Source organism: Ambystoma mexicanum, chromosome 1p (assembly GCF_040938575.1).
Source record: "Ambystoma mexicanum isolate Mex_15411 chromosome 1p, UKY_AmexF1_1, whole genome shotgun sequence".
Taxonomy (NCBI): domain Eukaryota; kingdom Metazoa; phylum Chordata; class Amphibia; order Caudata; family Ambystomatidae; genus Ambystoma; species Ambystoma mexicanum.
The window spans coordinates 195,119,159-195,263,337 of NC_090921.1; the positions used below are offsets into that span (position 1 = coordinate 195,119,159).

General features: G+C 46.3%; 1 protein-coding gene across 1 annotated transcript; it reads right to left on the bottom strand.

The window, feature by feature from the left end:
• Positions 1–42,368: 42,368 nt before the first annotated feature.
• LOC138465092 (extracellular calcium-sensing receptor-like) lies at positions 42,369–115,059 on the bottom strand. The gene is made up of 6 exons (XM_069607220.1): positions 114,812–115,059; positions 112,833–113,124; positions 101,583–102,404; positions 62,944–63,168; positions 43,392–43,515; positions 42,369–43,297 (listed from the first exon to the last, which is right to left on the bottom strand). The coding sequence occupies exons 1-6, from the start codon at positions 115,057–115,059 to the stop codon at positions 42,369–42,371; spliced, it is 2,640 nt and encodes an 879-aa protein (XP_069463321.1).
• Positions 115,060–144,179: the final 29,120 nt, after the last annotated feature.

Here is a 144,179-nt window from a genome sequence, read left to right on the forward strand (position 1 = left end):
CGCGTAGGGCACTGTTCTGTATTACTTGGAGCTTCTCAAGATTTTTGTTGGAGGTCCCAAGGAAAAGAATATTGCAGTAATCAAGTCGCGAGCCGGTTATGGCCCTGGCTATGTTAGTGCAGGTGTCTTTTGACAGATAAGGTCTGATTGCGTTAAGGAGTTTTGCATGGTAAGCGGCAGAGGAGGCAATGGCGTTTACTTGTCTGGTCATGGATAGATTGGAGTCTAAGTAGACGCCTAGTGTTTTTACCGTGTCAAGTACTGGGATCGTGATTGAGTCAATGGTGAAATGGCTGAACTGAGCATCAAGTTTCTTGATGGTGTCAGGGGAGCCTACGAGTAGGAGCTCAGTTTTGTCGGAGTTAAGGCAGAGGCCATTGATAGCCATCCACATTTGAATTGTGTTGTAGATGTTGTTGAGGGTAGCAGAGTCCGTGTCATAGTTGCCTGTCATAGTGAGAAGGATCTGTGTGTCGTCGGCGTAGTCGGTGTAAGAGATGCCCATGGCGTCAAGGATGAGGAAGAGGGGGCGGGTGAAGATGTTGTAGAGGGTGGGGGAGAGGCAGGAGCCTTGGGGCACCCCACATAGCATGATAGAGGGTGATGCAGTGGCTAGGTCGGAGAAGACCTGCATGGTCCTGCCTTGGAGGAAGGAGGCGATCCATGTAATGGCTTCTTGAGAGAAGTTGGCTGTGGAGGAGAGGTGGTGGCAGAGGATGTCGTGGTCTACAAGATCAAAGGCTGCCGACAGATCCAGGAGAAGGAGCAAGGCAGGTTTGCCTTGGTCCATTGCGTCGTCCATTTGGTTTTTTAGGTCGAGTAGGGCGGTCTCTGTCCCATGCCTAGGGCGAAAGCCGGATTGTCTCAGTCCAAGGAGGTTCTGTTCTTCGAGGAAGTGCTGGACCTGCAGGTAGGCTGCTTTGTCTAGAATCTTGAGGAGGAAAGGGACAGTGGTGATGGGGTGGTAGTTATTAAGGGAGGTGGGGTCAAGTGTGGGTTTCTTTATGAGGGGTCGGACCCATGCTTCCTTTAGGCAGGCGGGGACTCTCCCCGTGGTGAAGGAGGCGTTGACGAAGGCTGTTAGAAAAGGGGCCAAGGTGTCTGCGCAGTCTTTGATGATGGAGGCAGGACAGGGGTCGCCTTTGCAATTGGAGGGTTTTATGTTTTTCATAATGTTGATCATGTCGTTTTCTTGGACGGTTTTAAACAAGAAGGTGGGTGGGGCCTCAGTGGGTGATGGGGGCAGTGGTGGTGGGGAGGGTGTAGTGTGGGTGGAGAGTGTTAGTTTGGTGTTCAAGATTTTGGCTTGGAGAGAGCTGATCTTATTGCGCATGGCTGTTTGGATGTTGTCACACCATTCTTTGTCCTTAGTGAAGTTTTGGGGGGTGGGTGTGGGGTTCTCAAGTTCCCTGAAAATGGCGAACATTTCCTTGGTGTTCGACTTGGCCTCAGCAATTCTCTCTTCAAAGGATTTAGCTTTGGCTTTAATGATGTCTTTCTTGTAATTAATTGCAAGGGATTTGAAGTTGAGTTTGTCTTTCTCATCCCGTGATGTTTGCCAAAGAGCTAATGCTGCCCGTTTGTCGGAGGGTAGTTTTAGAAGGTCTTGGGTGAACCACGCATTAGCGTGTCTAGTGGGTTTGGTTTTCCGAAGTTTAAGTGGGGCGATGGTATTGATTGCTGCTGTGATGGCCGTATCATAATTTTTTGCCAGAGTTTCCGGGTCGTTGGAGAATGGGGCTGTGAAGGCGGGTCCCTGTAAGAAGGGTAGGAGTCTTTCTTTGGTCAGTTGACGGGCACTCCTTGTAAGGGCAGAAGGCAAGGGAGGAGGGGGGTGGGATGTGGTTGTAGTGGTGGGGATGTTAAAGGTGATGGTGTGGTGGTCGGACCATGGGGTGGGGGTGTTGCCCGTGACTGTGATGGGGCAATTGTGGTGGGCGATCCAGTCTAGTGATCTGCCTAGGGCGTGTGTGGGGTTGTTGATGGTGTTGACGAATCCTAGGGTGGCTAGAGCTGTGCCAAGTGCTTTGGCTGTAGGGTCTTTGGCGTCATTCAGGCCAAGGTTGATGTCTCCAAGGAGAATGGCTTTGGATGACTTTTTGAGGTTGTCCGCCAGGAGGTGGGTGATGGAGGCCTGGAAGTCTCCTAGGGGGCCTGGTGGTCGATAGATGAGGTGTAGGGTGATGGTGCATTGGTGCGAGATGGTGAGTTTTAATTGAAGGTAGTCGCTGTTATTGTTGATAGTTTTGTCAGCCCTTCTGATGGTGATTGAGTCTTTGGCTATGAGTGCGACACCGCCTCCAGTGGTCATGCGATCTTGTCTCGTGATGGCATAGCCAGGTGGGAGAGCGAGGGATAGGGCGGGGCCTGAGGCTTCATGTAGCCAAGTTTCGGTGACCATTAGAAGATCTAGATCTAGGGTAGTAATAAGGTCGTGGATGTCTAGTGCATGTGCATTGATGGAGCGGGCGTTGATGAGGGCACATTTGAGGTGCGGTTCAGGGGTGACATTGATGGTCGGGGGTGGCCTATCCGAACCGGTGGGAGGCATGTTTCCTGGGGTCATAGACACAGATAAAGTGGCATTTGCATCATTAGGTAGCAAGGCAGTGGTAGAAGAATTGCAAATAGCGGTAATTTCATTCAAACCAGTGGGGGGCATGTTTTCTGGAGTCATAGACACAGATAAAGTGGCATTTGCATCATTAGGTAGCAAGGCAGTGGTAGAAGAATTGCTAATAGCGGTAATTTCATTCAAACCAGTGGGGGGCATGTTTTCTGGAGTCATAGACACAGATAAAGTGGCATTTGCATCATTAGGTAGCAAGGCAGTGGTAGAAGAATTGCAAATAGCGGTAATTTCATTCAAACCAGTGGGGGGCATGTTTTCTGGAGTCATAGACACAGATAAAGTGGCATTTGCATCATTAGGTAGCAAGGCAGTGGTAGAAGAATTGCAAATAGCGGTAATTTCATTCAAACCAGTGGGGGGCATGTTTTCTGGAGTCATAGACACAGATAAAGTGGCATTTGCATCATTAGGTAGCAAGGCAGTGGTAGAAGAATTGCAAATAGCGGTAATTTCATTCAAACCAGTGGGGGGCATGTTTTCTGGAGTCATAGACACAGATAAAGTGGCATTTGCATCATTAGGTAGCAAGGCAGTGGTAGAAGAATTCCAAATAGCGGTAATTTCATTCAAACCAGTGGGGGGCATGTTTTCTGGAGTCATAGACACAGATAAAGTGGCATTTGCATCATTAGGTAGCAAGGCAGTGGTAGAAGAATTGCAAATAGCGGTAATTTCATTCAAACCAGTGGGGGGCATGTTTTCTGGAGTCATAGACACAGATAAAGTGGCATTTGCATCATTAGGTAGCAAGGCAGTGGTAGAAGAATTGCAAATAGGGTAATTTCATTCAAACCAGTGGGGGGCATGTTTTCTGGAGTCATAGACACAGATAAAGTGGCATTTGCATCATTAGGTAGCAAGGCAGTGGTAGAAGAATTGCTAATAGCGGTAATTTCATTCATACGTGTGAGTGACACATTAACAAGAGTCTTAGACATTGTATCCAATGCAAGTGGCTCACGGTGGTGCTTGATAAGTGGGGTCAGCTTCGTTGTGTGGATTAGTTTGTGGTATAGATGCAGTACTGGGGAGGTGGCCTTTCGGTTAGTTGTAGGTAAGGTTCTCGACTGTAGTTGTGCATTGCGTGCACTTGTGGGGATGGGCAGAGTGACCAATACGCTAGGTAAAGTACGTGTGCGTAGACGGTCTCGCCTTTTTGCGAGTGTGTGGGGTAGTTCCGGAGTGCGGGACTCCTTACCTTGAGATTCCAGCAAGAGTCTGTGGTAAACGGCAGACTTCGAGCAGCGAAGAGCTGCAAAGAGGAGTGCAGGCCTTGTCCTCTGGCCTTCTCCTTGCGGCTTCGCCTGGCGGTGGGCCCCGTCTCTCTTTATGGTGGGGGGGGTGTGGAGCCGGCAGGGTGGGAGGCCGTATGAGACTGCGGGTTGCGGGCGGGAACCGGCGTCGTTTCGGCGCCAAATTCAAAAAATGCTTTCTCGGTGCCCATGCCTTCCAAGGCGGGGGCCTGCGCGAGATCAGCTGGCTCTCCGAAAAGCAGATGGAATTCTGCTGCCAGCTGATCGAGCACAGCTGATGGAGGCACTGGCAGCGGAGCTGCAAAGAGGAGTGGAGGCCTTGTCCTCTGGCCTTCTCCTTGCGGCTTCGCCTGGCGGTGGGCCCCGTCTCTCTTTATGGTGGGAGGGGTGGAGCCGGCAGGGTGGGAGGCCGTATGAGGCTGCGGGTTGCGGGCGGGAAGCGGCGTCGTTTCGGCGCCAAATTCAAAAAATGCTTTCTCGGTGCCCATGCCTTCCAAGGCAGGGGCCTGCGCGAGATCAGCTGGCTCTCCGAAAAGCAGATGGAATTCTGCTGCCAGCTGATCGAGCACAGCTGATGGAGGCACTCGCAGCGGAGCTGCAAAGAGGAGTGCAGGCCTTGTCCTCTGGCCTTCTCCTTGCGGCTTCGCCTGGCGGTGGGCCCCGTCTCTCTTTATGGTGGGGGGGGTGGAGCCGGCAGGGTGGGAGGCCGTATGAGGCTGCGGGTTGTGGGCGGGAAGCGGCGTCGTTTCGGCGCCAAATTCAAAAAATGCTTTCTCGGTGCTCATGCCTTCCAAGGCGGGGGCCTGCGTGAGATCAGCTGGCTCTCCGAAAAGCAGATGGAATTCTGCTGCCAGCTGATCGAGCACAGCTGATGGAGGCACTCGCAGCGGAGCTGCAAAGAGGAGTGCAGGCCTTGTCCTCTGGCCTTCTCCTTGCGGCTTGTATTGAATGAATGCTATTGAATTGGGGACCCCAGATTCCTAAAAAGAACTTTATTAAAAAAGGAAAACTGTGTGCACCTGTTTAGGGGTGAGTGGAAAATGTCTCCTGAATTTTATTCTTCATTTACTCACATTCACCCTAACACTCATACAGCATTCATAAACACATGCACCCAAACAACATACACTCTCTCATTCATGCACCCACCAACAAACACTTGCATACACGCACACACATACAAATGTTTTTTTAATGTTCTTACCTGCTACCTCTCTTCAGATTCCGGTCCTCTTGGCATCATGATGAAGGGTCTGGCTACTGTGAAGCATACAGCATGGAACAGGAAGCTGAGAGTGCTTCCTGTTGCATATGCGCTGTGGAGTGTTTGCTCATGACACCCTTGAGGCTCTGTATGTGCATGGACGCACAAGAGCCCCTTGCACATTTAGGGCTGCAGAACCCCAGCCTGCACCCCAAAGGACTTTGCAAGGCTGTGGAGGCAAAATGCCCCGTCCTTGCTTGGCTCATTAAGAATAGGCAGGGGTGCTACAGAGCTGTCCAATGAAAGCAACGTTTTGGCAGGGCCCAAGTTGAGGGTGCACATGGGTGGACGCTGTGAGGGAGAATTCTCATTCTATGGCTAATTTCCCTTTACCTATAGAGTCCCCCAGCAGCTTTGCTGGATTTGAAGGGTTAGTTTCTTTTTAACTGATAAAAGTGAGACTCTTTTTCCCCCTCTTAGGCATTTTTGCTATGTGTGTTCTAGGCTATTTTTGTGTTTAATGCCTATGGGATTTTCTCTCACCCATAGGAACCATCTTTATTCACATGTGTTACACAGCACCCTCAGTGCAGTGACACAGGGGTGTCGTAGCGACCCACAAACATAGACTCCATACCCTGGGACTGACTACTGTCTCCCAGGGCATGTAAAGTCCCCATTGACTTTACTAGTCAAATCTTATGAACTTAACCAGTACAACCCATCTTACTATGGAGGTACTGGGAAGGATTAATAGTTTTTCCCTTGGGTCATTTTCGAGGGGGTACCTCAAAGTCCCTCTCTCTAAAGTTTCTGGCTGGTGGCAGTGGTTACTACCATAAATATTCAACCGCAAATATTTTCCTATGGGATTTTCCGATTGTTCGAGGCTACCACTTTTACTGACAGCCTCTAACATACCGCCGGGTTATTTTATTATCAACTTTACTCCGGTAGGTTTTATTTGCCAGAACTTTAATATACATCCTTTCTCGTGTCTTACTCTAAACTCCTAACCCAGGACGGGGATCCTTTGTTTGCTCTTTTGGCGGGCTGCTGCCAAGAAGCCCTGCTTTCAGCGCCTCTGAGTCTGGGGTGGGTCTGTTGTTTGGGAGGGGGAGTAGAACCCCTGGACAGAGTTGCCACAGCAACTCAGGTCACACTCTAACCTGATAGGCTGGAGGGTCTCCCGCCAAGAAGACCACTCCACTGTGTGAGTGACAGCTAGGCTGTATGAATGGGTCTCTTTCTGCATAAAAGCAGGGTCCTGAGGCCTGGAAGAGCAAGACGTCGCCACTGGAACTACAGAGCCAAAGGGGAGAGAAGCCATAGCCATCTTCAGCATCTACACCACCAGTGAAGCCCTGCCGAATCGTCTCACTACTTTTCCTCCACACAACGAGAGGAGATCTTCATCGAAAGAGCCTTCTTCCCTTGAGCTGGTGGGCACCGCGGCTGGTTTCATCCCTGGGTAGTGCAGTGACTCGAACCTTCCTCCATGATGAGAGCCTCTCTTCCTCTGCTGGACCCCTCGAACTGCAGGAACTACCAGGAACAACCGCCACCGCAGGAGCCACTTCTTCACGTTTAAGGTACATTGTTCCGCCAGGCCTCCCTTTCCCTGTGGTAGCCCTAAAGGTGTTTTAAATTCTTTATCTACTGGTTGGGTTGGCCGTCCTCTCTCTTAACATTTTCTTTCGCCTTGCATCTACCTTTTCAATATTCGTTTTCCAAAGACTTGATTGCAGCTACAAGAACATTTTTGCTCCTAAGCTCCTGTACCAGTGACTCTGGCCCAGGCCTATTGACTCTGGCTGATTTGTTAGATCTGCTCTCACTAGATTGAGTCTCAATGAGAAATGTGTTGATGCACCTGAATCTTCTAAACCCCTCTTCCTTCCTACTATTTTAACTTGTGGAGTGCCATTTTGCTCAGTTTTCATTCACTTATCTTTCTGCTAAGTGTTACTGTGCATTACTTGTTCACAAAACTTCAGGGGTGTCTCAAGATTTTTCAGCTTAACTTGTGCTTTCCCTCCCTTTCGTTAAATTGCTAGAGTGCCATTTGTAGTTGGTTTTTCCTGTGCCGTTTTGCTCAGTTTTCACTCTACCACAAACTTGTCTACAATTGAATAGGGAGTTTTATATACTTTTTCTTGACTTAACTTAACTTGCTGTTTCCTAGTTCCATAGTGCTGTGATACCTCTTGTGTAAACCCTGAATACTGCTCATCTCCCTCTTGAGATAAGTCTGACTGCTTAGCCACAGCTACCAACTAAATCTTTGTGGTATAGACTGATACCAAAGGGGATTTTTATTGCTCTCACCTGTAGTCCTAATCCTGGGTAGTGCTCCCTGAGGGAACTGCACGGGATTCTGCCTAACAGACGCAGTCGAATCTAAGTTATTGGGCCGCAGCAGAAACTACCACGGCCGAAACGTTTGCATGAGAAAGGTGCAAACTACCAAAAGTGTGCACCTTTCTCATGCGAACACACATACATACTCACACCACACATACAACACGCCCATAACACCCCCCACCCTCATCCTCAGCACTCCTCCACCCACACCCCCAACATAAACAAACCCCACTTACCTTCATCTTCACGCTGGGTTCCTGCAGCGCCACTTCCTTTTCACTTCCGTGATCGGGAACCGGCACCACAGGGTCCTTTGCTTTTTTTGTTTAAACGGAAGGCTGCTGCGGTGTCCCCCTATACCATAAAGTATAGTGAGCGGGGTGATGCAGGGGACACCCCCGCAGCACCGATTTCTTATTTTTTTGTTAAACAGAAGACTGCAGGGGTGTCCCCCGCAATCCCCGCTCACTATACCATTAAGTGTAGTGAGTAGGGCATTGCGGAGGACACCCCCGCAGCCCCTGTTTTTTACAATGCTACCACCAAAGGTTCGAACTTTTGCTGTTCGAACCTTTGGTGGTAGCATTTTTAGAACTTTTGGTCATTGCAACCATTTTTGTCGATCAAATCGGGCTAAACCGACCGAGTCACCCACTTTTTTCAGAGGGTGGACTCTGGTCCCCCCCCCCAAGAAAAATTAGAAACATTGAGGGGCCGATTTATGGAACAAACGTGCGCCGAAAATCTACGCGCAAGCAGGCGCAAGCAGGCGCAAGCGGAAAAAAAGAGGCGCACGCGTGCGATTCATGGAAGTCCCTGCGCGTGTCTTCCTCGGGATGTGCGCCAAACCCGTGCATGGCGCACACGTCACTGCAACATCCCGAAAGACGTGCGCGACGTGCACAGTGAAAGCGCACAACCTCTGCGCATACACTAGAAAGTGGGCGGAACACGGGGCGTAACGCGCGGAATGGGGAACAACTCGCGAAAACAAGGGCGTAACTGGGGATGTACTGCAGGGAAGCAGACGGAACGCCCACACGCACCCAAACCACACGTATTCATGGAATCGAATAGGGCAAAGCCACGCACAGCGAAAGACACGCACAAGCCCAAACACGTCCGCCACACGAAGGCAGGCGGTAGCGTCCCTGCGCATTACAAAAGTGGCAACATACAGCAATAGTGCCTGTGCGAGCGGGGCACGTGTATTTTGGGGTCGCGCGGGAAGTTACACACGCGATCGGGCCTGGGGGAGCGTGCTACGTGTATTTCAGGGGTTCGTGTGAACTTTTTCACGCAATCGGGCCTGGGGGAGCGGGCTACGTGTATTTCAGGGGTTCGCGTGAAGTTTCTCACGCGATCGGGCCTGGGGGAGCGGGCTACGTGTATTTCAGGGGTTTGCGTGAACTTTTTCACGCGATCGGGCCTGGGGGAGCGGGCTACGTGTATTTCAGGGGTTTGCATGAAGTTTCTCACGCGATCGGGCCTGGGGGAGCGTGCTATGTGTATTTCAGGGGTTCGCGTGAACTTTTTCACGCGATCGGGCCTGGGGGGAGCGGGCTACGTGTATTTCAGGGGTTCGCATGAACTTTTTCACGCGATCGGTCCTGGGGGAGCGGGCTACGTGTATTTCAGGGGTTTGCGTGAAGTTTCTCACGCGATCGGGCCTGGGGGAGCGGGCTACGTGTATTTCAGGGGTTCGCGTGAACTTTTTCATGCGATCGGGCCTGGGGGAGCGTGCTACGTGTATTTCAGAGGTTCGCGTGAACTTTTTCACGCGATCGGGCCTGGGGGAGCGTGCTACGTGTATTTCAGGGGTTCGCGTGAAGTTTCTCACATGATCGGGCCTGGGGGAGCGTGCTACGTGTATTTCAGGGGTTCGCGTGAACTTTTTCACGCGATCGGGCCTGGGGGAGCGGGCTAAGTGTATTTCAGGGGTTTGCGTGAAGTTTCTCATGCGATCGGGCCTGGAGGAGCGTGCTACGTGTATTTCAGGGGTTCGCGTGAACTTTTTCATGCGATCGGGCCTGGGGGAGCGGGCTACGTGTATTTCAGGAGTTCGCGTGAAGTTTCTCACGCGATCGGGCCTGGGGGAGCGTGCTACGTGTATTTCAGGGGTTCGCGTGAAGTTTCTCACGCGATCGGGCCTGGGGGAGCGGGGTACCACTCACCGTCTGCCTTGCGTGTAGAAGAACGCGTAGCCAACACCCGCTGTGAAGTAATAGCGTGTGAACCCCAACGGATGGAAAACACACGCACTGCACGAAAAGCACGTACAGAACATAAAGGCACGCGGGATCTCCAAGCCCTGCCAGGACAACGCCCGTGCGCAAAACGTCACAGACGCGCTTACGCTGTAAGGGCCTTTGGTCCAATGAAATTGCGTACGCGTGCTGACGCGCTTACGCGCTAAGGGCCTTTCTTCGATTTTCACGCTGACGTGCAGGATTTTCACGTGCCAAATCACTCCGTATCAAGCTGGCCACATGAAAACACACGGAAGACCACGCTCCTGCCCAGAAGGCTGAATTACTGCCCCCCAGTGCCCCGAGCAGCCTCCCACGTGCCATCTGCTGCTGCCTGCCTGCCTGCCTGCCTGCTGCCACCGTGCCCTGCCATTTGGTGCCTGCACATCAGCGATCTGCAGGGGTCCAGTTGCTGTGTCCACCCCTGCTGGTACAGAAGACTCCCGACTCGAATAACATTGCTCCACAGCCCAGCCCCAGGACCCAGTTGCCCACCCACTCCTGCCCCTGGGGTTGCCATGTCAGGCACATCCACATCTGACCCCAGTGGCAACCCCCGGCCAGAGGGGCAGAGGGGCACCAGCTTCACTGCCACCGAAGTTGGTGTACTGGTGGAGCAAGTCCTGGGGCAGTATGATGCCCTCTTGGGATCGTCCCGCGCCAACAAGGAAGGACGGGAGAGGATCTCGGCCGACTGTGTGGTTGCCATCAACCCGGAGGGGGTGGCAACCCGCACCATCCAGAAGGTCAAGAAGCGCTGGGAGGACATGAGGTCCAGGACCCTCATGAAGGCCTGGCGCCTCGTGGAGGGGGGACGGGGCCGCATGAGTTCCATCCAGTTGAGGGTCCTGCAACGCGCACGCCCAGCGCTCCACGCCCAGGTCCTTGAGAGGGAGACCCGTCTGGAGTTGAACGGTAAGTGGCCAAGCATTGCTGTGTGAGACAGGGCATGTTGCAGTGTGCTGGTTGTCTGATACTTGCCTGCATGTGTGACATAGGCCATGTACGCATGTATGTGTGCAGGGACATCATGGGAATGCATGTGCGACCTGTAATGTGTGAACCGCACGGTTGTTGCATGTGTTTGAATGCAACATGGGGAGCCCTGTGCAGATTGCACACATGAGAGCATGGCAGTCTCTGTTCCTGGACATGGGTGGGGGCGAGGGATGGGTGCTGATGCCAGATACATATGTGGTACCCATGTATGTGTGCCTGACCTGCGTGTCTGTGACTTGTGAGTGCCATGGATGCATGACACATGTCTGTGACAATGTATGATTCGAGAGTCCATTGGACATGCATTGAAATGTCCATGGCACGCATCATGACTGTCACTGTGTGTGTTTTGCCTGGACTGACACATGTGTTGTGGTGTGACATGATGGAAGTGTACTTTGACAGTGGCACTCATCTGCTATTGCTTCCTGTCTAGGGGACCATTGTACAGTACCCTGATGCTTGTGTTCTATGTCTCCCTCTACGCAGCGGCTAGTGAAGGAGAGAGTGGAGACGGCGCTGTGGAGCAAGGTGGCGGGGATGCCCCCACGGCTGCAGCGGAAGGGGTGGGTGAGCCCCCACAGGGGCCTGCTACGGCAGTAGATGGCGAGGAGCCATCCAGGTTGGTGGTTTCCACAGAGGAGGAGGAGGCCGCCACTGAGGCGCACATGCGCCTGGTGGGGGCATCCCTGGTGGTGCAAGTGGTGCAGTCCAGGGGCAGGGGCAGGAGACAGCACAGGTCACCGTGGAGGGGCCTGTGCATGTCGATGTCCCTGAACCTGTGGGTGCACCACCTTGCACCAGCAGGGATGCCCCGTCCCAGGCCCGTCCGCAGGTAGAGGGGATGTCCATGTCATCTGACGCCCCTCCACCTGCGGACGAGGGGACCCCTGGCCGTGTGGAGAAGGTCCTGATTGGGGTCGCGATGCGCACGGCTGTGATTCGTGATGCCGTGCGTGCTTTCCAGGAGGAGCACGCACGTCATCGCGAAGAGCACCGTGCCGACGTGGCCCAATTGGGATCGGCCCCGTTCGTGGGTTTCCTGCATGTGTCGGCCAATCTGGCGGCCCTCTCCTCCTCTGTGGAGACTATACGCCAGTCGTTCTCCTTGCCGTCTTCCGGCCCAGATGCCACCAGGGCCACCTGTGGACCTGCCCTGACCAATGCAGCCAGCTCGGTGGGGATCCCATCCCTGCCACAGTCGGGAGTCAGAGGTCCAGCAGGGGTGGACAACACAGCAACTGGACCCCAGCAGATGGAGGATGTGCCGGCATCATCGGGCAGGGCATGTGCACAACGGCGTCGGTGGTTTCCATCATCCTGGATGCCGTTGTGCGGCAGAGGCAGTGGCGTCGGAGGCAGCAGCAGGCTCGACGTGGGAGGCATCATGGCTCGGGGCCATCAAGATCAGAGGGGCAGGCATCGGCCGGAGGGCAGGAGAACCCTGGGATGGTAATGTCTTCCGTGTGGGAGCAGTTGGTCCAGCGGATAGGTGCGGAGCGGCAGCGGGCGGAAGAGGAGCGGCTCACCATGGTCAGGGCAGAGTTCTCCATGCGTCGGGCGTTGAGGCTGGCTGAGTGCCTCGAGGAAGCTCGCAGGGAGTTTGAGGTGAACATGGGGTTATCCCTGCAAGACCTCAGGGCCAGGACAGAGTCCCGCCTCCAGGACATCGACATGGAGTTCGATGATGCCCTGGCCGGCAACATCACAGAGTGAGCCCCAGGACTTGCCCGCTGCCATTGCATATAGTTATATAGTTAGTGGTAGGTTTCCTTTGAATTATTATTTTTTTTTATTTGGTTGCGATTGGACAATGCGCCACTTTTTTGTATATAGTTCCGTTTTTAGTTAGTTGACATAGTTAGGTTTCATTTGGTTGGGCTCATGGACCCGGGATTGTCTTGTATATAGTTCTTCTATGGATTTTTTGATTTTTTGGATTTTTTTCATGGACATTCAACTTCTTTTTGTTGTTTTGCTTTGTGGTTTTTCTTATTTCATTTCCATTCTTGTTGATTTTCAATACATTTTTATTTTCATCCTTCAATGTGTCGTATCATCTCATTACTTTCATGCATGTCATGTTGGGTGTTTTAACATTCACTTGCAGCCATTGTGTGTGACAGACATGTGTTCATTTGCATTATTTACATTGGGTGTGTAACATGTAATTGCCTTTGATATGTGGGTGGATGTGATAGGTGGTTGGGCCTTTTGGCAGGGGAGGATGGCCATTACAGACATGATTGGGGATTGTTGGGACCTAGGTGCAGGGGGGCATGGATGGGACATGGGTGGGGGCCTGCTGGCAGGTGCCCCACAGTGCTGGGGGGTGGGGGTGGTGGGGGACATGAGTTGGACATGGGTGGGGGCCTGCTGGCATGTGCCCCACAGTGCTGGGGGGTGGGGGTGGTGGGGGACATGAGTTGGACATGGGTGGGGGCCTGCTGGCAGGTGCCCCACAGTGCTGGGGGGTGGGGGTGGTGGGGGACATGAGTTGGACATGGGTGGGGGCCTGCTGGCAGGTGCCCCACAGTGCTGGGGGGTGGGGGTGGTGGGGGACATGGGTAGGGGCCTGGTGGAGGCTGCCCCTGCACTGCTGGGGGGTGGGGGTGGGGGGGACATGGGTGGGGGCCTGGTGGAGGCTGCCCCTGGTGACTGGGGGGGTGGGGTGCTGGGAGACATGGATGGGGGCCTGGTGGAGGCTGCCCCTGGTGACTGGGGCGGTGGGGGTGCTGGGAGACATGGGTGGGGGCCTGGTGGTGGGTGCCCCTGCACTGCTGGGGGGTGGGGGCGGTGGGGGACATGGGTGGGGGCCTGGTGGAGGCTGCCCCTGGTGACTGGGGGTGTGGGGGTGCTGGGAGACATGTGTGGGGGCCTGTTGGAGGCTGCCCCGGGTGACTGGGGGGGGTGGGGGTGCTGGGAGACATGGGTGGGGGCCTGGTGGAGGCTGCCCCTGGTGACTGGGGAGGTGGGGGTGCTGGGAGACAAGGGTGGGGGCCTGCTGGGAGGTGCCCCGCAATGCTGGGGGTGGGGGTGCAAGGGGACATGAGTTGGTGATCATTGGTGCAAGGAGACATGTGCCTTTGCTGGGGGGGCATGCCCATGTTGGGTGGGCTGCCCGCGGGACATGACCAGGGATGCAGGGTAGTCCCCTGTGGTGTGGGCTGCCTGCAGGGGCCGTGGAGGGTGTACAGGGAACACCTGGGAGGACCCACACTGGCAAATCACATGTAGGACTCTCCGGCACCCCTGAAATACACGTACCCTGCTGGAATCGCGTGTAAAACTTTGTGCGCACCCCTGAAATACACGCGCCCAGGCCAATCGCGCGTGGAACTTCCCGCGCACCCCTGGAATACACACGCCCAGACCAATCGCGTGTGGAACTTCCTGCGCACCCCTGAAATAAACGCGCCCCGGCCAATCGCGTGTGGAACTTCCCGCGCACCCCTGGAATACACGCGCCCAGGCCAATCGCGTGTGGAACTTCCCGCGCACCCCTGAAATACACGCGCCCAGGCAAATCGCGTGTGGAACTTCCCGCGCACCCCTGGAATACACACGCCCGGACCAATCGCGCGTGGAACTTCCCGCGCACCCCTGGAATACACACGCCCAGACCAATCGCGTGTGGAACTTCCCGCGCACCCCTGAAATACACGCGCCCAGGCCAATCGCGTGTGGAACTTCCCGCGCACCCCTGGAATACACGCGCCCAGGCCAATCGCGTGTGGAACTTCCTGCGCACCCCTGAAATACACGCGCCCAGGCCAATCGCGTGTGGAACTTCCCGCGCACCCCTGAAATACACGCGCCCAGGCCAATCGCGTGTGGAACTTCTCACGCACCCCTGAAATACACGTAGCCCGCTCCCCCAGGCCCGATCGCGTGAGAAAGTTCACGCGAACCCCTGAAATACGCGTAGCACGCTCCCCCAGGCCCGATCGCGTGAGAAAGTTCACCCGAACCCCTGAAATACATGTAGCCCGCTCCACCAGGCCCGATCGCGTGAGAAACTTCACGCGAACCCCTGAAATACACGTAGCCCGCTCCCCCAGGCCCGATCGCGTGAGAAAGTTCACGCGAACCCCTGAAATACACGTAGCCCGCTCCCCCAGGCCCGATCGCGTGAGAAAGTTCACGCGAACCCCTGAAATACACGTAGCCCGCTCCCCCAGGCCCGATCGCGTGACAAACTTCACGCGAACCCCTGATATACACGTAGCCCGCTCCCCCTGGCCCGATCGCGTGAGAAAGTTCACGCGAACCCCTGAAATACACGTAGCCCGCTCCCCCAGGCCCGATCGCGTGAGAAACTTCACGCAAACCCCTGAAATACACGTAGCCCGCTCCCCCAGGCCCGATTGCGTGAACGCTTGCCGTGCTGGTACAGGGTTAGCGCAGCCCTTTGCGCTGGATTGGGGATTTTGATGGCTTTTCCCTGCGCGGAAGGCGTTCTTGGGGGCGTAACTGGCGCTGCTGCAAGGTCGCTGCGCCACTGTGCACCACGGCTGGTTTTGGTGGCTGGAATCCATGAATACGCTGTGCGCGGAAATGGGTTTTGGCGCACGCGGCTGGTGCAGGGATTCGCACGCGCACACTGTGCGCCAGCCGCGTGCGCCACTTGTGCGCTTAATTCTATGAATTACCCCCTGAGTGTCTTCTTTGTATTTATGAATTAACACCAACCTCGGGTCTCGAACTACTGTCTTTAAGTTTGTAGGGCGGACCCTTCACCACTGCACCATATACCCTGAGTAAAAATAACAAACAACTAAAGGTGTTAGTCCCATTTTGGTACTACATGCTCCAGTGAAAACTTTGGTATTGGCTCTTGGAGTTTAAAACATGCACACCTTTAAACGTTTTTAAAAACACTATTAGTAGAACATTTCCTCTCTTTGTTTTGTGTGTGTGTTGATTTTATTTAACGCAAATGCGATTTGCCCCATGCAATTTGGGTGTTTATGCAATTACATTCCATTAATTGTACATATTTCACCTTGATTTGCTCATTTCTGGCGACGTCGTATCCGACTGTGTTTGTTAATGAGTCTTTTTTTAGGACTTGACTGCTTCTTTTCAATTTGTCAGTTCAGTTAAAGCCAGCACAGTAGCACGCCTTTATCTGCTTGCTGAAGCTGGCGGAGCACTCTGGGATGGCTTAGTTCATCCATAATGCGGCGGGTCAACCCCCCATTGCTCTTTATGGACGAGACACCCCAGTCGTTCTGGTGCTGAGGTATTTTTGGGTATTAGATACACCACCTGTCCTTTCTTTCCTGTGTTGTGGTTTAGACACCTGTTAATACATCTTCTTTTTGTATAATATAGATCTTATCCATTGTGGTAAGAAGTGTATGATCCCCAAAGCATGGTATATGCCGTTTGAGAATAGTGTATTTATATGAAGCATGGAAAAAGCAAAAACAAAATGTTAATGTTACACCGATGAGCTGGGCAATATTTTAAATGAAATGAAAATGTATTTGACTGATAATTGTTCTATCTTCATATCATATTTGTAACATTTTAAATGTACTTTTTATTTATGGTTTAATGGGCTTTACCCAAAACAATCCTGAATTTGAAATTTAATTGTTCTTCTTTATTACTGCATTGCAATGTATTGCCATTTGAATGGTTTTTAAAAATGGTGTAACCTAAAATGTGCTTCTACAATTCACTCTAGATAGAGATACTTTAGTCCTAGGGCATATTCATGGACCCTAAAAGGTACTTGACCCACTTAGTCCCCTAATTCATGCAAGTAACCAAGAACTCAGGAACACTCAGCAAGCAGTGTGACACATCTCGAATCATCATTACATCCAATAAGTTATTATTTATTTAATTATTTTTTATAACTCACCTAATGCTGTACCTGAGTTCAGTTTCTATGATCGGATCTGAGAGTCGAACCTCTGTTGCTCTGCATGGTCTTGCTACTAAGGCCAACGTTTTGCCCCTGTGCTATTCTCTGTACTATAACATAGTATGCATGTTTTTGAAGTTCACTCATTTTTAATATAGGTTCCCAACACACTTTTTCCTACCAATTATACAAAGACTGGCTTTCTTCCAGGTTAACCACCTAGCTACTTAAGTACTACAGGCCTGCACCAGACAGACATCATTGAGGAGCTTGCTGGTAACGTGACCAGGCCTTGCCACTTAGCTGTTTCGCCCACCACCTATTTCACCGGGCCGCCTTAGGCATCCTCAGCGCTTGCGTTCTCAGCAAATGATGGACAGCAAGGACATTTCCAATTCATGCCTGCTTGTGAACAAAAGGGCCTAATTGGTTGCTACATAACTACTCACCAAAAGAATTCACAATGTGTCTCCTCCATTCATAGCATTACCACACCCTTGCGAGGGATCGAATAGCCAAGCGCCATGGAAAGCCCTAGCTATCTTACCCTAGTGAACCTCATCGAAATCGCCCTTTCCCCATCCAACACCAGTAGAACACACACACATGCCACCTCATGCTGATCAATGATGTTCAGCAGTCGCTCATGCTGCTGAGATAACCAGCCTCATCTCGTACAACAACTTTGATTCCCAATTCATCACCGAAGCATGGTTTACCCCTTTGAACCCCCATGTTTCTGATGTCCATATACCATCATATAAGAAGACACATTTCAACAATCTAAATCCATATAAAAGTAAACCATAACAAACTACACATACTTTTTCTTTTTTTCCTTTCTTCCATCTTTTAAATACAAAAAAACTAAACAAAAGAAGAAAACACTGTTTTGTAATTAGTCATTAGAAGTTTAATGCGTGACTAAATGCATGCAAGTATCATAAAAGTATGCAATTTTTATATTAGGCTATTTAAGGAAAAACCATTCCCATAGTACATAATTTGTCTGACACACAAAATAACAAAATACAAGATTTAAAATGTAAGAGCTAAATCCCCCTTCTTCTTTAACATAAACGTCTGTGGAACATCGAAAGCACAGCTTAAGAACCCAATATAATATTCATCTCAAAACAATTTGGGCTTCATCAAATTGTAAAAGCGTCTATCAAAGTGACTGTTCAAAATAATAATAAAGATGTAGCATGTATCATTAAGCAAAAAAAAACGAACTTGAACATCACGAAAAAGGCATACTGAGAATGTACAAAGGGCTAACATCAGGGAATCTGTTATGCACCAGCCATGGAAGTTATGGTATAGGTGGAGATACACCTAGCATGGTTGCCTTCTATGTCTACGTAACGGTCTAGCCTCCCACCAAGATGGCGGCTGGAGCGTATATACGTATCACGCACAATAACAACGGTGCGTTGTATCATCGTTGAATTCTAACTTTGTTCATTGCCCCTTGCTCGTACTACTCTGTTTTCAGAAGGATCTTACCTCCTTATCCTTGCCTTAGCCTTTTTCTACCCTTCTGCTTTCACTCGTGGTGTTACCCCTCTCAGGTGTATACTCTACAGTGGTTTACTCTGGTAAGTTCACAGGAGTTTCTTTTCTAGTTTTCTTCGGTTGTCTGTTCCTACCTTAACATTTTCTGCTTCCTTCTCGCCTGTCCGATACTCTGTCTTCCACTCTGCTTCCAGTTCCTTTTTTTCCGCTGCTCTCTTTCACCGCTATAATTCTAGTTCTGTGCCGAAGCTCCGGTTACCGCAGCCTCCACGGAGTCACTGGTCCTACGCATCTTCTACCTTCTGCGGTGCCGTTAGGATCTTGAGGTTTTTCCAGACAACGTCTGCCTTCTACGGCGTCTTCTGGGTATCCGTACTCTTCAAAAGGTTGCCTGTCTCCTGTGGTGCCTGCTGGAACTTGTAGTTTCTCAATACTACATATCTGGTCTTGTCCTTTGATCGCCTCAAAGTCTTCAGAATATATCCACCTTTAAAGACCTTTTCGCCACAGCGGAATTCACAAATAATAAATCGGATACTCCTTCTGACAGGAGAGAAGACCTGCTACACAGGGTTTTTTGCCAAACGGCTTTTTCCCTGAAATTTTGGGACTGGCTCCTGGGGGATCACCGGACTTGGTTCCCATCTGGTCAGGGTGGCCTCCGAGGAGCCACGTCCTTATTTACGTCAAAAGAAGACCAAGGAGAAGACGGAATCGAGAAGGTATCGAAGAAGACAGGATTGGTCGACTTCTACGGGATCCACTGGAGATTCAGGTGAGGAGGAGTTGGGCACAAAGAAAGGGGAAGTTGTTAGTCTTGACAGTATACAACGGCCAGAAAGTACCCAGATGGCTACTCCAGAACAGATACAGGAGATGTGTAATGCCATCCAAAACCTACGAGTCGATATGCAAGCACTCCAGGCTGAAAACCAAACATTGCGTAACCAAGCCGCAATCAGGGATGAAGGAAGAGGTGAATTACCGGCAATGCCTTTTTCTATGCCTAAGTACGATGGAAACCCAAAGGGCTTAAAGGATTTCCTGGATTCTTGCTTTGTGTACTTTTCTTACTTGCCTTAAGATGGGCAACACCTTTGGTGACGGCTGACGATCCGTCAGTGAACGACTATGCCTTATTTGTTCGCAATTTACAGACACGTTTTGAAAGACCAGAGGTCCAGTACTCAACGTATGAGGCACTGTTGGATATAAGACAAGGAAATCAAGATGTACAATCCTACGTATCTCAATTCCAAGGGTTGGCTACCTTGGCTGGATGGCCGGAAACGGCTCAGCAGACATTATTCCGTAGAGGTCTCCAAGATGAGATAAAGGATGAATTAGCTCGAGTAGCCAGACCAGAGACTTTTGCGGAACTAGTAACCTTGGTTCTACGGATCGAATACAGAATTAATGAGAGACGCCATGAGAGGAAGAGAGCACGAGGAGGCCAGCTGAACTATAACCCTCCTACAATTTCAAGGGAAAGATCTTCCACCGAGGAACCAATGCAGATAGGTGCTACTCGTGGACCTTTGACATCAGACGAAAGAAGACGCAGGCGAGAACTGAACTTATGTATGTACTGTGGTTCTCCCAAACATCAGTTGAAGGATTGTACCGAGACTCCTTCCCGACGTTCGGGAAACGCTCAGCCTCGTCCCTCTGCAAGGGAGGTAACGGGGAGAGTAGCACAAGTCCTTGCAACCCCACAGGATCTGGGAAAGGAGTAGAGAACAACAGTCTAATGATTTTCCAAGTATCACTAACCACAACAACTGGAAGTTGTATTTCGGTTCTAGCCATGTTGGACTGCGGAGCAGCAGGCAACTTTATTGACATAACCTGGGCTAAGAACAATATGATCATCCTCCAACCCAAGAAGAAGGCAATACCAGTAGAGGGAGTTGATGGCTGTCCTTTATCATCTGGACCTATCACCATGGAAACACTACCCATGCGAGTTTCTATGGGTAATCATCACGAAGAGATTACTTTCGATGTGATTAGAGCAGCACACTTTCCTCTCATACTGGGAATACCTTGGTTGAGACTTCACAACCCGTGCATCAACTGGAGTACCAACCGACTGAGTTTCGATTCCGAATTCTGCAGCAAAGACTGTATCGAGGTTCCGTACCCAGAGGTACAATCCGCCAGCCTGGTAATTCAACCTCAGTTGACGATATCAGCTATTCCGATGCAATACAAGGAATACGAGGATGTATTTGAAGACGTCCTGCCTAAACTCCTCCCACCTCATCGCCCTGAGGACTGCAGCATCAAACTGAAGGAAGACGTACCCTTGCCCTTTGGAAGAATGTATCCATTGTCCCAACTGGAACGGACTGCACTTAAGGAATATCTCGAATCCAACCTCAGCAACGGATTGATAAGACGGTCAAAGTCTTCAGGCGGTGCATCTTTGTTTTTTGTAGCTAAGAAGGGTACCAAAGAGCTCCGTCCCTGTATCGATTATTGTGGATTGAACAGTATTACTGTTCGGGACAGATACCCTATGCCCCTCATCAGAGATATCCTAGAGGCTGTTAAAGACTCCCAAATCTTCACTAAGATTGACTTACGAGGAGCCTATCATTTGCTAAGGATACGTCATGGCGATGAATGGAAGACCGCCTTTCGAACACCGTTGGGGTTGTTCGAGTATTGCGTAATGCCTTTTGGTCTTGTTAATGCCCCAGCGGTGTTCCAGAGATTCATGGATCGGGTATTTTCAGACATGCTGAACATATCTGTTGTAGTTTATCTGGATGATATCCTGGTATTCTCCAGCTCACTACATGAACACCGTACCCAGGTTAAAGAGGTTCTTCGCAGGCTAAGAGAGAACGATCTGTTCGCCAAACCTGAGAAGTGTTCATTTGAAGTTACATGGATACCTTATCTTGGATTCATAATCTCATCTACAGGTGTACGGATGGATCCAGATAAGGTTAAGGCCATTCTCAGATGGCCCGATCTATCATCTGTCAAGGAGGTTCAACGCTTTCTCGGTCTGGCGAATTTCTATCGCCGCTTTATACCACATTTCTCTGAGATAGTGTTACCCCTTACCTCACTCCTTAAGAAGGGTGTTCTTTTTTCCTGGAATCCAGCTGTACAGAAGGCATTTGCCACACTAAAGGAACTGTTTACCACAGCACCTGTTCTAATACAACCCGACCAGTCTAAGCCTTTCATAGTCGAGACTGATGCCTCTGGTGGCGCTCTGGGAGCGGTACTCTTACAGGAAGACAAGGAAGGACAGGAACACCCTATCGCCTACTATTCACGAACGCTTACCATCAGTGAGCGAAATTATTCTGTGCTCGAGTGAGAGTTGTTGGCCATGAGAATGGCTTGTGAAGAGTGGAGACACCTCTTACAAGGAGCAACCAATCCATTCCTCATACGTACCGACCACAGAAATCTAAAGGTTCTCCAGCAAATGGAATGTCATAACTCACGTCATGCTCGCTGGGCCTATTACTTTTCAACTTTTGATTTCCAGATTACTTACATACCAGGTTCATTGAACGGAGTGGCCGATGCTCTTTCCAGAAGCTGGCCTGAATCCGGACAGGAAAGAACGGCGTTGGCCAATGTAGAGAAGTTGTTACCCAAACAACGATTCATAGCCATGATCAATCTTTATCTCCAAAAGGTACAGGAGGGTTATAAAACATGCACTAAACAGACACCCACTTCCAAGGATCTACAAGAGATAAAAGGGTTATGGTTCTACAAGTCAGCCCTTTTCCTACCTTCTCCAGAGCTTCAACAACAAGCACTCAGTCTATGTCATGATCTTCCTCTGGCTGGACATAGAGGACAAAAAGCCACACATGAGCTACTTACTCAAAGTTTTTGGTGGCCTTCGGTGAATTCTGACGTCAAGTCATATGTCCGGTCTTGTTCGGTTTGTGCCAGTGCAAAGGTATCTAGGCAGAAACCCATCGGTTTACTACAACAACCCGAGCTTCCCACTCATCCCTGGGAAAACATCTCTATGGATTTTATTGTGGACCTACCTCCCTCTCAGGGAAGAACAGCAGTAATGGTAACAATTGATTCGTTTTCCAAACAAGCCCATTTCTCTTCTCTGAAAGGAGTACCCTCGGCAGCAGAAACTGCCCTTGTGTTTCTTAGAGATATAGTAAGACTACATGGACTCCCTCGAGTGATCATTTCCGATAGGGGCGTACAGTTCACTTCAAAGTTTTGGTCCATACTTTGTAAGGAGCTAGGAATTCATAGAGCTATGTCGTCGGGTTATCACCCGCAGTCAAATGGACAGACGGAGAGACTCAATGCCACTCTTGAAGAGTACCTACGTTGTTTCTGTAATAAGGAACAGGACGATTGGAATTCCTTGATCCCCATGGCAGAGTTTGTTTACAACAATACTTATCACACCTCTATCGGTATGAGTCCGTTTTTGTGTACCTACGGCTATCACCCTCACTCCTTCCCCAAGATCGGATTTATCGATACCAAGGCACCGTTTGTGGATAAAGCATTGGCTGAGATCCAACAAATACATACCTCTGCTCTACATACCTTGGAAGAGAGCAGAAAAAACTCCAAGAGGTACGCGGACAAGAAGAGAAGACCAGTTCCTCAATGGGGTCCAGGGTCATTAGTCTGGCTATCCACCAGGTACTTACCCAGGTGGGCGAGGCTAGGCAAATTCACCCCAAGATATATAGGTCCTTTTCGGATAGAGACTAAGAACAAACTAAAGCTACCTGCTCGTTTCAGTAGAATACACCCAGTATTCCACACTTCCTTGTTGAAAGAACATATTGAGGATCCTTTTCACAGAAGAACTAGGAAGAAGGACATCAAGACGTCTCTGATTCCTGAAGAGTATGAGGTAGCCAGATTGATGGATTCACGTTACAAACAGGGAACATTGCAATATCTGGTCCATTGGAAGGGTTACCCAAATTCTGAAAGAACTTGGAAACCTAGATCGCATCTACATGCTCCAGAACTACTCAAGAAGTTCCACAGATTGTTTCCCGGTAAGCCGGGAGGGTTCCGGCATAAAAGGGGGCATACTGTTATGCACCAGCCATGGAAGTTATGGTATAGGTGGAGATACACCTAGCATGGTTGCCTTCTATGTCTACGTAACGGTCTAGCCTCCCACCAAGATGGCGGCTGGAGCGTATATACGTATCACGCACAATAACAACGGTGCGTTGTATCATCGTTGAATTCTAACTTTGTTCATTGCCCCTTGCTCGTACTACTCTGTTTTCAGAAGGATCTTACCTCCTTATCCTTGCCTTAGCCTTTTTCTACCCTTCTGCTTTCACTCGTGGTGTTACCCCTCTCAGGTGTATACTCTACAGCGGTTTACTCTGGTAAGTTCACAGGAGTTTCTTTTCTAGTTTTCTTCGGTTGTCTGTTCCTACCTTAACATTTTCTGCTTCCTTCTCGCCTGTCCGATACTCTGTCTGCTTCCAGTTCCTTTTTTTCCGCTGCTCTCTTTCATCGCTATAATTCTAGTTCTGTGCCGAAGCTCCGGTTACCGCAGCCTCCACGGAGTCACTGGTCCTACGCATCTTCTACCTTCTGCGGTGCCGTTAGGATCTTGCGGTTTTTCCAGACAACGTCTGCCTTCTACGGTGTCTTCTGGGTATCCGTACTCTTCAAAAGGTTGCCTGTCTCCTGTGGTGCCTGCTGGAACTTGTAGTTTCTCCATACTACATATCTGGTCTTGTCCTTTGATCGCCTCAAAGTCTTCAGAATATATCCACCTTCAAAGACCTTTTCGCCACAGCGGAATTCACAAATAATAAATCGGATACTCCTTCTGAGAGGAGAGAAGACCTGCTACACAGGGTTTTTTGCCAAACGGCTTTTTCCCTGAAATTTTGGGACTGGCTCCTGGGGGATCACCGGACTTGGTACCCATCCGGTCAGGGTGGCCTCCGAGGAGCCACGTCCTTATTTACGTCAAAAGAAGACCAAGGAGAAGACGGAATCGAGAAGGTATCGAAGAAGACAGGATTGGTCGACTTCTACGGGATCCACTGGAGATTCAGGTGAGGAGGAGTTGGGCACAAAGAAAGGGGAAGTTGTTAGTCTTGACAGAATCCATATATCCCTGCATCATCCTGGCTCACAAAACCTCACCTACATCGAAAATTGTTAGTGTTCATATACACTTAAGTGGCTGGATCTCTGTACCATAGTCTTCTTGCAATATATTGTATGATATGTTAATGACTCTAGTTCATTTTCGTCACCACACCTTCTACACATTCTTTTATCTTTCATGATACCCAATCCAGGCCCCACACACTTATGGGTTAGTAATTGGTTCTGTATACATCGGATATACCAGGTCCTCATTTTGTTAGATGGGAACACATACATATATTTTGACAGGGTTAACCTTTTCCTAATAAATTGAGTATTCCAAACAGTAAGGATAAGAATTTACTTTGTCAGCAACTATCTCTGTCATAGCGTGTCCCCTTAACATTTGTGGGATTTACAAGCAATTCATTTATATCTGTGCTCATCACAGACTAGTGGACAGATACAATTTACAGATTAGGATCCTTTTAAGATCCTGTAATAACTACACTAAGGGGGATCACATATCTTAACATATAAAGAAAGCTTTTTCCAAATGACTAGGCTTTGAAGAGATATGAGTCCCAGCTCATGGCACAAAATACAATTGGGAATGGATGACGCCAATCCCATCACCCATTTCCACATCATTCCTTTGATGATGTTTAAAATGGTCCCATGTAAAAGAGAACCCCTTCTAGGCTAGATATTTAAGCTGGAGCAACTTTGGCTGACAAAAGTGTTACTGCTGGGGGGATGGCACATTTGCAATATGTTAGATAAATATGTTTCAATTGGGCAAACAGGGATTCCATCCTTGTTCAACAATTCATCTAGATAGGTGTTTTAGAAGGGTTTTGTATCATGATGAAACCCAGATGATATTTAAGAGCAAACACTCTCTCCAATTTAGTGTCACCCACAATCTAAGTCATTGTTTTAGGTGTTCTTTTATTGGAGAAAATTATAACCTTTATGAGGATTTATTCAATTTTTCTGCAGCTGGTCCTTTGTCATCTAGCATTTGGAATGTGACTGGTTACCCCTATCCTTGAATGTGAACTTGCTTTGCGCTCTGTGCAGCTTGAGCCAGAGCCTTTTGTCTCATGCTCTGTGGCTTGAGGCCTTCTTTATTACATTTTATTTTCATTATTGTTTTAGCTGATTAATCAACTTTACAATACATTTGATAATTACTACACACTTTTCTGCATTAAATTAAGTGCAAAAACATCAAAATTAATGAAGAGGGTTTTCTTAAAAACAGCAAAATTGATAACACTATTTAACCTAAAAATCTTTTCAGCAGCCAAATTTCACTTATGGATATTGAACCATGTTTGTCCATTGATTTAACCAATATCATCAGCTGTTATATGTCCAACTTGAACGTGTTTTAATGGACCAAATATTGTTTTTGAAAAATGTACAACAGCAATACAGACAGACATTCGATTTGCATGAAGAAAGAAGTTCCATATATCATCATCACTGTGTCTGGTAAAATGTATAGAATATTTACATAGATGTAATTCTCTACTACTTGCCACAGCTGCACATTCTAGCATAATGTTCCGCAAAGTTTCTTTTTGATTGGCACTCTCACAAAATCTACATATATTGAATGTTTGGCTGATAATCTTTCGTTTAGCTAAGACCTCTTTAGTTGGCCAAAGGTCGAGTCTAAATCGTAAAATATCCGATCTAACCGAAACCGATGGGTACAAAAGCAGATATGTCTCACACATTCCAGGTTTTTTCTCTATACATTGGTTGGTCCCATTACCTTTATATGTAGAGCACAGATCCCAAGTATGGATCCAATCTCGTAGGTACACCTTTTTCTTGGCTCTCTCCTGATTGTCCAAGAGAGTGCTCAACGACAGGTCAGCCAAGGCCACGATCTCAAATACCTGATTACGCCATTGGACAAATATCATCTAACTTGAGGTTAGCAGATGTTGAGCCAAGGACCAAAATAGAGTTCCATAGAGTTGGCCAGTATGCACTTTCTGAACAGGGCGCACTGACACCATTGGAAGATACTGTTTAGGTCGGTAAGGCCAATCTCATAACGTATGCATGCGATCGGTATGCATGGAGGTAGATTTAGGATGGATCTCCAGTATTTACCTTCCAATCTTTGTAAATTTATATGGTTGGTGTTGAGCCATGTTTCCAAACTGTATAGATGGATTGGAATAGTTTTGGCTTTGTAATATGAAATGCTGATCTCATGGAAAATGTTCCATGTTTTCGTAGAATTAACTTTGATTGAGAGATGGCTGTCACCAATTTCACTTCCATTGTCTGTAAGTGCACCCTGTCCAAGTGCTGATTATCAATTTGCATACCAAAATAAGTATAGGCATCTACAATTTACAATTCCGAGTTTTGGAATGTCCATTTCAATTTATTTCTCTTTACATACTTTGCAGATCATGATTTTGGATTTTTTTAGTGTTCACTTTTAACTGGTTTGCATCCAAATACGTTGATAGTGTTTGTAGCAGGTTATGCAATCCTATTGGTGTCTTTGAAAGTAACACTAAATCGTCTGCATATAGGAGTACCCATTACTTTCTCCAGCCCCAAATTTGGTGCATCTGAAACTACGTCACTGAATGCATTTGGGATGTCATGCAGAAAAAGTTGAAGAGGGTTGAGGCAAGTATACACCCTTGCCTCAGTCCCCTCGTGGTGATCACTGCTGTGGAGAGCATCTCTTGATTATTCAGCCTAACTTGAAGCGATGTATTACTGTGCAAATCATTAATAATATCTACAATTGTAGCAGGACATTTCACTTTTTGTAATTTATTTATCAAGATCTGCCTTGAGATTGAGTCGAATGCTGCATTGAAATCTATGAAGGCCAAATACAATGGTCTTCCAGCAGCATGATGCTGTCGCTTGATTGCATATAAAGTTGTCAAATGTACGGCCGTACCCATCCCGGCTATAAAGCCGGTCTGGTGGGGATCTCGCTGGCAATGACTTAATGTCCAGGCATTGAAGTCCCGCAATACAAAACGCGCAAAAAAGTCCTGCTACATCTAGTAATGAAATAGGTCTATAGTTCCCGGGCACTTGCTCTATCGCCTTTTTTATAAATGGGGATTACTATAGCCCTACGCCATGCAGAAGGTATACACCGCTTTGTCATGACATTGGCAAAAACGTTAGCCAAGATCATAGCCCAGCTGCATGGATGGGTCTTCGACATATGGTTGCTTAGGCCATTTGGCCATGGTGCTCTCGAGCTACTCGATCTCTTAATAAAAAGTTCTATGTCTTCTGCTGTTATATCCATGTGCCATGGGGCATGAGATGTTGGTCTGCTCCCAATTATTGGCCATGTGGAATTGTCATAGTGAGCAGAAAGGTAATGTACCCATTCTTGTTCTGTGACTCCGTTTATCTGCACTTTTGCCCGCAAAGTTCCAGCAGCTTGAATTAGCATGTTCCAAATTAGAGTTGTATTTTGAGCGTAATTTCAGGACGTTCTGGCCATCTTGCTGGAATCTGATTGGCTTGCCGATTACAGGTCCAATTTATGTATTCACATTTTACCACTCGAAGGGATGCTGTTCTCTCCTCTTGCGGTAATTTGATACAGGCCCTCTTCTTTCGCCGAAATTCTTCTTTTTTTTCTCTTTGAGCTATATCAAAGCAATGTCTCTTCTGTAGAATACTGGACTTTTGGATTTTATTATTAGGATGAATAGTGAAAAGGAGAAGGGCTGAATCATATGACACATTCCCACCTACAAGATCATTATTTATCAACATGGTTTTCAACTGTGCCAATTTCTCCTCGTTCCATTTGAACCAGTTAGCTGCATTGTTGATATTTAGCTGCGGAGTGTAATAGCTTCCTGTATCTATGGGCTCTGCTGCCCACCAGTGCCATTGCAACGCCAACAAATTGTAGTCACTAATTACTTGATCTATAACTTCAAATTTGTCGACTAAGTTATACAGTTTCTTATCTATGTATATATAGTCAATACTACTACTTGAGGACCCTCTAGACCACGTTGGACGAGGTGGAACGTCACCAGGCAAGGAGCCATTTGACATGAGGAGGCCTCTGGCCTCCATCAATGCACTCCATCTCAGTTGGGGTTCAGCAACCCTTAACTTAGATCCCAAACATCGTAGATTCAAGTCCCCAATAATTATTGTATATGTGATTGAGGGTTCAGCAGCAATAATGTCCAGGAGTAGTCATAGGTAAAAAAAAAAGCTGTTATCCGGATTTCTATATAGATTGATTAAAGCAGTAGTCCCCCAACGATGTTGGATTTTAACAAGTTGCATAAAGTTGTTCCAGGCAACCCATTCTTGAATAGTAAATCCTGAACTTATTTTAATGGCTACCATAAGGCCAGAAGTTGGACGGCCTTTGGGAGTCGCCATTGCCCTAAGAAACACAATATCATGGTCATCCTATGTTGGTTTGTGGAGGAGCCATATTTCTTGTAACACAATTATATAAAATCATTGATGAAACTTTGATTAGAATGGGTAAGATTAATATGTCCACAAGTATTCCAACTAATTAATCTAATGAGATGTTTTTTGTGTGCTCTCTATGGATTTCTTCGCTGAATCCTCTGTGAATAGTGATGCATTATAGGTATTTGGAGTTTTAGTTGGAATTACGTTTTGGCACATCTTTTGAGTCAGTGAACCTGATAGTATGCAATTCTGTTTTAGCTAACCAAATAGTATTCAGGACAACCCCAGACGGTATCCAAAGCCTCACAGTTGTTGGATTATATAAATCAGGAAATTTGACTCAGGCTATATCCCCTGTTGTAACATTTTCCAACTTGGGGATGTCTTCAAATATGCTTAGAATAGTAGAACAACATAATGTAAATTGTTGAAAAGGTGCTGCCCGACAGATCATAATCAACATATGATGACTCAAACGTTGGTTCTTATTCTTCTTTACATCTTTTGTTGTTACATGGTTAGAAGAGGATACAGGAGCATGTTGTAACTGGCTTTGTTAAGGTTCTTTATGCATAGTATTCAACATGCAGGTTTTAGTCTCCTGTTGAGAATTGGCCATAGAATAGTTTTGAGTAGACTGGGAGCATCTACAATCAGTTGGCATATGCAATCCTCCATTTTGTGAGGTTACAGCTTCTGCCTATGACACTAATCGATTAGGATGTTGCACGGATTGTGTACACATATAGGCATCAACGGCTTCTCTGATTTCTTTCCTTCGATCTTCTTGCACTTGCATCTCAACACTCTTGTCAGTATTGCATGTATTGAGACCAGTTGATGACTTAGATAAGATCGTACTTGTCTTATTTTTTTTTAATCAGTTATAAGTTCTGATACCAGGTTGTCCAGTGGTTGATAAAGAATAGGTAACTTGCAACCTTGCTTGTGCTCTATGTATTTCTCCTTCCTTAAAGTTTTATATTTGTGCACCACCGCAGAACTGGCATTTAATGATTGTTTCTGTGAGGCAACAATTTTCCTGATAAATTGTTTAGAGCCTTTCGCATTTCCACCAAGAATTTTCATGTTTTTAGTTTTCATGACTTGAACTTTGTCCACAGTTTTGCTTGATGTTTGATTTTTAGGTGTTTTTGACCATTGTCCACCTGAAATATATCGTAGACCCATTGAATTGTCACAGAGTTTGATGCATCATTTGGTAGTTGCCCCGCTACAGGGGATCATTTGAATTTCTTCAGAAATAGGTCTTACAACAGCATCAAAGTTTGGTAAATATTGCAGTAGCACACGTTTGACCACTGTTGGTTGTGTCATTGTCTGTTTCCACCCAACTTCAGTTTGCACAGTTTTATCCAAGTCATAGCTTTTTTCAGGTTTATTGGATCATTTTGCATTATCCAATCTGTTAACTGTTTGATTTGTAACGCTTGATGACAGTTCGACATTATGCGTTTCAAACAAATGACTCAAGCTGATATGGCCTGTTGATTGCCATTAGAGTAATTTGCAATAGTGGTTGCATAATAGAGTCCACATTTCCTTGTGTGGTACAGTAGGTTTCCTTGGTGTGGGAGCTACAAAAGAAATGGAGACCTGTGGTGATTGTGAGCATTCAAAGTCCAAAATGGACTCAGAATTTGGTAAATTAGCAGAGATCACCTCATCAGACAGGCTTGCGTACAAATAAATATCAGCAATTGATGACTGTACTAGATCAACAATGGAACTATGCATTTCATTTTTGTGTGTCGACGCGTTGACACTCTGCTCAAGTATTTCATTAGCATAAGTTATATCTGTGGATCAAGCCACCCCCTCGCCATGATTTCTTTTTGCGAGCGGTGATGTATTCAGGCTCATTGCATTCATTTCTGCCTTATGTCTTTGAGTGACATTGGCTAGATGACTTGTATTACCAGTTGCTTGTGTTTCTGCAGTTTTCCTGGGTGCCGACCTTCCGCTCGGGTCGCTGCATGCAGAACTACAGCAGCCGTTGGAACTTTGACTTCCCTAGTGGAGCTGGAAGGAACACAAAATCCTTGCATATCGGCTGCCGAACTATTTTATGAGGAAACCAGCATCAATATTATGGACTTTTTTGAGGTCCGCATGTTCGGATGCGGACTGGATCCCGGCATATTCGATTTCAGGGTATATAAAATGGCTGGCATGAAAATTAAACAAATATGCAGAAAGGGTAAAATCAATCCGTGCAAAAGTTGCTTTGTAATTAGCCTCACAACAGGGTTTTCTTACAAAGTTGTCATGTGCAGAAAACTATGTTGAAACAAAACGCCAGTTAAACAAAAACACAGCTTAACATTATCAACAATATCTGCTGTAAAATAAAACCATATCATATCTGGATTAGTTAGACTGTGCCTCCACCCCAGGCCATTCACAGACCGGCACTGAAAGCCCGTGCAGAACAGCCCTTACGAACAGGCTCGAGGCCTTCTGTAATTTTCCCTTAGACTTATAATATGATTTCTACATGCTCGTATTATACTAGGTAACCTATAAGTTAGTCACACATTGTCCTACAATGCTCCATACATACCCCTGTAGTTCCATAGGGTTATTTGTCATAAGCATCTGCAAGCTTTCTCAGGATCTCCTGTTGCCTTGCGTTTCTGCATTACTGCATTTGGCTAGTGAAAAAATAATAAAGATTTGACTTTATGTAATTGTATCCATCCTCTAACTAGAGAAGTGTGCAAGCATGTTCTTTGTGTATCCGAATGTGTGTTTGTGTAATGCGGTGCAGGACTGCGAGTGTGCTTCATGACTAACGCTGCTATGTCGTGGTGTCTCTAATGACGTCATCATAATGGCTTCTTGGTGCTTAATCCAGACTGTCCATTAGGGTATTCCCATCCACAATCTCGGTTGAGTCCCCTATACCTGTAAAAATATATACTAGATTAGGTATGTAGGGCTGGGGCTGGCTGCAGGGATACATTTCCGTGTACATGACAGCCAGTGGTGCACTTGGGATTCATCTGAAATAAGATGGATGACTTTGAGCCTGGCTCTTTGTCCTGTCATGTTCATGGGGGTGAGGAGAGGCATTCTTGGGACCCTCTCTTCAGAGTAAGTTAAAGTACTGGAGTGACTATTTTTTCCCTATACCATAGTCCCCTTTCCTCCATATGGTCCACCCTTCATCCCCATCATAGTGACACATATATAAAGAACTGGTGGTTAGGCTCTGGAGCAAGCATGAGGGTGGTGTCACTCATAGGTTCATCTGCCCAATGGAACTGGTAATTTGCTTGTCAGTCAATCAAATTTTGCTCTACATCATGCTGACTTATGGTCCCCACAGGGTGCTATATCCCAGAAGTTTGATCAGCGAGTTGAAAACTGGACCATGGACTAGGAGCACAGTAATGACTTCAGTGAGTAACTTTAATTATTGTGTTCTTTCGGCCCTGAGTCTTATTTTATCCACCAATATAACCGTTGTTTCCGAAAATATAGATGTTTCAGTTAATCAGGTAGGTTAGTGCCTATTCTGAAATTGGCTCTTGTCTTGGAGAATATTATTAATTATTGAAGTAGTCTTGCGCATTCATGCTAGGGTTAATATTCACATTTAGATTGGCGCATCGCTCCCTTGAGCACTTTTATGCACTTATTTTAGCTCTACCGCCCTATTTCAGAAGCAGTTTTTTTTAAAGCTATTGTCAGTCTGTTTTCCATTATCTCTAGTTCTAATAAATCTAGGGCCAATAATGTGTTCAGTTTATTAGTAGAATTAGTAGTAATTCCATTACCAACAAATAACAAAGGCACCATTAATCATCAATTTTTAGTTCTCACCACTGCCTCATTCAGCACCTCCTCACTGTCTCTCATGACAACACACACACACAAAGGACACACCAATTCTGTCCTTCCTCTATCTGCTTAGCCTGGCCCCTGTGCTTGGGCATTTATTTTGACAGGAAGATGGCATACATGGATGGAAGTAGCCGTGGAGGCTGGCCAGGCTAATCACCATCACCTCTACAAAGCAAATGCAGCGAGTGTATTGTGATTCCACTGTGCAACAGTATCAAGGCTATATTTACTGCACCATTAGAATACCCATGTGACGTTTTAGGGCAGTGCATGAGTCCAGAATAGCCTTTTTACTGCATGTCAGTGCCCACCATCAGGTCATATGTAAGACAGGATAACGTGTAGAATGAATCAATCAAGTGGTTGTGAAAGACAGACATTGAAGAGCTTTGGGGGGCCTGTCTCTTAGTTTGGTGGCTTGCCTCTGGTAGCCAATGCCCCTTGACAAGCAAGGAACGCAATCACTCTTAAATACTTTTCTCTTTCAGCCTGTTATTCCTTCCTATTTGAGCTATACAATATATGGTTTGTGATTGTCCTCCTCATCAGCTTAGATACTCCACATGGTGTTAGCACAGCTACAAATATCATACAATGTGTCAATCAAAGTTTACAATCACAACTCAATCTCCAGTTAGATGTTAATTGTTTTACTTGATTTGTTAAAATTGGTTTGTATATACATCTGACATATGTGTCACATACATGTTGAACTTCTAATGGAAAGGTCAAAATTGTAATATTGTTGTCCTTTGCCAGGAATAGTTCTGATCAGAGAAATGCCAGGAGACTGTTAGGATGCAATGTTTCTGTAGAGAGATGTTATGACTGAAATGCTGGTCAGCCAAATATCTCCCAAGTTTTAAAGAAACCACTTTACAAACATTAGATCATTATTGTTGGTCTTCTGCAAATTAGGGGACTTGGAATGCAGGCTCTAACAGCATATAGTAGCTAACATTCCACGCTTCCCACAGTCTGATCCCCTGAGATGCTACATGTGTTTGCCCTTACTTTATTTGTACCCTCCATTTGCTGAATCTCCCGAGTCTTTATGTGTTGATGTCCCCTTGGGACTTGAAGCCATCCCGGATCTGATCTTCTTCTTTTACCGCACTGGAAGTGCCCTTCCCAGGTCTGGGTCTCCACAGTAACTTAGCTTCTCCTCTTTTGGTGTGTATACACCCCCTCCCCCACCCCGATCACATCCACTTGCCGGCTGTTGTGACTGGGTAAATATCTTGTCTTACTGAACATATATGCCTGATAATGGAATCTTGATGCATGAGTACGAGTGAATGCTTAAGAGGCTCACAGCTGGGCTATGTGTACGGGGACACATTTATGAAAGCAGTGTGGTTAATGTCGCTGCAGAGGAGCCTTTGGGGCATGTCAGTGGGCCCAAAGGCACACAGAGCTAATCCTCAGACATGGTTACATTGGCCGTTGCCTCTCAATGGGTAGTGGAGCAGAAATGCCCACTGGCTACTCGATGGCTCCCTGCAATTGATGTTGTCTCTGGAATATCACATTTGTGACCAACGGTAGTGTGTGGCACACCATACCCCCACAAGAGGAGGAACAATTGAAGGATCACCCCTCCTAAAAACTTGGAGCTTGGAGACAATGACAATGAGTGGTCCTCCATGGGGTACTGTGACTACATAGCAGGGCCCAGAGTTTGACCGTCTACGCAGCATCCTTAGATCTGTTGGAACAGGGTCCATGCCACCATACATTTTGGTTGCTTCTCATTTTGTTGACAACCTTAGTACAATAGGCAGGTAGGGCTATTGTGCCAGAAGTATAAATAATTCATCATATTTATTTCATTTATTTAATTTATTTTATTTTTTTGGTTTATATAAACCTTTACAAAAACAACTGAGTATGAATACAGACAGACATACACTCATATAATGTTCAATTATTTACACAAAAAACATTTAAAATAAAATATTCACACTCTTCACAGAACATCCTAAAAAGAAAACTGAATACACACAGCATTAAAAAACAGCACATACAATAGAAATGGTTACAAAATAGAAAATGTCATCATCGACAAATAGTTGTATCTTCAAGTTAAATTACACACATTATTTAAGAAGGCTAATACCCAGATCTTCAGTACCATAGAGTTGCCAGAAAACATTTTTAACCATATTTGCTCTCTATACACTTGGTTAGTATTACTCACAAAGTCTTCAAAGTAAAGTCTTCTTTGCTAAAAGAGATTCGGACAAACAAGCAGCAAATGCACTTGCGTCTCTTCTTCACCCATAAGAAGACAAAATCAAAAAAATGGACAACTGCTCATACTTGGATTTCTTCCATTCACAATCTTTTCTGTTCTCATAACATTAAATCTATATCTCATAATACAGTTTCTAACAGATTAGCTTGGATAATTTCTTATATAGTTCTCAGGTTCCATATACCATTTCAACTGGGATACTGTCCTTAAAAACAATTTATGATCACTGCATTATTTTCAAATCAGTCATAGGGCCTCATTATAACTCAGGCGGTCCGGAAATAACGGTGGCGGTAAACCCGCCACCACCGTTGTTTCCGGACCGCCTGATCCCGACTCCTGTAGGCGGGAGGTGATGTTCCCGCCAGGTCTGACCTGGCGGGTTTAACACCGCCCGCCTGCGGCGGCCGAGGAAACACCGGCAGCATTACGAGATGCTTCCGGTGTTTCCATGATCCCCATTCCCATTGAGTTCCATAGGACTCAATGGGAATGGGGATTAACACCATTCCGCCTCCGTGATTCCCGGAAAACCGGGGTTGTAATGCCCCGGTAATTCCGGGAATCACGGAGGCAGAATGGTAAAATGAGTCCGGCGGTAACCAGGCGGTTTTACCACTGCGGTTACAGCCAGTCTCGTAATGAGGCCCATAGACTCTTATTATCTTCTTCGCCTTATTTGGATTTTGTACCAAAGTTTACATAGATAGTCCTAGATTTTGCTTAATCAATTCCACATCTTTTCTTAGTTCCACCATGAAAATTTCAACAGCACTGTCAAGAATGAAATACAAGGCATTCTCCTTTGATGTCATACACTTTCGAAGAAATGTTATTCTCTTTCATTGCAAGCAACTTTTAAGGGATTGCAATCGCAAATCATATCGGATTAACTCAAAAGGGACGCCTTTAGGAATACAAAATCGTACACCCCTCCAAATCATGCCCTCTACAACTTTCGTATAATTTATAAGGTCACATGGAAAGAATTCTAGGCCATATAGCAGTCGTGGCATCACCTTCATACAATAGAACTCTCGACAAGGCATTAGAGAGAATTACCCAGATTTCTGTTCTATCATTCGCATCTGCCTTAGTGCTGCCATTGCCTTTACCTTTAAGCAATTCCTAAGAAGATTATGGAACAGGTACTCACTATAGAATTGCCAAAATAGTGCATCACCTTCTGACTCTGATACAACCAGGTGAGCCGACTGGTACTGGACTGTCTTGTGACACAAAGGGATGATTCTGGTGACACAGGGATTTTTTGTGACGCAAATGGGTGTGTCTGGTGGCACAGTGACTGTAGACCCAGGATTTTATGAGTGCCAGTGTGTGTCTGTGTGTGTGTGTGTGTATGTGTGCATGTGCAGCCATGGGTGTTGTATGCTTTGGTCATGTGCTTATGGTGTGTAATGTTTAGACAGTGATTAGGAACACAGTGTGCTACTTGTTGGATCGTTTTGCATATTCTTTTGTAGCGGGATTACTCTCTGTGGGGATGGATGGATCGTTGAGTTTTTTCTGTAGGATATGGGAAGGCTGATCCTTCAGAGATGTCTTGCATTGAACTGGAGTTTAAGGTACAGCACCCCTTGGGGGATTATGGCATTGATTGGACGTAGGGTATCCATGGTTGGAATGCCCGGACTCTGCACCTCAAACGCGATTGCATCCCTGATGCAGTGGTGATCTATGTTTTTTTTGTTTTTTCTTTGTTTCTTTGTTTAATATTTATAGGGCACCGAAACCCGTAGGTAGCTGGGCGCACAACTTAGCAAGATTACTTAAAGCTAGAAAACAAAGGGGGGTCTGGGAATCTCTCTACCAGCACACACACAGCCCAATGACCTGTTCTTGGGTGAAAAACCCCTGGGAGAGACTCTACCAAGTCTTTAGCTCACTGTCCCTTTCACAGAGAAGAAATTTCCCTGCATAACAGCCTTTGTCCTGCCCAGCGGCAGTCCAGCGCCGAAATGCTAGGCAATTCTCCTCTGAACAAGAGTACCATCAGTAACCCCATGCACGTGTTTCAGCCTTGTTGGGCATCATCAGTGAGGTGAAACTGTTGCCTCTCTAAGAAAAGTGAGCAAGGGATCCACGTCTGGATCGCCCTGTTAACTTAGGGTGAAACCCAAAGTTAATTTATTCAAAACAAAGGGGGGTCTGGGAATCTCACTACCAGAACAAACACAGCCCAATGACCTGTTCTTGGGTGAATAACCCCTGGGAGAGACTCTACCAAGTCTTTAGCTCACTGTCCCTTTCACAGAGAAGATATTTCCCCGCATATCAGCCTTTGTCCTGCCCAGGGGCAGTCCAGCGCCGAAATGCTAGGCAATTCTCCTCGGAACAAGAGTACCATCAGTAACGCCATACACGTGTTTCAGCCTTGTTGGGCATCATCAGTGAGGTGAAACTATTGCCTCTCTAAGAACAGTGAGCAGGGGGTCCACGTCTGGATCGCCCTGTTAACTTAGGGTGAAACCCAAAGTTAATTTATTCAAAACAAAGGGGGGTCTGGGAATCTCACTACCAGAACAAACACAGCCCAATGACCTGTTCTTGGGTGAATAACCCCTGGGAGAGACTCTACCAAGTCTTTAGCTCACTGTCCCTTTCGAAATGCTAGGCAATTCTCCTCTGAACAAGAGTACCATCAGTAACCCCATACACGTGTTTCAGCCTTGTTGGGCATCATCAGTGAGGTGAAACTGTTGCCTCTCTAAGAACAGTGAGCAGGGGGTCCACGTCTGGATCGCCCTGTTAACTTAGGGTGAAACCCAAAGTTAATTTATTCAAAACAAAGGTGGGTCTGGGAATCTCTCTACCAGCACAAACACAGCCCAATGACCTGTTCTTAGGTGAATAACCCCTGGGAGAGACTCTACCAAGTCTTTAGCTCACTGTCCCTTTCACAGAGAAGAAATGTCCCCGCATATCAGCCTTTGTCCTGCCCAGGGGCAGTCCAGCGCCGAAATGCTAGGCAATTCTCCTCTGAACAAGAGTACCATCAGTAACCCCATACACGTGTTTCAGCCTTGTTGGGCATCATCAGTGAGGTGAAACTGTTGCCTCTCTAAGAAAAGTGAACAAGGGGTCCACGTCTGGATCGCCCTGTTAACTTAGGGTGAAACCCAAAGTTAATTTATTCAAAACAAAGGGGGGTCTGGGAATCTCTCTACCAGCACAAACACAGCCCAATGACCTGTTCTTGGGTGATTAACCCCTGGGAGAGACTCTACCAAGTCTTTAGCTCACTGTCCCTTTCACAGAGAAGACATGTCCCCGCATATCAGCCTTTGTCCTGCCCAGGGGCAGTCCAGCGCCAAAATGCTAGGCAATTCTCCTCTGAACAAGAGTACCATCAGTAACCCCATACACGTGTTTCAGCCTTGTTGGGCATCATCAGTGAGGTGAAACTGTTGCCTCTCTAAGAAAAGTGAACAAGGGGTCCACGTCTGGATCGCCCTGTTAACTTAGGGTGAAACCCAAAGTTAATTTATTCAAAACAAAGGGGGGTCTGGGAATCTCTCTACCAGCACAAACACAGCCCAATGACCTGTTCTTGGGTGATTAACCCCTGGGAGAGACCCTACCAAGTCTTTAGCTCACTGTCCCTTTCACAGAGAAGACATGTCCCCGCATATCAGCCTTTGTCCTGCCCAGGGGCAGTCCAGCGCCGAAATGCTAGGCAATTCTCCTCTGAACAAGAGTACCATCAGTAACCCCATACACGTGTTTCAGCCTTGTTGGGCATCATCAGTGAGGTGAAACTGTTGCCTCTCTAAGAACAGTGAGCAAGGGGTCCACGTCTGGATCGCCCTGTTAACTAAGGGTGAAACCCAAAGTTAATTTATTCAAAACAAAGGGGGGTCTGGGAATCTCTCTACCAGCACAAACACAGCCCAATGACCTGTTCTTGGGTGAATAACCCCTGGGAGAGACTCTATCAAGTCTTTAGCTCACTGTCCCTTTCATAGAGAAGAAATTTCCCCACATATCAGCCTTTTTCCTGCACAGGGGCAGTCCTGCGCCGAAATGCTAGGCAATTCTCCTCTGAACAAGAGTACCATCAGTAACCCCATACACGTGTTTCAGCCTTGTTGGGCATCATCAGTGAGGTGAAACTGTTGCCTCTCTAAGAACAGTGAGCAAGGGGTCCACGTCTGGATCGCCCTGTTAACTTAGGGTGAAACCCAAAGTTAATTTATTCAAAACAAAGGGGGGTCTGGGAATCTCTCTAACAGCACAAACACAGCCCAATGACCTGTTCTTGGGTGAATAACCCCTGGGAGAGACTCTACCAAGTCTTTAGCTCACTGTCCCTTTCACAGAGAAGAAATTTCGGCACTGGACTGCCCCTCGGCAGGACAAAGGCTGATATGCGGGGAAATTTGTTTGCTTACTTAAAGCTTGGTTACATTTGCATAGATGAGTAAATACAGGTGCATGTCAAGGTTACAATTTACATAGTTACAGGTATGTGCATGGGTAGTTACAGTAATAGTTACACTTTGTATATTTACAGGTATGTACATATTCATGGGTAAAAACGTTGCTGTAGGATTAGCATGAATGGCTATGGTTATTGGTCGTTGTGCCGTAGCCAGATACGGATGTTGTGCCTAAAGCTGTTTTAGGATTGGTCTCTTCTTAGTTCGACTGGTTTACAGCTGGTAGTGACTCAGAATGCTTGGAGTGTACATCTGAAGTGACTGTTCAGGTTTGTGGTGATCTGTGCCAATTGTGTGACTGGTTGTGTGCCTGGGTGGTGCATGCAATAGGTGTGACCGAGCTGGGTACATGGCCAGGAGATGTTGTGACTGATTGCATGTAGGTGTGTCTGTGTTATTATCTATAAGGAAGGAGATGATGTGACTGGATGAATGTATGCAAATGGAATGTTGATGCATGAGTCTGACTGACAGCTCAGGAGAATGTTGCAAGTTGTTGTGTGCCAGAGTGTTCTAAATGTGTCAGTTGGGGGCCTGAGCTGGAGATAATGAAGATGCCTTCTTGTTTATATTAGATAAGAAACCATACGGTTGAACTGTACAAACGTATAATACAGCTTCTTTGACTTTTCCAGGGACGTCATTTAGGGGTCACCAGAGATCGAAACTTTGCGACCACTGTGGTCTCACTTATTTTTTATTCAAGCTCCTGGGCTGTGACCAGCACCATGTGGATATTTTAGTTCTGGAGTGGCTGGCTTTCTTGTTCAGGCTCCATAAAAAAAAGAAAAATAAGAACGAGTGCACCAGTCTAACACTTTCGGCACTGACCCTAAATAAGAAAGAATAGGAATACCAAATAATGTGTCTTTCTGGAATTCTATACAATAATTGCTAGACTCATTAAAGGTTTATTTCAGGCACAATTCAGGGGGTGAGTCACTGATTTAGTCTATTCTTAAACTCCTCAACTCAGCCTTTCATCCTTCTGAGGTCGATAAATGAGTACCAACACAGGTTGGGTGATATTGGGCGTATATTTTTTCTATATAAAGCGCTTAAGCGTAAGTGCTATATAATAACACATCATTATCATTTAGTCATGGACGTCTGCTTGCACTCACAGTAATTTGGTATTATGGGCCTATACACACTGATCTTAATGATACATATGGCGATGCATTCTTGTATGAAATGTACATCACATTATAGTGATATCGTAACCATATTTTTCGTAGTGTACAATGCTATGTGATGCCACTTCCTGTTTTGTCAACAGGTGAAGGGTCGTGTTCCATTGCTTCCCACGATATAACTTCAGGTGGGGTCAAATTACATCACTTCCTGTGATGTCATCAGGGGTCAAGGGTCGTGTGAGGTTACTTCCGCTGCCCCTGGCATTTTGGTGAAATGATGTCCCTGAAACCCACACTGCAGTAGTCAGGGCTATAGCTGGACTGCAGGCTGCACGCAGACGCCTACACCACCGCCTTTCCTCCTGCATTCAATGTTGAAGGATAAATAAACACTTCTTTCCCTCCACCCCCTGCTCATGCTCTAAAGGTATTAGAGCCCTTGCCAGCAGGGCTCAAACATTTGATAGCTGACTTTCGCCTTTTGCTCTGTAGCACTAACTTGGGCAACAGTCACCTACCAAACGTTAGTTTCTGTCTTCCAGCTCCTGAATTGATATTAGTTTATTGATATATATATACATTGATCTATTTGTACTATGAATTGTTGCATTTTGTTTACAAGTGTGTCCCATATATTTTTGCACTTCCTGAAATATGAGCACATTATGTTTGGAATATCGAAGAAAGGAACAAGTTATGTAAAAATGATTGCTCTGAGTTCCTCATTGTGTGCTCAAGAATTTCCCAGGAAGTAATCATCTTTCTAAAAGTGAGACTGCATTCCAGTTAAGTGTCTTTTCATCGACCACAACGACTGTCGTTTTGCTTTGATCCCAAATGCTCGCGCCATCCAGCTTCTCTTCACTTATGTATTTCCTATGTGCAGTAGCATATTAGTTGAGAACCGGTGGTAAACATACGCAACTGCTCGCCCTCCCTATCTATCACTAATGCCTCCACCTCCCTTTCAGTGCATTTACCTCCCCCACAATACCCTCTAACCTTCAGGTAGTCATCTCTGTGGACCCCCTGCCACCTTAATATTCATATTGCTCTCCAACACACTCCCACACCCACTACTCCTTTGTTGTGTGACCCCTTACTATCCCTGCAGCGCATTGCCCTGTTAGCTACCCGCCATCTATAACCTACCTCTCTCCCCCTGCATGCCATCTGCCACTCCATCTCCCTCTCAGACCTCCCCCCACCCTCTGCCATCCCAACCCCCTCTTTGCCTGTATGTTTGAGTCCGCTGTCATCGATAACACCTTCCTGCGTGAACTCCCATCCACTCTCGCATGCTTCCCACCCCTGCTGCCCACCACCTTACATACATCACCCCATCATGCAATCTCCTTCCCCCTCCCATTACAGTCCGCTCCTCACTTTGTGTATTTGGGTCTCTGCTTGTCATTGATGTATTCATCTATTGAACAGGTCGCTCTTTTTGAAGGTTGTACCACTCCAGCATGTCGGCCACTTATTGACGAGCACTTCCTGCTGTGAACAGTTTGATGGGTGACTAAAAGACACAGTTCCTGAATTTCTGTTACTTTATAATTGTGCCATGTGCTGTAATTTGCTGTGCCTCTGAGATGTGTGGCCACTCTTTGTCTTACCCTATTTGCGTTATTTGTGAGAGCCAGCATGTTTATGCCATCCTATCCCTGTCCGTCCATTTCTTTGGTGAGAGAAAATGTTTTGCTGAGAATAGAATTCAAACAGTAAACAGTATTACCTATCGGAGGAGAATGTAAACAATGTAAAAAGGAAACGGAACACACTTCTGAGGGATAAATAAAGCAGGAGGGAGGGAATCGTATGGGGTCAGAAAATCTTCCATTTAGGAAACAGCTACTCCTTTCATCCTGCCAGCATATCCAATGAATTTCAAACCAGTGCTCAACATCCTATTGTTTATTTGTGTCTTAAGAGGCTGAGCCATTAATGAGGTAGAAAAAACAGTTGACAAAAAGAATAGTCTTGCTTTACATCCTTTTAACCTTTGTGCTCTGGCCCGCTCCCCGCCCCATCAGATATTCCTTTGTGTTCATATCAGATCTAAACAAGATGGTGTAGCATTTAGGGAAAAATATACAAGAAACCAAGGAGGAGCTTGAAGACAGGATGGCAAAACTCTCCATCCCTGCCATGTACTTGCCCCGGGTGCTGAGATAAGCTGGGATAAATGAAAGCCAGACAGTAAGGAAGGCGATCATGCTGAAGGTGATATATTTAGCCTCGTTGAAGCTGTCAGGTAGGTTTCTAGCTAGGAAGGCCACTATGAAACTTATGGTGGCCAGAAGTCCAAGATATCCCAGCATGCACCAGAAAGCAATGGGAGACCCCTCATTACATTCTGCTATGATCATTCCAGGCCAAGTGTGAGTGTTATTTGCTGGGAAAGGAGGTGAGAATTTCAACCAAGCGACACAAAGAACAGCCTGAATGAGTGTACATACACTGATAAACAGATATGCACATTTGGGTCTGGCCCATCTTCTTAAGTCACTGTTGGGTTTTGTGGCATTGAAGGCAATGACCACCATGGTAGTTTTGGCCAAAATGCAAGAGATGCAAAGAGCAAACGTGAGGCCAAAGGCCACCTGACGCACCAGACATTTCTCTAATGTGGGATAACCAATGAAAGCCAATGAGGAGAGAAAGCACAAATTAAGCGATAGGAGCAGGAGGTAGCTGAGGTTAGCATTGCTCGCTTTAATGATAGGAGTGTCCTTGTAATGAATGAAGAGTCCCAGGATAATTAAAGGTATCACTGATGAGAAAATGCTGATTGCTGCCAATATAGATCCAAATGTTCCCTTGTAAGTGAGAAAGTCTGTGAACTTCGGGATGCATCTTTCTCGTTTATCATTCGGCCACTGATCCCAGGGGCATTTGTAACATTCAATGGAATCTGAAAGTTTAAATGAATGAGAAGTGCATGAGATCTCTTTTTTGATCTAGACAAATGCCATGGGTCAGAGTGCCTAGATTTCATAACTTCATACCTGTCTGGTTAGCAATCTCTCCCAATAGACATGCAACACATTGGTAGCAGCAAATGGGCTTCCCTGGACTTGTAGCTTTTCTGAATCCAATAGGGCAGCTGGGACTGCACACAGAAACAGGGACCTGAGGACAGAAACCACACACACATTAAATTAGAAAAGTATATGGAACATTATATATAAGGCCATGGTTCACACTACAGCCAATATAAAGATCAATGTTAAGTTAAATTATGGTAGAGCAGAAGCTACAGGAGGAATTTACAAAAAAAATCCATGTTCTAAAAATGATGACACTTCTCTAACATTATCCTCTGAAAACAATTTAAGTAATCTAAAACACGTGCGTCATTCCTGTGCTACGATGATTCCATAATTACACTTTATCATGTATTATTTGCGATGCTGAAGGTCATGAAAAATCCAATTCTTTATGTGCAGGCCTCTGGTTTAAATGAACCTTATCAAGACTTTGCTACTTTCTTTTCAAAGAACATTTCTGATATCCGGATGGAAATACTGCATCTCCATTTAGGGACTTCTCAACTAGTAAAACAGCACATGCCTTGGGTTCTTTTACTCTTCCCACTAATGGCAATCATGTTGAATTGATGTACAGAACCAGATCTACGCTCTTTAGAGTTGATCCTTAAACTGCTACCAAGGTCAAAGATCATCTTTTGCTTTTTCTGCCATTAGTCAGATTGTTCAACTTTCTTTAGGCTCTGGTTGGTTTCTGGATTCCCTGAAAAGTGGTAATATTTCACCCATGCTGAAGAAAGTTCATCTCAATATGGAGTGTCTATCTAATTCTAGATCAGTATCCTCTTTGCCGTTTCTCTATAAACCTATTGAGAGAGTGGTCTTAGATGAATTGAATCATTGGATCTCTGATCAATAGCTTTCAGTCTTGGTGTAGTATTGGAATTGCCACCTTCCACATTTTAGATGATGCCTATACAACCTTTGATGATGCCAGTTCCTTTTTGTTGGTTTTACTCAATCTCTCGGGTGCATTTCATATTATCGACCATGAAAAACATCTTGGAATTTAGTTGAATCATATGGGGATCGGAGGCCAGGTTTTGAATTGGTTTCAATCTTTTTTTAGCCGAATATACCAGCTGTGTGTTATAGGTGATAATCGCTCGGTTCCTACACTCGTTGCTTTTGGTGGTCTTGAAGGGTCAATTTTGGCTGCTATGTTGCTTAATTTATATATCCCTTATTTACCCTTGGATAATGAATTTAATACTTTCTTCACAGATTGGGTAAGGAATAATATAGATCTAGAACCCTTGCCAGGTTCAAGTATTGATCTGGATACCAACACAAGGTCTGAGCCAGATTGGACATGTCCAAGGTTTGAATTCAAACATGTGGAATTGGAGATGATCACCAATCTTACGTCCAAATTAAAACCCACCAACCAAATTATGACCCAATTCCTGCTTATCTGTTCAGAAGACATGTGGCAGCTTTAAGTACACCAGTGGTGGCTATTGTAAATGCGTCTTTAACAAAGGGTTGTATTCCAATGGAATTAACAATGTCCTACCTCAAACCCTTGCTGAAGAAAAATACATTGGCTCATAAGGTACAATCCAATTATCGTCTGATTGCAGGCCTATCCTGGCTATCCAAGATTTTGGAGAAGGTTGCCACGATACAACTACAGGACTTTCTGAAGGACCAGGGGATTCTGGATTTGTGTCAATCTGGTTTTAGACCAGGTCATGGGACAGAGACGGGACTTTTATCAGTTTGGGATGACATCCTAAAGGCAGCCGATGAGGGGGATATCGGCATGCTGGTCATGCTGGACCTCTTGGCTGCCTTTGATACAGTAGACTTTGAGATTCTTATCTCAAGACTATCTGCATTTGCCCAGGTCTCTAACACATCATTGCAATGGTTAATTTCCTTCCTAAATAACCAATCCTAACAGGTCAAATTGGGTACTTTGATCTCTCACGCTTCAGCAGTCAAATATTGAGTCCCCCAGGGCTCTTCATTGTCACTGCTGCTTTTTAGCATTTATATTCGCCCTCTGCTGGATATATTTGCAGAATATGGATTACTCTATCATTCCTATTTCGACGACATGCAGATGTACGTGTGGCTAAATGAACCCATGAAGCTACACAAAGAATGCTTGCATGTGCGAGTAAAATTAAGAGCTGGATGGTTGCAAACAAGCTCCAGGTCAACCCAAACAAAACAGAAGCTATTTTGATTGGTCCCCAAAATAAACTGGAAATAACTCTATCATATGTGCCCTGTCCAGAGCTATTTGATGTGTCTACATTATTTGCTTCAAAAGTAAAAAACCTCAGATGTATTTGGTAGGCAAACATAAGCTGCAATTTGCAGGTCAATGACACAGTGAAAGCAGTATATTACCAACTTAGATTGGTAAAACCTTTGCTACCACGGATTTCACCCAAATATCTTCCCTTGGTTGTTGGCGCCCTGGTTAATTCCAGGCCCGATTATTGTAATGCTCTTTTAATCTTTTAATGGGAGTTCCAAAGAAGCAAATCCAGCGTTTGTAGGTTGCGCAGAAATCAGCCTTTAGGCTGTTTTTCTCACTGCCCCAGTTGTTCACACATCTCTCAACATCGGAGGGACCTTCATCGGTTACCCACACAACAGAGGGTGCTGTTTTAGACACTCTGTTTTATATTTAGGTACATTCAAGGACCGCCCCGAGATATCTGGTGTCAAGGATCTAGGCTTATCACCCAGAACGTTGTCTTCGGTCATCACGACAACAGTTTTTGGTGGTCCCTCACTCAAATTCTGTGACATGGGGCGAGAGCTTGGAACACCCTACCCTACGAACTTCACAACACTAACAGGCCGATTCATGGAATGAATGTGCGCTGAAAAAACGGCGCACGCGTGCAAAAACGTACGATTCGCAGTGAAATAGCGAAAATCGCAGTGCAAGTGCGATTATCGCATAGAAAACAGCGCACATCTATTCATGGAAGTCCATGCACGCGCAAAATGTGGGATGAAAAGTGCGCGGCGCACGCTGGTGCACGCTGGCGCACAGGTCATCGAACGCCGTGCGATAAGGCCACAGCGAATTTGCACATAGCGCGGCGCACATAACAAAAGTAGGCGTAACACGGGGCGTTACACGCAGAATGGGGAACAACTCGTGAAAATGTGGGCGTCACGGGGGAAGTACAGGAGACAAGTGCGTGGAACGCTCACACGCTCGCCTACAACATGTATTCATGGAATGGAATAGGGAAAAACAGCGCACGGCCAAAGACGCGCACAGGCCCATACATGTCCGACACACCAAAGCAGGCGGTAGCGTCCCTGCTCAGGAAAAAAATGTGTGCCAAAGTTCTACACGCGCGAGCAGTTCCACATGCGATCGGGCCTGGGGGAGCGTGTGCGTGTATTTCAGGGGTGCACACAAAGTTTTACACACGAATGGCCTGGGTGCATGTATTTCAGGGGTGCGCGAGAAGTTCCACACGCGATTGGCCTGGGCGCGTGTATTTCAGAGGTGCGCAAGAAGTTTCACACGCGATTGGCCTGTGCGCGTGTATTTCAGGGGTGCGCGAGAAGTTCCACACGCGATCGGGCCTGGGGGAGCGTGTGTGCGTATTTCAGAGGTGCGCTAGAAGTTCTACACGCGATTGTGCTGGGTGCGTGGATTTCAGGGGTGCCCGAGAAGTCCTACACGCGATTGGGCTGGGTAGGTGTATTTCAGGGGTGCGTGAGAAGTTCCACACGCTATGGCCTGGGCACGTGTATTTCAGAGGTGCACGAGAAGTTCCACACGCGATTGGCCTGGGCGCGTGTATTTCAGAGGTGTGCGAGAAGTTCCACACGCGATTGGCCTGGGCGTGTGTATTTCATAGGTGCGCGAGAAGTTCCACACGCGATTGGCCTGGGCGTGTGTATTTCAGAGGTGCGCAAGAAGTTTCACACGCGATCGGGCCTGGGGGAGCGGGGTACGTGTATTTCAGGGGCTTGCGGGTGGTTTTACACACGATCAGGCCTGGGGGGGCGGGGTACGTGTATTTCAGGGGCTCGCGGGTGGTTTTACATGCGATCGGGCCTGGGGGAGCAGGGTACCACTCACCGTCTGCCTTGCGTGTAGAAGAACGCGTAGCCAACACCCACCCGCTGTGAAGTAATAGCGTGTGAACCCCAACGCCTGCAAAACACACGCACCGCACCCCACAATAAGCAATGCCCGTGCGTGATACGTCACAGACGCGCATACACGCTAAGGGCCTTTGGTCCAATGGAATCGCGTATGCGTGCTGACGCACTTACGCGCTAAGGGCTTTTCCTCGAATTACACGCTGACGTGCATAATTTTCACGTGACAAATCACTCCGTATCAAGCTGGCCATGCGTAAGCACACGGAAGACCATGCTCCTGCCCAAAAGGCTGAATTACTGCCCCCCGCAGAGCCCCGAGCAGCCTCCCACGAGCCATCTGCTGCTGCCTGCCTGCATGCTGCCACCGTGCCCTGCCATTTGGTGCCTGCACATCAGCCATCTGCAGGGGTCCAGTTGCTGTGTCCACCCCTGCTGGAACAGAACACTCCCAACTGGGAATACCATCGCTCCACAGCCCAGCCCCAGGACCCAGTTGCCCACCCACGCCTGCCTCGGGGGTCGCCATGTCGGGGCAAACACCATCCGAGACCACTGGCGACCCCCAGCCAGAGGGGCAGAGGCCCACCAGCTTCAGTCAGAAGGAAGTTGGTGTCCTGGTGGAGCTTGTCCTGGGGCATTATGATGCCCTCTTCGGATCACCACGCACCGACAAGGAAGGACGGGACACGATCTGGGATGACTTTGTGGTTGCCATCAACGCGGAGGGGGTGGCAACCCGCAACATCAAGCAAGTCAAGAAGCGCTGGGAGTACTTGAGGTCCAGGACCCTCATAAAGGCCCGGCGCCTCGTGGAGTACCATCCAGCTGAGGGTCCTGGAACGCGTACGCCCAGCGCTCCATGCCCAGATTCTTGAGAGGCAGACCCGTCTGGAGTCGAGCGGTAAGTGGCCAAGCATTGCTGTGTGAGACAGGGCATGTTGCAGTGTGCTGGTTGTCTGATACTTGCCTGTATGTGTGACATAGGCCATGTACACGTGTGTGTGTGTCATGGACATCATGGTCATGCATGTGAGACCAGTAATGTGTGAAGCACACAGTTGGTGTATGTATTTAAATGCAACATGGGGAGCCCTATGCGGAATAGACACATGAGAGCATGCCAGTCTCTGTTCCTGGACATGGGTGGGGGTGAGGGATGGGTGCTGATGCCATGTAAATGTATGGTGTCCATGTCTGTGTTTCTGACCTGCGTGTCTGTGACTTGTGAATGCCATGGATGCATGACACATGTCTGTGACAATGTTCAGAATCACTGATGCAGCCTAGTTATCCTTGCATCCACTGTGTCTGGGGTGTACGAGTCCAGATGGATGAAAGTACGTTGACGTGTGTGCATGTGATAGGCATGACCCATGATGCATGTGAGTTCAAAAAACAACATTGTATGCTTCAAGAGTCCCTTGGACATGTTTGCTTATGTCCATAGCAAGCGCCATGCCTGTTACTGCATGTGTTTTGCCTGCACTGACCCATGTGTTGTGGAGGGACATGATCTTTGACAGTGCCACTCATCTGCTATTGCTTCCTGTCTAGGGGACCATTGTACAGTACCCTGATGCTTGTGTTCTATGTCTCCCTCTACACAGCGCAAAGTGAAGAAGAGGGCGGAGACGGCGCTGTGGGGCTAAGCGGCGGGGATGCCCCCAAGGCTGCAGCGGAAGGGGTGGGTGAGCCCACACAGGGACTTGCGGCGGCGGAAGACGGTGTGGAGCCATCCAGGTTGGTGGTTTCCACAGAGGAGGAGGAGGCCGCTACTGAGCCGCACATGGGGCCTGGTGGGGGCATCCCTGCTGGTGCAAGTGGTGCAGTCCAGGGGCAGGAGGCAGCACAGGTCACCATGGAGGTGCCTGTGCATGTCACTGTCCCTGACACTGTGACTGCACCACCATGCACCAGCAGGGATGCCCCATCCCAGGCGCGTCCGCAGGTAGGGGGGATGTCCATGTCATCTGACTCCCCTCCATCTGCGGATGAGGGGACCCCTGGCCGTATGGAGAAGGTCCTGATTGGTGTTGCGTTGCGCACGGCTGTCATTCGTGATGAGGTGCATGCTTCCCGGGGGGAGCATGCATGTCATCATGAAGAGCACCGTGCCAACGTGGCCCAGTTGGGAGCGGTCATGGTCGGGGGTCTCGTACATGTGTCGGGCACTCTGGCGACCCTCTCCTCCTCTGTGGAGGCTATGCGCCAGTCGTACTCCATGCCGTCTTCCGGCCCAGATGCCACCAGGACCCCCTGTGGACCTACCCGACCAATGCAGCCACCTCGGTGGGGATCCCATCCCTGCCACAGTCGGGAGTCGGAGGTCCAGCAGGGGTGGACACACCAGCAACTGGACCCCAGCAGATGGAGGATGTGACGGCATCATCGGGCAGGGCACGTGCACGACGGCGTCGTGCTGGCACAGGCAGTTGCGCAAGGGGCAGCGGCAGGCTCGACGTGGTAGGCATCATGGCTCGGGGCCATCAACATCAGGGGTGCAGGCATCGGCCAGAGGGCAGGAGAACCCTGGAATGGGAGTGGCTTTTGTGTGGGAGCGGTTTGGCCAGCAGATAGGTGCAGAGCGGCAGCGGGCAGAGGAGGAACGGCTCACAATGGTCAGGGCGGAGAACTCCATGCGGAGGGCGCTGAGGCGGGCTGAGTGCCTCGAGGGTCTTCGCAGGAAGTTGGAGCTGGACACTGTATTATCCCTGCGAGACCTCGGGGCCAGGGAACATGCCCGCCTCCAAGCCATTGAACAGGAGTTCGATGATGCCCTGGCCCATGACAACAACCAGTGAGCCATCGGACAAGCCCGCTGCCCTTGTAAATAGTTATGTATTTAGTGTTAGGTTTCCTTTGCTTTTTTATTTATTTTGGACCTTTTGGACAAAGGACCACATTTTTGTATATAGTTTTTTTATTAGGTAGTATTTTTATATAGGTTTAATTTCTTCAGTTGGGATCATGGACCCTGGATTGTTTATCTGTATATAGTTGACTGTTGGATTTTAGTTTTTTTTTTGGATTTACCCATGGAGCAATGGTTTTCGGTTTGGTTTTGTTTTTACCTTGGATTTACTTTCTTGAACTGTGACTTTGGACACCTTTCCTTTGGATTATGATTTGTGGTTTTTCTTTATTTTACAGACACGCTGCTTTTGGTTTTTGGTTCCCATTGTCATTTGTTTATTTTTAATTCCATTTATGCTGCTTTTAATACATTTTTTTCATCAAACTTCATGTGTAGTATCATCTCATTGGTTTCATGCATATCATGATATGGGTTTTTGTGAGGGACATGTGTTCATTTCCAAACTTGCAATTGGGGTTCTATCATGTTATTGCCATTTCTAAGTGGGTGGATGCAATACTCAGGTGGGTGTTTGGCATTTGGAGGCTGACCATAAGGACCAGGGATCTAGATTGTGATGACATGTTGGCTGGGGGACATGTGTGGGGGCCTGGTGGAGGGTGCCCCGCAATGCTGGGGGGTGGGGGTGCAGGGGGACATGAGTGGGGGCCTGCTGGCAGGTGCCCCGCAATGCTGGGGGGCGGGGTGCAGGGGGACATGAGTGGGACATGAGTGGGGGCCTGCTGGCAGGTGCCCCGCAATGCTGGGGGGTGGGGGTGCAAGGGGACATGAGTTGGTGATCAGTAGTGCAAGGAGACATGTGCCTTTGCTGGGGGGCATGCCCATGTTGGGTGGGCTGCCTGCGGGACATGACCAGGGATGCAGGGTAGTCCCCTGTGGTGTGGGCTGCCTGCAGGGGCCGTGGAGGGTGTACAGGGAACACCTGGGAGGACCCACACTGCCAAATCACATGTAGGACTCCCCGGCACCCCTGGAATACACGTACCCAGCCCAATCACGTGGAAAACTTCTTGCGCACCCCTGAAATACACGCACACGCTCCCCCAGGCCCAATCGCGTGTGAAACTTCTCACGCACCTCTGAAATACACGCACCCAGGCCATACGTGTGTAAAACTTCTCGCGCACCCCTGAAATACACGGACACTCTCCCCCAGGCCCAATCGCGTGTGAAACTTCTTGCGCACCCCTGAAATACCCGCACCCAGCCCAATCGCGTGTAAAACTTCCCGCGCACCCCTGAAATACACGCACCCAGCCCAATCGCATGTAAAACTTCTCACGCACCCCTGAAATACACGCACACGCTCCCCCAGGCCCGATCGCGTGTGAAACTTCTCGCGCACGCGTGTTCCCAAAACCCGTAATACACGTTCCCCGCTTTGCGTTTGCTGTTTGCCAGTCCGGGAAACTGGTCCAGGGTTGGCGCAGCCCTTTGCGATGGTTTTGCGATCTTGATGGCTTTTCCTTGCGCGAGGGCGTTCTTGGGGGTGTAACTGGCACTGCTGCAGGTCGCTGTGCCACTCTGCGCCACGTCTGCTTTTGGAGGCGAGAATCCGTGAATACGCTGTGCGCGGAAATTGATTTTATCGCACGCGGCTGGCGCAGACATTCGCACGGGCACGCTGTGCACCAGCCGCGTGCGACACTTTTGTGCGAATTTCCATGAATTACCCTGTTAGTCCTTACTGGACTTTAGAAAAAAAATTAAAATTAATCTGTTCAACTAAAATGGTAGACAATTCTGTTTTTCTGGTTCTTTGTTGTTTTTACATCTGCGCCAAAATGCAATCTAGAAATGCTAAATACATACATACGTACATATATGGGCCCACTGGGGAACTTGGCTACAAATCATGGGATGGAAATGTGCAAGTCTGATGAAAAAGTTCCAATTGTTATCATGTCTGAAAATGATAGTTTCAGACATTCATATTTGGAGCTAGTAATTTTTTAAAACTAAAATAGTCTAAAACTTAGTTAATTTTATTTTCTCATTTCCCTTGTCATTCCATATTACTCCTGTCTTATAGTCGCTGCTTTGGCTGTCCCTCGATGGTAGAATTATTTATAAGTTGTTGTGTATTGTGCATAAAACAATGTATCTGAAATCTCCTTCATAACTGAAAAAAACCCTAAAGATTTCTCAGGGATCTCAGGCCCCCGTACTAGTCTCTACTGTAAATGGTCTGTAAATGTATAAAGTCTTCACAATGAAGAGATCTTTCTCTGGTGCTGCAGTTACCTATTGGAATTATTTGCTGATACATATATGAAAAATAATTTGCGATTCAGGAAAGCACTCAAAACATGGTTATGAAAATCTGTTTTTTTGAATTGTATGTCATTTTTTGTTTCGTTTACCTTTTGCATCGCTTTTATACTTCTTAATTTCGAAATGTTTTATTTACCCTTTTATTCTATATGTATGATGTACAACACTATGGTACTTTTTGCCTAGTTTGCGATCTATAAAAATTATTAATAAAAACACTAATAAATAAACAAGAAATCACACCAAAGAGTTAATGATTGACAGCATTGAAAGGGGACAGTATGGGGAAGTGTTTAGAGGAGGAAAGCACTCTCTTTAGTTTGTGAAGTTAGACAGGTTCAAACAGGTACTTAAGGGCCCTGCCATGGCACGCATCACTGCAAATAGATAAGCACCATAAAACATGACAGATTGTTGTGCTTTGCATTGTTTGACCCCATGAAAATCTACATCTGATTATACATATTAAGAATTGTGATTTATATTGGTTCCTGAAGAAAGTGGAAGATAAGCAATGGAATACCACTGAAACTGGTGAACCATCTACATGTGGGATGCCTAGTGAACTTCCTGGACACCCAGAAAATTATTTTTAAAGTTGAAACAGAAGTATTTTTGCTTTTTAGAAATGAGAAGATATGCAGGTAGAAAAAAATTCACTTAACTCCTGCTGTGCTCGTATCCTGGCTCATGATCACCAAACATCGGTGCATTAGGATCAGCAAACGTGTCCTATGCTGGTTCATGTCCAACCTCGCCAACAGCCAGCATTTTCCTCAGATGGACTCTTCTAGATTGCCAGTGCTACCTGTCACCTGTAGAGTTCTGCAGGGTTCCATCCTCTCCTCGTTATCTTCAATCTGTACGCAGAGTTGCTGGGAGCTCTCCTATCCACACACAGCATCCGCATCCACCAATACGCTGATGACACAAATCTGTTCCTCACAATCAAATCCATCAAGGACATACACAGGTTCCAAACCTGTATCTCGCTGATCCAGTCTTTGAGCCCTAGGTCAGACTTGAAGCTCAACCCCTCCAAGACTGAATTCCTACTCCTCACTAACAACACGGAACACCCAGACATACATACCTGGCTATTAACCATGAACCTTGAGGGCTTCACACCCGTGCTCACCACCTGCACCAAGTCCCTTGGGTTCCACATCGTCAAACACCTCTCCTTCAAGATACACACTGCTAAGAAAACTCAGACAGCTTCGTATCAGCTCTCCCACCTGTGGAAAGTTAAGCTCGTCTTCCCTCTAGACAGCTTTCGATCCACCGTTCAAGCACTGGTCCTATCCCACCTCCTCAAGGCCTCCTGTCGTCCTCCCTCTTGCCCCTGAGAAGTGTCCAACATGCCTAATCAAGGGCCTATGCAGATAAAACCACATAATCCTGTGACTCATTGACATTCACTGGCTCCCACTTCACCCACAAATCAACGTCAAGTCTTGCTTCACCCTCTAAAAGGTGACTGACCTCAAGTTACCCAACTACCTCGTGGTGAAACTCAGCATCTCCAGCGGACAGGGCACCACCAGAAGCCAGGACATGTGCAGACTTGAAATCCTCTGCTGCAAAAAGGAAAGGACCAGAAAACAAGCCTTCTCTGCTTATGCCCGGAGACTATGGCATCTCCTCACCATCTGCATCAAACTCACACACACTCTTGTACAATTCAGTAAAGAACACAAGTCCCACCTCTTCAAGGAGTCTCTCCTCCTCAACACCTAGGCCATCAGGGCACCGCCCATGCCACTTGTCTTGCTAGACACTGTCTCCCACTCTCCTCCCCTCCACTCTGTACAGCTTTAATCCTCTGTGCTCCTTTGTATCCTACCCCCACGCTATACATCTGTACTGTTGTATACCTCTTTGAGGAAGAGGAAGAAGAGGAAGAAGAGGAAGAAGAGGAAGAAGAAGAAGAAGAAGAAGAAGAAGAAGAAGAAGAAGAAGAAGAAGAAGAAGAAGAAGAAGAAGAAGAAGAAGAAGAAGAAGAAGAAGAAGAAGAGGAAGAAGAAGAGGAAGGAGAAGAAGAAGAAGAAGAAGAAGAAGAAGAAGAAGAAGAAGAAGAGGAAGAAGAAGAAGAAGAAGAAGAAGAAGAAGAAGAAGAAGAAGAAGAAGAAGAAGAAGAAGAAGAAGAAGAAGAAGAAGAAGAAGAATCCCCCCCACCGCCTCTAGCTTGGTTGGAAGTAAGGGTCTCAAACACTTTTCACATGACTGCCTAGCCTAGCAATCACCCATTGTTTCAGAGCCCAGCAAACATCTTTTGTCATCTGATTACAATGCCAAATTGTGCTCTGCTTCAATGGATAGATTAATTGGGTTTAATTGTTCACCTCATAGGAGTTCAAAGCTTGTATACCTCCCTAACACACAAGCGCATACAACCCTTGCACCGTGTTAGGTAAGGTGAATGACTCTGCAACTTGTTCATGATAGCACATATTTTAAGAAAAAAATTGATATAGAAGAACAAAACAGAATGACGTAATCAGAAAAGAAGCCTAATAGATTAACACACCACAGTGTGTCCAAGAACCTGAGTCCAGGAAATGACTAGCAATATATATAAAATGGTAATTATTGTTCTTTCTATTGATTCAAATAGTTCCAACTGATCAACCTTTACAATCTCTTCAAAAACCAAAAAGGCCTTATTCATTCCCACATGGAGTACAACTCACATTTCTCGCTAAGAAAGACCAAAAGCTTTCTCCATGTTTCAACACCAACTAAGTTCAAAGGAAACTTGTCCATTCAAAGTTGCAAACCTAAATTATCAGATAAACCTCATCAAAATGAAATAGAAAAATGAAACCACATTATCCAATGCATTAAGCAACTATCAGCAAATAAAGAAAGAAATTACCAGCATTTAGCACAGTATAAGATAAGTTATTGCCAGCAAATAAGGTGCTAAATTCTAAATTAAGCAATCATCCCCTGGCATCTGCCTGTCTCGAGCATCCCCTCAGCTTCTCTCTAACCTGGTTTGACCTGCTGGGTGCAACAGGCCTGATAGGCAGAGTTGTCACAGAAGCACCAGAACCATTAGCAACAGTGCCAGTGCTTCCGTGTCCCCACTCCCACGGAGGCACTTTGGACTCCATGGGAATGGGGACTTACACTTTCCGCCGTCTGAAATGCCAGGCCACCGTGACTTGTAATGTCCCGATGGCACCGGGATCTCAGGCAGCGGAAACAGTGTTACGGGTTCAGCGGCAACCCGCCGGTAGCACTGCCAAACTCATAATGAGGCCCATTGGAAAAAAAAATAGTAAGGACAACAAAACTTTCCATAAAATCCCAAAAAGTCTGCCATCATGTTATAAAGTCCATCTGGGTGGCTCAAAACCCTGTCATCTCATTCCGGGAAAAATAGTAGAATTTGTGGTTACATGCCAAGTCGTAGCATAATAGTAAAGCACTTTTATGCTCAAATCCCTTTCTTATTCAACAACTTTTTAATCTCCAGGAAAGCCCTTTTTTACCAGAAAGACTCTCACGGCTGGGATGAGGAATGAGCAATATGGAATGAACCTCCATTACAATGTCATAAAGCATATTTTACCTCAAAAGTGACACCTCCCACCTGCAGAACTCAAGATCAGCCGATCCGGAAAGAACGGTGGTGGCGGATTTACCACCAACGTTCTTTTCGGACCGGCTGACTTGTAATGAGGCCCATTGTGTGGGGAGTCTTTACACACACCTACTTATTGTGCTTGCATCCGCAACATGCTTCGAGAATCAACCAGAAAACAGTCTCTTCCAATACTGAAAGATCAGTACCTCATCTCAAATTGTTCAAAATATCAACCTCACATTTAGAATACCAAATTGCAGTTGAAGTAAAGCCTCTGACCTCTGGATTAGACTGTATTAGACTGCCGAAACAAAATCCTCTGACTCACTGCACTTAGCTGTCTCAATGAGAGTCTGATTACGAAATGATCAAAATCACAATGATTTGCTGCCAAAATGAAAGACTGCTGCTACAAGCTTCTGTATTTAGCTTCCATGATAGCGTTTCATATGTAGAGTGATTGAAAAGTCAAGGTGGATGTTGAAGTCACTCAGGAGGAGGAGTTTAGGAAAGGGGAAGATAGGGTACAGGGGCCTGTAGATAGTGGCAATGGTCAGAGAGGAAGTAGGCGAAAATACCAAGCTTGCATGCCAGGACTTCAAAAGAAGAATAGGGCTGGGTGGGTATGAAGGAAGAAGGGACCCACTCAGGGAAGATCAAGGCTACTCCACCGCCAGCATGGTAGTGACAAGGCTTAGAGATGATCTTGTAGCCAACAGGGAGAAGGGAGTCAAATGTAGTCACTGAGCTGGCATTGAACCATGTCTCAGTGAGAGCGAGGATGTCGAGATCAAAGTCTTCAAGGAGAAGGCAGATGCAGGCACCGGTCAAAGAGGAGAAGGTTGGTTTGCAGACCCTGAGCCATGATAGTTCCATTACAATAGACATTCATGATGCACCTGGATGATGAGAAGCCCGTCAAGAGTGCTTCTCATCTAGTGCCTCCATTATTGGGCGAGGAAGAGAAAGGGCGAGAGTGGAAATGAGGTGAGGAGTCTAGAGGTCTGGCAAGAGGACAGAAAAGAGGATATCAGTTGCAATCAGTATAGTGTCAGTGATAGGTAGATCAAGATTAGAAGACAGGATATTTCTTTTGAACTTTTTTCTTCCAGACCACGTGAGAGAGAGAGGATATCTGATAGAATAGCAGTTAGAATAGATGGGATCGATTGAGAATACCATATGTATGGGAGTAAAGGGATAGAAGAGAGAACTGCACAGGCATGACACAACACACCAGTTGGCCTAGCAGCCGAACATGGAAGGTGGATAACCAACAGGAAGTCTTCTGCTGGAACAGGAGGATGCCTAAACCAGAAGGCAACAGTTGAGGAAGGATGGAACATCAAGACAGTAGGCAGTGGCAGGTAAATATGTGGCATCAAATGAAAGACAGGCTGAAGGTCAGCAGAGAAGAAAATGGGTGAAGATGATGGTCATCATATGATGATGAATGAGAGGGTCATAAGTGGGCCCAATGTTGCAGAGAATCTCCAGACAGATCTTGAATGCTGACTCCAGCTTTTCAGAAATGTAAACAACAATGCACCAGCTCTAATTTCATGAGATGTGACTCACTGTAACATACTCTGCCATCCTTTCATAGGCGTTCCAGAGTCATCACTGGATGGGCTGCTGCAATGACTGAGAGGGACCTTGCGTACATGGCTCCAGACCAGAGTGACAGGTTCAAGGGGAGTGCTGGGGATCCAAAGCTTCCTTTGTGATCAAGCTGCTGGAGCGGGATCCCAAAGCCGGTCTCCAAAAGGCCAGTGATGACCTGTGGGATCCCTAGTGCCGTAGCCTCGCCTTGGGAAAACCTTTGTAGCGAACGTGGAAGAGGGCGGAAGAAGTGGAATCCCCCTTGTCTTTGATAGTCAAGTTCAGCTAGGATCTGTGAGTGTTTTATCAATTGTAGGTACTATGTAAAATGTAGGTATTGTAGGTTATTGTACATTTTCTTTGTATCAGAAAGTCTGCTTCCTTTTTTCATATCCAGCCTTCATTAAGTGGCTTTCTCTTTGATGATACCTAGTAGTGCTGGCATCGTATCTTGTTTTAACTTAATGTAACTAGAGTCATCCCCTAATTGACATTGGCATTCCTGGATATAATCTGATTTATTCAGAACCACAATAGCCTCCCTGTCCCCCTTTGTCTGTTCTTTTGATCACGATATCGGGATTCTTACCCAATTTCTGGAGGGTTTCTAGTTCTTTGCGGTTAGTATGTTGCCATGTTTTAGATTTTTATTGTTCTAAATGTGATATATCCTGTTGTGCCTTTTTTCAAAGAGTAAGGATTCTTTGGAGAAAGTATGGGGAGGTGAATAGAGTGTGGATGGATTTCAAAGCCTGTTGTTTCTTTCATTATTAGCATTGTCAACATTACTGAAATATTCTTTTCATCTGATCTTTATGGCAAATTAAAACAACTCTGCTCTAAATCTAAATGTGTCATTTTGATGTGTGTCCACACACAAACCCTAGTCCATTGAAAAATACTCTTTCTTCATCTAGTGTAATGATTTGATCTGCTTTACTCCGCATTACTCATTGGCTGTCAACTCCTGTCTGGTGGAACCCTGCTCTAAACAACCTTGTCTTTGGCATTGTCTAGATCACCATGATCTGGCTCCTTGAGTATTGTTTCCCCTTGTGCTAGGATTTGATTGTGCTGTTAGTCCTACATATTCATCATTTCCTATGGTACTGCTGCCATCACTTGAGCTATATGATGTGTTAGTAAAACATACTCTACGATTTGATCTGAATTGTGTTTGAGCTTGGCCCTTTTCTCCAAAATCCCATCCATCAACATTATATGGGAAACTTTGTTCATGATAGGTCCTGTTTGAACCTTTGGATTCTGCCATTGGTAGTTTGGACTTTAAATCAATCTATCTCTTTATTTAGAAGATCAAATGTGTCTTTGAGCATTTCTATAGGAACAGTTTTTTTGATGTCCTCTTCTAGTTTTTGTAAATTGATTTCAATTTTCTCAGATACCTCCTTGGCTGTGTTGATGATTAAAATTAGACAGACTTTCCTGCAGTTGTTGGCAATTTAACTCCATTTCATTTTGAATTGATCATTGTACAATTAAACCTTGCGGTAAGGCTTTACCTTTCAAATATTCAAGCACGATCCCTCCATGAAGTTCAGTTTGAATTAGGCATTTTTGTCCAAATCATCATTGGTTTTACTCCAGTTATCCAAGGTTAATTTCCCAAAAGAGATATTTTTGTCATTAGTTCTCAGATGCAGTTGTCACTGTAAGCTAGGCATTTCTCTGTTATCCTGTCCAGTATTATTTGGCAATCTTAGAAAAAAATGTGAAGTAAGGTTTGTAAGGTTTGTAGATTTTTATAAACTCGTCTTGAGACCCCTTGAGCCTCTAAAACACCTGCTAAACCTGATAAGACTCTAGGTAATGTTCCAACACATCCTGGCAACTGTTCTACACAGAAACATACAAGTGCATGTCCTAGCCAAAGTATTTCTCCATGGGCTATGGGTTATCCAAGAGTTTGAACTATGGAGGTACTGAGTAGCATCTACACATCGGAAACTCAGCAAACAAGTCTGCAACTCATTTAAGAGTTTGCCAGTGGAAACTCTAATGGAAGACTTCGCTAACCTCCAGATCTCATGGGTTGATCTACCTAAGATGAATCGGGACTGCGACTCGCTTCTCCAAGAACTCAACACCACCCTCGCAACCAACGTCAACTGAAATGACCTTGTGAAACATTGCATCCTCAAGCCTAAAACTAAGGCATCAAGGTACAATGAGACCTCAACCTCAACAAAAGAACCATCAATAAATGAGAAAAGACTGGGCAACAATCCTTCAGTAGATCCAACCTTGCCCTGCTCATGGAGCTCTATGCCAAATACAGCCAACTATTCCCCTCTCCATCTGCCAAAACCAACAACTACCAGAATACCATAGCCAATGACAACAGCCAAGCCCTTTTCAATGCCATCAACACTGCTTCAACACACTCCTCCTGCACTGCACTACATGGAAAGGTCCAACACCATCAACTCTTTATTCGTCTGCCACCACATATATACCAACTTTGAAGACACTCACCATGGACGACTTGAGTGCTACTTTAGCATTCTTAATTGCCATTTTGTATGAGGATGACATCACCCCTGCCTTCAAGCACAAGAATCTACTGACAATCATCATCCGATTTCTCACTCAAGGCAACTTCGTGTTGACAATCAAGACAAGAGAAATCCTGCTGTTTCTCAAGAAACCAACATTGGACCCCCAATGGCCTCAGCAACTACCACCCCATACCCATCATCCCATTTTAGGTAAGTTCCTTGGCATAGAACAACTATTTCAACACATCAACACCAACAACCTTGTTCAGTCACTCATCCAATCTAGCTTCAGATAAAGATGCAGCACCAAATGGTTAATGGGTACCATCAAAGTAATTGATGAGGCCCTTTACATTCTCAGTGAAGGCCATCCTTGATTCCTGGTTCTTCTTAACCTCTCAGCTGTGTTCAACACAGTAGATAACTAGACACTCACCAACATTCTACATTGCCACATGGGGACCATTGATCTCATAATCAGCTAGTTCAAATCCTACTTTGCAAACCACCACAAATTCATCCAAATGGATTCTTCAAGTTATCAAATTCTACCCATCACCTTGGAGTCCAGTAAGATTCCAACCACTACTCCTTGAGCTTCAACCTTTGCTCAGTACCGCTCTGAACTTTCGTGGCTCCACACAACATCCCCATCCACCAATACACAGATGAAATGCAGCTCTACTTCAAGATATCCTTCATCAAACACATCCACAGCTCAATGCTTTCATGACATTGTTCCAGCCCTGGATGTCAAGTGCCTAAATGAAGCACAATTTGTCCAACACAGGGGACCAAACACACTGACCTACCCTGAAATCTGTCCTACATGCTGCAGCATGACTCATCAAAGACCACCTCACCCCGAGATCTGCAAACTGCACTGGCTGCCTCTGCAAGACTGTATTATCTTCATATCTTGCTGCATCGCCTATAAGGCTGTCACAGTCAAGTTCCCAAGCTACCTCACTGAATAACTCAGCATCTCTGGAGGCCTATGGTCCACTAGAAGCAAGGGATTGTGCATCCTTGAACACCACCAGAGAAGACATCCATTCTCTGCTCAAGTTCCCAGACTTTGAAAGCTCCTCCCCATCAACAGCAGACTCACCCCCTCACTTCTAAATTTCAGAAAGGCACGCAATACCTTCCTCTTTAAGAATATCTCCTCATTAACACCTATACCTGCACCTCCTCCTTTCTCCACCTAACCTGGCACTGGGTGATCTTGTGGTTGCTGTCAAATTGCCCACCCTTCCCTTCACCCATTGTTAGCTCCCTGCTCCCTTGTAATAATCCATTGTGATATGCTTCCCTTGTTATGTATGTCCCCCTATGACTAGTAAAGCGCTCTGTTGCTTTCTGAAGCTTGGTCCACATTCATTCAATAAATATAATAATAATAATAATAATAATAATAATAATAATAATAATAATAATAATAATAATAATAATAATAATAATAATAATAAGGAAAGTGAAAATAGAAGAGAAGAGAGATGTGAAGAGGGACACAAAGCCTGTGGCTGCTTTTAGCTTATTCACATTGATCTGTCATGGCCATACTTGTTATTATGCCCAGTCCCACCCACTACCGTCCCACCCACATCACATACCCTTGGGATAGCTATGAAACTAGCTATGTGCTTTCCAAGCAGCCTTCTGAACGGTAATGGCATAATTGTGGCCATAGACATGCTATATTAGCTCGTGGTATAATAAGCACTATTTGTGCCCTTGCCTCTGTTACTTGGATTGAATTCCCTTTCAAATTATTAACAGTTTGGGATTGTCTATAGGTATTAGATAACAATTGCCACGCATGGTCATAATATGCTCTTATACTATCATTTCCCAGATTTCATGGCCAGGTTGTTTCATTATGGCAGTGCCTGGAAAATACATCACAAGCCTACACAAGAGCCAAAACTGGTGGTTTGCCAATGCGTGTTAACATCTATACTGAGCCCAATTAATTTTCATTAATGTTCAACCCCAGATTCAACCACAAGGGGGCAGGGGCAGCTTCCCAGCCCGTGCCCCTGCACTCTGGAATGACCTCCCTGGCCACCAGGGGTGGACCGGGAACCGAAAGAGGCACTGGAAATATTGTTCAAAGTGGCCCCATATTACAAGTTTTCAGCAGCCCCAACCATTTTCCTATGAGAACATTTGGAAATAAAAAAGATTACCACACAAAATAGGCCCAGGGTTCAGAGGCCTGTCGGGAAATCTCCAAAGGTCCCTATTGGCCAGTCCAACCCTGCTGGCCACCTCTGTGAATAAACATCCTACATCAGCTTAAGGAAAAAGCTCAAAACCTACCTCTTCAACTCAGGCTCCTTCCCCAACACCCCCCCCACCCCTTGTGTCTGCTCCCTCTCTCCCTTTTACTCCTGTCTTACTGTAACTAGCGCCCTGATGCCCTCTGGTTTAGAACGCTTATAAAATGCCTAAATAAATAAATAAACTGTTGCCCTTCAACTGACATTCCAAAACAAGTATATTTGCATACACGGCTGATGTTAGAAAACATATATACATTCCTACCTCTGTGCTCCCTGAAGCCCATAGTACTGCGCTGTCATTGATGGTAAGGGTCTTCCCTGGGGCAGCGTTGGAGTCATAACTGCCCACCTTCACATGTCTGATGGTTCCCTCGGAATCGGCCTGCCAATTTACAATGTCGTACAATGCTCGAGGGTTGCCATGCTTATCAAAGAATGTCCCAGTGTCTTCACTCCGTAGCCGCATATTCTTTATGTAGTGGAGGAGCTGGTGGAAGAGAGAAGCTGGCCAGATTAAGAAACGTACTGAGTTGCCTGCACTTCCAGCTGCACCTCTTTCATTCCTGCCACAATGACTCTGCACACCTAGATACCATGAAGGAATGTAACGTTGCAACTCCAATTGGCCATTGTTGTAACTTTTCCCATAGCTGGACATTATTTCAGGGTTTGACGTTCACATTATTCATCATGGTAAATTCAATGTGCCAATATTTACATGTGTAATAGCCCGCAACTCTGCAATATGTGTCTTCTGATTTGAAAGGAATGTTCTCAAGCATCTTCAAATTTCAGAACAGCAGCTTCACCTTGATACCAGATGACTTTGTTAATCTACTTAGACCAATATCTATACATTTCTCAATCTGATGTACACCGGAGTGGAGAACTGGTGCTGGCAATCTCAAAGTGTACGTTTCGGATGTCCATTGCATGAGAGATTCATCCTCCAGCATAAGGAGGTCTCCCAGGCATTTCCATTATTTCAGCAGCGACCAGTACTTACCTTTGAACATCTGGGAGAAATGGGGAATTACCTTCAAGAGCCTCCATTTTAGCTGCTATAACGCTGTGCTCCAGGCAGTCTGAGTTTCATTGTAGGTGGAAAGCCTCAACAGTAGTTGTCAGTGAGATGTGTAACATTTGACAACTCATGATGCACAGAAACAAACAGGTTTGGCTTCGTTGAGTGTATGGCGACGACGTATAATGATGATGTGCCTGGCTGGGTTGAAGCTTATGAACGGGCTTCAAACAGTTGTTAAGGCATGAGTTGTAAAGAGGGAGCTGAGTTTTTAATGTGAATTCTTCGCCTTTTTGAATAGTTCTCGTTTTTTACTATTGGTTTGTTGCTTTTGTTTTTTCACACCAGCAAACTAACTTACCAGCTGAAAGTAGTACTTCTATCATCCCCCTGGCAACGTACACTGTTTTTGTTTTTGCAAGCAACATACTTATTTTAATTTTAATCATCCCTTAATGCATTTTGCAGAGAGGATCAGGGTCAGACCTTTTAATGGCAAAGTATAACCATATGACATGTGCTCTACCCTTTCCAACAAACATCCTCTGTAAAGCACCCCCACCTGCTCCTGCTGCAACTCAACCTGTCCAGACATCATGGGTCTCAGTGAAAAATGTGGTGGTAATTCGGTTGTAAAATCAGTTACTGTTATGGCCACTCAGTTGTGTGTATTTACCGTGGGATTAGGAGTGGTGGCAAGACAGTGTTAATACCAATTTTTTGGAGTTCGCAGGACTCCATAGGTATTTTGGCAGAATACTGTGAACCGCAATTCCATTAGTGTAATTCCACTGATTTTTGGCAGTGCAGTAAAAACAGCCTTAATTCTAATACCACCAGAAAATGTGGAAGTAACGGAATTATGACCACTTTTTTACCACACTTCCAAACTCATAATGTGGCTCATCATGTCTTCCATGATGTTTCAGTGTGTGATGTTCTTTAGTAATACAGATCACTGGGATTTAAAGGAAGACATGCTTTGCAATGACACACGATCACGTGCAAAATGTGCAAACTTGAACTGTCCCTGAAAAGTGGACTGTGCCAAAAGTGACATTTTGCTGAAAGTGTATAGTTCTGCAAACATTTAACAATCAAGTAACATCTCACTTGTTCACTAATTATTCTGCAGGAGCCTCTGTTCACTAGCTCAGCAAAAGGACATGCTGACCAGGTAAAGCAAGAATCAGAGAAGTGCAGAGGTGAGGATCTGCTACGGGATCAAGCCTGTAGGCTCCATATCGGTGCCATTCAAGGGAGGCAAGCATGACGATAAATCATGGGAGCTAACAAAGATACTAAGGTTAATTACAGGATTGCAGTTCATGAATCAGGATTAATTGAAATGAAGGTCATTAAAGATTTGTAAGGATACGTTTGGGGATTTTATTGACAGTATGCAGTATGGAAATGCTGTCAGGCACTGTTTTCCAAACTGCAGGCATTATTTTTAAAAGCATTTACAGGGTAATTCATAGAATTTCGCAGAAAAGTGTCGCAAGCGGCTGGCGCAGAGTGTCCGCGTGCGATTAACTGCGCCAGGCACGTGCGCTAAAACCGATTTCCGCGCACAGCGTATTCATGGATTTCATGCTCCCAAACCAGCCGTGGCGCAGAGTATCGCAGCGACCCTGCAGCAGCGCCAGTAACGCCCCCAAGAACGCCCTTGCGCAAGGAAAAGCCATCAAAATCGCTAAATCATCGCAAAGGGCTGCGCTAACCCTGGACCAGTTTACAGGGCAGCCAAACAAGGAACGCAAAGCGGGTAACGTGCATATCAGGGGTACACGTGAAGTCATACACGCGATTAGCCAGGGTACGTGTATTACAGGGGTACGCAGGAATTATCACACGCGATTTGGCTGGGTACGTATATTACAGGGGTGCGCGGGAATTATCACACGCGATTTGGCTGGGTACGTGTATTCCAGGGGTGCGCGGGAATTATCACACGCGATTTGGCTGGGTAGGTGTATTACAGGGGTACACGGGAAGTTCTACACGCGATTCGGCTGGGTACGTGTATTACAGGGGTGCGCGGGAATTCTCACATGCGATTTGGCCAGGTACGTGTATTACAGGGGTGCGTGGGAATTATCACATGCGATTTGGCTGGGTAGGTGTATTACAGGGGTGCGTGGGAAGTTCTACACGCGATTGGCCAGGGTACGTGTATTACAGGGGTACACGGGAAGTTCTACACGCGATTCGGCTGGGTACGTGTATTACAGGGGTGCGCGGGAATTTTCACATGCGATTTGGCCAGGTACGTGTATTACAGGGGTGCGTGGGAATTATCACACGCGATTTGGCTTGGTACGTGTATTACAGGGGTGTGCGGGAATTATCACACGCAATTAGGCTGGGTGGGTCCTCACAGGTGTTCCCTGTACACCCTCCACAGCCCCTGCAGGCAGCCCACAAAACAGGGGACTACCCTGCACACCTGCTCATGTCCCCCTGCACCCCCACCCCCCAGCAGTGCAGGGGCAGCCTCCACCAGGCCCCCACTCATGTCACCCACCACCCCCACCCCTCAGCCACCAGGGTCACCCTCCACCAGGCCCCCACTCATGTCTCCCACCACCCCCACCCCCCAGCAGTGCAGGGGCAGCCTCCACCAGGCCCCCACTCATGTCCCCTATCACCCCCACCCCCCCGCCACCAGGGGCACCCTCCACCAGGCCCCCACTCATGTCTCCCACCACCCCCACCCCCCAGCAGTGCAGGGGCAGCCTCCACCAGGCCCCCACTCATGTCACCCACCACCCCCACCCCCCCGCCACCAGGGGCAGCCTCCACCAGGCCCCCACTCATGTCTCCCACCACCCCCACCCCCCAGCAGTGCAGGGGCAGCCTCCACCAGGCCCCCACTCATGTCTTCCACCACCCCCACCCCCCAGCAGTGCAGGGGCAGCCTCCACCAGGCCCCCACTCATGTCCCCTATCATCCCCACCCCCCCGCCACCAGGGGCACCCTCCACCAGGCCCCCACTCATGTCTCCCACCACCCCCACCCCCCAGCAGTGCAGGGGCAGCCTCCACCAGGCCCCCACTCATGTCACCCACCACCCCCACCCCCCAGCCACCAGGGGCACCCTCCACCAGGCCCCCACTCATGTCTCCCACCACCCCCACTCCCCAGCAGTGCAGGGGCACCCTCCACCAGGCCCCCACTCATGTCTCCCACCACCCCCACCCCCCAGCAGTGCAGGGGCAGCCTCCACCAGGCCCCCAGTCATGTCTCCCACCACCCCCACCCCCCAGCCACCAGGGTCACCCTCCACCAGGCCCCCACTCATGTCTCCCACCACCCCCACCCCCCAGCAGTGCAGGGGCAGCCTCCACCAGGCCCCCACTCATGTCCCCTATCACCCCCACCCCCCCGCCACCAGGGGCACCCTCCACCAGGCCCCCACTCATGTCTCCCACCACCCCCACCCCCCAGCCACCAGGGTCACCCTCCACCAGGCCCCCACTCATGTCTCCCACCACCCCACCCCCCAGCAGTGCAGGGGCAGCCTCCACCAGGCCCCCACTCATGTCACCCACCACCCCCACCCCCCAGCCACCAGGGGCACCCTCCACCAGGCCCCCACTCATGTCTCCCACCACCCCCACCCCCCAGCAGTGCAGGTGCACCCTCCACCAGGAGCAGTGCAGGGGCAGCCTCCACCAGGCCCCCACTCATGTCCCCTATCACCCCCACCCCCCAGCAGTGCAGGGGCACCCTCCACCAGGCCCCCACTCATGTCTCCCACCACCCCCACCCCCCAGCAGTGCAGGGGCAGCCTCCACCAGGCCCCCACTCATGTCTCCCACCACCCCCACCCCCCAGCAGTGCAGGGGCAGCCTCCACCAGGACCCCACTCATGTCTCCCACCACCCCCACCCCCCAGCAGTGCAGGGGCACCCTCCACCAGGCCCCCACTCATGTCTCCCACCACCCCAACCCCCCAGCAGTGCAGGGGCAGCCTCCACCAGGCCCCCACACATGTCACCCACCACCCCCACCCCCCAGCCACCAGGGGCACCCTCCACCAGGCCCCCACTCATGTCTCCCACCACCCCCACCCCCCAGCAGTGCAGGGGCACCCTCCACCAGGCCCCCACTCATGTCTCCCACCCCCCCCACCCCCCAGCAGTGCAGGGGCACCCTCCACCAGGCCCCCACTCATGTCTCCCACCACCCCCACCCCCCAGCAGTGCAGGGGCAGCCTCCACCAGGCCCCCACTCATGTCACCCACCACCCCCACCCCCCAGCCACCAGGGGCACCCTCCACCAGGCCCCCACTCATGTCTCCCACCACCCCCACCCCCCAGCAGTGCAGGGGCAGCCTCCACCAGGCCCCCACTCATGTCTCCCACCACCCCCACCCCCCAGCCACCAGGGTCACCCTCCACCAGGCCCCCACTCATGTCTCCCACCACCCCCACCCCCCAGCAGTGCAGGGGCAGCCTCCACTTGGCCCCCACTCATGTCTCCCACCACCCCCACCCCCCAGAAGTGCAGGGGCAGCCTCCACCAGGCCCCCACTCATGTCTCCCACCACCCCCACCCCCCAGCCACCAGGGTCACCCTCCACCAGGCCCCCACTCATGTCTCCCACCACCCCCACCCCCCAGCAGTGCAGGGGCAGCCTCCACCAGGCCCCCACTCATGTCTCCCACCACCCCCACCCCCCAGCCACCAGGGTCACCCTCCACCAGGCCCCCACTCATGTCTCCCACCACCCCCACCCCCCAGCAGTGCAGGGGCACCCTCCACCAGGCCCCCACTCATGTTTCCCACCACCCCCACCCCCCAGCAGTGCAGGGGCAGCCTCCACCAGGCCCCCACTCATGTCTCCCACCACCCCCACCCCCCAGCAGTGCAGGGGCAGCCTCCACCAGGCCCCCACTCATGTCTCCCACCACCCCCACCCCCTAGCAGTGCAGGGGCACCCTCCACCAGGCCCCCACTCATGTCTCCCACCACCCCCACCCCCCAGCAGTGCAGGGGCACCCTCCACCAGGCCCCCACTCATGTCTCCCACCACCCCCACCCCCCAGCAGTGCAGGGGCAGCCTCCACCAGGCCCCCACTCATGTCACCCACCACCCCCACCCCCCAGCCACCAGGGGCACCCTCCACCAGGCCCCCACTCATGTCTCCCACCACCCCCACCCCCCAGCAGTGCAGGGGCAGCCTCCACCAGGCCCCCACTCATGTCTCCCACCACCCCCACCCCCCAGCCACCAGGGTCACCCTCCACCAGGCCCCCACTCATGTCTCCCACCACCCCCACCCCCCAGCAGTGCAGGGGCAGCCTCCACCAGGCCCCCACTCATGTCCCCTATCACCCCCACCCCCCCGCCACCAGGGGCACCCTCCACCAGGCCCCCACTCATGTCTCCCACCACCCCCACCCCCCAGCCACCAGGGTCACCCTCCACCAGGCCCCCACTCATGTCTCCCACCACCCCCACCCCCCAGCAGTGCAGGGGCAGCCTCCACCAGGCCCCCACTCATGTCTCCCACCACCCCCACCCCCCAGCCACCAGGGGCACCCTCCACCAGGCCCCCACTCATGTCTCCCACCACCCCCACCCCCCAGCAGTGCAGGTGCACCCTCCACCAGGCCCCCACTCAAGTCTCCCACCACCCCCACCCCCCAGCAGTGCAGGGGCAGCCTCCACCAGGCCCCCACTCATGTCTCCCACCACCCCCACCCCCCTGCCACCATGTGCAGCCCCCACCAGGTCCTCACAATGTGCGTAATGGTCAGCCTCCACAGCCAAAAAGCCCTACCAAGTAACCCATTCACCCACATGGAAATGGAAATCACATGTTACACCCCCAATGTTCATGAAGCAAATGAACCCATGTCCGTCACACACATATTTTCCAATTGGATGGGAAAACACACAACATGACATGCATGAAACCAATGAGATGAAACCACACAGTGAACAATGTAAAAAAAAATGTATTAGAAAAAAATACGAATGCTAAAGAAAGAAAACTAACTACAATGTAAATGTGAAAAAAGAAGCTGCATGTCCGCATAAAAACACAAAACTAGAAAATCTAATCCAAAAAATTTTGTCCAAAGTGAAATGTCAAAACTCTCCGTGCAACAAAGAACTATGTACAAAAATAACAAGGGTCCATCATCACAACAGAACTAAGGAAACCTCCTAAAAAACCTACCTAAATATCAACTATATACAAAAAGTGGAGCAGTGTCCGTCGACTCCAAATCATAAGAAAAAACAAAGGAAACCTAAAACTAAAGAACTATATACAAAGGCGGCGGGCAAGTCCAGCAGCTCACTCTGTGGTGTTCTGGGCCAGGGCATCATCGAACTCCTGTTCGATGTCCCGGAGGCGGTCCAGTTCCATGGCCCCGAGGGTCCGCAGGGACGACGCCGTGTCCTCCTCCAACCCCCTGCGGATTGCCTCGAGGCACTCGGCCCGCCTCAGGGCCTTCCGCATGGAGTTCTCCGCCCTGACCATTGTGAGCCGCGCCTCTTCCGCCCGCCGCCGCTCCGCACCTATGGCGTGGCCCAACCGCTGCCACACGGAAGACACTCTCTGTCCTGGGTCCTCCTGCCCTCCGGCCGATGCCTGCCCCTCCGATGTCGAAGACCCCGAGCCTTCATGGCTCCCACTATCTTGCTGCTGCTGCTGCTCTGCCTCTGCCCGTGCACTGCCTCCTGCTGCCTGCACATCCTCCGCCGGCTGGGGTGCAGTTGTTGATGTGGCCACCCCTGCTGGACGTCCGACTCCCGACTGTGGCAGGGATGCCTCCTCCACCAGCCTGGCCGCACTGTCAGAGGCAGCTCCACAGGGCACCCAGGTGACTGATGGGTGGGAAGATGGCACAGAGGACGACTGGCGCGTAGGGGGTCCAGTTGAGGAGGGGGTCGGAACAAGCCCCATCAGACGGAGGAATCCGGTCTGGGTGACCTGTCCCAGCAGGCTGACGTGGTCAACGAGCCATTCGAGATGACGTGCAGTCTCTCCATGAAAAGACTGCAGGTCACCTTGCATGGCCCGTTGACGCAACGCCACACCAGCCAGGACAGGCTCAACCCGGACCTGGATAGCCACGTCCGCAGGCAGAGGAAGGCCAGTTGACGTCAGCTCATCCCCTGCCTGAAAACGGGTCTGGACGTAGGCATCCCTGCTGGTGCAAGATGATGCAGGGACAGGATCGGGGACAGGATTGCACACAGGCACCTCCGCGGCCGCCTGTGCTGCCTCCTGTCCCTGGTCCTGCACTGCACCACTAGCACCAGTGGGATCCCCACCTCCAGACCCCGTCTCTGGTGCTTGCACGGCCTCCTCCTCCACCAGACCCCCCACCAACCTGGATGACTCTGTGCCATCTTCCCCTGTTGGGCCCTGTGGGGTCCCAGCTGCCCCTTCTGCTGCCGAGGAGTCCAACTGCAACCTCCGCCTCTTGGACCTCCCCCCGGCAGCTGCGGCCTGGGACGCGGCACCGGACTCCTCACTCCCCGACGAGATGACAACACGGGAGGGGAGCCGGGCCTTGCGTCTCCGGCTGGCGGTCGGATCCCCGCCGCTGTGCTCCACAGCACCTTCTCCGCCCTCTTCATCAGTTGACGCTGCAGACAGGGAGAAACAAAACACAGGCATCAGGGCACTGTACAATGGACACATACACGCACGACAGTTGCACATGAGTGGCATTGGCAAACCTCAGACATGTCATCACAATCCCCAACACACATGTCATTGCAACTGGCACACATGAGCCATACCACAGCCATATCGCAACTGCCACCACCATCCCTACACATACAACAGCATCAGCAGCCAAAGGGGAGCCATACATCACATGCAACACAGGAAGTGCACCACACATGTACACACACCACCACACTTGCATGCATGTCTACACCTCTGCCAAGTGTCGCACTGTTCAGACGGGCATCCATGTCACATCTGCCAATCAGGCTTCCACATACCGCTGTCACATGCATCCATGTAGCATCACTGTTGCACCTTTGACAAATACACACACATGCACATGTACACAGTGCTCATACATGCAGCCGAAAACAACATACATGCCTGACATCACGGACATGTCTACTTACATACACATTCATCCAAACATGTGTGCACGCACAACTGCATTTGCCATGCAAGCCCACACACACAAGCACCATCCATGTCTCACACATTACAGCCCTCGCATGTGTCAGCCCCACGGCCCTGTACACCCCCACCCATACTCCACCCCATACAAACAGATGTGCAACCGGCACAATGGGGAATGATCACCACACGCCCTGCTCACAACCAGGATGCATGTACACTCACCGCTCGACTCCAGACGGCTCTGCTTCTCTAGGACCTGGACGTGGAGCGCTGGGGATATGCGTTCCAGGACCCCCATCTGTTCTTCCGACAAGTGGCCCCGGCGCCCCTTGGCATCCGCTGCCTTCAAGAGGCGCCGGGCCTTGTTCAGGGTCCTGGACCTGAAGTCCTCCCAGTGCTTCCTGACATGTTGTAAGTCCCGGACTGCCATCCAGGTTGGTGGGGGGTCTGGTGGAGGAGGAGGCCGTGCAAGCACCAGAGACGGGGTCTGGAGGTGGGGATCCCACTGGTGCTAGTGGTGCAGTGCAGGACCAGGGACAGGAGGCAGCACATGCGGCCGCGGAGGTGCCTGTGTGCAATCCTGTCCCCGATCCTGTCCCTGCATCATCTTGCACCAGCAGGGATGCCTACGTCCAGACCCGTTTTCAGGCAGGGGATGAGCTGACGTCAACTGGCCTTCCTCAGCATGCGGACGTGGCCATCCAGGACCGGGTTGAGCCTGTCCTGGCTGGTGTGGCGTTGCGTCAACGGGCCATGCGAGGTGACCTGCAGTCTTTTCATGGAGAGACTGCACGTCATCTCGAATGGCTCGTTGACCACGTCAGCCTGCTGGGACAGGTCACCCAGGCCGGATTCCGCTGTCTGATGGGGCTTGCTCCGACCCCCTCCTCAACTGGACCCCCTACACGCCAGTCGTCCTCTGTGCCATCTTCCCACCCATCAGTCACCTGGGTGCCCTGTGGAGCTGCCTCTGACAGTGCGGCCAGGCTGGTGGAGGAGGCATCCCTGCCACAGTCGGGAGTCGGACGTCCAGCAGGGGTGGCCACATCAACAGGTGCACCCCAGCCGGCGGAGGATGTGCAGGCAGCAGGAGGCAGTGCACGGGCAGAGGCAGAGCAGCAGCAGCAGCAAGATGGTGGGAGCCATGAAGGCTCGGGGCCTTCGACATCGGAGGGGCAGGCATCGGCCGGAGGGCAGGAGGACCCAGGACAGAGAGTGTCTTCCGTGTGGCAGCGGTTGGGCCACGCCATAGGTGCGGAGCGGCGGCGGGCGGAAGAGGCGCGGCTCACAATGGTCAGGGCGGAGAACTCCATGCGGAGGGCCCTGAGGCGGGCCGAGTGCCTCGAGGCAATCCGCAGGGGGTTGGAGGAGGACACGGCGTCGTCCCTGCGGACCCTCGGGGCCATGGAACTGGACCGCCTCCGGGACATCGAACAGGAGTTCGATGATGCCCTGGCCCGGAACACCACAGAGTGAGCCGCTGGACTTGCCCGCCGCCTTTGTATATAGTTCTTTAGTTTTAGGTTTCCTTTCGTTCTTATTATTATTTGGAGTCGACGGACACTGCTCCACTTTTTGTATATAGTTGATATTTAGGTAGGTTTTTTAGGAGGTTTCCTTAGTTCAGTTGTGATGATGGACCCTTGTTATTTTTGTACATAGTTCTTTGTTGCATGGAGAGTTTTTACATTTCACTTTGGACATAATTTTTTTGATTTGATTTTCTAGTTTTGTGTTTTTATGCGGACATGCAGCTTATTTTTTCACATTTACATTGTAGTTAGTTTTCTTTCTTTGGCATTTGTATTTTTTTCAATACATTTTTTTTTCCATTGTTCACTGTGTGGTTTCATCTCATTGGTTTCATGCATGTCATGTTGTGTGTTTTCCCATTCAATTTGAAAATATGTGTGTGACGGACATGGGTTCATTTGCTTCATGTACATTGGGGGTGTAACATGTGATTTCCATTTCCATGTGGGTGAATGGGTTACTTGGTAGGTCTTTTTGGCTGTGGAGGCTGACCATTACGCACATGATTGGGGATTGTGAGGACCTGGTGGGGGCTGCACATGGTGGCAGGGGGGTGGGGGTGCAGGGGGACATGAGTGGGGGCCTGGTGGAGGTTGAGCCTGCACTGCTGGGGGGTGGGGGTGGTGGGAGACATGAGTGGGGGCCTGGTGGAGGGTGCCCCTGGTGGCTGGGGGGTGGGGGTGGTGGGAGACATGAGTGGGGGCCTGGTGGAGGCTGCCCCTGCACTGCTGGGGGGTGGGGGTGGTGGGAGACATGAGTGGGGGCCTGGTGGAGGGTGCCCCTGGTGGCTGGGGGGTGGGGGTGGTGGGAGACATGAGTTGGACATGGGTGGGGGCCTGCTGGCAGGTGCCCCACAGTGCTGGGGGGTGGGGGTGGTGGGAGACATGAGTGGGGCCCTGGTGGAGGGTGACCCTGGTGGCTGGGGGGTGGGGGTGGTGGGAGACATGAGTTGGACATGGGTGGGGGCCTACTGGCAGGTGCCCCACAGTGCTGGGGGGTGGGGGTGGTGGGGGACATGAGTTGGACATGGGTGGGGGCCTGCTGGCAGGTGCCCCACAGTGCTGGGGGGTGGGGGTGGTGGGAGACATGAGTGGGGCCCTGGTGGAGGGTGACCCTGCACTGCTGGGGGGTGGGGGTGGTGGGAGACATGAGTGGGGCCCTGGTGGAGGGTGACCCTGGTGGCTGGGGGGTGGGGGTGGTGGGAGACATGAGTTGGACATGGGTGGGGGCCTACTGGCAGGTTCCCCACAGTGCTGGGGTGTGGGGGTGGTGGGAGACATGAGTTGGATATGGGTGGGGGCCTGCTGGCAGGTGCCCCACAGTGCTGGGGGGTGGGGGTGGTGGGAGACATGAGTGGGGCCCTGGTGGAGGGTGACCCTGGTGGCTGGGGGGTGGGGGTGGTGGGAGACATGAGTTGGACATGGGTGGGGGCCTACTGGCAGGTGCCCCACAGTGCTGGGGGGTGGGGGTGGTGGGGGACATGAGTTGGACATGGGTGGGGGACTGCTGGCATGTGCCCCACAGTGCTGGGGGGTGGGGGTGCAAGGGGACATGTGTTGGTGTTCATTAGTTCAAGGAGACATGTGCCTTTGCTGGGGGGCATGCCCATTTTGGGTGGGCTGCCTGCGGGACATGACCAGGGATGCAGGGTAGTCCCCTGTGGTGTGGGCTGCCTGCAGGGGCCGTGGAGGGTGTACAGGGTACACCTGGGAGGACCCACACTGTCAAATCACATGTGGGACTCCCCGGCACCCCTGAAATACATGTACCGTGCAGAAATCGCGTGTAAAACTTCCCGCGCACCCCTGAAATACACGCGCCCAGGCTATTCGCGTGTGGAACTTCCCGCGCACCCCTGAAATACACGGGCCCAGGCTATTCGCGTGTGGAACTCCCCGCGCACCCCTGAAATACACGCGCCCAGGCTATTCGCGTGTGGAACTTCCCGCGCACCCCTCAAATTCACGCGCCCAGGCTATTCCCGTGTGGAACTTCCCGCGAACCCCTGAAATACACGCGCCCAGGCTATTCGCGTGTGGAACTTCCCGCGCACCCCTGAAATACACGCGCCCAGGCTATTCGCGTGTGGAACTTCCCGCGCACCCCTGAAATACACGCGCCCAGGCTATTCGCGTGTGGAACTTCCCGCGCACCCCTGAAATACACGCGCCCAGGCTATTCGCGTGTGGAACTTCCCGCGAACCCCTGAAATACACGCGCCCAGGCTATTCGCGTGTGGAACTTCCCGCGAACCCCTGTAATACACGTAGCCCGCTCCCCCAGGCCCGATCGCGTGAGGAACTTCCCGCGCACCCCTCAAATTCACGCGCCCAGGCTATTCGCGTGTGAAACTTCACGCGAACCCCTGAAATACACGTAGCACGCTCCCCCAGGCCCGATCGCGTGAGGAACTTCCCGCGAACCCCTGTAATACACGTAGCCCGCTCCCCCATGCCCGATCGCGTGTGGAACTTCCCGCGCACCCCTCAAATTCACGCGCCCATGCTATTCGCGTGTGAAACTTCACGCGAACCCCTGAAATACACGTAGCACGCTCCCCCAGGCCCGATCGCGTGAGGAACTTCACGCGAACCCCTGTAATACACGTAGCCCGCTCCCCCAGGCCCGATCGCGTGTGGAACTTCACGCGAACCCCTGAAATACATGTAGCCCGCTCCCCCAGGCCCGATCGCGTGAGGAACTTCACGCGAACCCCTGTAATACACGTAGCCCGCTCGCCCAGGCCCGATCGCATGAGGAACTTCACGCGAACCCCTGTAATACACGTAGCCCGCTCCCCCAGGCCCGATCGCGTGAGGAACTTCACGCAAACCCCTGTAATACACGTAGCCCGCTCCCCCAGGCCCGATCGCGTGAGGAACTTCACGCGAACCCCTGTAATACACGTAGCCCGCTCCCCCAGGCCCGATCGCGTGAATAACTTCACGCGAACCCCTGTGATGCACGTACCCTGCAAATCGCGTGTGACACTTCCCGCGCACCCCGGTATACATGCACACGTATTTTTTGTCAGCGGGTGTCCGTGTTTGTGGGTACCCCTTTGCACGTCATTTTTCCTGGAGGCCCACAGTATGGGACATTCATCATGGCAGTATATAGGTGCTATTTGTTGGCGCACCTTTTGGCGCACATTTCTTACAGCCGCAGAGACGCTACCGCCTCCTTTCTTGTGGCGGTCGTGTTTGTGCCTGTGCGCTGGTTTGAGCGTGCGCTTTTTTCCCCTATTCTATTCCATGAATACGTGTTGTAGGCGAGCGTGTGGGCGTTCCGCGCACTTGTGCCCTGTACTTCCCCCGTGACGCCCACGTTTTGGCAAGTTGTTCCCCATTCCGAGTGTTACGCCCGTGTTCCGCCTACTTTTATTGCGTGCGCCGCGCTATGTGCGAATTTCGCTGTGGCCTGTGCGATTTTCGCTGTGACCTGGCGCACGCTGTTAGATGGCCTGTGCGCCAACGTGCGCCGCACACTTTTTTATCGCACATCCGCTGGTTTTCTCGCGCACGGCCTTCCATGAATCGACGTGCGCTGCTTTTCGTGCGATTTTCGCACTTGCACTGTGATTTTCGCTATTCCACTGCGATTCGCACGTTTTTGCCCACTTGCGCCGCGCTAATTATTCCATGAATCGGCCTCCTAGTTTGTTGGCAGTATGTAGTAGGCAATATATAAATGTAGCCATTGCAAAATAGGTGCACAATAGGTGCAAAGCAGTTTTTGGTAACAGCCAGCAGGCAATTTTTCAGAGCATTTAGTAAAACGTTTTAGCACAGTGTGCTGTCATTTTAAAATGCAGAGGTGCTCATTTTTTTTAACAAATTGGATGTTTTCATGTGTGCGAACGGCATTAGAAATACATAATTAATTAACTGTATACTAATTGTCTTACTAAAATATGAACTGCCCCTCTAAGATGTTAATGCAATTCGACATGCACGATTTTAAAATCCACTTTATTTTCCATGAAGAGATGCACACTCTGAAATTCATACCATGTTAGTGTTTCTGTGGAAAGCAGAAATATGCCACTGGCAGGAAGGCAAACGGAAACAGTTGCTTTGAAGGGCTGAAATCTTCATTGTCTTGAAAAACAAGGGCTGGTACCGGGCACATTCTTTTATTCTGATTGGCAGGGATTGGAGGTGGATGGGCCACGTCAATAGAGGGCAGACCTAGGGTGGATAGACAGGAGGAGTTTTCTTGATGAATAAGGTGGTGGGAAGAGTTCAGTTCGAGCTGAGACAGAGGGACAGACGGTGCTTCCAAGGAAATGCTGCCGGACTCCATATGGGTGTGAGCGCTGGCTACAAACTTAAACAGCTAGGAGCTCTTCACACCAGGAAGTCAAGTTGCTGGCTTAGATGCAAGTTCTTACCACTGGGTCTGCGAAGCGGCAAGGTCGTGCAGATCATGTCCTGACAACGAGAGTTTCAAACTCGCTTGTCCGGGGTGAGTTAGGTGCCAAGTGAGGAATGAGAATGAATGGGAGATGACGTCATTTGTTGGCAGTGGATGGAGTTAGAAAAAATAATACTGCACGCCCATGTCTCTCTCTCCACGTTTAAAAGTGCTGAACACCAAATTGTTTTTTTTTGCAATGTGCCTGTTGTTTTCTGTTCACTTTTATATTTTGTAGGCCTGTTGCTGTGATATCATGTGGTAAGATGTAAGTATGTTTATAATGGTTGTGTAATGCATATTTTATAAAAACACAAAGGTTGGGATTTTGGTGTCATTTCATGCGTCTTTGAATCACTTCTATACAAGGGAATCACGAGGGTTTGATGTTTATACCGGAGCGGTAAAGCATTTGCTATTTTACCACTGTAGCTAAAGTAGCAAGCAAGGAAGAGTGAATAAATACCTGCAAGGTAGGAAGGTGTATGTATGTGTTTTGAATGCACTTTTCTTTGCATGCATTAGAGAGAGCGGTGGCATCAGGACACATAGATTACTGGATGTAAATAAGCCAGTAATACGATGTCATTTTGAATAAACTCACTGGGTTCTCTAAAAGTGTGATAGGTCTGGGGGGTTCTCTACAGGCGGCCAAGAGACATTCTAATAATAAGGTAATTCTGAAAATATCACAAGGTAAGAGACCACTAAAATTACCACCAACGCAAGCTAACACTATATTATCACCAAAATAGGGTAATAGTGAACTATCTCTAATGGTAAGGCCAGTTTACTACCAGTTTAACACCAAAATATCACGGTAAGAAAATACCGCCAAATCCCGAATTTGCTCCAATAAGACAAAACCTCCTACAGATTTCAGCAGTATAATGCAAACAGTATTGACCAGTCATAGTTATAACATCACAGATAGAAGGAAGAATATAGAACGTGATGTCACATATGTAGATGATCAAGACTACTTGAATGACCAGTTGAGACCAATCTATAATGATATCATCTACCAGTCTAGCTCTGGAGGAACCTTCTGGAACCACTGTGGCCCTGGGGACAAACATGAAAGTTCCCCAGTTTATGCTGCAGTGCCAATGGGGCATGTGCAAGAAATGTGGACCCCTCTGTACCGACTGATCCCTGGAATCTGGTCAAGCTGTTTATTGGACTGGATTTCCCACAGAGATGTTTGGGAAATGCAGAAATCAAGAGATGCCAATGGATATGTGCCTTAGATGAAAGTGGACATGGGCACTGATTAGACTCTATGGTCCAGAGAATATAAGACAATCTAAACTGTCCAGAAAATAAACACTGGTCATACTTTTACTGATGCCGGGAGGGACCACCCAAGGGCTCATGTCAAATGATACGCAAATGTGATCATTAGTCTTTTGCCAGGTTAACTCTAATCACTAAAAGTGAGCTCATGAAATTAATTGGCCTGCTATTTGTATATTATTCAATTCCATTTCAACCCTGGACTGCCATGATCCCTTTCCAATAAGAACACTTGAATTAGCGGTTGCCAGATGTGTGGAAATTAACTGGTAAAAAGGAGGAACTATACATACTAACAATTAAACATGCCCAAGAAAAAAGATGTATGAATTGCCTCACCGCAAAATTACGTTATGTTCAACAATTGATGTTCTATGTCATGTGTCGAAAGAATCAAATGCCATGTACAAATGGATTGTCCCACCATTTCTATTGTGGTCACCATCATTGTTTTCTTAGTCTGTTTCTGGTGCTGCCTTAAATGCGCTTGAGAAAAGTCTATTCAGGTCCATAATAATTGAATGATGCCCCTCATTGGAAATAGCATAGATTTTACATGTTGATTCAGAAGGTAGAAACCAAGGAGATGACGCCACGAGAAAGCAAATGCACAGATTAATGCTAAGAGACTACTGTTAAACGTGAGATCTTGATTTAATATCATGAATTGTTCGAATTACTGTTCTGGCTCCCCCTCACACGTGCAATGATATATGAGACCCAGGTGGCGACATCAAGAAAACACAAGGTTTAGTATGACAAAATGTCACAGAGATGAGGGTTATAGAACAACATACATGAGAACCATTTTGCGAGATAGCACCTTGAGAGTGGGGGGGTGGGGTTTCAGAACTGACTGTAATTTTATGTAGGTTACTACATTATCTCATGAGGCAGTATATCTATTATGTTAGGCTGGGTATGGGGCTTGGGAACATCTAGTTGTGCCTCAACACATCCCTGCTAACAATGTGTGTCTCACAAATTAGGTTGGGAAATGGCATGCAAGTGTGAACCATGAAGCATGTTGGTGGGGAGCTGCTGAGTTTGTTAGGAAGGATGATCCGCTAGAGTGGGGTTCTGTACCACAAAGGGAGACAAACGGGACTCTACAGGTCTTGAATGATGATCTAACGCCATTCCCTTGAAGGGAAGAGGATGTACTGTTAGGAAGTTCATTGTTAATGTAATCAACAATATCTATTAACTGTTATGTATGAGGCTCATTGTTTATTTACTTAAAAATATATATAATAGGGTGTATGCTGGTTTCCTAACCCATTTCTGCACAGATGTATGGAAAGAAACATGTCTCTGCCTTTTCATTCCTCGCATCCTTTTTGGATTATTGGGTGAAAGGCTGTTAGTTATTGCACTACCCTCTTTGGCATACTATTCTGGGATGACCAGTGGGCCTCATTACAAGTATGGCGGTAAGGCAACAATGGCGCCAGTATCGCTACCAGCACTGTTTCTACTGTACCGCCATACTACGAGTTCAGCTCGTGGGTGCCCTTGCAGCCACCAGGACTGACCTGGTGACCCTACCGGCACCCGCGAGCAGAACATGGTGGTAGCACCGGTACCGTTATTAACAGTACCGGTGCTACCACCCTCCCCATTACCACTGAGCCCTATGGGGCTCAAATGGGAATGGGGATGTACCCGGCCCGGCACCCGTAAAAGGGCAATTACCGGGTCCGGTTGGGCCGGAATAGCCTGGTAATTCCACATTTGTTGGTGCCAGACCCGGATGTGAGTTTGGAGGCAGCTTTGCCGGTTTTACCGGCAAAGCTACCTCCAACCTCATAATGAAGCCCAGTGTATTTAGAGAGGGAGTAATGGATTGAAGGTGGGTGATGGACTCGAGAGTTTAGGGGATCCTAAGTGTACATACTTCTGGTTCTATCTAAGCGACCAAGTGGTGGCACAGCCTCTGTTAGAGGACTCTGTCACAGATGGTAATGTCACTAAACCACTAATCACATCACATACATTCTGCACGAAACCCTAAGAAAGACATTTCCTGAAACCTCAAAGAATTTAAAAAAAACAGTCTGTAACACAATGCTTACCTCATCACAAATCTACTACTCAATCTCTACCTAAATCAAAAACAAAATATTACAGACCCAAGACCATCTTAACAAAAGGGACAGCCTGTAAAAGCACCACAACTTGGAACTATGGAGCCTTCCTCCATATCTTCAATAATGTATAAGCTTAGCCAACCCAGCATAATCAGCCAACATTCCCTGCTTTACTTTATTCCCGGGTCCCAAATGACCCTGGTAGAGGAAGCTTATTTGTGGACCAGTAAGGGTTCCAAGATCCAAGACCACAAGGAAAAGAACAGGGTTTAATGTTTTTTCATGTTCAACTAATCCCGGAAGTGCAATCCCAAAATGATGGCCATCAGGAGAGTCTTACACACCCAATGTGAGATAATTTCTATGTACTCAACTCCTTCCATTAGAGTTTCTTGTGAGCCGGAGAGTCCCTTCTGTACCTCATTATTCAATTGTTTCCCCACTGATTTGTTAGGTATTGTCCCTTGTCAGACTCCTGTTCCATTGACCAGGGCCAGGATAATCATGTCATTGTGTCCCGTGATCCGTATTATTGTTGTTATTAACCCGTAACAGTACCAAGCCATTTCCTCAACTGCAGACCACTCTTCCAAAAGTTGTGGTCCTCAATGAAAGGTACACCAGCTTCAACATTGTGCTGGCTTGATGATTTCCTTTAGTAGTGGAAATCCAAAGCCTTCCTTACCCACACTCAGCATCATTTTATCAAATTGGAACAAAGGGCCTCATTACAAGTATGGTGGTGCAGCAAAAAACAGCAATAAAATGGAGGTAACTCTGTTACCGGTGCATTACTGCACTGCTGTACTCCAGAAAAATGTTAATGTTATGTTATTTTGCATTTATATAGCGCCTTATGTACCATTGGTATGGTCTCAAGGCGCTGGTACGTTGAACGCCCTCGGGATCCAAAGTTCAATTCAGTAGAGAGAAATAGAGGGAGTCAAAAAGGTGAGTGTCAGCACCGGATATGTGTTCAGCTTATTTGGCATTCGTGTGATAGCTGCTTCTTAGCAGTAGGTGTGGTGGTTGAGAGATCAAGAGTATGTGTTCGTTCTGGCAGGTTGTTATCCAGACCGATTCTGGCTGTGTTAGGCCTAAGGAGAATGCCTAGGCTGGAGGGTGTGTAACCAGTCTTGATTAGTTAGGGTGATGGGGAGTATGAGGCAAAATGATGGTATGGGAACAGCTGTACCGAATGGTGTCATAGTATCGCTGTGTTCTAGTTGAGTGGTGGTATAAAGAAGAGAGTAAGCGTGGAGATGTGATATGGTGGTTTACCTTATGTGCTTGCCCACTCCAATAGTTCCATGTACTCCATCCGTTCCATGTACTCCGACTGTTCTACACATTACGACCATTTCAGGCACTCAAATCCGTTTGTTTCAATGCTCTTTCATACGTTCATGCACACCAAACCATTCCATATATGTCACGCCATTCTATGCAATCCAATTTGTTCTATGCACTCCAATCCGTCACATGCACTCCAATCCATTCCGTGTACTCCAATCCGTTCTGTGCACTCCAAATCATTCTGTGCACTCCAATCCGTTCCATGTATTCCAATCCGTTCTGTGCACTCCAAATCATTCTGTGCACTCCAATCCGTTCCATGTATTCCAAGCCATTTTATGCACTCCAACTATTTTATGCACTCCAACCATTTTATGCACTGCTCCTTTCATTCGTTTTACCCACCTTATACTTTATCCATGCATCATCCATCCACGTATGTCATCTTCGCACGTTCCATACACTTCATTTATTACACCCGTTTCACATGTTCCATCCACTTCAACCGTTCCACCCACTTCACTGGTTCCACCCACTTCACTGGTTCCAAACACATCACCCGTTCATCCACCTACTTCATCTGTTCTACCATTTCACCCGTTCCACCCATTCTACACTCGTTCATCTGTTCCAGCCACATACTTCACCCGTTCCATCCACATACTTCACCTCGTTCTTCCACATATTTCACCCATTATTTCCACATATTTCACCATTTCCATCCATATACTTCACCAGTTCCCTCCACATACTTTACCCATTCCCTCCACATACTTCACCCGTTCCCTCCACATGCTTCACCCGTTCCATCCACATACTTCACCCTTTCCATCTATATCCTTCATCCGTTCCACCCTGTTCACCCATTCCACCCTGATCATCCATTCTACCTGGTTCATCCGTTCTACCCGATTCGTCTGTTCTACCCGGTTCGTCCGTTCCACCCGGTTCTTCCGTTCCACCCGGTTCATCCGTTCCACCCGGTTCATCCGTTCTACCCAGTTCATCCATTCTACCTATTTCATCTGTTCCACCCAGCTCATCTATTCCACCCAGCTCATCCATTCCACCCAGTTCATCCGTTCCACTCATATGCTTCACCCGTTCAACCTCATGCTTCCTCCATTCCATCCACATACTGCAATCGTTCTATTCAATAAATTTGACCCATTTTGTCCACATACTTCATCCGTTACTTCCTCATACTTTACCCGTCTCGTCCATATACATCACCCGTTCTTCCAGATCCATCCTCCGTTCCTACCACCCATCTTCATCCGTTTCTTCCCTTTACTGCACCCATTTCTTCCAACCACTTCACCCGTTTCTTCCAACCACTTCACCCGTTCTTTCCAACCACTTCACCCGTTCCTTCCACATACATCATCCATCTGCTCCGCACTCTACACCCGCTCCGCACTCTACCCCCGCACCATACCCTACATCCGCTCAACACCCTACATCGGTTCAACACCACCACACCCTACATCTGCTCAACACCCTGAATCTGCTCAACACCCTACATCCGCTCCACTCTATTATTAACTCACATCCAACATCCGCAGCACGACCTACGTCCGCATCACGAGCTTATCTGCTCAGCACACTCATCCGCTCTACGCACTCATCCGTTCAACACACTCATCCGTTCAACACACTCATCCATTCAACGCACTTCATCCGCTCCACCCACTTCACCCGCTCCACTCACTTCGTTCATTAATCGTACATTATCCTACATTATCGGTTCAGCCCATGTCACTTGTCACACGTACTCAATCCGTTCAGTGCTCTCAATCCGTTCCGTGCTCTCCATCTGTCCCATGCACTACACCTGTCACATGTACTCGAATCGTCTATTCCGTACTTTCCATTTATACCATGCACTCATACATTCCATGCCATCTGTCTGTGCACTCATCCGTTTCCTGTATTCATCTTTCCATCCTCTTTACTTTATTTCTTTCGTCCATTTTGTTCCTTTCGTCCATTGCAATAATTTCATTAATTTGAACCGCTTTACTACTTTTGTACAATTTATTCTTTTTATCCGCTTCATTGCTTTGATCTACTTTACTCATTCTATTCTGTTTGTCCTTTTTAGTTTACATTAGAGGTTATTAGTTTTCGATTTCTCTTTTAGATCTTAATGTTGTATTGTTATTTGTTTTATTGTTATTTAAGATCTAGTAGTTTGGGTTAGTTGAAATGTTGTTATCCACGTTATTCCTCGCGTCCACATTAATCATCTTGTCCATTACATTTATTTGTCCATTTAATTAATTTCAGCCACTTTACTGCCCTCGTACAGCTTATTCTTTGTATCTACTTCGCAGGTTTGATCCTTTATACTCATTCTATTTTGTTTGTCTTTTTAAGCTAATCAATAGAGGTTATTAGTTTTCGATTTCTTGCTCAAATCATGATGTTGCATTGCTATTTATGATCTAGCATTTGGCAAAGTCTTTGAGATGCTGTTATCCAGTTTGAGTTGGACTGAGTTTGGGGTCGGTTTTAGGAGAAGAGCCAAGTTTTCAGTAATTTGCGGAAAGACATGAGGTCTTCAATGAGTCGGATGGGGGGTGGGAGTGCGTTCCTCAGTGTGGGGGCCAAGCCTGAGAATGATGATCCGCCTAACCTGACTGAGTTTGTTTTTGGTATGACTAGGAGGCCAGCTGAGCTTGATCTTAGAGTACGTGCAGGGTGATAGGGTTTTAGTTTATCTTGAAGATATTGCGGTCCGGTTTTATGCAGTGCTCAGTGAGAAATGCATACGGTTTTGAAGGTAACAACACCACAGATATTCTTTTAGGTGGACTTTTAAGTGCAATTTAGGAGGACTTTCTAAATGCAGTTATGACACAGATATGCTATAGGGCAGACTTTCTAAATGCAGCTATGAAACAGATAAGCTATAGGGCAGCCTTTCTAGACTTTGGCACAGTGACGTTATTAGGGGCACTGTCTAAATTCCGCTATGCCAGAGTGATGTTGTTAGATCCATTTCTAAATGCAACTTTTGCACAGAGAGGATATTAGGCGCACTTCTAAATTCAGCTTTGCACAGAGAGGATATTAGGTACACTTTTAAATTCAGCTTTGCACAGAGCGGATATCAGGCAACCAAATTCAACTTTACACAGAGAGGAAAATAGGCAGCCAAATTCAACTTTGCACAGGGATGATATTAGGCAATTCAATTCAATTTTGCACAGCAAGGATCTTAGGGACGCTTCTAAATTCAATCAAGGCACGCTAATAGGCACACTTCTAAAGTCAACGAGGGCACGCTATTCGGCACACTTCAAATTTCAAGCAAGACACGCTATTAGGGACACTTCTAAATTCAACTTTGCACAGGGCAAGGCAGGCTATTGGGCACACTTCTAAAATCAACTTTGCACAGAGATGATATTAGGTACACTTCTAATTTCAACCAGGGCACGGTATTAGGCACACTTCTAAATTCAACTTTACACGATTCAGAAGACCCTGAAGAAGCATGTTTCCCTTGATATTACATTAAATAACAGCCAGTGTAAAACAGAAATAGGGAATATATTTTCATTAGAATTGTAACCAGAGAATATCTACTATCCTCTTCGAAGGAAACCATAAGAGTGTAACACAAAATGTACATATGAAATTATAACATGAATACTATTTTTCCTCACTCAATTAAAGCAAATAATTGAACACATACTAATTCTAGCATAACAATGTTTTTGTAAGACGATTGGTGAAAAGCAGCCTTTGCTACTGAGAGCCGCACTCATGAGCAAGAGCACTAGAAGGCATCATAAGGGGAAAAGGCTCATCTGAGCTTCACTGGTACACTAAGTCAAAGAAAGTACTCACTGGTTGAGGAAGTTAACTGGTTGAGGAAGTTAAGAAGCTGGTGCTATGTTCGTGAGATGGTAATTGAAAACCAATTAGCTGCTGGGCACCATCACCAAAGTTTGAACCAAGAAGACTGCTGGGTGCTTATGCATACTAGATATTGGGACTAGCATTTCCACAGGAAGACATTTGAGAGACAGAGTTATTCCATACATGCACCTTTCCAGAGAATATCTTGTATAGTATATGGTGTGAGCGGGGGCGTGGTCAAGCAGCCATGGAGTAGGCTGCGATTCTTTGGAGCTCCGTGAACTGACTTATTGATTCGAAGCAAAACGCACGTGTTGACAGCCGATTCGAGTGGAAAAAAGATACGGTATCTGTGTGAATACTTCAGGCAGCAGATGAGCGTATCGGCGTGAAAAAGTGGACACAACAGATTGAATTAGGCCACTTTGTGTCCTGATCCGGGAGTGGTGCAATCGAAACTAAGATGGCGGCTTGCCAACACAAAGGGACCCCCGGCGGCACTTGAAATCGGGTGCCAGGCAGACAGTGACCGGACTGCTGGCATGCCGCGGCGGATGAAACAGTGAGTGGCCGACTACCTGAGAGAAGCCCACGAATAGCCCGAGAGGATGTACACAGCGTTGGGCCACTGAGCCATGAGATAGGCGGCACAGCCTTGGTGCTCCCACTGGACTGGGACGATGTATACATGAAACAGACAAGAAGACTGACAGCGTTCCCGCAGTAAGATAGGAGCGTCGAGCACGCAGGGATTACATCCCAAATCCGCACTGAGGAGTGGATGAGCAAATACGGACACAATAAGGGGCGACGAGACCTGTATGCCCGAAACAAAATGGCGACTGATCCTGAACAAAGATTGTACTGGTGGACACAGAAACCTTGTAAGGTCTGGGACGCAGCAAATGGTTATATGCATCTTGTATGTACCATCGGCCTTTGATATGTGCAAAGATTATAAAGACGCACCAGAGATGCTGATGACTACACCCTGCTGATGACTGGCATGGACGCTAAGAGGTGGTTGTGACGCAGAGAGTTACAATCCACCTGAATAACAATTTCATGTGTAACAATTGGTGTAGGCTGATATACAGAGACTCCAACAACTCGAACAACAACTAAGTGGCACCGGGCCGGAGTCAGACACGTGGACAAGGTTGCACCATGTCGGTGAAAAGTTTGAGAGCCAAGACCAAACAACCTACAATGGAGGTCTTCCCGAAAGCGCAGAAGACCCCCACAACATCGGAGCGGGGCGTGTCCACGACTTCTGCTGAAGAAGCCCCAGAAGGAGACAAACACCAAATCCTGGAGGCTATATCGGAGCTGAGCACCAAGTGGGGCGCGGCAATGGCGGACTTGCGGACAGCCCTGGAAGGCAAAATTGATGCGGTCGGGATTGAACTTACCCTACTACGACAAAATGTCAGGGGGCTGGCGGAGAGAACAAGTGGGCTGGAGAGTGCCGTAAAGACCAGTACTGGTGTCAGCACGACTAACGCGAAGGAAGTTCATGTGCTCAAACAGCAGGTTGCTAACCTGAAAAATCGGATGGAAGAAGCTGAGGGAAGAGCGAGCAGAAATAACATACAGATGGTCGGCCTGCCGGAGGGAGAGGAGGGTCAAGACCCTACAGACTACGTGGAAAACTTGATCCTACAAGAAATAGGAGCAGATAAGCTTTCGCAGGGATTCACGGTGGAGCGGGCGCACCGAGCCTTGATGAGGAAACCGCGACCTGGGGCTCCGCCATGACCTATCATCGCAAGGATATTGTATTACAGAGATAGGGATAAGATCCTAGAATATTTTCTCAAAGGTGGGACAATACAAAGAGCTATAGGATGCTGGTGCAGAGACTGAGATACAGCTACGTGGCCGTCAAGAGGAGGCTGCGAGCAGCAGGCATCAAATACATGCTCCTGTACCCGGCAAAGCTGAAGGTGCTACATAAGGGCAGAGCGCTCTTTTTTGACACTCCCGAGGAGGTGGTAACGTGGCTGGATCTGCAGGGTTGCCCGGAACAAGAAGTGGACCACGACCGGCAGGAACAGGACGCCTAAAACACTGGTGCCGCGGACATTGGGGGTACCGGATTATACCGGGAAACGAGATTAGTTGAACACTGGATAGCAGTCGGGCCTTGTGCTCGTCATGGACTGGAATATAGTAGGTAAACTGTATAAAGCATAAAGTTAACACAATGCGTAATATATTTGGGAAATAGGAACAATAGGATGGAGGCAACTCACCCCTGAAATACTAATAGTTAAGTGGCCATTAGGGCGACTTTACCCTACTGAGCCCTGAGCATAAGTTTGTGCTGGACGGGGGTAGCTGTGGGGGTGAATGAGATCCAGGGATGGAGCTAGGCAACAGTTGGGGGTGGCGTTGTTGGGGAAGGGTTGGGTTGGGGGAGGGAAGGGAGGTGGGAAGCATGGGTTGTACATAGTTTTGGGGAGTTCAAGTTTAAATATGAGCCTACATGGAAGAGCTGAAGGGTTGTATCTGCATAACATGACCGGGAGGGTTTGGTTGGGAACGAGGGAGTAAGATATCAGTGCGCTATGGGAGATCTTAGGATAGTGACGTGGAATGTCAGTGGACTTAACAGTTATATGAAGAGGAATAAAGCCATGCTGTATTTGAAAAGGCAAAAGATAGATGTTGCACTGTTGCAGGAGACGCATTTGGCGCGGGAGCTAGTTGGGAAGAAATGGAAAGGGATTGTGGCGGGTTTGTCGTACTCTGCTTATGCCAGGGGAGTGCTTGTCTGGGTAGCACCTCATGTCCCATTTCAGCTACTGCAGGAAACGGTGGAAACTGATGGGGGGATGGTTATTTTGAGAGGGCTGCTGGAGAATAAAGAGGTATGCATCGTGAATACGTATGCCCCTAACCATAATACGGCGGCATACTTCAGGACTCTGTGCACTAACCTTAGTATGTGTGTGGGAAGCGTGGTTATTTGGGGCAGGGATTTCAATTGTGTAATGAACCCCAAAGTGGATAGATCTGACAACAGGATTGATAGGCCCACCCCAGCGGCCAAAGCATTGCAGGTGTTACTAGATGATTTCGGCTTGGTAGATGTATGGAGAACAAAACATCCCAATGATAGGCAATATTCACATTATTCTGCCCCACAGCAGCTACACACGAGACTGGACTATGTCTTTGCCACGCCGAATGTGGTGGCAGAGAGCACTCAAATAGAATACAAGGTGAGGGTCCTCTCGGATCACTCGCCCCTGATCCTTGGGTGGCAATACTGCCCCCGAGGGCGTGGATCCCGACGTGGCGCCTCCGAGCAGAGGCACTCAAAGATCCGGTCTTTCGTGAGGACATAAGGGATGAGATCATTAACTATTTTGAGACGAATACTGGAAGTGTTGACTCAGCGGGTACACTATGGGAAGCTTTTAAGGTGGTGATGCGGGGGGCAGCCATAGCTAAGTCAAAGGGCCTGCAAGGTGGGGTTCTGGCCGACCTACAAAGAGTTGAAGATGAGCTAGAAAGGACATTAGAATGTGACAGTGTGGACACTGAGCTAGCACTTAAACTACAACAGCAATGTGCGGAACATTGGGAAATGCTCTGTAACCTCAATTACAAAACGTATGTAGAAAGACAGCAGGCGGGAGGAGATAAAACGGGTAGGCTTTTAGTGTGGCTGTACAAGAGTGAGACCCCTAGACCCCCGATCAGGACAATAGTCAGAGAAGATGGCGATGTAGTGGACACTCAGGACGGAGTTAACAGGGAATTTGCGGATTATTATAGGGTGCTATACGGTGACGAGGAGGGGAGTAGTCAAGAGGAGATAACCGAAACACTAGAAGATATAGGATTACCTAAGATAACTGATGATGAGAGAGAAGAGCTTAATGCACCAATTACCCTGGAGGAGCTGAGGGCGGTTGTGAAGCAGTTGCCCACCAGTAAGACCCCAGGAGCAGATGGGCTCCCTAGTGAACTTTACAAAGTATATAGAGAAGAAGTGCTACCCCCATTGCTAGACATGCTTAACGAAGCGTTTGAGATAGGAAGGTTGCCGGAGTCACTCAGAGAGGCGATCATAATACCGCTTCCCAAGCCCAACAAACCGGGGCATAGCTGTAGCTCCTACAGGCCTTTGTCAATGGTGAACCAGGACAGCAAGATACTAACGGCTGTCCTGGCAAACAGATTGCGGAGGGTAATTAGTAAATTAATCCACCCGGATCAAACAGGCTATGTCCCAAACAGGAATATAACCCATAATCATAGGAGACTCCACCGTGTGATCAAATGGGCAGATAGAAATGAAGGCGAAATGGCGATTGTATCCCTAGACGCAGTTAAAGCTTTTGACTCCGTTAAGTGGCCATGGCTGCTGGCAGCACTGGGAGGTTATGGAATAGGGCCGGGTTATATCAGGTGGGTGAAAATGCTATACAGTGAGCCGTTAGCCAGAGTTCGAACAGGATCGGTGATATCCAAGAGATGGCAGCTTAGTAGAGGTACCAGGCAGGGGTGCCCCTGGTCCCCGATGCTTTACATTCTAGCCCTGGAGCCCCTAGCAATATACCTCAGGCAACAATACGATATGATAGGTATTGAGGTTGGGGAGGAGCGGCATCTAATATCCTTATATGAGGATGATTTATTATTATACTTGAAATACCCAGAGGAGAATCTCCAATATATCCTTGAAGTGATGAGAAATACGCGAGGTTGTCCGGCATAGCAGTAAATCCCCAAAAATACATTTTATACCCCTAGGTAGCTACAAGGGGACCCCGGTGGAAAGGTTGCTGGTGTTACAGATACCCTGGGTGCTTGGTTCTTTCCGTTACCTTGACATAGATGTGTATCACACCGCAGAAGAGGAACATAAGCACAACACAGTGGTAGCTGTTGAGAAAATCCAGAAATGCATGAAGTTCTGGGAGAAGTTGCCCCTAGCTATGATGGGACGGGGGGCAATGCTTAAGATGGTGGTCCTACCTAGGCTTTTACATTACTTTAACAATATCCCACATATGATACCCAAGAAGTTCTTCGCTAAACTGAATAGTGTGTGCAGGCACTTCCTATGGCATGGTACCCGGAATAGAGTAGCGCTATGGAAGTTGCAGAACCTCTATGAAAAGGGAGGTATCAGGCTGCCCAATTTTGAGGTCTACTACATAGCAAGTCAATTACAATATGTGGCCAATTGTCTCTCCGACGAAGCGACCCCAGAACATAGGTTGTTTGGGCGGGTTTGTACCCCATTTTACTTAAGGGAAATGATATGGTTGTCTGAAACGGACATGAAGGAGCGCCCTAAAATGATGATGTTGGGGTGGAAAATGTGGCGTCGAGCGTGTCGGATGATGGAGGACCCATTCCTGTGCTCCCCGCAAGTACCGCTGGTCGAATTAGCAGGAGGGGACAAGCAGCTGAGGGTGATTATCAGAACCTACTGGGAATCGGTGGGACTGGTGATGTTAGGGGACATCTGGCAAGAAGGGACCATTAGAGATTTCAAAGAACTTGAGGAGGCGGGATTACATACTGGCCAATATGTTACACACCATAGGATGGTCCAGAAAATTCAGAAAACGTGGCCAGAAACAGGGTTAGCAGAGGAACCAGATGCTACTGTGGGGGTAATATATGACATATCAGAAGGGGGGCATGAGATTTCTAGATTGTATGAGATGGTGATGACCAAGGTGGGGAAGGAATTAACTCATTTGAGACTTGATTGGGAGGAGGGATGTGGGAATGCGCCCTGGGATATCACAAGAAAGTGTCAAGAAACGCCAGACTCAAACAAATACAGTTGTACATAACGCATAGGGCATACATGACCCCTCTGAAGATATCCAAGTTCCGGAACGCAGGGCGACAGGCGTGCCCTAAGTGCGACATGGAAAACGCTGACATGACACACATGTTTTGGTCATGCCCAGTAATCAAAGGTTTCTGGGGAGAAGTGTAACAAAAATTAGCGACAAAAGGGGTCACGCTTGTCATAGATACGGCTTGGGCCTGCTGGCTGGGAGGGTTCCCCAGACTACGTAAACTTAAACATGTTGAGAAACTGAGAAACTTGGCATATGTGTTAGCAAAATGGAGGATCGCCATGGGATGGAAGAAGTATCACAAGCCACGGGTGGAGGTGTGGTGGAGGGAGTTACAGAAATGGGCGGAGGCTGAAACGGTAGTATGGCAGGAGGCGAGCAGCATGAGGAAGAAGTAGGTACCTTGATGGCATGGAAACTATTAATAGCGGAACTGTTCGGATCTATATCGGACCCGATTGAATCCGAAGATAGTGTGACCCAGCCACATGTAGCAAATAGTGAACGAGAAGTACAAATAGGCTCATAATGGAGGGAGGGACTTGGGGAGCAGTGGCAAACTGGAAATACAAATGGTGTTTATTGGAATTGTTGTAAATTACACTGCGTGTTGGGTTTGTTTGTATTGTTGTTTGGTTTGAATAGAATTAATGAACTATTTAAAAAAAAAAATAGTATATGGTGTGAGCCCACTCGGTCATCCCCAATGCTGTAACACTAGTCCATAGTCCCATTTCCTTTGTACTTTCTGGCATGTGTGTCCTATAGGAACAGGACCAGAGCTTTCTGTGCTGATCAAAACCTCCAGCTGATATAGTTCTCTCTTGCGTGCATCTGTGGCAATTGCCAAACAAGCTGTACTCTCCCAGAACCATTCAGTCCTTTCCTCTGCCTATCCACACCTAGTGTATGGCTAACATGTAGTCAGGGTGGAGATAAAAGGAACTGGGAGGACTGTAGCCACTACAAAAAGTAACATATGGCATACATTATTCACCGTAATCGTAGTTCTGGTGCCTGTATCTGCTTAGATCCACATGCTGTGCATACAGTCTGACATCTAGTGGTAATCGCAGAGTACTGCATTTTTTCCCGAAGATCGAAAAAAGGAACCCCAACATGGGTGTGACTGTAACACTATCCCGTGAGTACGTACAGAAGAAGAGAAAGTGTAAGATGTCTTATGTTCCTTCAACTCCAAGAGGGGACAAAGGGTGGGTGAATGTGAATCTAAGCAGATACAAGCACAAGAAATACGACCACAGTGAGAAATGTGCGTCTTCTGATGCTTGCGAATCTGCTTTGAATCACATGCTTTGCATAGACTAGCCAGCAGTACCAGGAGATGGTGGTGGGATGCATGTAGGAACGGTAGCAAAGAGATGTCTTAACACTGCCTTCCCCACCCGAGAATCAGTCTTAGAGTGTGTGTCTAAGAAGTAGTGTTGAGTGAAAGTGTGAACACAACTTCGGGTAGTCACTTTGCAAATCGAATCAAGAGGAACATTTGTAATTAAAGCTGTAGTAGCTCCTGTGCCTAGAGTAGAATGTCATCTAGGCGTAAAGGGTAAATCTCTCTTAGCTAGAGAGGAACACATTTGGATGTATTTAACAATCCGTCTAGAGATTGCCGGCTCAGAGAAAAGGTCTCCTTCTCTACCAGCAGCAACAGAGACAAAAATAGGTCCGTCTTTCCTAGTGGTTTTGTTTCATAAAAGGTAATATACCACTGCTCTCTCGACATCCAGTGTATGGAGACTTCCTTCAGCTGAATTAGTGGGATTCTGAAAGAAAAGTTGGAAGTTTGATGGATTGGTTCACATACAGCTTCAGAATAAATGTAGGCGCAAAACATGGGTGTGTGCGAAGTACCTTTCTGAGTGATAATGAATGGGTCTTGAACTGAGACCACCAACTCTCCTAATCGAGGTAATAGCCACCATAAAAGCAGTGGTATGGTTGAGAGCCTGTCAGGCAAGATTTCTCTTTACTGTACCTTTCCTTCCTTGTTTATGGACCTCCAAAATGTGTTGCTTTTATTTTTGACCTGTACTTTTAACAGTAAAGTGAAGCCTTAAGCCTACCTTCATTTTTTCAAGCTTTACAAACTTTGTTGGAACTTTCTTGAACTTTTGGGCATAGGGCCCTTAGAGAACTTAGTGACAGACTTTTGAAGATGCGGTCAATTCTCTGTGGACCTATAGTACATAAAGAATCTGCAGTTTATTTTACAGGGGTTTGATTTGTGTTATGCTCTATTTCAATGACTGTATATATGTAATCTATTATTAGTGTTGTGTGATATTTCTACCTGTTAGTCATTTTTCATAGTGTTGTTGGCCATAAATAAATATTAGGATAAATACTGTCTAAGTGAAATTTGGTAATTCCTCTGCCTTATTGCCAAACATTTGCAAAATTGGCAGAATTACCACCAGCGATATTTCTGCCTATGGACTCCATAAATGGGGACTAATGCTGCCATACCGCCACTTGTGATCTGGAAGTGAATGCACCACACAAAGTGGCGGTAACCATAAATCTGTTTGGTGGTATTCCAGCAGATTAACCATTGGAATACCGCCAAACCTGTGATGAGGCTCAAAGCCTTTTTGCTGCCAGCCATACAATATCTATCCAGCTAATTGAACTTCAACCATCTTTCAATGTATGTGTCTAAATCCACTGTTAGCAGATCAAGGTTATATAATCTGTGGCTAGAGGTGATCCACATATTTCACCTCCTCCCTTTCTCATTTCTGCAGAAACATAGCATAGTCCTGGTCATTTATCATCAGCAACATTTCTATCATATTTGTTTTTGATGAATTTATGGTCAGCATCATGTCATCCTCAGATAGTAAGACTTAGTTTTTCCGACTCACTCATTATGATACGCTGTGTTATGGTATTGGGCCTCATTACAAGGTCGGCAGTCCAGTAATAACAATACCTGTAAGGGAATACCGGCATTGTTTACTGGACCGGATAATTACGACCCTTCTGGGAGTAGTTACCGGCACCGGCACTGGCCCCTCCGTGAGCGGCATCCCTGATGCTGGTAGGAGCACTGACAGACACCTGCCGTGCCCTCGACACCGGCATGCCGCAGAGCAGTGCACAATCCGAGGTGGACGGACATGCAAATACTGGTATGAACATACTGGTAACAAGGCCATCAATGATGCCTTAAATACTGGCATCACAGGACTGGCATTAACAGGGATCAGGTGAGCAGAAACCTGCCAAAGGTGTACAAAATCAGCACAGGTGGGCACCATTGAAACCCAGGCACAGCATAAAGGCAGCCCACCCACACACCACACCCTCCCAAAGGAAACATGCTACCAATAGCACTAGCACTGCTGGAGCATGAGTACATTCAGGAACAGCTACTCTATGAGGAGGCAGTGGGGCAGGCCATGCAACAAATGCGCAGGAGGAGAAGGATGGCGGGAAGGATACAGCACATGACCAATGTGCAGGCCATTGTGCCCTGCAGGCACCCAACAATACTCCGACAACGTGTGAGCCCATTTACCCTAACCCCTAACAAATCCACACCCTCTACCGGCTGGACAGGGACAGCATCATGGCAATATTAGACCTCATAAACAACGACCTTGTGAGTGTCATCAACATACGCACAGCCATCACCCCCTTGCTGAAGGTAGTGTGTGTGCTCCACTTTTTGGCAACAAGGAACCTATCAGCATACAGTGGCCCAACTGCACGGGATATCACAACCCTGCTTCTCCCGTGTGCTGATGCAGGTACTTCAGGCACTCAAACATGTACATGACCACATCAGCATGCCACAGACTGCAGCTGAGGTAAACGCCACCAAAGTGGCATTCCATGCGATAGCAGGCATGCAGAACTTGATTGGTGTTATAGACTGCACACATGACGAGCTAGTGGTGCGGCATGCCGTTTAGGTGGTATACCGCAATAGGAAGCAGTACCATTCGCTAAACGTCCAGATGGTGTGTGATGACAGCCAATTAATAACACACTGCTGTACCAGGTACCCAGGCTCCACACACGATGCAATGGTCCTGCGGAACTCAACGCTTCCATGCTACATGGATCGACATGCTGGACCCCATACCTGGCTGTTGGGTGAGTCTGACCACAGTGCCACACTCATTGAGGAGGGCGGGTTGTTGCCAGTGCTGGGAACCTGCCTGCTGGGTGGGCCATGCGGGGTAATGATTGGGGGAGGGGGTTGTTGCCAGTGCTGGGAACCTGCCTGCTGGGTGGGCCATGTGGGGTAATTATTGGGGCGGGGGGTTGTTGCCAGTGCTGCGAACCTGCCTGCTGGGTGGGCCATGTGGGGTAATGATTGGGGGAGGGGTTGTTGCCAGTGCTGGGAACCTGCCTGCTGGGTGGGCCATGTGGGTTAATGATTGGGGGGGTTGTTGCCAGTGCTGGGAACCTGCCTGCTGGGTGGGCTATGTGGGTTAATGATAGGGGGGGGTTGTTGCCAGTGCTGGGTACCTGCCTGCTGGGTGTGCCATGCTGGGAATGTCAACATATCGCATCAGTGCACCATCCTGGGGTACAGGTGCACACTGCCCAAATGAAAACCCTGTGCATCCTGGCAAAACACAATTGTTACAACCATGTTGGTTAAAAGATGCAAAACATCACAGCTACCCTTTCTCATGTCAACATGCAGGTGATGCTGGGTATCCACTGCTGGGCTGGCTACTAACCCCAATCCGGCGTCCACGTAACCGACATGAAGAGGCGTACAACAGATAACATGCAAAGACTTGCGTGACTATAGAACAGACATTTGGACTACTGAAGAGTCGTTTACGCTGCTTGAGCAGGTCTGGGGGTGCACTCATCTATGGCCCCGAGAGGGTGGGCCATATTGTGATGGTCTGTGCAATGTTGCACAACATGTGCATCTGTCGCAATGTACCCCTGCCCCGGACGTGGACATGATGCCACAGGATGATGATGACGATGATGATGAGGATGCTGGAATCCCTCACCATCACCATGTCCATGATGGACAGGCTACACTACAAGCATTGGTTGCACATTTTTTCTGATGGATCCATCACACATGGGAATGGATGTGGTCACACTGGGTGATGTGCACTGTGTAACATTGAATACTTAAACACTCAAGAAAAAAATGGCTGGGCAACAGTTTTTTTATGCAACACAAGTGTATTAATGTAAAGTGAACTATGTACATCATTAGACAGGTTGAACATGCACATCTGTCCAATCGTGACCATTTGAACTACCAACACTAATATGTCCTCTAAACAATCCCCAGCACACCCTTTCCCTGTGTACTACATTTGCACCCACCCGCCCCACAGACACCACCCCAAAGTACAACTCAAAAACAAACATTGCCCCAACATCCCTTCCCCAGCAGATTCCCCCCACCATGCACTCCAGACCAAGGCCTACTTCCGCCCCCTCCTTTCTGCAGGTGGATGGGCCCCATCTGATGTGTCAACCTTACTGAGCACCACACAGGGCTCCCATGTCTGGATAGGCTAGGTGTGGCACTGGCAGTATCTACCGGCGGCGTTATGATGTGCCTTTGTTCTGCAATGGCAGTCAGAAGGAGGTTTATTGATTCTGCCATGGAGGACATGACCTCGTTGGCCTCACGCACCCTTCTGGCCAGTTGATAGACTGCCTTTGTTGCCTGCTCTAGCATCCGTGATGTGTTCCTGGTGCTGTCCTGCATGGTCTGCCTCGTTTGTTCTGCCACTGTGATGTTTCAGTCTAGTAGGGCATGTGTCGCCTCCTGGCGCTGCTCTGTGTGGGTGAAGCGGCCTCAATGTCGCGGATGTGGGGTATTCTGGCAAGGGGCATGGGTGATGGGCTGCAGGGGCCAAGTGGGGTGAATACAGGGTCCTGTCCTGCTGGTCATTTGCATCATCTGCGGGAGCAGTGGCCTCTGTGGTGCCGCGTGCAGCTGTTGCATGCCCTGTACTCAGCCTGTCTGGAGTATGTGTGGGTGTACCTGATTCCTCCAGCTCAGGCATGCTACGTATTGGCGAAAGGGGACTGGGGGGCATGCTTACTGATGGTGATTGTGGCTGATGCACTATGTTCATTAGCGGTGATGCCGCTTCAGCTTCTTGTGGTGCTTTCCTCATGCATGGTGTACTGGCCCGGCATGGCACGTCTGCCACTGATGTTTGGCCATGCTGCTGGCCCTTGCCTGCAGGTGTTGTTGCCTTCTTCTTAAGGCAGGCAGGTGTGCAGGGGTGGCTGGGGGTATGTGAAGTGGAGGGCGGGGACCCATGTCTGCTGTCGCTGCGTCCAGGTTCCTGGATGCTGGCGGTCTTCTTATGAGTGTTGCGACGTGCAGTGGTGGTTGGTGTAGTGACAAGCTCACCCTCACATATTTTTCTTCCCATGTGTGCATTTTCAGTGGTGAACATCGTCCACCTCCAGTGGCCTGCGCCTGGCTGCTCTCTGCTGACAATAGGTTGCACACTCTGAAGCACAGGTCATCCCATCGTTTCTGACAGTCCCTCACAGTCCTCAGTATCGTGCCCACTGCTGAGACTTTGTTGCCCACTTCAGTCCATATTTCTTTCTTGCGCAGCAGTGCAGGCCTGCGCATGTCCCCTCCAAAGACTTCCTCCGCATTTTCCACAAGGGTGTCAGCGAGCATGTTTAGTTCAGGCTGAACCTTGGTTTGCGCCGTCGTATGTTTCCACATGCTGCAGACATGTTCCTTGATGCTCCTTCACTGGACTACTCCTGTGTGTGGAGGATTGCAATGGATTGTACTTTTCAAGATGGCCGCCAGTGAGTTTTCCGTTCCTGCGCAATGACGTTACTTCCGGTTCCGTTGTTGATGTTACTGTTGTTTACGGGTTGTTGTTGCCGGTGTTGTAGATAACGGCATCGATGGTGTTGCCGTTATGTTGGTCTCTGGCAGGTTTACCGGCATGCCGATGCTACCATTACTGGCATGCTGCTTAGTGTGGCATCGCATGCTCGGAATCAGTTGTTGTATCCACACACGGTGCATGCCGGTATCGGTGGCTACGGCATGCCAGTATTTTTGAGATTTTAACGGCAAAGTCGTAATGAGGCCAAATTGTCTCTTATTTTAGTTCTAACACAATAGAAGCATGCTAGTCTTTTCCACCCTAGCTTCAGCTGACCCAATTCAAACAACATGTGGAGTCCCCCAGGGTTCATGTGTCTCGCCAACTATGTACTAAGCCTTTATTTGACAAATTGGTTAGACTGGGTGTCACCTACACAAATTATGCAGATGACACCCAGATCCTCATTCCCCTTTCGGGCAATTTCTCTGCGGGTACAGCTTTAGTAAATTAGATTTACATCCTCATTCAGGCATGGATGGCAACCCATGGCCTCTGCCTGAATGACGAAAAAACTGAGATCCTCATCCTTGGCTCTTCCAACAACTTTAAAAAACTGGACACTAACTACAACGCTTCAACATCGATGGCAATATAATCTCAGTCGCCAAAGAAGTGAAGACTCTTGGCTTCTACCTGGATTCCACGCTATCCCCAAAAAAGCAAGTAAACTCCCTGGCCTCCTCCACCGCCTACACTGGCAAATTTATCAAGGCTTGCAGACCCTTCCTATCACTAGCAAGCTGCAACACTCTAGCCAATGTCCTCATCCTATAACAATTGGATTACTGCAATGCATTATACGCAGGAGCAAATAAATACATCATCAACAAACTACAAACTCAAATAAATAATGCGCTCAAAACAGCCCTCAACCTCCCTACTAGAGAGCACATCTCAAAAGCTAGGAGAAACCATAATTGGCTAAATATTTGCGATAGGATCCTCCTCAAAATAGTTACACTAACCTTCAAAAGTCTAAACAATCCAGCCCCTCCTTACCTTAAGGAAAGAATAACAAGAAAATCATCTGCACGACCAACCAGGACAGCCAATTCCTATTGCCTCCAAATACCCAGATTCTGTCTAAAATAAACAGGAGGCAACAGCTTCCCTGTACATGCAGCTCAGCATTGGAATGCATTACCAGTTGAGCTAAGAAGGGACCAGCTGTACAACAGCTTTAGACACAATACCCGCACCTGGCTACGACACAATGACCTCTAAACCCACGACCCCCCGTTTTGTCATGCCCTCATCTTGACTATTAACTATTGTTACTGTGTAACTATGCCTACACATTTCCTATGTACTTGTCCACATTGTATGTAACACATGTATATAATGTAAATACTGCATATAATGTACGTAACTAAGCAACTGTAACTAAGCAAACTGTAACCAAGCTCTAAGTATTCTTGATATGCTGTGCGCCCAGCTACTTAAGGGTTTTGGGCGCCCTATAAATAAATAATGAACAAACAAACAAACAAAATGCCTGCATGCATCAGGGCACACACCAAGACACAAGACAGGACAACAAGAGAAGTAAATATGGAATAAGTGAGTTTCTATTCAAACAGTAGTGTTTTCTTATGGATTGTGTTAGAGGTTCTAATGTTACCCAACGAGAATCAGCGACAATGGGCATCCTTGCTTGGACCTTTGTCTCACACATATTGTGTCCGAGAAAAGTCCATAAAAGTTAATTCCCGTGGGTGCCCCTTCATATAGTTTATCTATGAAGTTACAAATGCCTTCTACAACATTGAAGTGCTTCATTGTTACAAACAAATATCTCCAATGGACATTGTCAAACGCCTTTTCAGCATCCAAAGCATATTTTTTCATAATATCTCTGTGTGGAACTCTGTTATTCAATGTAATGTCATGTTACAGTGCATTCCTATCTGTGCTACTTCCCTCCCAATGGCTCACCTTGATTGCTCTGCCAAATCTACCATTAATTGGCTCAGTGAAAGCTTCCAGCCACACATTTATCTATGCTTCGGGTGTGCTCTCATACCATGAACATATGGGTAAGAAAATTATTCTTCAGATTCAATCCAGGTTTTTATGGTACTCCTTGAAAGACTGGCATTTTTTTCAGGTGTGAGAGAGGGAGTGAGGGAAACCTTTGCTTAGAGTTCTACCTCAAAGACAATATTGAAAGCATGTTTTGCATTCATGATGTAGAACTCAATGTTTCAAACATACGAAGTTGCACACGTCTTTGCATTGCATGTGTTTAGTGGATATCTATGCTCTAAAAATAATAGTAGTACAATTGTGGATATTTAGGTAGCGGTTCCTTGTTCCTAGCGAAGTGACTCATGATGCTAAATGTATATACTACACGGGCATCTACTAGGGAAAGGGCCCAAGCACCTTTGTAAATAATATGCAAATAATGAGATCCCTTAGTGGTCACCAAGAGGTATGTATGTGCATTTCTAGGTTTTAGGCAATTTTGTGTTTCTATTTATCTAACATTCAAAACGAGATTATTCCAAAATGTTGAAAAGGTAAAACATACTTGCCATGGGCGGAAGTCTGAGATGTTTGCGCAGCTCCCATGAAGAAAAGGCCCTGCACCTTCAACACACATCCGTAGGTCCCTCAAAGACAGGGCAGTGGCATACACTGCACTGTAGATATTGTAGGTGGTTCTGAAGTCTATCATGCTATGGAGTGGAAGGCTCCCCATGTTCTCAGTCCCTGTGCATGTCTTGGATATGTTGTTTGAGGCATGGAATTGTTGATGCCCCAACCACTGGCAAGCAAAAGCTTCTTCCCAGAACTTTTTCACAAAGGTATCCCCTGGAGATGTGTAAGGGTGGATTCTGGTGAAATATTCCTGAAAGCCCACCATCTCTCCACTGTGGATTGCAAACCCAATTGTGCCGGCTAGTATTTCTGAGTATTTGTCAATGGAGAGGAGGGAATAAGTTGACCATGCTTCACTGGCAATCAAGAAATTGCCAGTCACATTCTGCCGCACTAGTTCATCCAAGACAGGAATCATATAAGCAATAGAAGAGAAGGCAACAATGGCCTTTGCTGTTGAGTTTTTGATCACTTGGGCAATATGAAATGCATTCTTGTCTGATCGGCTAAGGAGGATGTTCTCGGCGAAGGCCACACAGCTCCCAGCCTTGATAAGCTCTTTCTGTACTAGTTGACTGCCCTGTTGCCCATAGTCATCATCTGCAGCCAGAATTCCTACCCAGGTCCATCCAAAGTGAATCAGTAACTGGGCAAGTCCGTCGGATTGGAAGTCATCACTGGGGATGGTACGGAAAAAGGAGGGGAATTGCATCCGGTCACTCAGGATTGGACTTGTGGAATGATAACTGATCTTTTGAAAAAACAAAACAAGATACAATTGTTACTACCTGGGAGTTTCCAAAGAAAAACATTCTAGAATGATGACTTTCATTCTGGGAAGCCTAGTTTGCCTTTGTTTATCGTTGAGTTAATTGTATTCAATAGATGGCTTGCTGCCATACTTATGCCAGTTTACCATAAAATATTTAATATATGTTATGCTATTGGTATTGATAGTAGGGGGTAGAATGAGCACTCCAGTAACTCGAGTTTGCAGTATCCTTAGCCTCTAATGGAATTAAAATTTTAATCAAACATAGGTATACTTTTCCAACTGGGGGAAAAAGGAATATGGACTTATTGTACGTCATGAACATTATTTAGGGCATGCATCGCCATGAACTCTCAGATGAGCCATCCCCTCACTCTTTAGCTCTTTATCAGGAAGCAGGAATCTTGAAAGCATGTGGCGCCATATAAAAGCCTGGTATTTCGATTATGCTTTTATTATTATAGAAGACACATGATGGCTAATTATAATTCCCCATCACAAGGATGGAGTTACTGGTTTGCAGATTTCATAGAATGGTATGGAGAGAAGCAAGTGGGCGTGATGATTGTAGGTATGACCAATGAAAACTCTAAGTATTTGGTAGAGAATCTCTCCAGTTTTGGCATTTGGGTATCAACAAAACCCACCTTGACTCATCCTGAACAGCAATGTGGGCATTAGGAGAAAAGCAGGAACCGCGTTCTCTGTCTATGCAATGAAGCATTTGACACTCAGCCTTTAACCTTACTATCATAAAAGAAAGGAAAGCCCTTACAGCAAACTGCTCCTCCCCATCGGGGCTCTATGACGACCTTGGCGGTATTCCCGACAGTTAGTCCGCCAGGATACCACCAACGCAAATTGTGTAACTGAAACTCAGGCTGGTGCTATTGCAGGGGGCGGTAAATTCCCATTCCCAGTGGGTCCACTGAACCCACTGGGCCATTCTGGGCACTATTAGCACCATGCTAATAGCGCTGCAAACGGGTGAAAAGTGGCAAGATTTACCTCCAGCAAAAAGCTGCAAGTAAATCTCCCACTTTTCGCCAAAACTCGGTATTGGGCGGAGCCATAATACGGTGGTAATAGCGTTACTGCTGCATTGTTGCCACTCCACCCAACCCATGATGACCGCCCCTAGTCTACCCTCTCAACATTTCTCAACTTTCTTCTCCTTTGAGGTGTGGGGCACTTCATTGGCTGGCCACTGAGATCAGAGGTGATACCTTTCTTTCTTTTAAAATCCTGGGCCTTCCAACACGGCCACTGCGTGTACTAGCTGACCATGTTGGTTGCACTTGCCCCTGATCACAGCTCTGATTGGCTGAATACCTGAAGAAGAAGCCGATTGGCCTGGGAGCTGGCAGGTGAGTGCCGGCCCCCACCTGAGGTCAGGTCTTCCCTGTCTGGCCCTGTCCGGGCCTGGGCAGACTTAGAGGCCCACTCCCAGCAACCAAACTACTGATGAAACAACCACTTTTATGTGGCTGTGGGCACTTGCACTTTGGGTAAGCACCCACTCCCCCCACCATCTTAGTGTCTCGAGACCCTTGTTAGTCACCTTGTATGGCTACAGTTCGCATGCTCATCTGACCCCGCCAGATCTCTCCCCTGGTTATGACCCATTCTGTATGCTGTACTGCGCCTAGCTTCCACCTCTCTCCCGAAGTGCTCTTCCTGCCAACTCTAACTATTATAACAGGCTGCTAATCTCCAGGATAGTGTTCCCATGACACCACAGCATATGTTATATGCGCTGTGCCTTCAAGTACTCTCCTTCTGCCTTTTGGGTGCGGCTGGCCATCGACCAGCCTCAAACTAGTCTAGCCTTCACTGTAATTCTCCAATGACTGCATTGTTTATCTTGCTGTGCTTCATCGATATGCTTGTCTTTCTGCTACATTCCTGTGCCTTCTCGAAATTCGATTTGAGCTGTGCTTTTATTGTGCACATCTACCATTGTGTGCTTTGTTAGGGAGAATTCTCAAGAATGTGCTAATTTCCCTTACCTTTTGAGACCCCAGCAACTTTGCTGGATTTCTGGGATTTAAATTTTTAGCTGGAAAAAGTGTGAGCCTTTTTTCCCACTCTTTCATGTATTTTGATGTGTGTTTTACTTGTTCTTTGGATATTGAGTTTTAATACAACTCCATAGGCATCATCTTTTTCTTGTGTGTCACACAGCACCTTCAGTGCAGTGGCACAGGGATGTTTTCATACTTCCCAAGTTTGAAATACCTTCTCTGGGACTGACGACTGTCTCCGAGAGCATGTAAAGTTAAATTGACTTTACTAGTCTTTTTAAATTTACAGACCCAGCACACACTATCTTCCTATAGAGTGATGGAGGGGTTGCCTAGCATCCTCTGAGTCTAAACACTCATGTAACAGTCAAATGTTACCCTTTCCTACTTGAAATGGCTGGTGGCAGTGGTTTTTAACAAACTACCATGATGTTTCCTGACCACGAACACTGGTAGCTATAAATTGGGTCAGCCATGTTTTTCAATATGGCGCCCAAGGCGTATCTGTAAAAACAGACTCTGGTCGACTTTTTTCACTGTTTCTTTTCGAAAAGGTCCTTCTTGTGTTTAACTCTGCACGCCAAACCAGGTTTGGTCTCTTTGTTCTTTGGCCTTTGGCGGGCTTCAGTGCTGAAGCCCTCCTCTGGCGCCTGAGTGTCTGGGGTGGACAGGATGTGATGGAGGTGCCCGAAACTCCCTGTGCTCAGTCTCCTAGGGGAGCTGAATGCACTCTGGTGTGATTGGCTGGCTGGCTGTCCGGCAAGGACAGCCACCCTGCTGTGTGAGTGACAGCCAGGCTGGAATGAATGGGGGAAAACTGTTTAAAAGCAGGCCTCTGGGACATGGAAAGCAGAGTCGACCAATGGAACAAAAGAACCGTAGACAAGCTGAAGGAAGATGACTGCTGCAACTCCTGGTCCATTGGTGAAGCCCTGCTGCAGGTCCGAATTGCCTGAAACTCCATTGACAGAGAAGTCCTTCAAGGTTAACTTCTTCCCTTGAGTTTGGTGGGAACAACCAACTCGCAAGTCACCTAGACACTGACCCTATACTGGTTGAATTTTCTTCAGAGTGCTGTTGAAAACCGGATTGCCAGTGGGAAGGATACCAGTTTCTGGTCTTTAAGGCATGAACACCTTAAACCGATGTTTTGCCAAGCTTGTGGCCTCTTCTCTGGGCAGTGCAGGAACCTCCCGACGTCCTCCTTCTTGTTCCCACAACTAAAGCTCAGGAACAGCTAGATCTGCAGGAACTGCCAGGAACAACTGCATCAGCTACAGCTCTTCTTCATTTAAAAGGTACTGTGCAAGTGCGGTCAAGAACTCCGTTCGGTCGCAGTGAAAGTTTGCGAAACTTTCCCAACTTTGAAGGCTTGTGCTTCCCTACACCAACATCTAACTTTTCGTCTGACCAACTACTTCTAAAAACTGTGGCAAAGACTTAACCGTTTACTACCAGAACTGTGCTATTCTGTCCAAGACTCTGAACCATTGATTTTGGCCCAGGCCTATTGAATTGAATTGCTGGTTGTAGCGAACTGAAACTATTTGCCCTACCTCTGAAAGTATTTGTGCTTTTGATTCTTTTAACCTTGTCTTTTTACCCCTTTTTAAAGTAACTGAAGTTCTATTTTGCTCCCACTTCAGGGTAGCTGAATTTGTTCAGAAACTGTTTGGTTGTGTACTGTAGTATATTAGATTGTGATATTGAGCTGCTCTTGCTAGTGGAATGTTTTCCAACAGACGGTGTAAATAAATGCACATTCTTTTACCAAAAAACCTTGAGCAAGAGTATGTTTGAATCATTGTGATTGCTAGTCCTTTGTGTAACCTCTTGTACTGTTCACTTTACTCTTGAGGTAAGTCTGGTTGCTCAGCCACTGCTACCACATTACTGTGTAGTACAGGCTTGTACCAAAGGTGAAATTGTACTGACACTTGTAGTCTTAATTATGTGTAGTGTTCCCAAAGGGTACTGCATGTGATTCTGCCTAACATGCTGCTTTTGAGTGCTTTGCGGGAGTTGTAATTTAGGAGTGCTTTCAATCTGCATTGCATCCACTTTGTGCTGCATTTGAGTACCTTGTGGACATTTTGAATTTAGTTATGCTTTCCATCTGCCTTTCTGCCACTTTGCACTTCATTTGAGTGTTTTGTGATACATTTATTTTTAGGTGCCTTTACATCTGTGCATCCACCTGTCTCCCTTGACTGCTAGGATGCCTGGTGACCTTGGTCGTGCATTGTGCAGCCTCTCTATGTGCCTCTCATCTCCACCTCAATGGCACTGTCCACCTCTCCCATCTAATCTGTTACTCTATTACCTTACCCCCTTATCTCATGAAGTATGGAAGAAAAAAGATTTAAAAAGATCTCTTGTACTCTATCCCTGGCCTACCTATTACTGACACCTACATCAGTGCTACCTCCAGGCAGACTATCAAAAATATCATCTTCTCTGTGCCCTCTCAAGCTCTATGGAATCCCCACTTTTTACTCCTCACCCATTAATCACGACACTAGATGGGAAGTGCTCTTGGCACACTTATCCTCTAGGTGCATCATTAATGTCTATCACATTGGAACTGTCATGGCCCAGGGTCCTCAACCCAATCTTTTTCTCTTTGGCTGGTGCCTGCTGGCCCTCATAAACTTCCTACCTTCTCCTGCTAATCCTCCTTCCTCTCTCTCTTCACCTCCTTCACCACCTCCAACAGGTGTACTACCTCCCTGTACCACTCCTCGGAAAGCCTTCAATGGTGGTGACTAGCTACATTTAACAACTCTGAATGCTCCATCTGCTGTCAAATATTCTTCTGACATCTGCCTCCTTCCTGAAGACTTTGATCTCAATGTCCTCGCTCTCACTGAGATGTGGTTCAATGCCAGCTCAGTCACTGCTTTTGACTCCCATCTCCCCGACTACAAGATCCTCTCCAAGCTTCGGCCCCACCGATCTGTTGGTGGAGTTTGTTGACCTTCCCTGAGTGGGTCCCTACTTATCCCATACCCACCGAGCCTTACTCCTCCCGTGAAAGTCTTGTCTTCAAGCTTGGTGTCTCTCTGACTCTCTCTCTCTCACCCTTTCCACCATCTACAGGTCCCCGGGCCCTGTGTCTGTCTTCCTTTCAGAATGGGCTGAGTTTACCTCCTCTCCTATGACCTTTACCTCTAAATTCCTCCTCCTTTGGAGATTTCACCATCCAGCTTCACTCCACTGTTCCTGCCTTCTGTGATCTCTGTACCTCTCTCTCCCTCACTATTCTCCCCTCCAGACCTACTCCCTCTGCCGTGGCCAAGCTTCCACTTGCAATGCCAGCCTCCTTCGCGGTCATCCGATTGATGAAACGAGTGTCAGCTGCCGCGTTTGCCTCCACCTTCATCCCTCCTGCTTCCCATCCTCCTGATTCTCCCACTGACACTGTCCTTGCTAATCTTCATCTTGCTATCACTAACACTCTTGACATTATTGCCCCTGTTATGAGGATCCACCTTAAATGTGCCTCCAAGCGTAACAGTTGGTACAACACCAATCTAGCTGCTCTGAAATGCAAGTGCAGAGCAGCTGAACATAAATGGAGGTCTTCAGGATCATCCTCTGGCAAACTGGCCTTTGTCCCGCTCCAAAGGCAATACTGTCTCCCCATCCGCTCCAAGAAGAGGGTTCACATCTAGGCCCATATCTCTGGAGCCACTAACAACACGGCTGAACTCTTCAAAATCTGTAAGGAACTAGCCAATCCATTTGCAGTCTCTACCACGCCTTTCCCCTCTCAGACTCTCTGTAATGCACTGGCCACCCATTTCCCCTCAAAAACACAGGATATTCTGACCGCTCTCTCTTCCTGCACCTCTTTTACTCCTCTCCCTGCCCATGCCTCCCTTGGATTCCCATCTGTCCCACCTACTCTCTCCTACTTGTTGCCCATCATAATGGATGAGCAGTCCACTTTTTGAAGGTGTTTTCCAAACAGGTGCCTCCGTATTCTTCCAGAAAAATTAAGGACGGCATCACCTCCCATGCACCGGCTATTGTCAACTTCTGCAACCACTTCTTAGCCTCTCGCTCTTTCCCGTTCTCTCTCAAGCACTCTCTTTTGCACCCCCTTCTAAAAAAGCCCTCTAAGGACCCATCATGTCCGGCAACTACTGCCCTTAATCAACTACACCCTTCCTTGGAAAACTCCTGGAGAAGTTGGTCTTAACCCCAACTGACTCAACATACTGAGCTCGTTGGGTGTTTACATGAACATCATTCTGGATTCCAAGCATAGAGAGGCACAGAAACTGCTCTCCTGAACACCAGTGAACAACTGCTTGAAAATGTTGACTCTCACTCTCTCGCTGTTCTCATTCTCCTTGACCTCTCTTCTGCCTTTGACACGGTCACCACTCTATCCTCATAATGCGGCTCCAAGATACCCTTTGTATCTCAGGCCGGGCACTGGACTGTTTGACTTCCTTCATCAATGACTGCCACTCCCAGGTGATCCTGGGCTCATTTTCCTCATTCAACTCTCTCTCTGATTGTGTTGTTCCGCAGGTCTCTATCCTCTCCCCTTGGAGCTTCAACATCTACCTTGCTCCTCCTGCTCACCTGATCTCCGTCTTCTCTCCTCACTTCCAGTGTTATGCAGATGACACACGACTCTTCTTTTAGCTCCCCATCTCCTCTTTCTCTTCCTCCTCTATCATTCCTGACAGCCTGTCTGATATCCAGTATTGGCGGATCTCCAATAATCTCTGTCTTAATGCCAGTAAGACTGAGATTCTTCCTATCGGGACATCTGTTCCCTGCTTCCCCCCTGCACTCTGGCCACCTTCTATGGGCTCTCTTCCTTCTCCTTTCACTGAAGCCAGAAACCTTGGGGTCATATTCCACCCCTCTCTCTCCTTCACTCCTTACATCTTGGACCTGGCCAAGAAGGCCCACTTTCAACGTCACCTTCTTAGATGCATTCTACCTTTCCTCACCTTCCCCTAGAAGCTCAATGTTTCTAGAGCTCTGGTCCTCTCCAGGCTGGATTACTGCAACAACCTCATCCTTAACCTGCCTCCTTCTTCCCTCTACCCTCTTCAACTAATCCAGAATAGGGTTGCAAGATGTATCCTTGGCCTCAAGCCCAGCGACCGTATCTCTCCAGCCCTAAAAACTCTCCACTAGCTGTCGGTTGCTTGATCAAATTCAAGAACCTCTGCATTATCCATAAGGCTGCCTGGAGCCTGGGACCGCACTATCTGCAGCTCTCTCACTAAATAATCTCTTTCAAGATCCCTTTGATCTTCTTGCTCCAACTCTCTGCTGATCAAACGCTACGCCAGGCAGGGAGCTGGAGGCAGATCTCTCTCCTTGGCTGGCCCCCTCCTGTGGAAGAGGCTCCCCCACTTTCTCTGTTTAGAGCTGGATCTCCTCAAGTTCTGCAAACACCTCAAGACTTTTCTCTTCTCCTTCTCCTTCTCTCACTCCTTTGCTAACCATCCCCAGAGTCGCTCAGATTAGCAGCCAGGCTCCTCAGGAGTCCAATAGGGTGCTGACCATTTTCCCAAACGCCACCATCACCCTTCCCGCACTGGCCTTGGGCCCACACCTGCCTGTTCAATGTTTTGTCTCAGACTTGAACTTATCTGGTGGGTGTTTGACTTCCCTCTGCACTTGGGACGTATCTGCCCTTGCACTTACCTTTTGCCTCCCTAACAAGCACCTTTGGCACTTCCTACCTGGGGAACACTCCAGCATTCACCCCGCTTCCCCCTTCTCTTTCTCTACACTTGCACGTTCTGAATTTCACAAGGCCTAGTAGGACTGCTGTTGTTTATATGATTTATTCATTGTCATTTTTATACATGTGTTGTTCCCTTGCTCCCTTCCCTTTTGCCTTGTGGTGCTTCGAAACACTGTCATGTTGTATAAGCGTCTTATAAATGCCCAATAAAATAGATTCTTGGTGCTGGCCCTCTTTCTCATCTTCCAGCACCCTGTCAGCTTTCCTTGATGACGATGATGATAGGTTTTTATAACAAGCTTAATACCGAGAGGTTTCTAAGTGCAGACCCGGGGATTGGACGTCGTTGCTCTGTTTCGTCTTGCTTCTAAGGCGAGCAAGTTGCCCCTGAGCTATCCTCCCGATGCAACTGGTCAGTTTTATTCCCTAAGTCAACTTTTAAAAATGTACCCAATTGCAAACTTGTTTTGGATACTTGTTACCCTCTAAAGTGCTCTGTTGCTGAAAGGGCTTAAATGTACACAATACAAATACCTTTAGAAAATAAACAAATACAAATTTTGTGGCGAGAGATATACCTTCAGAATCTTTTAAGCTCACTGTTTAACAATTCATACATTCTTAAACATTTGCACCAGGTGAAATGTGCTGTGCCAATCAGGTGCCTGGAAAGGCAGGCAAGAACACAGTGTACCCTCTGAAACTTCCAGCCACCCGAGGCCCATCCCCGGGTTGCTCCATTTTGGTTATGGGATGGCAACATGGAGCGCCCCCCCCCCCCTAGTCCCAAAGAGATCCTGTTCCCTTTCCCCACTTCCTACCTTCCTCCCCACTTACCTGCTGGGATGGAGCTGTGTGCTCTGTTCCCAGTGCTCCTCCTGCCTGCGTCCACCACTGTGGAAATGGAAAAGGGACTAACTCTATTTTCCCATGGCGCCGGACATATTTTCTTATGGGAGATTGGGCTTGCGCAATGAACGTGAAGCCCATCTCTCGTAAACAAAATTATAATAATACATTATTTGCAAACCGGGCAAACCCCAGGGTGGGAATAGCGTTCAACCCCTCGTCGGGGGTGTGTACATGGAGGATAACATCCCACAGCCCTCACCGACGCCCTCGCTTCGCTCTGGACTGCATCGGCTGGGGCTGGCAGGCCGTTATCGGCCATGTACACTCGCCGACTCAGGGGTAATTGCTATAATCTACCACATCCCAATATTTTCTCCACTGAAATAACATAACTCCACCATTTAAGGGGAGTTGCCAAACAGGGAGCAATTGTAAAGACAGACATATAGTGCCAATATACTTTGCTCTGTATAGCGGTAGTTTGCACTTAAAAACATCTTCTGGTTTAAATTTAAACATGAAGAACACATTGGTTACCTATCCACAACAGTGCCTGTATGTAATAGGGCAGGCAGGCGGCAGTCAACGCCCTATACGTTAAGGTGAAACCTATGGTCCGTTGATTTGTTAGTACATTCTGTTGCTAATAACATATGCCTGGCTTGATGGATCTGCCTGCAATGTTCCTAATAAAATTGCCTGACACAGACTACTTGAAACTCCAATATCTCTCTCTCCCTCCCTTTTTCTCTCTCCCTTTTTATATTATTTTAAACCTGAATACATACACCCAATGTGCATTATATAAAAAAATAATCAATGCATGATGACCCGTTACTGGGGCTATTCATCCTCTTCCAATATATCATAGGAGTATTTTGAAAGACAACAGTGGGAGCGTACTAGACTCTCCATCTACGAATCATAACCTTTTTTCATAAAATAATTTACATTATTATTCTAGCTTTGGATAATGTATTTGCTCAGATGAGTCTAGCATACTAGGTATACAAGTGATCAGGAGAAATAAACATTGTAACATTTTAAAAAGAGACAGTTTTCAGTGTAAGTTAACTTAAATCATTTCCTCTTTATGTTTATTTTAATAGCTGATTTTGCAAACAAACAGCCCCTCAAGCATCTCTGCTTTTTGTCTGGTCATGCATCTGTCAGCGACCGCTTGGGTGGCTTTAGCCAACTAGTACCTGATTATGTGACTTTTACCTACATTAAAAGAGACAGAGACATTGAAGGAGATATCAATATCAAGAGATCAAGAGTGATGGGGAGGTGGAGGGGGAAAGAGAGAGTGCTGCTAGGTGTGTGCATGGTACACCGAGTACTGTAAGTTATGGTTAACCGGAGAGCTGAACGCTGGAAATTATTTTATGGTTCGGTTTCTATGTCCCTGCTCTTAGATTCCATGAATGTTACTTTTGGGTGTGATTTGTGTATAATATCAGGGTCTTCCAGAAAGTTCATAAAAACAGATCCCTGGTCGGTGAATGTGCGTGTATGAAAGGAATACCACTGTCAGACCCTTGAGTTTCTTGTTTTTTTTCTTGCTTTAATTATGAGATACGGTGTACCAAATTGAATGTGCCTATCCAGTGGCAAAGCTAATGGAGTGGATGGGGGCAGTCAATGTAAATGTAACTGTTTTTAGATCTTGATGCTTCTGGGATCCACCAATACAAGAGTGAAATGAAATTGACCAGAGGCCTTTGCTGCTGCACCTATCTCTGACCCCAGAATTCTTTCTTGGATTAAACCGAGTATTACTGAATACCAATAATAAAATGATCTCACCTGGGGGTATCTGTACAGACCCAAGATGCGTGCAAGAAGAATTGATCGCGTGGATCCGGAATCCCCGATGATAGCCGCTGTTGGTAAACTTTTCTGGTGCTGGTAGTTTGGCAGCAGCCCCTCTTGACCTGAAAGATTCCAGAGGGTCCCTGTGAGTGACCGCTGGAGCAACATGCAGGAGTCGTAGATTTTGAAGCCCAGGGTGATGTTGGGTAAAAAGGCAGGGTCGCTGTTAATCTCTTCAATGGCAAACATCATGGCTCGGATCCACTGGTAATTCTGGAGGCCAAACCTGGAATATGCATTCCTTGTTAACTATCAGGCAGCAGCAGTTCCTTTCACAAATAGAATAGTGAATGCATTTGAACATCGCTTTTTTGACTACCTGAAATGTGCAGCTCCCGTGTATCACTTGCTGTGTAGCAGGCGGCAAACCTTGAGCCCAGATTATAATATTAACTCTGCACTGAGATGTACTCAAATAATATTATAACTAAATTGTGGTACATCGTTTATGCATAATAATTATTGGTGCAATTGCTTGGTGAGTGTCCACCCAATATCAACAACCTATTTGGAATTGAAAGAAGAATTTGAACCAGGAAGTGGGTGCGCTTGTATATTTATATACACACAGCTAGAACACACCGATTTTGCAATTCTGCCAAGCATTCAGATGCAATTTAGAGACAAGGGACCAGGATAAACATATACGAGCTTTGAGATCAGACTTCCTAAAGCATGGATACAACGGCAGAATTGTGGACAGCCATATCCACAGGGACACACGCACCCCCTATGCTCAAATTTCAGGGAACAGAAGTTGCGACCCGACCCGTTTTGGAAATTTCAGGGGCGCTCTTATTTTGAAGAAATATCATTCTTGGAGCTCCCGCCTGTGACTTTGATGTGCACCTCTTTTCCTGAACTCGACATATGGAGATATTTATTTATTTTATTTAATGTGATACAGTCTATTTAATAAACTTTACACATATTAATAAGTAAGTGGAGATATTTCACAGCTGCACATGGGGAGGGCAGCATCAAATTGACATGTTGTATGTCATTTGCATTCACCATTTTATGGGATTTTATTTTAATGTAGAGCATGCAATAATGATAATGTCGAATTGGTAAAATTCGGCGTAATTGTCTTTGTGACTTGCCCAAACTATTTTCAAAGTTTGGCGTTTTAATTCTGATTGCATATTTGTAACACTGCACGATAGACAGATTGACACGCTGTAAAACGTGAACACTTTTTAAACCGTTGGTGGCTCAATGAGGCTAAATGGAAGCCGAAGCCTTTTGTGTTTATTTTCCTCTTTACCATCAAGAAATGCTTAGAATATATAATGCATCAATAAACAGGGTCGGACTGGCCTGTAGGGCAATAGGGCAGTGTCTGAATTGCAGGTTCAATATGCTAGAGGGGGCCAGATTTTTCCGCCAAAATGGGCACGTTTTTTCGCCAAAGTGGCCTACTTGGATTAGTTACATCACTGTGTGAGTAGTAGTTTCGAACAGAGTTATTGTACATATATCCTGTAAAATGCAGAATGTGACCCCAGAACTCCCCCTTGAGTACTACTTAGTCACAAAAGGAATGAACTGCTATTTGCAAAGGTGGCCCACTTTTTAATTGGTTCCCGGTTCAATTTTATGCCCCAGGTGGAACTTGTCAATAAACCATAACACCTTCCCCCTCCCAGCAATCTTCCCACACCTTTCTCCTCCCTGAGTGTTTGAGAGATGGAGAGAGAGAGAGAGACAGAGAGAGAGAGAGAAAGAGAGAGAGAGAGAGAGAGAGAGAGAGAGAGAAGGAAGGGTCTGTCAGCAGAAGCTTGCTGAGATTGGCGGTGGGTGGGGCCAGTGAGGAGCAACTCATTCCTCTTCTGTTTCTTTTGCCCTTCGGTGATCGCATTGAACTAGACATTCATGAAGGTTTGATACAAGTAAGGGGCTGACTTGCTTACGTCTGACATGTGGCCGGCTCAGGTATCTCTCTGAAGGTGATGTCACGCTGCATTGTGGAAAAGTGGACCCAGAAGATCCCACCGATCAGGATATCCCCATCTCTTGAGAATCCACTAGCTTTGATTGCCTGGAGTTGACAGCCAGGCACCGTGCCTTGGGCAGCAGTCACTGGCATCAAATAGCAGAAGAGTGGGTGAACAACAGCTCCCAGCCAGATAAGTGGTTGTGTGAAATTCCTGGTAGGCATGCTTCCTGTGGCTGCAGCAAGAGTCCTCTTCATTGCACTTGCGGTGTTGTGGTCTATCCTCGCCTGCTACTGGGGGCATGTAGCTTCAGTGGCAGGACTTTGCGAGTTTACGTCTTGAACTCCCCGAAGTCTCTCTGAGCAATGCACATTATAACCCTTTACTCATCATCTTTATGAAAAACAATATCAAAATGTCTATCCAGTAAGGCTTTGCTGTAAATCAATATGATATGATAGGTTATTTATAACGCGCTTGATACCCAGGAGTTTCTAGGCGTGGACCCGAGAATTGAACCTGTGGTGCTCAGTGTCGTCTTGCGTCCGAGGCATGCATGTTGCCCCTGAGCTATCCTCCCAAAACCTCTCAAGAAATAAGCAACACACAGGACACAATCTGTGAAAACTGTAGACAAAAAAGGCCAAGAAGAAGAGATTCAAAAAGATACAAGAAAATACTCGTCCAATCCATGCACTGCTTACATAGTGTTCCTGACTGCTTACAACCCGATTCTGGCAACAACAAATACATAACAACTTAAGTTATTGGGTATGCTCCTGTCACAACTCTGTGATGTGCTTGCGTGCTTGCTTGTGCCTTTCCTCCAGGATATTATTAAATGATGTCCTTTGCTTTGGCCTCTTGCTCACACACATACTGACTGATCTTATCCAAAACCAATTTCTTCAGTTCCCCACCAATGTGCAGCTTAAAGCTCTGCACGTGTCATGTGTGCTTGAATGACTTATACAAGGCCGAGTTCCCAGGAGAGTGGCTGGCGGCGGCAGCGCAGAGAATGGTGGTAATTGCTGCCTGCGCCACAACAATCCTAAGGGGTAATTACTGGTGAATTTGGAAACATGCAGATCTGAGTGTATTCCCCTGGCTGGAGCTCCTTTGAGGCTAGAGAAGCAGAGAATCCTCACTAACCCATAAAGTCGAAAAAGCATTGAATACATGTATGGGGAGATGTTTTAAACAGGTGGACTTAGAAAGTGGACCAACTCTCCTAAACTACTTTCACTTACAATATATTTCACACTTGTCCAAATGTGGAAGAAGAGGTCAACTTTCTGTCTAAGCTATAGAAAGGAGACTGAAGTCTATCTAATACTGCCTGTAAATTGCTAATACTAGTTTTCGCTGGTGTGCCACTTATCTAACAGCAGACAGGAAAAGAAGGAAATGCACATCTGTTCATCCTTTAGCTATTTAAATGAATAGAAATAGACCTCTTCTCCTCATCCGTCAATCTCACTCATAGACATCTAAAATATGGGAGACATAGCAATTATAACATGGTTCAGTTGTCTATTTATGGTATTATAACATTTTAATGGCCTATAGACAATCTGAATAACTCCCATTTCCCGTAAAGAATACATCTAAAAACAAAGGCTGTTTACTAAAACATCCATGTCAGGTGTTTATGAAGACCAGAAAGCAATTATTGTCTAGTGTGAACCCCTGTTGCTCAAATTGGGCCACGCTGAGAGTAGAGCAAAGCTATGTTTAATGGGTAGCAACCTTCCCCTCCTCACAGTCTTTTTGTCTACCGGTTTCAGTGGTTTTTACAATTAGACCCACTTTCTTCAGGACAGACTCTGTTACCCAATGTAGTCTACTCACTACTGTCGGGAGTATGATGGACAGGTACTGGGCTCCTTACCCCACCTTCATCAACTGCTGCGTGTGAATTTAAAACAGGTGGCCCTGTAGCAAACCAAAGAAGTACAGGGTCACACTTCCATTGCAAGACTAATTCAATTAGACAAGCCATATGCATCTCATTGCATTCCCAGTAAGCACACTTCAATTCAGACAACAAATAACCAATTGCTTCATCCTCTTGCTTTAATTAATAGTTGACCAATTACCTAATCGATATCCTAGGGCAAGTTACATCTGCCCATGCTCATGTTTTAGAACAATTACAAACCGGGGGTATATGCTTATGCCAGTAGCCCATATATAAGTATCACAAAGGGCACTGACCTGTATTCATTTCCACATGTTTCCTCATGCGAAATGCACTTCCAATATAGCCAGGCCACTTGGTCCAAAGGCATAACTTGCCACACTTGTTCTGGCTATGAAAGGTATATCAAGAAAAGCGTACATTCAGGGTTCATATTCAAACCCTTGGACTAGAGACTCAACTTTGGTAAGTAGACACACTGAGCTGAAAACTTGCAATTCTTCTCATACACTCAAGCCCCTGGCTGTTTAGTCTTGGTGTGGTTCCTGGCACATTGCATTTGAATTATAGGGGTAACAACAAGACAAACTTCAGAATGCCTGGCTTAGTTTTAGTCTGCAAAATTAGACCACTTTCCGTTGTATAAGAGCCATATCTATCCATCTGGATTGTGAACACCTGCTCTATAATTCTTACATTTTTAGTGCTTGTCCTGATTCAAAAAGTATTAATGAGCAGCGCCTGTGCTGCAACACCGCACTTTGTCAGTCTGTTACCTTTTCAGACGTCAGTCAACCGCGACGGCTGCTTGTCATGTGGTTATGAATGCTGATGTGGATTACGTGTCGTCCCGCTCGGATGGTCAGGCAACCCTGACTTTGCTAGGTAATGGAGTTTAATGGATTCAGAAACACCCCCCAGTGATAATCCCTCTAACATTCAAAATGTGTGCGCGTCGGGCATTGGCAATGTGTCCACCTCTGTTCTATGTACACTGACTTCGAATTGTACCCTTCCAAGCACGCAAACACAATTATGGGTTTCGCTGATCCAGAGTCGTAAAAATTGCCCGCCTCCATAAGGGCACAGTATACCCTTTTGTTAACTACCTCATTACAAAGGCAATATCACTAGCCCAGTGCATTTGGCAAAACAGGGGGTGCCAGATAGTCAGTTACTGGGAACAAAGCAAACCTAGAGCACTGGTAGGTTAACTCCATCCAGGATGATAGTACTCGGGAAAAGATGACCACATTAGTCGGCAGGTTCCTGTCATTTATCGCTATAGGATAGCTCCCTCCATGATGGTACTCCTCGGAAATAGGTGACCACTATATGGTCATGTTCTCATCATTTATCGCTCTAATAGCTGTTAGACATGCATGTTCTAGAATTACTTCTACTTGTGTAGTTACAACAGTGTTTATGGTTACCAAATTATGAATTCGTATTATGGTAACATAGCCTAAGTCTGCCAAGCTATTGATTCATTTAGGCCATCTTGATCTGTGTGTGCATGGAATATCCAGCTCTGTTCTCTTTTTAGTTAGTAACAAAATCTGCATGTCCCCCTTCTCCATGGGCAGGTAACCATCTCAATAATTGTACACTGTATTTCCGTGGAGGCATGTTTGGGGTTGTTGAAAAAGTGCCACCATGGGCACATTCTCTCGTTTCTGCCTAATATAGGACATGAGTTCTTGTACACATTTTTTAATCGGTCTACCTGTCATTCCGATATGTCTCAGTTGGCACTGACGGCTAATTAAATAAACCACATTCAATGTGTTACAGTTAGTGAACTGCTTCTGTTGTCATGGGGTGAAGAGACCAAGGTACAGTTCTTTTTTTCGTCTTGTGAATGTACACACATTGCACTGGCCACACAGGGAATGTCCCAACGGTGAATCCAAACCTCCCAAGTTACCCTGTCGTGCAATCGCATCAAGGGTTGGTAGGATTGTACCAATATATCCCATAGTTTTTTTCTCTTTTTCATTGCAAATTTTGGTGTGGGCAAATTGGTGGTTCCAACATTCAGTACTGGCCATAATTTTAGGATCTCTTTCTTGAAGCCATCGGTATTATCGAATAGCTAAATACTGCTGTGATCAATTGCTCCCCTTTGGGTGTTTTGTTTTGCTGTAATATTATGTCCCGAGGAATGTTCTGTGCTCTTTTTCTAGCGTTTTTGATCATCTTATAAGCATATCCCCTCGTTTTAAGTTGATCGCTGAGTACGGCTGCTTGTGTGTCATATTAATTTAGTGTGGAGCAATTCCTCCTGTATCGTAGAAATTGCTTAATGGGTAAGTTGTCCCCTATCCTCTTTGGGGGAAAACGCCAGTACTCCAACAGAGTGTTCTGAGCAGTTGGTTTCCGATAGATTGTATTCATGAGAGTCCTGTTATTTGCTCGACTCTCTACATCCAGAAAATGAATAACCTCCTTCCTAGAAGTATCTACTTCTAGAATTGAGCCAGAGATTGACACATAAGCGGCCATACAGAGTGGATGCAATTTAAAGCATTTCCTCTTTTTATAGATACTATAAAGAGTGATAACTATAGAAAGGGGAATGGTATCTGTAATGAAGGTATGGTGGAGGAGGATTTGATTTCTTTGATTGATATAGTCACCAGTCACTCTTTTATTCACATCATGTCAAAGTAAATGTGTTTTGTAGAGTGGGTCTGGTTTTGTATAAGGAAAATAGCCAATATATATATTACATGGACGCGGTAGTGTCCATGTAGTTATGGTTAAGTTGGTGTTTCCATAGGAAGAGCACTTTTTGGGTGGCTTATAACTTCGCTCCCTCTGGACGAATCCACACCAAACTTTGCAAATAAAGCACTCTTATTGTTTTTGCAAAGTTTGGAGAGGTTTGGTCCAGGGGGGGCAAAGTTATAGGGGGGTCCCAAAACATTTGTTTTTTCCTATAGACATAATGGGAAAAAACATTGCACATGGCTACAGCCCGAACCGCTGTACGGATTTACACCAAATTTGCAGCAGGAGCAGCGGCTTGGTCCCGAAAGCGTGCTTTTGCAAATTTGGTGTAAATCCGTCCAGTAGTTTTTTTAAAAATGACCAAAATGTAAGGCAAAAAAATTAGTGATATCTGTGTTCGCTTCGCGGACGGACTTCCCTGTTCGCTCCGCGGACAGCACCCCGAATGGCCCATGGGCTTGCGTCATGTCCGCGGACATGCAACCTGTTTGCTGATTGGACGCCGTGGGGCGTGGAGCGCGTCAGATTTTCTGTGGCGCCCGCCATCTTGTATTCGCCGTCGACCGCGTACAGCGTGGTGAAACTTGGATTGAAAATTTTATTTAGTGGAGTGTGTTGGTGTGTAACAGTGTTTGGGGAGGGTGGGGGAGTATAAGAGGTTCAATGTTTTGTTTTTTTATGTGCTATACGCTTTTGTTGTGTTCGATTTGTCCGCGGAGAACACAGCTGTTCTGACATTTTGTAAATAAACTAAATGGTGAGGTGTTCAGAGGACGGAGTATGTGTCCTTTTTGTTCGCAAGGAAGGTAAAATTGAGCTAAAAACACTTGCAGTGTATTTAAATGTTCGTAAATACACAAACTGGGGGTGTCCTGAGGACGCTGTCCGTATTGTAATCTGTCAAGTTGAATGTGTTCTAAGAACACTTGTGGTGTCCCGAAATGGTTGCAATTACACAAAATAGGGGTGTTTTGAGAACGTTGTTTGTATTGTTCGTTGTCAGCTTGAAAGTGTTCTACGAACCCTCCTTTTGTCCGCTGATAGTACAATTTCCTATGGTCCTCACCCGACTTTTTGTCCACTAAAGAAACGATAAATCATGCTGGTGTGCGCCGACATTATGTGATAATCCTATGACTGGCGCTATTGACCTGGCTGACTTGCTTTTGCGACACTAAATCATATCTCCCGCCCCTAACCCTGACATTATGAAAGCATTCATATTCCCCGCCTCTTTCCGTGACGTTACAGGGTGCGTCATCAAACGCGCCCAGTCGTCTCCAGTCCTACGCGACTTTACACAGACCCCGGAAGACAACACACATTATGTCACAACACAGCGCGCCACAATTCGGAATATGAAACTGTGATTTAAAAGCAAACAGCAAGATTGTAAATTTTGTAAAGTACATTTATTTGACATCAAATGTTTAGAGAATATTCAGCGATTTGCATTTGTCTTTGTTGTCGATCCGCAAAAGTTCATGTTGAGCCACACTATGTTCCTTTGCGGTGCAGAGGGTGTTAGATCAGCTTAGAGCACAGTGCGCCACAATTCAGAATATGAAACTGTGGTTTAAAAGTAAACAGCAGGATTGTACATTTGGTAAAGTACATTTATTTCACATGAAATGTTTAGTGAATATTCAGCGATTTGCAATTGTCTCTGCTGTCGATCAGCAAAAGTTTATTTTGAGCCACACGCTGTTCCTTTGCAGTAGATAGGCTGTTTGTTTATGATAAAAGCAGTAAATGGTCGCACTGATAATCGGAAGGTTGGTCCAACAACGAAGCATTAGACCACCATAATGGTTGGTATGTTGCTTCTAGCCGCTAGTACTGCGTAAGGGCATATTGGTCCTTGGCGATTGTCCCATAAAATGGTGAGGGTCATGAAGTTGCTTACATGGAGCTGCACCTGGCAGTTGAAAAATCCATCCGCTGGAGTCTGAAAATTGTGACATTGGCAAAATGGGGCAACATACCGGTTTTAAAAAACATAAAATGGTCTCACCAGCCGATCTTTATTAAAAATATTAATTTTATTTATTAGGGCGTGAAACTATTTGCTAGCGAAGATAGTGCAACGGAGTATGTTAATAATAAAATAATAATATTTTCGCATTTATATAGTGCTAAGAACCGTCAGGTATCTCAGCGCTGCTTATTATTACCCACAGTGTGTGGTGTTCATTGATTGACCACAGAAGGATGAAAGGCTGAGTTTGGCTGTGCCGGGATTCGAACCTGTGTTAGCAAGCTGTGCACGGATGTCAAAGCAAGCGCTCTACTCGCTGTGCCACTTGACCAGTTACAGTGAAGTGGCACAGCGAGTAGAGCGCTTGACCGGCTACAAACTGGTTAAATTATTTCTATTAACCCACCCTGTGTCGTCTGCCTTTTTCAGAGCCCTCTAAACGACAGGGGATCAATTCGGCGGTGATAGTGCGCGGTAGAAAACAATATGTCACATTGAACAAACAAGTACAACTTGACCGGGCTTTAATGCCACGCTATTGTTATTATATTCCAGTATAAAATAATCTAAAGGGTTACTTACATTATAATTGCATTTTCCATTGTCCAAGTGTAGTGCAGTCCCAAAATAAGACTCCGCCTGTGCCAACAATCTTTCTCAAAGTCATATAATATACAAAAGTGGTTTCGTTTCAGAAATTTCATCTTTATCGTGTCTTACGTTTTTGCTACACTTCTTCAAAAGAAGTCCTTCAGCACAATCTCTGTCTGTCAAGGTAAAAAAAAAATAGAACCTTATACTGGGAGTCGTGGGCCTCTCCGGGCCACGAGAAAAAAATTGAAGCAGCTGACCTTCACTGTGAACGAGCATAAATGATTACTTTGCAACATTCTGTGTAAAGCCATCTGTGAGAATATGCTGTTTACACTACATCTTTGTATATTGTTTGCGTGCTAATAAAAAAAGTTTCTTTAAGAGACGTTATGGTTCCAAGTAAAGCCGAAAAACCCCTGAAATTCGCCAGTTATGGTAAGCTAAGCAACCATAACTCGCGCCACCACCGTGCACTGCTAAGACTAACACCCAGGACATCAAAGATGACATCGCAAATGTCATTGATGACATCACTGATGACATCACATGTGCATTTACTTTTCATGAAATTTGTGTACTAGGGATTTTTATTATAATGTTGCGAAAAAAGTGTCAAGGATCATTGCAATAAATATCATACCGTAATTAGTGCTTTGAACGATGCATTGATATAAATAGCATTGTATTATGGGGTTCTATCTAGTATACTGAGCTACTAATGGAGAAACATAGAATTGTGTGCAGCGTACAAGATGAAAGTATAATATTTGTAATGTTAATATGTTGAATAATGAAATGATAATTGTCCTGAAATGTTCGAAAATAAACAACATGGGGGTGTTCTGATGACGTTCTTCGTATTGTGTGACTGCTTAGCTGTATGCAATGAGGGAATGGCACAGAGAGTAAAGTGGAAATGGTAGAAGGGGTGTCGAAGAGTTATGCCTTCCGCGGACACCGCGGCTGTCTGTGGACAGGGCGTGCTACATCCGGGTTTTTCCAGCAAATCCAACATGGAAAGAAGACTGTACGGATTAGCCAATCAGATGTCGAGGTTGTGGATTTGTGTTGAAAGAGACTGTGTGTGGTGAAGATGGCAGAAGTAGAGAAAGTCAGGGTGTTGGTGCTTGGGGATATGTTTGTGCATGGTTTACAACAGTACGCTCGATGCAGGCATGTTGAAAAGAACTTTGATGTGAAAGGAGTGCAGGTGGTGTGGAGCACTGTGCCTGATTGCAATGTACAGGGAATTGTACAAGTTTGTGAGGATATGGCCACGATGAACAGTCCGCATGTGGTAGTTTTGCACTATGGTGCTTTCCATTTGGGCAACATCAGTGCCCCTACTTTGTTGGCTGATTTGGAATGCTTGGTTCAAGCCGTAATGAAGATCCTTCCAAATGCGAAAGTAATTTTTTCTGGATTACTACCTAGGGCAATATGGGACAATAGTTCAGTTTTTTGTCCTCAGCAAAACATTGCTAGGTGTGTCATCAATCAAGGCATGTGTGCCTACATGCTTAGAGCTGGTATGTTCTTCTGTAATAATGAGAATATTGATGCCAGTAATACTGTTAATATTAAAGAAGATGGCATCTCTTTATCTTTTACGGGAAATGCCTTTCTATTTTGGAATGTAAGAGTTGCTTTGGAGAAGGTTATGTGAAGATTTTAGGAGTAAAGTAAGAAAAAAACCAAGAAAAAAAAATACAAAATAACAGGTGTCTGTCAAGCATCTGTAAAAAAACAAAAAAACAGCTCTTTTCAGAGCCAACTTGAAAGGGGAAATGGGGCACACTATTTAAATTTGCATTCACCACGCTCAGATTCTCGATATGTCCGCGGACATCAAAATCACTACGTGGGGGTTCAGTATGTTCTATGTTACATGTATATGAAGTCAGGGATATTATGGTTATGTTGTGCTACTAAAAACCTATGAAATTCTGTGAAAAAACTTTGTTAAAGGGACGTTATGGTTAAGCTGCGCTATGAAAAACCTATGAAATTCAGTGAAAAAACTTTGTTGCACAACTAATGGATTATGTTGCTATGCCACCGGAGCCTAGTCGGTGTATCATCATAGGGGGGATATGAATACTAGAGTTGGGACTTGTGTCTGGAAAATGCCCTAGACGATAATGAAAAAGTCCTAAATATGCAGGGAATTTGTCTTCTTAAGATGTGTGCCGAACATAAGCCATGCTGTATCAATGGTATATCCTTATCAGATAGGCCAGCTAAATGTACCATTTATAAAAACCTATTAGCAAGTATATTGATAACTTTAAAATTTGATTTTGTTACTGGTGGGGAGCAATCGGCATGAGAGTGATCGAACGAGTTGGGAGTGATCATGCACCTTTATCGCTACAGTTGAGATTGACACAAGACGATGTAAGAAAGGGTAGTTTGGGGATCTGATTGCTGTATCTGCTTGTATAGGAAGAAGTATCAAAAGGCCATTTGATAAGGAAGTCCACCTATTTGAATATACTATGCAAAAATGTTTTGAACATTTGATCGCATATTTATCTGATAGTATAGATGAAACGGCTATTATAGGTGCTTTTAACCTAGTGAATGGGACCATTAAAGAGGTCTTTACTTCTAATAGGGTGAGGCCTGTATGTGGAGGTTGGCACTAAAAGGAATGTAGAATAGTCAAGAAGAATTTCTAGTGACTAATCGAAATAGAACCCCCTCATGGCAGCATACGAGAAGTATAAAAGTGTTCTGAATGAAGCTAGATGTGCCCATGAGTAAGTGAAATGTTTGGAGCTATTAAGATATTGTAACTCAAATAACTCCAAAAAAGTGTTGGCAAATAGTAGCGTAGGGGTGTCGGAATGAATCTTCAAGAAATGAGGAGGTATGTTACAATATCTCTTCAGAATAATGGTTATTCTTTAGATTCTTAAATGGCCACGCTGAAAAATAGCAAGACAGTGATAGTTATAATCTGCATAGTTCGAGAAAATTTGCTGAAGATATCTCTCTTTCTAAAATCACAGAGGCTATTCAACTGGCTTGTCTCAAATTCCAGGACCAGGTGGGGTGCTAGTTGGTCTATATAAGTCTAATGTTACGATATGGGCCCCTCTGATCTGTAATGTAATTAGAGCTTTTTTGGTGTCTCGGAAATTACCCAATAAATAGCATACAAGTACCATTAACCCTATATTTCAGAAAGGAACTAGAAATGTCCCTAGCGGTTATCGCCCCATACCATTCAGTGATGTGTACTTGAAGATTCTAAGAAAATTAAGGTATAGTAGTACCCAATGGGAGGGTTGCTGCCTCCCATCTAATAAAGTGGCTCAGAACGGAGGCTTTAGCACATGGAGGCTGCCATCTTCCCTGCCAGGAATCAGGTGTGCCCCTCATGCTCCCTTTCCCATCCTTCCTCTAAACCCTGATTTCCACGTACCCCACATAGCCCCTCCCCACTTACCTTGTGCCCCTTTGTCCCTTGCCCACTACAGGAACACTCAATGATCTCGGTGCATCTCTGTCGTGGCAATGGCTGCCATGGAAAGGGAGACAGGACTACACGTAATTCCCTTCTCCCAATCTATAGCAGCCATCTTGCATTGGAGATTTTTTCAAGTTGATGAATGGCAAAAAAATGATTAGCAACCCAGTACGACATGCTGGATGCTAATAGCTTAAACGCCTCGGGCCGAGGGATTTACCTGTGCAGGTAATGCCCAAGGCTAACCAGGCAGACAAGGCACTACCTGCTGGGGCATTACTTGGGGTTTATTGCTTAAATAAACTCCTGGACTGGGTGGAGAAAGCTAATAGTGGGGTCAGAGGGGCAATGACTCGTTTTATCACTCCTGATCGAGAAATATTATAGGATAAAGAAAGGTATTCTGTGTCTAGCTTTCATGGATCTTTCAATGGCATTCGATAAGGTGATAGAATGTTGTTGTGAAACCATTTAATGAAAATAAGTGTAGATCTTCTACGACTTAGTATTTTGGGCCATTTGTATTCTCGCACGGAAGTGTTTATAAGATTTGAGGCTAATGGGTCATGTACATCTAGTATCCCTATTAATCAAGAGGTAAGATAAGGGTGTGTGATTTCTCCTCTTGTTTTTAACGTATATTTGAATGAGTTGGATTCAAATTGATTGATGCTACTTTAGAGGTACTGCATGACGATGAATTTTGTATCCCTTGTTTAGCTTATGCAGATGACTTTGTTCTCCTAGGAAGGAAATTAGTGACACTGCAAACACCTCTGTCTAAATATTTTAATTATTTGACTACAAAGAATATGGTGCTTACCAAGAGCAAATGACAGGTAATGGTTTTTAGTAAGAAGAATGCTAATAAGGTTCCCTCTTTTTAAGTGGAGTCTGAAACATTGAAGACCGTATCAATTGTTTTGTTATCCCGGTGTGAAATTTGCAGATAAATAATTAATGGCACTCTCAAATCGACTTGGTGGCGAGAAGGATGGAACAACGCAATGTAGGTCATTCTACAATGTTTTACTGCTTGTGGAGCTCAAACCGTTCTCCCAAGTATATGAAGCCAAATCCTTTGGGATTGGCCCCTATGGGGCTGGAGTCCGGGGGATAAACAATCTTGAATCGTTGTCATTATTTGAAAGGACATTTTTGAAAAGTACACTAGGTGTTCCTATATCTACAGCTGATGAATTTGTAGACTGGGAAACTAAGTTGATTCCTATTTCTGTGCTGCTTCAATTTAGCCCTGCTCGACTTTGGCCTAAGAGTTTGGCCAGTGAAAGGACCCAGCCGAACAAATATATCTTAAATTATATTTTACAACTTGAAAAAGGGCAAAATACTGAGCAATTTAGAGGTCCTGTGCCTAAATCACCTCTTTTCTAATCCTAGATGGATTAATGATGGTGATGTTTTACGATTCAAACAAGTGGTAAAAAACGTGAGTGCTCTTTGCTTCTTGACTGGAGACTATTACCTGCTTCTAATGGAACTAATTATTTGTCTTGTGCATCTAATAGTCTTGCTAGGAAATGTATTACCCACTTGCACCTTCCAGCAAATGCCATTACATTTGTATACTAACAGTCGGAACAAGGAGCACACCTATGCTGAAGCTTTGATTATATGTATATAGAGTCGAACTTCCATTTATTATATTTTTGATCGTGGTATGTTACAAAAATGTGTTTTTTATTTCCATTTTTATAGGCGAATAATTTTAGATACTGTTCGGATTCATAATTGTTTCTCTTGCAAGTTCAATACCATAAAGTCTGTGAGGTTCTGCAATGTTTTCTAGAACAGGCCATGAAAACAAGAATGAAATGTATTGTTTCTGGGTGATGATGTTCTACTCTATTGTGTTACATATATTTTGTGTTCATAGTTGTATTCATTTTATTCAAAATAAACTGTTTACTAATAGTATTATGTGGAACGGGACCTTCAACTCGAACTTGAACTCTCTCATTTACAATAAATAATTAGCAGATATCACACTCTCTTTATAGCTAAATAATTTCTACCAGAGGACTAGTGTATTATGTCTAATAGGGACATCCCCTTAAAGCAGCGATCATTGTCTATGCACTTCCTAGAGAGCCCTGCTTTCATTGGAATTACTGCAGGTTAGACCTATGCATTTATGGAAATCCCAAACTGGGGTGAACAATATTTCCTGTGCCAGAGATCCCTTTTTGTCTTAGCTCGACACATGTCCAATCTCCCTGAAAACAAAGAGCTCTGAGATAATGCTTCCCTTGTTCAGATCTCTCCCTTCTGAATAGGCTTCAGGGTTTGGCATGGATTGGTTCTATTATTTACGAGCCTACCACCTTACAGGCAGGTGAGGTGTGAGGTCTGCCTAATCCTTAGATGCCAGGCGACGTTTGCAGTCTTTATAACGAAAATGTTATGAAGAATGCATATATATCAAATCTTTTATAACGAAAAATAAAACGAAAATGTATGTGGGGGTGGGCTACAGGGGGTGGGGAAATGGTTAGGTTGGGTTTTTAGGGGTGGGAAATGGGGGTTTGGTGGGGGACCCTGGTGGGGGAACCCCCAAAAAAAGTGCATTCTTCATAAAAGGAGTTGTTATAGAGACATGTAACCGCCAGGCGAATCACATGAGAGGTGCAAAACTTTAACTTGATGTTCCAAAATAACTTCCTGTGATGGGCAGATGCCATTGGGTATCTATTCTGCAAAGGGAATCATTTCCCGGGCAATTTGTCTCTAGAACCAATGAGTGGGAGACCAGTTAAGCAAGTTAATACAAGTGACCTATGCTAGAACTTGGTTTCTACTCATGCCACACCAATCGTCGTTTTGTCAGAATGCTGCGTTATATATACCTTTACATAGCAACGAATGAGTAGGTTGCTGAGACACCACTGCCAGTAAATACCCATGAGTAAAAACCAGCGAGTTTTAGCACTGACTTAAGAATTGTAACACAAAACATCACTATTGCCACCACATGTATTGCACATTAGCAGACTATACTTTCCCTTGTCTTTTCCTTTATGGCAGGGAGGGAAAAATGTGCCTGTAGACACCTGTATAATCTTAGTCAATCTGTATTTAAGTATCGATGGGCACCTATAGAGAAGTAACATAAGGACGCAGTTACACTGGGGGTCATTCCGAGTAGGGTGGTAAGAGATACCGGGCACCGGTATGGAGACCGGTGCCAGTAATCCCTTGCCGCCCTATTCCGAGTTCCCTTTGCGGGAACCGTAAGGAACACGTGGTCCGTCCACACGTCCCTTACGGGTCCCGCAAAGGGACCAGGGCGCCAATAACAGGCTTGCTAGTCGCGAGCCCGTTTTTAGCACCCTCCCCATTCGCATTGAGCCCTATGGGGACTCAAATGGCAATGGGGAATGGTTGGTGCAATGGGGACTTACCGGTCCCACCAGGGTCGGACTAGACCGGTAAATCCCCATTGCACCACACCGGACCCGGTCCCGTTATTGGAGGCAGTCATGGTGCAAATAGTGCCATGACTATCTCCAATCTCGGAATGACCCTGCAAGCACCATTTTCTTGTCAAATGTGCCCATATCCCCCTTTCAGCTTATGCTGTGTATTTCAAATATGTGCAGCATAAAAATACATGCATCTACTACAGGAATGGCAGTGATTTACTACCTGAACCAGGTATTAGATCAGGTTTAATGACTCTTTAACCTCGGGGCATATGTAGAGTGTGTGGCTGTTCAGCAGAGCACACATTATTTTAGACAACCATCTGCAATATGTTTACCAATTTGACCTGTCATAAACCTGCTCTCTCATTCATATTGCCTTTTGAAAATGTGAGTGGTGAAATGTGTCCAAGGTTAAGGGGCTTTGCTGTTTTGCTGTTACTTTGGTGGTAGTGCAATCTATTCATGCCCTGAACACATGGCAGTAGCAGAAGGACCCATCACACTCACAGGCCATCGTTTGAAGGACAACACGGTTTTGGTTTTCATAGAGGCACTTCGATTTGTTAACATCCTTAACCAGCTAACCAGCTGTCCATTCCAGTCATGTCTGATCAACTTGAAAATAATTAATTATATGTATGTATAATAAATACGTTGTATGAACAGCGTTAAAGATTATTAAGGAGCAGTGAGAGTTTGAGTACTTCCCCTGTATTCAAATTTGTGAATGTGAGACAGCATTTGAAAAGCATTGGCATTTAACTTTTAATTATCAACAGCACTTTATCCCGGAACTGTTGCTTGTCGGCTTTGGGGATGGGCATGTGTGCATGGATCCCAGGCAAGAGCCAGAGATCTTTACATGTTTCATGTATTATTACAAAAGAAGAACGCAGGCTCCATTATCAAACACATGTGAGTAGTTAATGGGGCCCCCTTTTACACACATCAACATTTTGACAGGTGGACATGCCCTGTGCTTCTGGCCTCAGTCCTGCCTTCTTTTTGATAGGGTGGTTGATATAAAGTGTATATACATTTTATATAAAAATATCAAACAATTGTGAAATCGCGTTGATAAAAAATGTATATTTGACATAAAGTCGGTATATTTTATATAAATTGTATATAAAAATGATGTAAACATTGGAGTAGCGGGTTGTGGTGCTGCTTGACCGACTATGGAGGGCAAAGTGAGCTCTGAAGACAGATACTGTAAACTTAGGGTTTTGTAGAGTGACGTGGCGATGACGCAGGGAGAGGACTTCCTTCCAAGGTGAAAGGAAGCATAAAAAATGTTTATAGCTAGTATAGATGACGTCATTTTTTATACTTTTAATGACACAGGCTAGAGAGTTAGCTTCAGCGGCTAGTAACATTAAACTTGGATATAACCAGGCTATTGAGTGCAAATAGAGTGCAAATAGAGGCTGGCAAAGTATTGTTTTATAGTGCTAATATAAATGACTTAAAACTATTGCCTTTGACAATTTGATTTTGATTTTGATTTTGAGTAACTTATTACGCGCACCAGATGGAGTTAACCATATTCGGGCGCAGATGGTAACTATAAAGTTTGAGGGTTACATAAGAGCAGAAAAAGGAGTATCAAAAGGTCTGTCTTGATTTAACTGTTTACATTTATCTAAATAAATAGTTTTCAATCTCTTTCTGAAAAGATCCAAACTTTCACACTTTCTGATTTCAAGTGGGAGTTGATTCCAAACTTTAGGACCATAAGCGCCAAACCTTCTATCACCTCTTGACATATATTTTGTTTGTGGGATACAGAGTAAGAAATTGTCCTCTGACCGTAGACTCCTTTTTGGCTGATAAAATACAAGTTTATCAGCTAAATATGCAGGGGCGAGTCCTTTAATACATTTAAACACAAAGCATGCCATTTTAAATGTAATCCTATCTTCCACCATCAACCAATGGAGTGATGTCCGCAATGATGACACATGGTCTCTTTTCTTTAAATTTCCAATTGCTCTCACAGCTGCATTTTGTGCTCTCTGTAGTCTCATAATTTGCTTCTGAGGAATTCCTGCTAGTAGACTATTGCAGTAATCGAGGTGGGGGTTAGTCATTGCCCCCACCACGACTGCCCTGTCTTCCATCGGAATGTAGGGGAGGATTTTCCGTAGTGAACGGAGTACAAAGTGAACTGTTTTCACTTTGGCCCCTACTTGAGCGTCACTATTCAGATTCTCTTGCCACCAACAACCTAGGTTTTTTACTTTTTTTGCATATTGCAATTGTTCTCCTAGGATGAAAGGGGGGAGGAGGCTTTGAATTTCCGATGTTTTTTTATTCTTTGGACTGAATAATATAATTTCTGTTTTTGCTGCATTTAGCTGTAAATCGTTATGGTTCATCCAATTATTGAGTTCCTTCATGCATTGGTTGATTCTCTAAAAATCCTCTTCACTGTTTTGTAGCTCAATATACAGTTGCGTATCATCCGCATATGAATGAAATAGCAAGCCGTATTTCCTAAATATCCTGAAAACTGGACGAAAATAAAGATTAAAAATAAGTGGAGATAGAGAGGAACCCTATAGAACCCTGCAATTGTCATGAACTACAGAACACGCCCCTTTTGGACTGACTGGTCCCCGTCTCAATGGGGCTTACACTCCCTTGTACTCCCAACATGGCCGTCCACTGTGAAACACCTTCCTCGCTCTACACCTTGGACGTAGCGTGTTCTATTAATAGACCACGCCTCCCGCGGCTCCGCGTGTCTCAATGCTATTGCGAAGTAGTGACCAGACGTGTGCTCCGTAGCTCGCAGTATTGTTTTCCTTGCTTCTTTCCAGCCAACCCATTCGTAGTCCCTTTCCTTCCTTTCTTGATTCCTGGACTCGTGTGCTAGTAGCGCACTCTGTAAATTTTCCAGATTCCTGGATCTTTGCATCCCGGAACTTTGAACGCACACTGGAGTCGGAAGAGACTCGTGCAGCCTTATTCAAGACTCGATCCATCCTCAAGAAGGCATCAATCAAGAAATCCAGCAAAGATCGAACTCAGGTGAGAAGGGGGGAACTCCTTGACAGCAATCCAATTCCACTATTTGTGACGTGAAACCGTCAAGTGTGACTCTGTGTTCTGTCTTTAAGAAATTACCCGAACCACTTCACAACTTGTTCAGATGCTCTCCCCACCTTCTTAATCCGTTCTGCCATCACCTGGTGATTTACCGTATCGAAGGCTGCGGAGAGGTCCAACATTAATAATACTGTGGATCCCCCCTATCAGCTACCTCCATTAAATCATCATGCACGGCTAGAAGGGCAGACTCTGTACCGTGGTTTGGGCGAAAACCTGATTGTAGATCGTCCAATAGATTCTCCTAATCCACGAAGGCCTGGAGCTGAGTGCACACCACCTTTTCCAGAATTTTTGTTGACCACATTAAGTTAGCCACTGGTCTGTAATTCTTCATCACTTCTGGGTCTAAAATTGTTTTCTTTAGTAAAGGTTTGATTAGTGCTTTTTTTAAAGCTATAGGTACGTGTGAATCTTCAAGTGACTTATTTACGAAAGTCCCAATGAATGGCATTAGTTCCTTCGCTTTCCATTTGGCCGCATATGCTGGCATTCTACAAACTGAAACATTAGTGGGTTTCAATTGCCCTAGCAGGGTGAAAATTGTATTATTTTCCACTATTTGGAACTGAATGATTGATCCCCTTTGATTTTCCTCTTCCTGATGTTCATCTTCTTTCTTCGATCGTCTCTCTAATTTAGGGTTCTTTCCCTGTTTGATATTTTTTAGTATGGTGACTATTTTATCTTTAAAAAAGACATTAAATGTATCTGCCTGTTCCTGAGATGCTGTTATAGTTGAGTCCATACAGGCTGGTTTACTACATTTTTTGACCACATCAAATATGGCCATAGACTGATTTCCAGCCTGTGTGATCTCGTTATGTAGATAGTCCCGTTTTGTTACAAATAGGGCAGTTTTATATATCTTTAATACTGCTTTGGCCCTGATTGCGTCATCATTGTTCTTATATCTCCAGTTATGGTTGGCTTTGCGTAATTGCTTTCGGATCAGGGCAAGTTCGGGACCAAACCAGGATTTAGATTTCTAAGACTTTTTTTGTTTCAAGGGAGCATACTTATTACATATTTCTTCCAATATGTCCATACCTTTATTAAAAAATGTGTCACATGTCAGTGAGCTATCATTGTCATTCAATTTTTCCTGTACTTCTCTGCCTGGAATTTTATCCAGGTCAGTCGTTGCACGTTTCCATTTGACTGGCATTTCTCTGCCTTTGCTCTTAACCAAATCTTTACTAGAAAGCATAAAGAGTAGAACATGATGATCTGACCATAATACTGGTTGTATTTCTTTAAAGGTTACGACTTTTCCTCTAGTAGCTAACATATCCAAACAATGTCCCTTATTATGGGATGGTGCTGTTGTCAGCTTGGATAATCCATGACTGTTACTGTGCATGTTACTTTTAAATAATGAAAGCAATTTGCTTTATAAACAAAGTGTGTTTCACAGACCCCATACAATAGCCAAAAACTTTGCCTTTATCAATGTGTGGTGCTTTTAAATAATGAAAACAATTCGCATTATAAGCAAAGAGTGTTTCACAGAGCCTATACAAAAGTCCAAACTATGGCCTTTAACAATGCATGTTTCTTTGAAATAATGAAAGCATTTTGCTTACGAGTGAAGTGTCTGCCCCAGAGCCTCTACAAAAGTCTAAACTATTAGCTTTGACCATGTGTGTTTCTTTTGAAACAGTTAAAATAATTTGATTTATAAGTCAAATGTGATTCATAGTGTTAATACATAAAAATATTGCCTGTTGACATAAAGAGTTTTTTTTTTTTTTTTAAAAATGAAGAGTACAACTTTTTACATAAAACTATTGGCTGCTGATAATGTGTATGTGTTTTTTCGAATGAAGAGTGACACTTCTTACATAAAGCTATTGGCTGTTGGAAATGCTTGCTTCACTTCAATGAAGACAATGCACAACCCTGGAACTTTTACATAAAAACTCATGGCTTTGGAAAATGTGTGTTTTTAAATAATGAAACCAATTCTCTGCTCAGAGCCTATACAAAATTTTAAAATAATGGGTTTCAAAATGAATTTTTATACAATGAAAGTGGTTCAATTTATAAGCAAATTTTCTTTAACAGAGGTACATAAAACACAATTGGCCACATTCGAACTTTTCTGGTATCCTGGTGGTGGAGGTGCCAGGTTACCTGCAAATGTAGTTACTGTTTCCAGCACTCGCTGCTGGGAATGCTGCTGTATTTTGAGTGCCAGAGTTACAGTGCAAATCTCCATTCAGGGGATTTGCCATCATTACAGGCACCAACAATGCCAGTGCTGCTAATCAGGGCTTTCCTGCTGGTAGGGTGCCTGGCTTACCTCCCGCTCTTAGCTAGAAGTCACTTAGGAGCCCCACTGGCAAACCCGTGGTTGGCTGTTCCCGTAAAATGCCAGTATCCATGAATACTAGCAATTGTTTGCCAGACTGGCCGACCTAGAAGGAGGCCCAATGCATGTATAGTGGAAAGACAAAGGACCATTGGCTTGGAATATGCAGCCGAGTCTCTGACAGCAAACAATATCAGCTATAGAACCATCTCTCGTTAGGCAGCCAAAGTGTTTTATTTTTAAACACTCCTGAATGGATGATGTAATGCAGTGAGTTGGGTTGTTTTGGAACTTCAGTTGGTCTCGATGGGCATTGCAGTATTTTACAGACCTCAGCAAAAAAGACATGTGTGACTATTGATAAGAAGGGCCATGTATGTTGATGTTTAAGCATCATCACTGCTTCTGAATGGGTGATGTAATGTATTGAATCACAGTATTTTGGCACTCCAGATTGTTTGGACATTCATTATGCATTTTGCAGACCTCAGCAAATACAGATATGTCGCTATTTATAAGAAGTGTTTGTATTTTGCTATGTAAGCACTGGTGCAGAAAGATATACACAGAGTTGGTTATCTAAAGGCATCAAATGTAATACGAACAAAATATAAAAAAAACAAAAACAGCTGTTGTATATTTGGACTGTCGATAAAATTTGCATTGAGAAAACATTGCACTGTACATATATGTTGATTTGTGCACAGACCATGGGCCTTTGCTAGCCGGAGGTGGCATGGGAAGGGGTGGGTTTTTTGCAATCCCTTAAAAGGGTTGGTTTTGAAAAAGGAAGAACAGCTGTTGTGATCCGTGTGGATTTTGACTAGGAGTTAAATTCTGATGGAAGAATTCATCTGGGAGATTCAGCTATGAAGGACAGAGCCCATTGTCAACAACCATCTTTCAAAAAAACGATACATATATGTGTTGTTGCTATTTTAAGACTTGTGCTCTAATAACATGTAGATATACAACTTAATTATAGCTGCAACTTCTATGCTAGCTCGCATATTTGACCGTCTGCAGAATGTGTGCTGGGAGAGATAAGGATGGCTTTTTATCTACACTTATATTTTTGTCACTGCAGGGGCATTCTGCAGGACTTATCAACTTCTTATTCTAGATAATGTGTTAACCCCAGCTTTCTCAGGGTTTGTTCGGGGTGTTATGGCATTGCCTAGTTGCATTTTCAAGTAATGTTTGAATAATTTAGCGTTTCTTGGGGTCTATTTTGACACATGTCAGTGATGTGGTTCTGAATATATAGCATGCAGAAATAGTTTTTTGCAACATTTATTCACAAGGCTCGTTTACATTTCAAATGAGTGCTAGGTGGTTTTAAGCAATTTTTTGAGGGGTGTTTCACGCCCTATAGGTTGAGAGCAATTGCAGCCTCTTTTCATGTATAACCGGCACAAAAATATAAAAGCTATATTTGCAATTTAGACTCAGGGCCTGGACAAACTACTACAAGTGAGATTATTTGTTATGTGCAAGTAAAGCACTCTGTGTGTTGGATTCAATTTCTAAATGTGAAAGCTGCAATGCATGCTTCATTAATTGCAAGATAGATGTGTCATATTGTGTGCTAGCAATTTAAAATACAGTTTTACCTATTAAAATTGGTCAAGTGCTATCGTGCAGTATTGCTAATAAAATGTGATCAGTGTCTTTGCAACATGCTGTGTGTTGCTACAGGTGAATATTATTTAATATTAATATAGAGGTGATTTGTGTAAAAGCGGGTTACTTTTAACCTCAAGTTATTGTGTCAGTCCATGCTTCACATGGTACTGGACTAATTATGTATTTTTAAGTATGTGCTACAACTTTTGTGTTATGTGCGCAAAGCGGTACAATTGTCATGGTTATGGCGATGTATGCAAAGCAGTAAAAAACTAACAAACATTTGTGCCTATATTTTGTGTGCAGGGAAGATCAGAGTGCTAGGACTCCATTTTTACATGTGAAAACTGCAATGTGTCCTAACTTGCGAGTAAGGTGTGTGACATTGGGTGATAGCAATTTAAAATACAGTTTTGTACATACAGACGTGTTTCATAGAATACTGACCGGGCTTTTTAAAATGCAGTGCTTTGTGAATTCGTAGTTTGGCTGGCCCGGGCATCACATGGTTTGAGTATGTTTCAGAGATCACTCCTTGATGAAGTGCTGTAGCCATAATTGTTTTATGCAAATGTATGAAAACCCCAATCCTCTAGGTGCGAAACATAGGGTTTAACATGTGGACGCTGACATTGTAATATCCTGAGTGTTGCGACAGTTGGACTGTTATTGGTGAATATTCTAATGCGCTGCATCTTATTGTGTAAAAGATGCCATATTCAGATTCTGTATTCTTTTTATTTAGAGATACCATGTCTTCCAGGAACTGGAAAATGCAGCCGGCATACCCTTTGGATGTGGAATGTGCCAGCCGACAACTGGCAGCCGATGGATTTATGGAGTTTGGTGCATTTGATGCAACACACACCATCTGCTTTGGGAGCCAGCCAGGCCCAAGGTGGTCCGCTGCAGATTCCGAATGGCTTTGGGGAGCGTTCACACAAGTGAACAGATAGGACAGTTCAATGATGGAGATTAGGGGCCTGATTCACAGAGCACTTTCTTATGTGATTGTGCCATTATAAAACCATTCTGTGAATCAGGCCCAAGGTTTACTGATTTCTCGATGCACCGTGTTAATCAGTGTCTAGGGAATTGCACGGCTTATGGATGCATGCCCATGGAATTATTGGTTTGCTGTCACAAGGGTGTATACATTTGTGACAACATCGCTACCAAGGCTTAATCATGGTGCACTATAGGTAATGGTATTGAGCCCCCAACCAGTGTCACAAGATATGAAGGTGCCCATAGTTTCCAGGCCTACTCCATATCGATGGGCTGCAAACTAAGTTGAAAGGTGCAAGTATGTTCACGTAAAAACTTTTGCAAACTGATACTGAGTGATAATTGTACATGGTTGTAACTAGACACAATTCCAGAAGTCATGATCTTTACATGTAAATGTTTTTCAAAACAGAAAACACAGTTATTGAGATAATAGTTAAGGATCTAATTGAAAACATGGTATTGTGTCAGGGTAACATGTTTGAGTCGACTTATTGTTAAATGAAATAGCGCATAGTAATTATACATTTACAGCATATATGTATAATTCCCTTAGAAATTCTCTTAGGATGTCTGACCTATGGGTATTGGACATGCTCACAAGGAGATCCAGTAAGTTCTATTCTAAAACTCTCCAGAAATAGAAAGCAAACACAGTAAAGCCTTTTCATCTCAAATCCAAAACCTTGGGCTGGTCGAATGAGTACATGTGGTTATTTTATTTATTTATTTATTGGATATTTGTAAGGCACCTATACAACAAATGGTATTTCATTGTGCCACAAGGGGTTGGGCACAATGGAGAAAGATACAATAACGGTCCTAATAGACATTGTGACATTTGGATAATTCAGGTGTAGAACAAGAGGTGTGAGGGAGGGGGGGGGTGCTATCTGTACAAAAACAAAGTGCTAAAGTGGGAAGGGAAAAGGTTGAGGGGAGAAGTGCAAGTTCTAAGGGGAGGTCGGAGGGTAAGTGCCAGGGAATGCAGGTAAGTGCAGCAAAAGCATGGTGTACTGGGCACGGGTGCTTGTAGCCCTGTAGTACTCAGAGGGAACCAGGAAGCCCGTCACTGAGGCAGAAGGTGTTATCATGGGTGTGGGAGAGTGAAGGAGGAGGAGAAAAGGAATGTCTTGAGGAGCTTCCGGAACTTAAGGAGATCTGGCGCAAGCCCGAGACAGGCAGGGAAACCGTTCCAGAGGGAGGCTCCTGCGGAGGAGAGATATCTACCCCCAACTCTCTGCTTAGAGAAGCATTTCACTCGCAGAGAGTTGGAACTAGCAGACCGAAGGGCTCGAGCATGGTAGTATTTAGGGTGAGCTAGTTGGATGCAGTGGGGTCTAAGGCCCTAGAAAGCGTTGTGGATGATGCAGAGGGGCTTTGATCCTAGGAGCAACCAGGAGCCAGTGGGCAGTCTGTGGGCTTAAGGCCAAGAATATATCTCCCAGTTCTATTCTGGATTAGTTGAAAGGGACAAAGGGAGGATGAAGGAAGATTGAGGAAAGCCTTGTAACATTAGTCAAGCCTAGAGGGGACCAGAGCTTTGGAGATAGTGGGCCTCATTACGAGTTTGGAGGTAGCCATGCCGTTCTTAGCGGCATCGCTGCCTCCAAATCATGTCCAGGTTCAGAAAAAAGGGATTTACTGGGCCATTCCAAATTTTGCGGGCCCGGTAATTCCTTTTTCTCGGGACCCGGACCGATTACATCCCCATTCCCATTCGAGCCCCAATGGGGCTCAATGGGAATGGGGAGGATGCTAACAACGGACCTGTTAATGATGGGTCCGTTGTTAGCATCCTGGTCTGCTCACAGGTGGTGGTATGCACATCCGGTCTGGCCCACATGTGCATACCACCACCCGTGAGCATACTCGTAATGTGGCGGCCCAGAATGAACGGTGCCGGTACCTTACCTGCCCCGTTTATTCCACAGCCGCCAGCCTCGTAATGAGGCCCATTGAGTTTCAGGGGTAAGGCAAGAAAAGGGAGAACACCTTTGAGGAGGTGCAGTTTATAAGAGGCCTTCTTGGCAATGTCTGTGATGTGAGGAGAGGAGGAGATAAAGTTATCAAAGACGACACCAAGTTTTTTTGCCTCACAAGAGGATGTGGGAAGGGGACCCATAGAGGGCAGACAGAGGGAGGGAAGGTGGGAGTTTCGGTCCCAATGAAAATGATTTCAGCCTTCCTGGTATTATGACAGAGATCATTGGCAGTGCACAATGACTGAATGGCAGTCAGTCAGTCCACGATGAGAGAGGAGGAAGAGCAGGAAGGGGAGGGAAGTTTGAAGGATAGGTGTGTGTCATCTGCATAAAACTGGAAGTGAGGAGAGAAGGAAGAGATCAAGTGGGCCAAGTTAGATATTGAAAAGCCACAGCCAGTGGAGAGAGCCTTGAGGGACGTGGCAGGTGGAGTGTGATAGGGGAAAGAAATGGGCCCAGTTGAACCTGGGAAGGTCGGTTGGAGAGGAAGGAGGTCAACCAGTCCAGTGCCAGGCCCGTGATGCTAAGGATGCCACAGAGTCGAATCTTCAGGGTGGCACGATTGGCTATGGCGAAGGCAGAAGACAGATCCAGTAGGATAAGAATGGAAGGAGAGTTAGAGTTATGGTTACACACTTTAAAAAGTTAGGACTAGTGCTGTGAAAAATGAAATGAACAATAACCTAGAGTGTTAAAGTATACAACTCTTTTAGCAAGGACTTTTGGATGGCAGGCAAAATGATGCCTTGTGTTACGGGTTCTTTTCATTTGTGAAAAAATATCTCTGGTGCTGGCATCTGTGAGATAGGGCAAATGAGATGGTTTATATGTGCAACGTGTCATTCATTGTTCGTGGGATAAGATATGATTTCATGCAGCCTCTGGTGTATAGGGAAGTTGCAGATTATATGGAGGTGAGCCAAGGATACATTCATGTTTTAAGTGTACAACCTGTGCTGTATTTATTTATTTTTATATATTTTTTTATTTTTTTATTTTTTTTTACATTTGTATAGCACACATACAGCCCAAAGACATTATGGCATTGTTACTTATGGCATACTTAGTTTCATAAAGGTTACATACATGTAATGTAGACAGGTTACAGATAATGCAATAGCGGGTACATACTGTTACATATAAGTGGCATACTTAGTTTCATAAAGGTTACATACATGTAATGTAGGTAGGTTACAGATAATCCCATAGCGGGTACATAGAGAGTAAACAGTCATGGGTAAGGTTTAGTTGAAGAGTGTGGTTTTAATTGCTTTGCGGAATGTTAGGTGAGAGACTTCAGCTTGCAGTGGTGGGGTAAGGCATTCCAATGTAGTGCAGCTAGGTATGGGAAGCTTGCCCCACCTGCTCTGCCTCTCTTGACTCTGGGGGTAGTGAGCAGGTTTGTGTAGGGAGTTATGGTAGGCCTGGTGGATCTAGTGGGGTGCATCCTATCGGAGAGATAGGGTGGGGCGGTGAGATGGATGCATTTGTGTGTGAGTGCCTTGAATAGAATTCTTTCTCTTACTGGGAGCCAATGTGCCTGTTTTCTGGCCTCCGTGATGTGCTCTTTCTTGGGTATTCTTGGGCTGCTCTAAGAGTGCTGTTTTGCATCGTTTGAAGTTCAGCTAAATTCTTGGAGGAGGTGCCCAGGAAGAGAGCATTCCAATAGTCAAGTCTTGACCCTGTTATGGCTCTAGCAATTGTGATGCAATTATCCTTTGATAGAAAGGGTCTGGCTGCTGTCAGCAGTTTGGCATGATAGGCTGCTTTTGAGGCAATGGTGTTAACTTGTCTAGTCATTGTTAAATTTGAGTCTAGATAGACACCTAGTGTCTTTACTGCGTTTGCAACTGGTATTTTTATGCTGTCAATGGTGAAATGAGTGAATTGGGAGTCAAGGTTCTTGAGTGTCTCTTTAGAGCCCACTATGAGAAGTTCAGTTTTGTCTGAGTTAAGGCATAAGCCGTTTGCTGCCATCCAGGCTTGAATTGTGTTGTAGATGTAGTTAAGAGTCTTTGAGTCAGTGTCGTAGTCTCCTGTTAGGGTGATGAGGATCTGGGTATCGTCAGCGTAATTTGTGTACGAGATACCCAGGGAGTCGAGGATGAAGAATAGGGGAATAGTATGTATTAAAAATATTGATGATTTGTCCAGCAACCATTACCAAAATGTGTTACAGTGTGTATGTGCTTGTGGGTGTAACTTTGTTGATGAAAGTGATGTCACACCCACAATCAGCTATTTTAGAAATTTGGATAGAGTTTATTGTGTTTTCAATATTGTGAATGTTAAAATCATTCTCTATTCTTGATGGGCACTGTCTGTGAATATACTTGTGTCATGGTGCGCCTTTATCAACAGATACTTATTTTGACACCCTTTGGTAGCACCCCCACGGAATGATCGAATTTTGAGCCTGATGATGCTGATCCACATCCACAGCATTTGTATACTCATTTAAGTGAGTTTCCATTTGGGTTGAAGAAATATTAAGTAGGTTGATCTGTAATATTCTCTTGGAATGATTGGGGTGATTGATGGGGTGATTGATGGGAAAGGGATCATAGGTACAAGTGGGGCAACACAAATCAATATTTCTAATCACATGGTTTTTAACATACATACATAATTCAGCAATTTGATGTTTAATTTCATTTGAATCCATACATTATTGGTACATGAGCGCTTTGAAACACTTGCCTGTGTGTAGGCGCTATATAAATAAACATTACCAATACCATTCGATTTTCTATATTCTCCAATCTAGCTTCAAAATGTTGTTCCATTTTTTCCTCATGATTTTGAGTGGGTTGAACTTCTTGTTGTTGTTCTAGATTGTGAAGTAGAAAATATATGTAATACATTGAGTGTAATTGTTTATATGTAGGAAACAGAACTATATTATGTATATATATATATTCAGTGAAAAAAGTTTGTTAAAGGGACATTATGGTTCCAAGTAAAACCGGAAAGCCCCTGAAATTCGCCAGTTATGGTAAGCTAAGCAACCATAACGCGCGCCACCACTGTGCACTGCTAAGACTAACACCCAGGACTTCAAATATGACATCACAAATGTCATTGATGACATCACTGATGACATCACATGTCTGTATCCCTCTTTTTTCCTTTTCTGACATATGTAGGCCACATGGTTTTCTCATGAACTAAAAACTGTAAACGTACTATATGTGTAGACTTATCCTTCAAGTATGTTCTTACAGTAATTCCCTTAGGTTCCAGTCATATCATATGAAACATATACATATGGGAAGACACAAGCTTGAAAAACAGCAATTCTTTCTGTGCATGAAGATAATTACTAGAGTTATCAGCACTTTCTGATAGTTCTGTTGTTTTTTTTATTACTGTATTTTCCCTGCATATGCTCATATTTGTATACATTGCACTCACACTACTTTCCTTAGGGTCCAGTCACATCATGTAATACATGTACATAGGATAAATAGCAGCTTTGAAACAGAGCAATCATTTATTTGCATAAAGATAATCAGTTAGGGTATGAATTATTTCTGCTACTACTTCTGCTTTTTTGCTTACTTCACTTTCCCTGTATTTACCCATATTTGTATGTGTTATTGTCTCTTTGTGTTTTGTTTGTAATAATGCAACTATGTAATACGTGGCTTTTATTAGCTACTTATTACGTATTTCACAGTACGCAAATCTCTAATAAGAAAACAGTTATCATTTCATTATTCAACATATCAACATTATGAATATTGTACCTTCATCATATATGCCTATGTTTCTGCATGAGTAGCTTAGTATACTGGACAGAACTTCACAATAGAATGCTATTTATATCAATGCATTGCTTAATGCACTAATTAGCTCATGATATTTATTCCAATGATCCTTGACAGTTTTTTCTCAACATTATAATAAGAATCCCTTGTACACACATTTCATGAAAAGTAAATACACATGTGATGTCATCAGTGATGTCATCAATGACATTTGTGATGTCATCTTTGATGTCGTGGGTGTTAGTCTTAGCAGTGCACAGTGGTGGCACGAGTTATGGTTGCTTAGCTTACCATAACTGGTGAATTTCAGGGGGTTTTCGGTTTTACTTGAACCATAAAGTCCCTTTAACAAAGTTTTTTCACTGAATTTCATAGGTTTTTAGTAGCGCAACTTAACCATAACGTCCCTTTAACAAAGGTTTTTCACTGAATTTCATAGGTTGTTAGTAGCACAACTTAACAATAATAACTTTGACTTTATGTACATGTAATATGGAACATACTGAACCCCCTCTACTGAATTTGGTGTCCGCGAACTCTTTTAATGTCCGCGGACATGTTCGGACAACAGCACCACTACCCAAAAAGTCTGGGGGGGTATGTTTAATTGTTATATCATAACATATGAACATTTTACAAATTCACAAACCAGCACACATACACATTATATGTAGTAATAAATAAGAAGTGTAACCCATATATATAACACACTAACCATTCATTTAAATACAATATTTTCTTTAATGGAATGTACCAAAAGAAGAAAGATAGGCTTCCAACATGATTACCTCACAGAAAACAACAGCAGATCTACACACCACTCAGAACACACCTTACCTGAAATAGTAAGTGTACTGCATTTTACTCATATATTTGTAATCTTTCTGTATTAGATACAAAAAAGAATGATATTATGTTTTTTTTCTCACAGAAATGTCTAGTACTCTGGAGTGGCTAGAGGAGCATTTCCCACATGAGGAAATGTCAGAAGATAGTGAATCTAATGGTAGACACTTTACTATATAAACCAATTAATTAATATTATTTTATATACATTTAACATATATATTCTTTTTGTACAGACCATACAAACATTGAAAATACTAATGAAAAAGCTGTTTTGGATCAGACTCTTCAGCACATAGAAGAAAAAATTGACCTACTCTTGGCAAATCTTAATAATTTAAAAAACGTTGTGGAGGATCACTTCAAACAAACAACTACATACTATTGTCCCACATGTACCTGTCCCCCCTCACCATATCCCAGTCAATTATCCCCAAACCCTCTCCATGAACCAAAACGTTTTGATGAGACTTCCCTTCTTCACCTCATAGAAATCCTATTGAAACTCCTAATTCTCCTGTTTTTGTTTCATTT

What these genes read in the sequence shown, in the direction of transcription:
- LOC138465092 (XM_069607220.1), bottom strand. Translation starts at nt 115,059, where the DNA reads ATGCCTACCAGGAATTTCACACAACCACTTATCTGGCTGGGAGCTGTT. An exon ending in GTCTGTACAGATACCCCCAG is followed by an intron (nt 102,405 to 112,832) that starts GTGAGATCATTT and finishes TTTTTTCAAAAG; the next exon opens with ATCAGTTATCATTCCACAAG. An exon ending in AGAGATTGCTAACCAGACAG is followed by an intron (nt 43,298 to 43,391) that starts GTATGAAGTTAT and finishes TTAAACTTTCAG; the next exon opens with ATTCCATTGAATGTTACAAA.